Raw genomic sequence first — 144,179 nt, 5'->3', positions numbered from 1 at the left:
ACCTATGTAATTCCCTCTGTACAGGGTTCTGACCAACAGTTTGAACAGCCCTTGTTATGAAGGGGTCAGTCATATACCACTATCCAATTGATTTAACCACATTAGCACCAGGGCTCTGGTCTGGGCTTGGGAAACATATTGTACATAGATAATAGAGTTTCAGTTATCCAAATGCCAGAGGATGCAGAGTAAGTTTGAATGATCAAGATTTTGGACAATCATAGGAACGTTCAATGACACTGATAGATTGCAGAGGACACAGCCCTGTTTCAGGTAACTGATGTTTGAATAAACAAGTTTGTTCTGTGTGCACATATCTATAAATGAATGCAGTATACTGCGTGAATAAATAGACAAATACAAATCTCTGCTTTGAATTCCAGTGATGTTTTACTAAATTTCTGAACCAAGTAGTTTTCATCCAGGTTGTTCAGTCATGCAGAATCAAACTAGTTTGTGAAAATCCAGCTGTATATTAAATCATTCCACCCTCATATATCCTGCTGCCGTCTGCAACTGTGGACACTAATCCCTCTGGAATTAGGAGGGCTGGTTCCCTACTATCTGCAGTAGCTGCTGTTGACAGCAATAATGTTTGAAACCGGGAGTGGCATACAGTTTGATATTCAGGAAATTGGGTTACTATGGCTGGAAGACTGAACAAGCAGGCACTCAGACCCACAAAGACATGTGACAGGTCAGGCAGAAATCGATTTGTTTCTGCAGTTTATAAAATGCATCTGTATGGAGAAGGCTTATAGGATCAAATTCACTGATTTTGGTGGAATTCACTCCGATGAATTTGTCGCATAGAGAAAGCAATAAGGAATTTAAAGCAATGAAAAACAACACAGTGGGGGAAATGAGAGCAATTAAAAATATGAACCCGCTTGACCCTAATTTGCAAACCACTAGCTGTAAATGAATATATCTTGATTTGAAATTCAAACATAATAACTTATGGAACCATAAGGCTCTGATTAAATGGTTCCTCCAGCTCTTGACTCCTTGTGTCTCTGGGTGTGTATATTTTCTTATGTGATCTTTTTTTTCTAATTTGTTTTCTTGTTTTAACCTTCCAGTTCACCAACAGTGTTGCAAAACAGGCCTCCCAAAAAAAAATGATTACGTCCAGTGTCTGAAATGTGCTAATCTCAGCTCTCTGCCACACACCCATCTTTTTCTCTCTCCCGCCTCTCTCTTTCTCTATTTATTTATTTAATTAAAAAAATTTTTTGCCTTCAGAGGCTGGAGTCACTACTGCAGTCAGGCAATTATGTTTCAAAGCCAAAGAACTCCATTGAACTTCACAAAAAACTGCTGAAGCAAGCAGGCAAGTGCACTGGCTTTGAATGCATGGCACGGAAGTGCGATTGCCTTCCAATCAGGTGCTCTCAGGGCAGGAGCAGGGCAGCTAGAATTGAATCAAGAAGCTAATTTCAGTGCTGGATTGTTGGGAAGCTTTAAGTTAATGCTATGACTTAAAGAAAGCCTTCCTCGTGCAAAATGTCTCTTCAGTTTCAGTGGAAGATCTGCGGCAGGGGAAGATTTCTGGGTTATCTTTAAAGGGGTGCTTTCAAGCTTGGCCAGCCCAAAATTTATCCTGTGGTGTTTTGGTTTTGTTTCTTAAATTTACTTACAGAGATCATGCTATTTTTTAACAGTCAGGTTGTCAGAAGAAATATTGTAATGCTCTGTTTACAATAAGAATAAGAATAATTGTCTCCAGCAGTCCAGTCCTCATAAGGAATCAGAAGAAAACTTGCAATAAAAAGCCAGTGTGCCCAGCCCACCACTAAACAATCGTTTGACAACAAGCCCTGTGGAGCCCTGATAATCAGAAGCAACCCTACCATAACAATGCAGTGCGCACAGCCTACCACTCACTTGTAATTACAAACCACTCTGCAACAGCAAACCAGTGTGTGCAGCCATGCAGCAAGCCTATTGTTAGGAACCGGTATCTGCAGCCAAGTGCTCATGAGCAACCCTACAATAATAAACCAGTTTGTGTACTCGTGTTATGGAGCAAACAGACAAAAAACTCTGCTGGAAACCACTGGTAAAAAATATTTCTAAGGGGTTATAATATAAACAAGAGTAAGAGGAAAGATGATTTGGAGAAATAGCTTTCAGCACTGTCTGGACTGTATGGTAAATAATACAGGAAGGAAAAGAAAACTCTTAATGGATGTTCTGGAAGGTCTCGCCAGCACCTGAGACGTCTTTGGAGACATTCCAGCTGCAGGAAAACAAAACACAGATATTGTCAGCCTTTCCAGAAACCCATTGGCCTCCCTGGCGCAGGAAGGCTGCTCAAAGAGATTGATCTCCTGGAATGTTTGTATAAGATCAGTGGGGGAGAAGGGGAACCCCAAGATTCAGACTCATTCAGCCTTCCATTCACAAGCAAATTCAAATCTGCTCCCACTGAAAACAGTATGGTTGCATGTAGGTAACTGATGGCAGAATTTAGCCATTGGAAGTTTTTTTTAAATTTGTGCAAAAGAGATGTGAGAGAAATCCAAAATGCTTTGGTCTGTTAATGCAGACTGACCCAGCTTAGTGGTCCCTTTAACTTCCCTTATATCACTGTTAATAGCATCAGTTCACTGTAGAGTGTATGCTCCTTGGGGTTGGGACTCTCTAAACTATGGGCAAAATCATGCCTTGTGTTGCACAGATTCACTGTTGGGGCAAAGGGAATGAGGACCCTCTTTCCACCAACCCATGGAGTGCAAACTGATGGGCAGAATTCCACCTTCTTTCCCCCTTGGGCTGGGGAATCAAATAGTGTATCCCTGGCTCATCCTGGTCCCAACATGGTGTAGTCTGCTATCATAGCTGATTGAACCTTCATCCATATGCTGCTAATGGCAGCAGGTATTGAACACTCCAAGCCACTATCTCATTGTGAAGCATCATCTTTTTCATCTCTAATTTCTTGGATTCTTTTCTTTTTTCTGCCATAATATTCACAACTTGTATTTTCATCAGCAGGGCATGTTCTTTGGTTGAACCTGAGTTCAAATTGGGTGGGAGGCTGGAGAATCAGAGGCTGAGTGCTTTCTTTGATGCTACATGATAAGTCAATAGCAGAGTAGGAATCAGACCCAGATTTCCTGTTTCTTTGTCTCCTGATACAACCACTGGTCTACACTAGCTGTTGATAAAGTAAAATCAGCACTTTATTCAAAATAGTGAAAAGACAGAACCCTTTTAAAATATTTACTTTCAAGACCTCTGTGACCTACACTCCAGAGGATGGGTTTAAGGAAATAGTCAAGGGGCCCTGTAGTGTTGCTTCCTGCTAAAGAGTTTGGAAGAACTTTTTCACCCATCACAGAAATGCACCATAGACTTTTTTTTTGCTCATACTCAACATTGTTTATGAAACAGATAACTTTCTTCTTCATGCAGCCAAAATTGCACTTGCACATTTGTCCCCACTTAGACACTAATGTGTGTGAATGTGTGTGTATGAGTAGTAGTGGTTGCATGGTTAATTGTGCACATGGCCTTGGTTAATTAGACAGTCTCTTAATGCTTTATGTCTGCTGGTCTGCATGTACAATCACTTGCCTAGAACCTCATTAATTTACTGGCTGTCCCTCCTGTTGGAGTTCACAAATCAAGCTTAGCCTGCCCACGTATCCCTTTGAGCAGGTTTCTCTAATAAAGCAAATTAGGCATCATAGAAAACTCTCAAAGAATATCAAAAACAGAGCCACAAGGACTGGCATGGTGATTTTGCCAGGAGGCTTTGTGCTGTCAAATGGGAGCTTCATACATGTAGTGTCAAGCAGAAACAGTGGGATTCAGACCCGAGACCTCTGCTTGCAAAGCATAGCATCCCTTGGCAATAAAGCAAAAAAGAATTGGCTTCATTTCATGTAGCTTAGGCCTGGTCTACACTACAGAGTTAGGTCAACACAAGGCATTTTCTGTACCTAATGTAAGTGTCTATATAACTGCCTTGCTATGCCGACTTAATAACTCCACTTCTATGAGAGGTATACAGTCAATGTTGATGTAGTTAGGTTGACTCTGTGTCAATGTAGACATTGCTTTACTTACATCAACTGTTACCAGCTGTCAAAAGCCATCCCACAATGCCCCACACTGACAGTACAATTGATACAAACACTCCTGGTGAAGATGCACACTACTGATACAAGGAGAAAAGTGTAGGCACATACAAGCAATGTATTTACTGTGGTGGCTGTATGCCGACATAAGTTAGGTTGAGTTAATTTTGTAGTGTAGACGTGCCCTCAGTCAGTAGACAGAACTTTTACAAATGAACAGGCTCCTCATACTCCAGTAGAGATGGCTTGTGTACATATGTGAGCCGGCTTGTTGTCACAAGCTTGATCTTGAGTGTGGAGGTGATAGTTATACCTAGGGTTACCAGATAGCAAGTGTGAAAAATCGGATTGGGCCAGAGAGTAATAAGTGTCTTTATAAGACAAAGCCCCGAAGATCGGGACTGTCCCTATAAAATCAGAACATCTGGTCACCCTAGTTACACCCATCCCATCCTTTCTCAGAAGATCCAGAGTGGCTAGTCTTGACAGTGGATTTAGAGAATGCCACATCACCTGCTGTTTGAGCCCAGGTAGAAGGCAATGATAATGCTCGGTGGAGGAATGGTGGCTGTGATGTTTGCCAGGGCTCAATCCTGATTATCAATGTATTAGGCAGAATGGCAAAGGGCTTTTATCCCCTTTTCTCTTTGAAATTTCTAATCCATAAGGCACCTAGCATCCCCCAAACGCAGCCCAGAACCAAATTCCCATTGACTTCAGTGGGGCCAGCATTTCACCAAAAATCTTCAAGATTCAGCTGCATTTAACTGTTATACTAAATGCCCTCTCATATAGATGGAAACAAGAGCGGGCTCAGAGCAGAAGTGCAAGTATCTCCATTTTTCTACTTGCAAGTGTGTGTTATGCTTCTGTGAGCTCCTCCTTCCCTGTATTATACACATCTATTAGTGGAGACACAGTACTGCTCGTGACTATGCTTTTTCCATCTGCACTGCAGTCCCCATTATGAATGCAGTGCTGAGGAGCTTATTTTACAACTGACTGAAGGCAAAGATATAAGCACATGTATGCACATGAGGGTATTTCTTTGTACAAGCCAACGTCCTGCGGAGATCTTTTTTGGTGTGTGTTGGAGGTACAAATAAGAGGAAGCTGCTCACTTAAATAGTCTCTGGGGGGAGATAAAGGGAAGGGGGAAGTTACCAGTTTAAGGAAGCCAGGTACAGATCAGATTCTGACATAGCTAAAATATGGGCTAGCCCTGCATTATTGAAAGGACTGAACTATGTTTTAACCCTGCTCCAAAATTGCACTTATTTACATCTCTCCTTCATCACCGTAGTATGTGAGTACAGGCCTGCTAAAGTCCAAACACTTATATGGAAACATGGTTAAACATGGCTCAATCCCATCTATTCTGCAAATTGAATTGTGTTATAACTGTGTCAAAGGACAACTGTGACGTAAAAGGGTAGAAATTACAGTGTAATTGGGATTTTAGAAAGGAGAAGGGTTTTCTGCAGTTTTTTTTCCAGCTTTGCTCATGATAAAACTAGACTCTTGTTGAAAACTTGTCTGAATTCAGTTTACCTTGAAAAATTAGCTATGATTGTTGTAAAATAGATGGTTAACTCTACTGGATAGGCTGCCTGAATAAGAGAGAGGGATTACCTTAAGAGAGAGAAGCTGATGTGCCTTTAACTGCCTTGAAACTGCTCCAAAAGTAATGTTTAATCAAAGCAAGCTGACATTTGCCTATTGAATTGTTATCAGAATTGCTTAGTCATTCATGTGCCATTGTGTTTCAGAATTGGGAGCAAAGGATTTATTCAGCCTGACAGGAGCTGCTTCTAGTCATTAGCATTTCCCCGACACCCGACTGATATCTCCCTTTCACATTGGTAAACAAGTCACCTTAAGGCCAAGGTGGCACTGACCTCCCGACACCCAGGAGGACCCTGTGGGAGACATTTTTCTTTTTTTTCACCAAGAGACAAAGCTGCTTCCCTAACCTCCTGTGGTGGGGTGGGTGGAAGGTGGTGTGTTATTTGCACTCTTCTTTGGTTTCATGCCACTGTAAACAATAATAAAGAGCCCCAGTAAACTCTACCAGATCCATCTTTGCTATAAATAGTGCTGAGGGCTCAAGAGACTAGCTGTGAGATTGCTGACATTTGAAATCAACTCCAGCCCAAACCTCCAGTCAACCTCCACCCAACTCCCTCCCTCTTGTGATAGGTCCCAGGAAAGGAAACATTTTCTTGTATTATTAGGCTCTTTTTTCGGGGGGGAGGTGTTATTTGGGGATGGGCAGGGCTGGATGGGTGGGTGTTTAGTTTGTGTGCATATGAGAAAGGAGGGAGTATGTTGCGGCGTGGGTATGAATGAGAAAGTGGGTCGGTGTAGATACATGTATAGTTGTAGAAACCCTTATGTATTTGGCAGTAATGGTTCAGGATACCGCAGCACATGTTCCTGAAGCCACAGGGCAATTACTTCAAAGTACTACAGTCTTTCTTTAACATACCGGTCTGTCTGTGCCTGTGTATGCGAATCAATGGGGGGCTGGGTGCATGGGTGCAAGCATATTGGTTTGAGCCACTGTAGCTAAATCTCTGACGTGTATGTGGCTGAGTGTGTGCTTGTATGGTTTGGAAATGGGGGGGAGGGTGTATAGGGTAGAGTGCACCAAGCGGGGGTGAGCAATAAGAGCCAAAGACCTATCTGAGGATTGAAGAGAAGGGGGAAACCAATAAAGTACTGGCAAGGGAGAAAGTTGAGTGGACTGCACAGAGAGGGAAGCAGAGGTTCCTTTATCTCACTAAATAAGACCATGTCTGGTTCACTTTGGGGATAGGGCTGATGTACTGGTGCAATGATGCTCCCACTGGAAATACCTTTTTTACTTTGTGTGATGGGCTATCGAGACCCCACACTTTCCCATTCACATCTGACATCAGCGACATGGCCAGCTAGTAAAAATGTCCCAGGCTGGCTCATGCTAGGGGTAGGGAAGAATCAAGATAGCTCCAGTTTATAAGAATCTTTGACCAAGATCTGCCAGGCTTCCCAGAGAGAGAAGGAAGTTTGCTATTTAAAATACAACTGAATGAAAAACCCAGACCTTTTATATGGTGATCTGACAAGGTGCCCATTTACACACTTGCCAGCTTTTCTTATGTATCAGTGTTGACAGCTGATATCTTCCCATCCTTCTTTGGGGTGTCCCACATATTTATGTTATGTGTCTGGAAGCAAAGGCAGGAATTTCCACTGAGGGTTCGTTTTAAGTGAATTCAGTGCTGGCAAAAGGTACCTGGAAATTGCCAGTCCTCTATGGCCAGAGAACTGGTGCAGGATGGGAAGCAGCAGTGCAAGATTTCCTCTTCCTGCCCCAAAGATGTCCTCATCCCTGAACTGAAAAGTCCACCTGTAAGGAGAGCACCATTCAGTATGTGTGGTCCAGTGGACTGGGCACCAGACTGGAGTTCAGGAGACCTTGGTTTGTCATTGACTTTGTACTTGAGCAGGTCACTAGATCTCATTGTGTTTCAGGTTCTTTATCTGTAAAATGAAATAATACTGACCTACCTTTGCAAAGCACTTTGGGATCCTTGGATAAAAAAGAGATGTAAGTGCTGAGTATAATCTTTATCCCCAGCCTCTCTATTGAGAGGGCTGATGAGGTAGCTAATTAGTGCCAAGGGTGGTGGTTATGGATGTTGTGATGTGGATCTGCCCATGAAGAATTAAACCAAGACTCCCCAATATTTCTCACAGAGACCAGTATATCCCACTTAGTTATTACAGAAATGGGGGAGGGTGAGTGTCCGTGAATGTGAGAGAGTGCTGGAATGGTTTTTGCAGTGACTTCCGATAACTCACTTTGGCCACATGGAAAGACTGCTCAAGGAGTAAGCATTAGCTGTCATTCTCCTAGGGAAGAAAAAGGATCCAGAAAGTTAGAGACTTGTATGGGTTCAGTGGCAAGGATGATTTGGGGACACCATTACTGACAAAACTGTTAACTTACTGACATATGGTCAGCATGGATGAGATATCATATGATTAGAGAGAGCTGATACTCCTTTGACTTCAGTGGGGCTACAAAGGGTGTAATATTGCCTAGGATTGTATGGTGGGGAGAGGACTTTTAATGCAGCATATGGATTCTTCCTGGCCCTTGCAATATTCCTATACTCTGCATTCTCATGTGAGATAAATAACATAATATCCCTTTGACACTCCATAAATAGAGTCGTATGCAGCAGAATGTAATTTTATGACCAGATCCTGCTCTTAGAAGCTAATCAAATTAGCACAAATTTGCAAACAGTGTTCCAGCAGCTGTGACTGTAAATAACAGAGGCAGAATGCAAATAATGCTGTCCATACAGTGACTTGAGTAATGGGTTCCCAATGGGCAGTGCAACCATCAGTCTGTTGCCTAGATGCTTGGGGGGGCTCTGATTGTGATGAGCCTGAAATGGTAGAATCAGTTACCACGACGAAGCAGTTAACGCACATGTCCCAGACAAATACACATATTGAGACTTATACCAATTGTAGAGGGGGTGGGTGCATCCCTCGGTGCCTTTCACCTTCCAAGCACATGCACACGTGGCTGTCCCACATGGCAGGATGTCTGTGCTGCTGTAGCTTTCCCAGTGTAATTCCCTTAGCATTTTCCATGCACCTGCAGCAGATTTTCTTTTTCCATTTTGGTAATGAACCTCCACATGCCTGAACATGAAGTGAAATTTGCAAGAAACACACACGACAGGGGCTAAATTCACTCTGCCAGCTTCTGCCATTCTGAGCCGCGGTGCAGGTTCCCCAGCAGCAGAAAGGATGCCAAAGGGAGAAGTTATGGTAGTACAAGGCTTAACTGCTCCTCTGCTAGGGGTCTTACAACTGATCACTGAGCAGCTGGAGACGGTTGGATGGGGGCATGGCCAGGGTAGGTGGGTGGCATCCTATGAAACCTCCAGCAGAAGCCTCAATGGAGCAGGATGCTGAAAATAGAGCCAGCATCTCTCCTAGGAAGACGTTCCAAAGTGCAGTGGTCCTCCTGCCTGCTGAAGCCTGCCAACCTATCTCCCAGGCTGGGTTGAATTGGAAATTATTTCATCCCTTGTCCTCTTCCACTTGAATGTATTGTGAGGTGATCCTCTTCTCCTTCAAATACGCATGTGCTGATTGTGCTACCCCCATTGAGCTCCCAGCTTCTGCTGGCCACAAGAAAGATGAACTGAGGCTTTAACTACATGGGAGATTTGCCACAATTTCTGTCATCAATGTAACTGCACTGGTGCAAGCTCCTAATGCAGACAGGGTAAACTCCTATCAACTGCAGTTTGCACTCGTGTGGCTTACCCTGGTTTCAAACAATAATAAGTGGCACCATTGCTAATAGTAGTCTTGCTTGTCTACACTGGGGATTTGCAAAATTCAACAAAGTCAGTTGTGTGTATGTGAACCACTGCCCCCTACCGAATATAATCAGAATTGCTCAACCATATGTTATAGATCCAGTGCCCGTGATGCTAAATAGAGATTCTCCTTGTCCTCAAATAGTAAGGAGCTGTGCTCCTAGAGTAGGAGGAGCTGGGTTCTATCCCCAGTTTGTCTGTCAGCTTCTGAAAAGTATAGTGACAGATGGGAAGTTTCCAGATGACCACAAATGTGTTCCAATTCATTCACAGCTAGGTTTTGGTTATTTCTTCATAATGAAGTATATGGGGTATCCAAATAGACAGGTGAAACTAACAAACAACATCATAGCTGACACCCTGGGCACTGAAATGGGAGCCTCTAGAGCTAAAAGTATGGTTTGCTGCAGCGCGAACTAAAGAAACAAAACACTCATTCTTTGCAGAATATCCACAGGAGGGTGGGACGGGGGAACATATAACACACCTGCACAACTGAGTTACAAAATCACAGTTCTTTGAAACCAGTCTGCACTGCGTGAAGTAGAGAGGCCTGTAGCCAGTTGTAGGGGATACACTGCATGCATTTCTGTAGGTAGGGCATTTAGGATTGTCTTCTGAAAGCATCTGCAGAACGAATGGAGACTGCCAGGTGGCTTTCTCACATACTTACCGAGAAATGCCCAGATGGTGAGTCTTTTATATTTAGATCTAGCTCGCCACATGACCCACTTAGTGATAGTGGCAGGATTAATTTGTCCTTCTATCGCACCTTCATTTAAGGATCTCAAAGCACTTTATACGGGTGGGTATGGAATCATCTTCATTGTTACCAATGGGAAAATTCAGGCACATAGCAGGTAGGTGACTTGCCCTGTCTGAGAGTGGCAGAGCCAGGAAAGATCTCCTTAGTCATGAGACCCTGCTACCTCCTCTTCTCAGCATTGTCTTTTTCATAGATTCCAAGGCCAGAAGGGACCGTTGTGATCTTCATAATCATCATAATCTGATGCCATGTCTAAACTACAAACTGGTTAACATAAGTTATATTGGAGTAACGTTTTTGCCAGAGTCCATTTTATATTGGGCCTAATGTTAACCTGGTGTAAATCAGCATAGTTCCACTGATTTCAAATCGACACAAGAAGAAGATACTTCTGGTGCCTCCAAGGTAGGGTAGGCTACTAGGAAACTAGGAGTGGTAGGATTGCACATAGCACGGAGGGGCAACCACGACCTCTGCATTCTTTTGCTGTGCCAATAAGAATGAAAAGTCCTGTTCCTAACTACAAGGGTGTGTAGCATAGACTTTCCCCACTGAGCAGCAGTTTGCATTTCCCTAGGGTATCTTAGTGTCAGTGATGTCAAAGATCTTTCCTGTGGCTTCACTCTCCTAGGAACTGAATCAGAGAAATCCCTCAGGAGCTCTTTCATCACGATCATTCACCCTGCTTCCAAATGGGAACACAAACATGATGGGATAAATTCAGACATAGTGTAAGGAAGTGCAATGCCACTGATTTGAATGGAGTTGCATTCACTTATCCTAGATCTGGATTTGACTCCCCTATGTAAGTGGTGCTGCCTCTCCAATAAATCTCTTCTCCCTTTCCCCAGTAAATGTTTCACAGTTAACCAGAGAATTCCAAGTCTATTGGCAGAGACTCTAGAAATTGGGCTCAGAACAGATGAGGCCTTGGGGGTTCTGGCACTTGCAGAATCTGCAATGATCTGGACCCATCGGGCCTGTTTTCCAGGAGTGGGGGGTGCACTGTTGACAACTCCAAATGAAGTCAATGACAGTTGTGATCATTCAGTATGTCAAAAAAATCAGGCCCATAGGTGCTAATAAATTAGGCCCATAGGTGCTTATTATCTTCATTTTTAATTGTAACCATTTGTGTTATGTGATTGGCTTGGTTTTTTTGGTCCAAATGTTATATGCTGGAAGTGGCTGCTAGACCAGAGGAGAAGACTGGGGAGCAAATAAAAAATCCTAGTCAAATCTAGTTGCTGATTGAAGTTTGAACTCAGTCTCACTCTCTGTGTCCCCCTGCAGGTAAAATACCTGCGATTCCCACAGTGTCTAAAGGGGAGACTGTGGGAAGCCCGTGAAATGGGTTCACTTCTCAAAATGTCCCTGCAAAGGGGAAGTAGTGATGTAATTGCAAAGGGGAAAATGACCCATACTTAGCTCTCTCCAAATGCAGTGTGTTAGATCAGAGGCTGTCTCTCAATGAGCCAGGCCCCAGTAATCTGTTCAGAAGAACACACCAAGCAGTGGGGAGAGAGAGGGAGGGGCGAGTGGTCTGGGAGAACAAGCACGTGTTCTAAAGTTCTGGAGAAGCCGGTAGATAAAAGCGAGGCCAGTGTTTGTAGTGGAAATGAGTTCATTAGCAGATTACATTTAGGTTTTAGTGAGACTATTATGGAGAGAAATAAGATGTTATAATGAGCCTAGATTTATTTAATTTTTTTTTAAATCCTAACATGTAGAGGTGAATTTAGAACTCATGAAAATGAGCATCTCACAGCATTGTTAGAAAACGTTTATCTTGATTTTTCATGATTTCACAGCAAAAATAGGCCTACTGTGCACATTCTAGTCAATCTTCACTTACTCAGCACTTCCAGTGTCCCTCATTCCTGATTTGCAGCATCTTCTGCTTTCCACGCCAGATCCCCACACAGTTCTGCTGAAGCACCTCAATCCTGACCTGCAACATACCCTATTGTTACAGTCCTGGGTGCCTCTCGGTTCTCTGGATAGTATCATGATTGAAACAGATGGCTTAGTTTGTCATGTGGAGTTTGAAGAATGGACTGAAAGAATAAGACTGAACAATTGGGAGAAATGAGTCTGAGCAGAAAGTGTGTGAGTCCTGGATAGGCAAAATGCAGTCACCCAAAAGGTCCTACCCTTGTGAAAAGCGCCACTGAGTTCTTTAATGCCCAAAAAGGCCAGGATCTTGCTATCTGAAAAGCAGCTCCTCGAGCAATTCAGCAGATTAGTTCACTATGGTCTAAGTGATCCAGTATTGAATAACTAAGCTCTGGTCTATACTTACCTGGAGATTCGGCGGCAGTCAACGGGAGTTATGCAAACTATGCAGAGTAGCTTGTGTAACACCCGTCGACTGCTGTGCTTTCCTTCTGCGCGCCGTCTTCACTGCACTGCGTCAGTTCCCGTCGATGCAGCGCTATGCTACTTGAGGGGGGCGGTTTTACTCAGTCGACTTCCTGATCAATTGAGCGGGTCTTCACTGACTGCTCAATCGATCCAGAAAGATCGATCGGGTGGCAGCGACTTTGCCGCCATCAGTATAGAGATACCTCAACACCTTCTATTGCAATGTCCTAAGAGATCTAACAAGAGGACAGCCATGGTGACAGCTCACCTTTGATTACTTGTTGAAAGAACTTCTTGGTGCTTTTTATAATTCAGCAGAATGTTTTCCAGACGTGGTTGCTCTTTGGCATAGGGGCCTGAGACCTTTGCCTAGGCCTGCATTTTCTAGCCCAGTGCAGCAGGCTGAGGGAGGAGGCTGGATTTCTGAGAAATCTGCCCAGGTTTGTACCAGATTTTGGTACTGCTTATCCGCTCTGCACAGATTGTTTGCCCATATGAAGCAATTTCCCATCTCACCCACATTAACATTTCCTGATGAGCCAGTGTGTTAATTTTGTGCTCCACGGTTCTCTGCTCATGGCATCTGCTGGCAAAACGGCTGCCTTCCCTTCTGTTAAACAGCCCCATGTTGTGGCACCCTTAGCTCTCATTCTGCACTGTTCAATTAGAAAATCCTCATTTCCCTCTTGGTGAAGGGGGCGTGCTTCCCCATCCTTATCTTATTTAAAGGGGAGCCTTTGTGTACTGTCTCTTTAATTAAAATAAAAAAATACTGACTTAATCGAGACATAAAAGACATCTTAAAGCAGCCTCTTGGCACTCCATCAAGCAGCTCCCCATTCTGACTGATAAGCTCAAGGAGAAGCTGCCCTTTTAAGCCTATGGAAGACTAAATATCAAGCCATGATAAAAGGGGACTAAATCGCAAATGCTGATTGCGAGGAGAACTAGAAAGAGGAAACCATGTGTTATAGTTGCAGCAGCTATGCCTGTGGTGCACCTTTATATACTCTTTCAGTTCAGGTGGAAGCAAATTGTGTTTCTGCATCTGAGAAGAACAGGAACAGCTTTCTGAGATTTGCATTGTAGTAGAAGGGATGCGGGGGTTTGGAAGGGGTAGTCAGATACAGGGAAATGCCAGGGAAAGAGATCCTTATTATAGGGGAAAAAACCCTTTCATATAATTTTGTCAGGCACGGCCTAGTGCTGCTGGGTGTTCTGAGGGTTCCTTCTTTTGAGGAGATGCTTTGCAATTTGCTTCTTTGCATGTCCCCAGCGTCCTCGCACTCAAAGAAACTGTCAGGTGGTTTAGGCTACAAAGATAGGTTTTGTTTAAACAAAAAAAAGCTTTTACAAAATCTTAATATAAAAACAAATGTTTTCATGATTTGACATTTTAAATACTGTTTTCATTTCAAACATTCTCTTGCACTGTTTGCAACTCAAACGTTACAGTCATTGGAACCAGAAAGAGAAACTGGCTTCGACTTGCTGACCCTAAGCATTAAAAAACCACCAGGCAGGCCCCCCCAAATCATGAGGTTGGCTTAGAAATTATGAGACAAAAAAACAAAACAAAACAAAAAATCCTAGCATACCTTTGTCATCTGGTTCTTGAGCCTTTGGGTCACAATCTGATTACTTTTCAGGCTTATCTCTGCAGCCATAAAGGCTAGAAACTTTATATATGTATGTATAAATGAAAGCTGTGATTCTCATGCAACCTCTTGATTCCAGTAGCTGGGGCTTTAAGAAAAACATTGAACATTGCAAGATTTCTGATAAAACTGCAGGAGTTGGCAACATTGCTGACTAGAAACAGCACTTTGATACCATGGTGATGAGTGTTATTGAAAACCCTAAGCTAGCTAGGAACAAGTGGGGAAGTGAGTCTGCTTTCATTGGCTGAGCTGAGTGACTGTACAAAATGAACAGCAAAAGTGGTGAAAGGTAAATCAGATTTTCCTTTTTTTCCGTTTTAATGGTGTAAATTGCTTTTAGTAACATCAAATCCAGGGGCTTTCATCTAACTGTTTTTGCCAGAGGGCCAAACATATTATTATTGTAAGCCAAAGGGCCATGATCAATACTTGGGGTTCTCAGGTAGGGCCAAAGGAACAGAAACCATCCACCAATCCCCCCCATTTGGGGGTAGTAGAGTCAGTATAGCCAGCTCCTATGACTCCCTTCCTGCATCCCCTAGCATGGGGTGTATAGGGGTAGGTCAGGCAGAAAAGGGATGTGGCTGGTACATGCTGTGCTCTGGCTTTTCCTGGCTGGCATATCCCCCTCAGGGACCATAGTCAGCTGCTGTAAGCAGGGAAGAGACAACAGCTGCTCATATCACTTCTGGGGCTGCAGAGGAAGTTGTGGGAGTCAGCTGAGGAGGCAGCACCTGTAGTGATAGGGCTGATTCAAATACTTCCATTTAAAAATCACAGGGCATGGCTCAGGGATCACCTATTCAATTCATATCTAAATATACTTTTTCTTAACATACTTGCTCATGAGGGCCACATTTTAGTGTCTCATGGGTCACAACGGACCCCAGGGCTGCAGGTTGGCTACCTTTGACCAATCAGTCTAGCTATGGTATTTTTACTGTGTTGCCTGTTACATTAGTTTCTAAGCACCAACAATAAGTAAAAGTATTTTTTATTTTTTTAACTCAACAACTTCCCTTTAATATATATTATTTTTATACAACAATCCAGTGACTTTAACTTTGATCACACTTGGATCCTTCCTTCTAATCTGCTTCTTCCATGCACCTGTGTGCAAATGATGCCTGTTCTGTCTGGGCAGTGAGAGGTTTTCTGTGAGCGTTTTTCATACAGAAGTATATCAATTATATATCATGTCAGATGTATCAAACCTCTTGTTACAGTAGCTTTGCTTCTTATTAGCAATTAGTTGTGTGAGGCTAATCCATGTTATATGATGGGAGATGCGGGGTGAGAGCAGGTATTGCAATTAAAATGCACATCAGTTGCAGTGAATAACTGGAATTTGGAAAGGAGAAAGCTTAAAGAAAGCTTCAATTCTTCCTCTGCAGACACGTCAGGGCTGTGCAGTATGTGACTTTCCCCACACTTCTCATTGGATCAACAGAACTCAGACACAGAGATCGGAGGGTGGCTCACAGCTTCTGAATATAATTTGCTTGGCCCTGAAGGCAAGTCACCAAATGAGGTTGGCCCTCCTTCCCCAACCCCTGAAAATAACTGCAGGATTAGATTAGTAAATCAACTCCTGAGAACAAGTGCTGCACTTCACCTCTAAGCCACTGGAGGGTGTGTGACTGTACAGAGAGCCCACTCTGTCCAGGCTGGGCATTATCAGCACTCAGCTGACATTAAAACAAACACCCTCTATACAAAGGGCAGACTGAGCACTTGGTATTGTAATTAAAGCTTCAGGGCAGCTCACATGAGTCATGCAGGGCTGCTGTGCTACACACCAATCCACATAACCAGTGGGCCTGCTTTGGGCCCCACTTTTCACCCTGGGTAGTATTGCAGATTTATTTGGTGGCTGCTCCTCCCCTGCAGATTCCTGTTTTTCTCCCTACAGGAAAACCTCCTAAACGTCTCCACATCAGATTCCATAGTATATACAGCGTGTGTACTTTACACAACATATGACGTGACTGAGGCCCTTTATGGAGGGATATTCCAGTTTTAAAATGGTCCTGCTTTTAAATGGTTTGTCCCTTGTCCGGTGCATGTTTTGTCCAGTATCGCCAATGGTGGACACCATTTTGAAGAGTGTGCCGCTCTGCATCTGCCAGCATAACCTTGCATGCATGGTGCGTGTGAGGTCATGTCACGTGGAGAATGCCATTTTGAAGAGCATGCTGCCCCGCCCCTGCTGGTGTGATCTCAAACCTGCATGCACCGCTGGTGGGGAGGGGCAGTGTGCTCTCCAAATGGTGTCCTCCATAAGTGAAAAGTCATGTCAGTGGGGGCACGGACGTGCAAATGGGGGCGAGCCCATGCTGTTCCCAGAAGTATCAGTATGTCTAGTATTCTGGGGAATGCATGGATGGACATTATGGAGATGTGTTTGAAATCAATAGAACATTAAGTGGTGCCTACCTGCATCACGTTGATAGTGCTGTACAAATATTCCATTATTATCCTACCACCTCTGTACAGTAATATCATTCCCATTTTATACCTGGGGAAACAGAGGTACAGAACTGTATTGATAGTCAAAAATCACAGGGCAAATAAGTAGCAGACACATGAAGGTAGGGTTCATGACTGTGAGCTTTATTGAACATGACAGCATAACATGAGTAATCAATCATACAGCACTGGTTGATCTCCAAGGGTGAGATCCTCAACCCTGCTTGTTCCCTTTACAGCAGGTAAAGGGGCCTGAGGGCTCTAAAAACCTTGGTTTGCCCATGGGAAAAGTCCCCCATTGCAGGCACTGCAGAAAACAGCCATAAGCTGCCGTATCTTGGACAAGTCCTCATGGACTGTCTAAATTACATCACAGCCTCTCCAACCCATTGAGCAGCCCAGGATCAGGAGGGCACAAAAGTGGCTGAAAGCCACTCTGCTTCCCACCCCCTGGTTGGCTACTCCTGGGCTGCACGTCTTAACTCCAGTCCCCACTGTAGCGCTGCAGCGTAGATGCTTTCTGGGCAATGGAAGGGGTTTTTCTGTTGCTGTAGAAATGCCACCTTCTTGAGTGACAGTAGCTGGGTTGCTGGAAGTGTTCTTCCATTGACCTACCTGCATCTACCCCAGTGGTTAGGCCAGCATAGCTACGGTGCTCAGGATATGGATTTTTCATACCCCTAAGTATTTGTTGAGAGTGAAAGGTCCAGAGCTGGCATTTGAGGAAGTCCTGCTGCAGGGAAAAGCTATTCAGTTTAGGAGCAGTGAGGTTGTTTTTTTCCCTATCTATTAAATTTAGAGAGAGGCCCAAACCAAAAGCCCAGACCCAAAAGCCCTGAGATTTGAAAGGTCAAGCTCGGTTCTGTCAGTTTCAGGGTGGGCTCCCCCTAGTTACATTGATAGAATGACCAGGTGATGCACTTCTCTGTTGGTGTTGCTGCTTGTTCTAAATAGGAATGTGTGTAGTTTCTATTTCATACGTTTATGTTTGTATCTGTTTGTATTTGCTTTTAAAATGCTGCAGTGGAGCTACTTAAGACTCCAGTATAATTTGTGTTCTGGTCTCCTCACATCCACCCGAGTTCCTGGAGAGCAGATATACTTGTAATACAAGATCTCATGTTGTTTCAGTTCCATAAATGGCTTCCGAAGTCAAAACTAATCCATGAAAAGCACATGTACAAATTCTAAGATATGTTGGTTTCAGTAATTCGGTTTCAGTGGGCTGTTCCATACTGGTCATGCACACTGCCCTGCTTCCTTCCTGGACTGTAACTGCTAAAGCAGAAGCTCCTGGTATTAGTTTCATAATAAAAAGCCCAGGTATCCTCTCCTTGATCCATAAGATATTACACACTAAAGGAGATTGGAATCACAGTTGTAAAATTTCAGGCTAGAAATATACAGTGTGTGTATGCCACTAACTACGCTATCTAAGTCTCTGAAAACCATATTCTGTACGTAACTGAATACACCTCAGCATAATTAGCGATTATAGCTTTGTGAATCTATAACAGATGATGTGGCTATGCATGATTTATGCAGCACGGCACTGGCTTTGTATGTGACTGGGATGTGACGTTGGTGGCTCTTTATGTGCTTTTGTAGCACAAGGCAGGAGCTTAATGAGGGGGTTATTCATCTCTTGGCTGCGCTGCTGATTCCACTGTTACAGGTATATGCCTAGCTGCATGCTCATTAATATGCCTTTCAAACAGAACACAAAGCCCTTCCTCAGAAAGACGGTCTCCTTGTCAAGGGAACCAGCGTGGCCCAACTGGCTAGCACTGCATGTGAGTGTCACGTCCAAGGAACAAGTGATGTGAGCACTTCCTGCAGCCTTACCCACGGATGGGAGGAACTCAGGACTGACGCAGCCTCTGCACCACATCCTGACATTTCTAAGAAAACCTCATTTCTTCTTTCCTTTCGGAGGGGTGCGTGCTCTGGATCAACCTTGTTTGCTCTTGGGTTTGGCGCTTGGTGGCACTTCTCCTTACCCCCACTTTTCCTCTCTTTGCCCCATCATCACCCTGAATTTGGGGAAATGCTTTAGCAAGAAGTGCAGTCCATTGTCATTTACATTAAGGCCTCTTTGCAATGTGCTAGTCAGGTAAAGGGGCCTTAAAGTGAATGTAAATACATTCACATGCTCAGTACAGGGGCCTTCGTGCAGGCCTTCTACACTGAAGAAAAACACCCACAGGCTGGCATGTGTTAGCTGACTCGGGCTTGCAGGGCTTGGGTTGCGGGGCAATAAAATTGCAGTCTGGGCTTGGACTGGAATCCAGGTTCTGGGACCCGCCCCCCTCACTGAATTCCAAGTAAAGAAGGCAGTGGAAGCCAAAAGAAGTTACTTTGGATTCATGCCAGTGGAACTGGCAGCCAGATCTGACCCAATGCATACATATTTTCTGATATTTGTGGGTGAATATGGTGCTTATGAAAGTGAGGGTGAAATAGCCCAGGCTTGAGCGAGGCGTTGTGTAAGAGCATATTGGACTAGCTCTCCTGATAAAGGTTTGCCTATGCCCCTTACTCCTCATATGCCAGAATAATCCCCAGGTCCTGGACCTTTCACACAGTTTTTACAATGCTCTTTAATCCTGCCTTACATCATATGCTTACACTGTGTTAATGAGAGTGATACAAAAGCCTGGACAGATAGATAATATAGAACAGCCCCTGCCTCCCAGGCCTGAGTCTTGTTGAAGAGTTATGCTGAAGTTTTGTAATATAGACAAATGGGGATTAAGATGAATTCCAACAAAATTCATTTTTATTTATGCTGGGGGTGGGGGTGGGGTGTGAGATCCTTGGTTGGCATTGATGTGGCAGATGACCCTTACCGAGTTTCCTTGAATATCTTTAATTTAAGACTTCTGTCTACAAGGGAATAGGGATCAGAGGTACTAAAGTATCAGTCATTGCAGCATATAGCATCAAGAGAATGCACCCCATTGTGTGCTGCCCAAGCATGCCCTGCCAGAGACTGCTTAAAGAAACACTGGGTATCAGATCACATCTCAGTCACTCCTTCCTGCTCCATCTCCCAGTTCTCACCAGACTCGGGATATTCTCTGTACATCGGCTCCTTAATGGACTCTTCCCTCCCTCTTTCCCCTTCCTTGCTGGTCTTTGACATAACTCTTCTCTGGTGCAACCCTACACTAATTTCCTAGCTAGGGAATATATTTTCTACCCCCCCTCTTTCTATTTTCCTGTAGTTTGCATGATCATTTACTGAGCATATTAAAACATGCTATTTACCTTCTGTTGCAGCTCTGAGATCTGAGGGGCCTTCTCCTCCCCATTCCTCTTGTTGGAATTTCACAAATAAGCCTCTGGGGTTGTGCTTAGGGTGTTAGCAACATGTAGCAGTGAGGTCTCCTATTTTGCTGTGCTTGTTGTTTCTGCATGTTGACTCCATTCCTTATTTTTTGTTTTGAACATTGGTAGTGCCTAAAAATAAACCCAAATCTGTGAAAGATTTGGCATTTCACTCCCACAAACTGGAAGCTGACATGTCCCTATAGGAGTCTTGGAATTTAGGAGTATGGAATGTGGGAGGAAGGACTCAAACAAGCATGTAAATTTTAATTTGTGGAGCTTTGGAAATGTGTCCTTATCCAGACAGTATACCTGGTTAAACTCTCTGTTAGGCATCAGTAAGAGAATTACTGTTGTAAGGACAATGGGAAATCATATGGAGCTGAAATACCCATTGTCTTATATTGCAGAGTATAAGGATAAAGGTGCTGGCAGGGATTCTTTGTGCTACATATGTTATTCTGTGAAATGGGTGGGAACCCAAGGCCTGGCTCCCAAACTTTCAGCAAGTGTAGAACCAGAGCTCAATTCTCCTGAGCCCCTGCCACCAGGTCCATCAGTAGGACTAGAACCTGGGACTTCTAGCACCAAAAGCACTGCTTTCTACCACTTGAGCTAAAGGAACAGCTCTGTTATGTGGGACCAGCCCCTAGAAAGGGACACAAAGCCAGGCTGTTGCACAGATGAACTTTTCCTCATTTTGACTCTGCCTTTCTTGAAGAGGTATGTTTTTTACTCTACCTCTTTTACTCATCTCAAGTAACTCCCCCTCAACACACACACACACACACACACACACACACACACACACACACACACACACACACACACACACACGCTGCTTCTGGCAGATAGCCAAAGCATACAGTACTCTGCCTGAAAACTCTCAGCATTTGCTGCTTTATTTGAACTGCAGGGACCTGCTTTGTATTGCGTATCTCTGTTTCACATGCTGCATTGAAGCTCCCAGTTGGAAATCGTTTCTCTCTCTGTGGAACAAAAGCAAAATCTATCTCAGATGAGATCATGTCCTTGGGACAGAGCAAACAGTTAATCTCCTTGCTGCTTAACCATTGTATCAACAAAATGAGTTGACCCGTTACATGATATGAATGTGACTTTGGCAACGTGACCTTTGGCCTTTTATTACCCAAATGAATGTAAAGTTATTAGAACTGCAGCCTCCATCTCCTCTGGCATGTACAGTTGGGGGAGTATCAAAGGCATTTTGTGGGGCATGTGTATTACACGCATCACAATTGCCCAGTGAATCCATCACTTCGGGAGCCTGAGGAACACCAGAGCAATTGAGAGGAAGTCTCAGCTAGTTAGCTGTTTGAAACTACTGTTGTCATAGTTGTCATGAGTACGCAGGGGGTATAACGCTTCTTGTCATGATGGTATTATGTCTGATTTGTGTGTGTGCATGCACATGCTCAGTTCAATATGAAGGGAGAGAAATTCAGAAGCTTAGCACAGGGTCGACTCTAAAATAGCAGAGAGTGAGTGTTCAGAGGGTGAGATAAGAAATCTTCTAAAACGGACACATTGCAAAGAAAGAAATTACTGAATCCTCACATACCAAATGCAGCATTATGAAGAATTATAGATAGTGTAGGCTTTGTGAATCAGCATCCTGCATGAGGAGGAGTCATGATTTTGATCTACTAAGGGTATGTGTGTGTGTGAGTGAGTGAGTGAATGTGAATTTAGTGTTGATGAAATACCAGCTTATCAGCCCTGGAAAATAGAAGAATTTACTACAGGTTCAATACAGACAAGAAGCATAAACGCTTCCTCCACACTGCCCTACCAATAGGCCTCAACTCTGATCTAGGAGTGAAAGGAAAGTCTAGTCTCCTGATGAATTTAATACTTGGTCCCTAATCTAAGGTGCTAACAAAAGGATAAGTGCCAAATGTGGTGTTTTTGTGACATGGACACTTGTCCATGCATCATGAATACTTCCAGAGGGGCTAAAGTTTGGCTAAATGTAGGGTTAGCATCCACTCACCTCCATGGTAACCATGAATCTTTCTTACATATTCTATAAAAAACCCATCAAGCTAATAAGTTCAATAGAATATTTGAAAAAAATCTTCTATGGCAAACACCTTTGTGTTGCATTTAATTATGTCATGAAGTCATTACTGTTGAATGGAAAATAGCATGAAAATGATCATTCTTTGTACTCCTATAGTGCCATACATTTGAGGATCTCAAGCTGACTTACAAACATAAACAAAGCCTCACAATGTCTCCTTTACAAATGAGGGAACTGAGGCAGATGAATGAAGCATCTTGTCTAAGGTCACCCAGCAGAGCCAAGAACAGATCCAACATCTACTGGCTCCTAGAAATGAGTTTTAACCATAAGACTATCCTTCCTGCTAAATGTGTCAGCTGGCATTGTCAGTGAATGCAGTGCTATAATTCTTTACTCTTTTATGTATGTACAGTGTTTATGTATGATACATGTGCAAGTTGTAAAATCAGTATTAGCAATTTGCAAAGATATAAATTAATATTATTACTTCACATTGTTTTTGTCTATTAGTCATTTTTCACACTTTTTTATGCCCAGAATCCCTCCTCTTAAGTGTTTAGCAGTCTATGCGGATGATAGGTAGGTGCCTGCACTCATGCTGTCCATCAGCTTTAACAAGTAATACCAAGTTGAGTTGGTTTAGTGCTTGGATGGGAGACTACCAAAGATATTTCCAGTAGCAGTTTAAAGGATATAGTTGTCCTCTTTGCCAGAATAAATCAGAATCAAGCTGTATCTATCCATACGCATAAGGGTATTAATTAACACTGATTGTGGTAATGGACAATGCCCATGATCTATTTGTATTGCAGTAGCTCCTAGGAGTTCCAGTCATGGATCAAGACCCCATTGTGCTGGGTGCTGTACAAACACAGAACCCTGCTCCAAAGAGCTTACAAACCAAGTATAAGGCCAAAGACAACAGGTGCATACAATCAGATGGGAGCATAAGGAAACACTGAGATGTATCTCAGGATGGGACAGGGAGCAAAGGGAGTGGGTTGAAGGGAAACTTATATTGTTCTTTATCAAGGTTTTGCCTGTATCCATAAGCTCACATCTGAATTTCACCAAGTTTGGCAGAGTTCGGATCCAGGGTGTGGAGGGAGGAAGTCAGAGCTGTCATGCCCCTCCCCCAGAGCTCAGACACCTGCTCCTGGGCTGGAAGCCAGACACACTTGGAAAATAAAGGGGAAGGAAACCACAGCAATGACTGCCCGGAGACAAGGTTTCTGAGTCAACTGCACACTAAACAGCATACAGCAGTTGCTAGAGAAGGGGGCATGTCAACAGCACAGCCACCAGATCCTCTGTGTTAACTAGGGGAAATTGAAGCTCTGGTTCTACTGGATGCAGAGTCTGATGACTGGAAAAATGTTTCTCTGTTTACAGGTATTTGAAACCTTGTAATTCTCCTCTGCTTTGCTTCCTCCTCCTCCCCTTACTCCCCTCTAGCCAGCCAATCGCTAGCAGACACATTTGGAAAGGAAGGCTTATTCTGATCCTGAATCTCTGTAATTTAATGTTAAAAAAATACAGGAACAATAGCAACCACAGCAACAAGATAGAAAAATATAAGTAAAAAGGGACAAATCCAAGCTTGCAGCTTCTAGCTTACAGCTAGAAAAGTTTGGACAAAGTGTCTTAAAATGGGAGGTCCCTTTTCTGTGGGTAAGTAACTTACAGTAACAGAAGGGCACCCACTTGATAGCACTGCTGTCAGCTCAAGGGTTAGCCAGAAATCCCATCATTTGGAGGGTGGACCTGGGGTTTAACAGGTTGTCTTAGGAACATATGAATTGCCAGACTGGCTCAGACCTGAGGTCCATCTAGTCCGGTATCCTGTCTCTGACTAGTCATCACCAGACACTTCAGAGGAAGAAGCAAGAAACCCTGCAATAGACGTATATGGGGTAATCTGCCTCCATGAAGGTCTCACCCTAATAGCTAGAGAATAAGTCTTGGAGCATGAGGTATTATATGTCTGTCCTTGATGGGCCATACAGTGATATATTTAAAGGGAGCTACAGTTTATACTTGCAAGGTACAGAACAGTGTCTGGCATACATTATTCCTAGGGATGGATTTGGATAAATACCAGAAAGTTCAGATGTTATCAGGAGAGGATCTACATTAAATTGGGCCTGGATCCAGCAACATTCCTGACTCTATCAAAAAGTGTCAGGGCTTTCTCCCTCTTCCGGCCCATTTTCACAGTTCATCATAATGCCCCCCTCTCTCCTCCGGCTGGACTCTTTCTTCCTGAGTCCCTGATTTTTCTCAGGTGAGGCAGTGCCACTGCCCACTTTGGAGCTATCAGCTGTACACTCTGCTGCACTTGCTACTCTTCCTCTACCTCACTCCTCTCTCTAGGCCTCTGATGACCACGTGGTCTAGACCCAAAGGATCATGCCTTAATCTGACCCCTTGAAAACAAGCTGAATTTTCCTGGTCTCTTGGATCTTCAAAACCAGGTTGGGCCCAGGCTCTCTTAGGAGATTGCCATGTCAGCTGTAGGACGCCTCTTGCATTGTATGTCAGTAGTTGTACTTCTAGCAGGATGTGCAGAGGAACAGGAAAATTAATAACTGGAATAAGAGGCACCTGGTCCACTGAACTGAGACTGATGAGATCTGGGTTTGATTCCCAGAAACCAAGCTCTGCCGCTAGCCTACTGGGTGACATTGGGCAAGTCACTTCACCTCTCTGTGCTTCATTTTTCGTGTCTGTAAAATGAGGATAATGATAGTGCTCTCATTTGTAAAATACTTTGAGATCTATTGATGAAAAGCATGGTAGGTATTATTATTAGGGTGTTTTGAATGAGTTCTCCAAAGCTTATTGGACCTAAAAAGATTGGAGTTTCAGATTCAATTTGAGTTTTGAGTAAAGATTCTGGTCAGTTATGATTTGATCTGGAAAGTGGCAAAACAGGAACTGATGGGGCAATTTTGCAAAACCAAAGCAGAGGTGATCTGGATCCAGCATTATTTTCTTCGAACCAACAAAGGTCAGGCTTCTGGATGAATGATTCTATTTTTGTCCCGTTTCTATATCTTATGTGGTTTAACCATCCCTTATTATTACCTGCACATCTTTCATTTTATGTCCCATCAGTATCAAATCAATCAAAGCAAATGTCACCATTTATCACTTGACTATATCTTTTAATTCTCTGATTTCCTGGTAAGCCTTTCCTTTGCTCTTGTCTTTCATCTGCTGAACACAGATGGAAAGAGAGAATTTCACTGTGATGTGAAGCATAGAGCTATGCAGTAAATCATATTCAAGCTTTAACCATGGCTTCAAATCCATTTCCAGTCTTTCTGATACATCCTCCATTATGTCTGAAACAACAGGGAGACCCACTCACTGAGGGTAGTTAACATACTTACAGGTAACTAACTTGGAGATCTACATGTAACAGCTGTAAGAGGCTTGAGCAGCTAGGTTCCTGAATTCTGAGATGTTAGTTTCTGCCTGCTGCAGTGGATAACAGCTGATTTCCCTTTGACACTGACTGCCATTCCTGTATAATCAGCTGCCCAAAGTACACAGCTTGTTCCATAATTATACTTGCAATGGGAGACTTAGCAGACAGATGAATCAGAGTGCAGGAAAGAGAGCTGTGAATACTGGAGTTTGATTTTTCTTTCTTGCTTGATTGGTATTTTTTATTCCTCCACTGGAAATCTATTGCAAACTATTTCCTGGTCTTTCTCCAGAAGGGTAATGCCAAATTAACTAGCTATCATAGATTCATAAAACAGGATACTAGCTGAGAGATTGGTAGTTTTAGGACATTTCTGAAGGTGAGGATGATCCTGTTGAAAATTACAGAGACAGAAGGCCCAGACAGATCAATAGAGGAGTTTACCTTTCTTGGATTTCCTCTCTCCCCCTCCTCTGATTGGCCTTTGCCAGGCTCAGCGCTGTTAAACCTTTAGTATTATTTGGGGATTGTATGTGTTTAAATACCGCAGATGCATTATTTACCAGTGGAAAATCCTGGCAGAGTTTGAAAATACCACAAGACATGGAGTGAAGTGGAGGCCTGTTGAATTATTTATGAGCTCAGATAGAATGCAATCGTTATTGCTGCTGTAACAAGTTTATTTCTTTAAATTAGTATTTTGTGGTTTCCTCTCTCTCTCTCTCTCTCTCTCTCTCTCAAGCTCAGTAATGACTTACCTGCTTCCACAGACATGGGCTGTTGGAGCTCCTGTCTCTCTTCAGACTGTTTGTTCATCAGGAGTAATTACAGGTTATATTTTTCTAATACTTGTGCATATATTACTGCCATCTGACTCATGAAATATGTATTTGGTGTGTATAGTTGTTTTCGCACACTAGCCAATCATGTTTTGCCTTATACAGGAGAGAGGATTGAATTTTTCTATTCATTTCCGAATATGGACCCCTGTGAGTCATCAGCTTTCTCTAAGAGCAACTCTATCCCTGTCCGTGCTATTTCCCTTCCCATCCCTTGAATGGGCTGTCTCTACCTCCTTGCACAATTACGCTTCTTTTTGGATCAGTGAATACACACTGAGGTTATATGGTATTTATTGTAAAGGGCACAAATACTTGCAAAGAAATTGCTTGATCCTGAAGGTTGCATGATACAGCATGGTGCACAGTGTTGAAATGCTCCACCATTAGTCCAAGCAGAGGCTATCTGAGTGCAAGGACAGGAAAGATCTAAGCCTGGTGCTCTGCACTGAGTGGAAGTAAGTCTCATGCTCCTTGCATTCCCAGAATACAAAGCTCATTGATGTAAACAGAAGTTTTTCAATTGACTTGAGAAGACTTTGACCTTGTCACAAGAATGCAGGGCTAAAAAGGGATGGGGTGTGATCAGAGAATGGGAGTGTGTGAGGAGCCCTGGGCTAAAGAGTGATTGTCCTCACAGTGGCTACATATTCCCTTCTGAAGGTCAGATTCAGCCACCTGTACTCACATTGGTATAATAACTTTCTCTGAGTAGCCCCAGTCATTTCAGTAAGTTATTATATCACATGCATAAGGGTAGCAAAATCTGTCCTTATGACACACTTCTGCTATCGGGCAGGAGAAATTTGGCAGCCACATAGCAGGGCTCCCAGCAGTGCAGGATTGCGTTCTCATGGGTGTCATGTCTCACATCACTTTCTGCTTTGCACTTATATTATATTCACAGGGAACAACTTTCTCACCACACCCATGTGACTCCCCATTGACCCTGCGGGTACATCTACACAGCCCATGGGAGTGAGCCTCCCAACCGAGGTCAATAGACTGGCTAATGGGCTCGCACCAGTGCTCTAAAAAATAGCTGTGTAGACAGTGTTTTGAAGTTGCAGCTCGGCTGGAGATCAGGCTTTGAAGCCTAAGAAGGTGGGGTGGGCTTCAGAGCCCAAACTCCAGCCTGAGTCACAAGGTCAAAGTGCTGCCTATGCAGCTATTTTTAGAGTGCTAGTCTGAGTCTGTTGACCTGGACTGGGAAGTTTGCCCCTGTGGGCTGTGTAGGAAACCCTGAGAGACTCACAGTAGTGGTCAAAGGGGAATTCAGTCAGTGTGACAAAGTCAGCTCTAGGCCTCTGTTGACAGTGCCAACAAACATGTCAATTGCATCAATATTTGGTATGGCATGCACTTTATGTTTGCAACTGTGTGCCTAAAATTTTTGAAAATTAGATCCTTTTACCGGTTCATGACTGGCCCGTCATAAACTACTTTAGACTGTTTCAGTGTGTGATGCTCAATATCTGTGCATGCACTGTTTAAAAAAAAAAAAAAATTCACCTGGGCTTAAAAATGAACAGGAGTCATTTCAGGCCAAATGGTGATTTTAAAGCAGAGAATTAGAATTGAAGTAGCTTCTCACACATAGCACAAGGGCAACACCATGATAATTTTTTGTAAACAGCTTGATGCAGGAGAGAGAGTGGAGTAGAAAAAACAACTAGAAGCAAAGGCTAGCAGATTCAGAGGAGTTACTCTGAATTTCAGATGCTGTAGCTGAGGGTAAGAATTTGCCCACCAGTATTTTAAAAATTCAGTAAGGATTGAGAAACCTAACAAGACAGAGAAAGAAGGAAAAGAACGCCTCCTGAGTGATGCAAAAAATGGTGCTGTCGTCTTCAGGCTAAATCTATCAGACTAGAGCATCATAAATCAAAGATTCATTGCTCCCTCTGCTCATTAGCTGTGTGAAACTGTGACTAAGCTTGAAGGTTAGTTGGTATACTTCAGTATTATTGTTCTTGCTGCCTTGTTCTGAATCAGGAGTGTCGGCAAGCAGCCATGACTCACACACACAGTCTGCCCCTGCTAGCTGCCAGATTTCCACTATTTTTTTTCCATGTGGGGGAAAGATGATGAGGCCTTGTATGTCTTCTGGCTTCATTAATTTTTGCTTGGACAAAGGCAAAAGTATTCAAGTGGATCTCTTATTTATTAAAGGAATTGAATTTCTTCACTGGACTAGACTTGGAATGTAATAGGCAGCAATGTAAAGTATTAAGGATACAAACCCAGGGAACATTTTTATTTTAATGATTCTATTTTATTATTATTATTTTATTATTTATTTTTATTATTTATTTTATTTAATAATAAAAATGTGCAATCTCTCTCGGCAAACTAGAGCTGCTGAACAAATTCATTTACATTATATGTTTTTGGGGACCCAGACGTGAATCATTTGGAAAAATCTGATCAATTTCGTTTTTAGCCATTATAGAAATATTCAAACACCAGTCAACAATATTTGCAAATGTTTTCTTTGAGGTCACATCATTTTAAAAAATGGATTCTTTCTGAACTATGAATTTGCCAGGGACTTGGAGCTCACTGAGGGCTAGACCCTTTGACGTGTCTGGAGAGATTTGCTTGAAATATAATGAAGTTATAATCTGAAAATGGCCGCAAAGAGCACCACATCTTTTTTGAAAATTCAGGGGGAGTAACAAGCTAAGCTTGGGTTTCTGGCTCAACCTGTTATGGGAAGCTGCTTTTCTGGAATGGATCTTGGCCTGCCTTGAAAATAAAAGCATTGAGGAGACACAAGGATCCTTTGATACCTACACACAGCAATTGTCTAGATTATTCCTGCTCTTGTATAAAAGGGAATAGTTCCACTCAAGATGAAATAGTGGCTAAAATAAACCTGCCATGTTATAAGCATTTGAAAACAGTGCAATGTACTACATTATACTATTTTGTTCTTCCCTTGCAGCAAATTTGTTTTTCTGACTAAAATAATAAGTGTTTTCAGCTCCATCATCATGTGATCTCAAAGCACTTTGGGAACATTAGTGATTTGCTTGGGAGAGATGAAATCTTACAACAAATCCTGTGAAGTCAGTAAGGATCCTTCAATGGGTAGCACCTAGCTAACCTTGTGATGGGTACATCATAAATATTAGAGCAAGAGAAAGATTGATGGAAAGTGTTATACTCATGTGACTATTAAGTGTAAGGCAAAATTTCCCAGACCAAAAGCTTTAAGATGAGTTGAAGTTGAGACTGTTTAGCTTAAAAAGATGAAATAATAAAAAATGGGAAAATTCAAAGTTAAATACATACACCCACCCAAACATCTCTCTAACTCTCTATTTTCCAGATGAAACCTGGTCCTGATTATGGGCTACATTCTAGCTCCTTTATGCTGGTCCAATATAAAGCAGCCCTTCCCCCCAGTGGGGAATTCCTCTGACAGGCTGGGATTCCCCAGGTAATTGGCATAATGGTCCTGTGCTTCATTCCCCCAGAGGCCTCCACATATGGGTGTACTGGAGGTGTGACGGGTATGCCACAATTGGGAGAGGCTGTAGCTTGATCTCTCTGTGCTCTGGTTATTCTGGGTTTCTGGAGTAGTCCAGGGCAGTTGAGGAAACTACCGTAGATTAAAGAAGCCCGAGGGGCTGCTCTTGTTTGAGCTGGGGGCTGAGCAGGTACCCAGCCATGCCCAGAATTTGGGAGGCAGGCACCTTTGCTTCATCCCCTCCTGGGCTGCACCTGCTGAGCTGAGCTTCTTATGAGTCATTGAATCAGGCCCACTAATTCTGCATCTGTTTCTCCACCCACCTTCCACCAGTAGTCTCTAGGGTCCTGCTACTGCTGCCCTGTCGCATTCAGCTGCCATTCAAATCTAAATTTACATAATTTCAACATGAAACCAACCATCTGCCTAGGGTCAGGAATTTTACAGTGAATCTGAGTATAGTTTTGAGTTTGCAATGAAACTAGAGATGGAACTTTAAATCTGACACGCTCCTTCCCTGTGCACCGGTATTGGCAGAGGGGACGATCTCAACGTCTGGATTCAAAATTGCCCACACAATTCCCAGACTGAGAGAAATCCCTTTTTCTGGGTACAGTATTGATACAGCTCAAGACAGCACAACTCTTGTACAGATGGTGGAAATCTCACAAGTCTGGGTGGTCTCTTTGGATCAGAAATCTCATGAGAAAAACCCCAAACTTTTTGGTGCCAGTCTAAACTCGGTTCCGAGTTCAGGGTTAACTCCATTCTAAATCTGAACACTACCTTCTTTGGCTCATCTCTAAACAAAACCTGTGAGATTTGAGCTTTCCTGAGGTGTGTCACCTGGTTTTACTTTTAACTCAATGGGACAATATCACAAGGTATGGAGTTCTGAGATTGAGCCACCTTGGAGCTCCCCAGAGAAAAATGGAAACTTCAACTTTACTAAGAGATTTACATAATGACAGGAAAACCAATTTAAATGCAAATGGCCTAGTAAGATGGTTGGAAAATTTGCAGTGGCTCTGGCAGCTTGGTACAACATAAAGAGAAAGGGGGCTAAACAAACACATACACCATTGTGTGAGCCCATGTATTTAGCCAGGTTTGTTCCTTTGACAGGTATTCTTTTTCTTCACCTAAAAAACCAGCCTCCTCTTAAATTACTGTGAAGGGAACAGCCATGTGTACTGTATATTAAGTGAACAATTTCACCAGGTGCCACATGTAGTAGATGTGCTTATTGAATGCTTTCATTGGATATTGTAAATTCAGGTGCTGTTGGTACTTTCAGTGCATTCCTTTTCGTGTTCTCTTTTTGTATCAAGCAGTTGGGTATGCACCGATTTCAGAAGACTAAGGAAAACCAGTCAAAACCTTTTAACTGTGCAGGCTCTCAGCCGTGAAAGGCTTGGCTAACCTTGTGTCAGAGGTCAAGAATGTGCTCCAGGAGGCCCAAGAACAAGCCTTTCTCAAGCCTTCAGGTAAAATAAAGCCACAGCACCGGCTGCCAGGGAGTTTGAAATGCCCCTGATAGTGCATGGGGGTATCACATACGAACAAATAGGAAGAGGCAGGTCAAAAAGAGGGTTTAGTGAAAGCTTGAGAGAGACTCAAATTGTTGAAAGAGCTTTGAAGGCAAAAGAGAGGCTATTATTTTTTTCCTGCAGTGATTATCACATTGCCTTTGGGGATTCCCAGGGTGGGGCATGTGAGAAAAGAAACAAAGCAATCAGTGAAAAACTTTATTTTCCTCATTGTGTTTGGGAATGCATTATTTTGGATTAGGGGTACTTGCATTTTCAACCTTCTGCTGGTCAGGAAAGATAATATCCTCAGAAGAAAAGGGACCATCTGATATCATGACGGGGTCATTGCTGGCCTTGTGGTTACAGCATGGAACTAGGCAGGAGTCAAGAGATCTGGATCCTTATCCTAGCTGTGTCATAGACTTTCAGTGTTAAGACTCTGGGAAAGTCATTTAAAACTGTCAGGGTGAAATCCTGCCTGCTATTGACTTCACTGGGGCTAGGATTTCACTTTCAGTGCCAATTTCCCCATTTGTGAAATGGAGATGACAATACTTCTTTACTTCATAGGGGGTTGTGTGACTTAGTTAGTTTACTGTTTGTAAGGTGTGTTGCAACCTGTGGACAGAAGGTCCTAGAGAAGGACAAAATATTATGTAACTAGTGATTGACTGCCATTTCATTTTCAAAACAGTGCCAGGGAGTTCTGCTGACTGTTTCTATTTGTCACTTTAAGAGAGGCATCCAATGTACTAAATTAACAGCAAAGTGGGATGGGTCCACTGCCATGAACATCTCATCTAGTAGACCCAATGGCCCTATTCATGATATTGTAAATGTTATTGATCGATTTGCTGATACTGTAAATATTTGGGATTTCGTTTTTGCCTGCCAAAAACAGTGGGTCTCTTTTACATCAGCCAGTCTCATTTGAGATCTTTTTAGAGTGAAGTTCAATGAGATGCAGTTTCTAAGTGAACAGGACAAAGAGAGAAAAAGCCAGATGTATATTTTCAGCCTACATCTGTGTGAATTTCAGCCATCACATCAATTAGGTTAAAAGGTAATATAAACATTTAGTGCTAAACTCATCCTGCATCTGCACCAACTTCTGCCTGCCCAGCTCCTAGAGGAGTGTATCTGGTGGCATAAAGTCCACCACACTTGACCAGTATGAATCTTGATCAGTAATGACCAAAAGTTATCACTATCTGTTGACTGTTTGGTGCATCTGTGTGAATGAAGCATGTTAAATCTTGATCCAGTTTCTAATACAGAAGTGCTTGTATGAAAAAAGCCCTCATTCTGACAGGCTCAAACAAGAAGCCAAGTAATGAAATAGGTCATGGCACTACCTCTCATTGCAAAAGTGGTCTGTTCAGATCAGGGTGGAGGCATATCTGTGAGGCAGTGTGGGGATAGCTTACACCGACTCATTTCAGATTGGTCATGATGCAGCCATTTTGGTCTCTACCAGCCTTGGCTGGATTTGAATTAGTAACAGGACCATGGTGTTTCTTTGGTGTAATAAGTCATTTCCATAATAATTAAAGATTTTCTTGCCTTCAGTGTTTCTCTTCTGGACATTTTGTCTCTCTTTACTGAATATGCAGCTGGTGTACTGAATTTTCAGTCTGCTGGTTCCAGTTTAAGACACTCAGTTCAATAAGGCAACTGAAGACAACTCAAGATAAGGAATTAAACTGCCACATCACGATGACTGAATTTACACTTTATTACAGCTTTGACAATCTTTGGAATTTTCCATTCCTCAGACATTTCCAGTGTGTAGAACTCTCCACAACTGTTGTGCTGAGCACTTTAAGTCAGTCCTGTAGGACAATGGAAGTGGAAAAAATATCCAGGATATGTGCAATATAATATGTGAGAGCTAATCTGATCTAGCAATTATCTCCACTCGTGAGGGCAGATGGGATTACTTATGAAGAAAAAGGTCATAACAACAGAGATCAGCCCTCATGTGGTGTTTATATACACTGATTACAGTTTTATTGCTAGATACTGGAGATACAGAAGCAAGAGGCACTAAGAAGTTGACATGATTACAAGTATCTACGCTCATTGTAATTGGATTTCTTAAGGTAACTCAAGAATGTTTGCAAAGGAGTCTACACTTGACTCTGTATCTTCATGTGCTACATTTAGGATAATATACCACCTTTGACCTACATAGAAATTCCCATTGACGTTAATGAGAGTTGTGTGACCATTGTTTGCTCTGCAACTTAAATAGATTCAGTTAATGATCTAGTGCAGGGGTGGGGAACCTTTTTTCTGTCAAGGGCCTGATGGTGGCCCTGGCGGCGGGGGAGAATTCGGCAACGGCGGGGAATTCGGCGGCGGCGCGGTTTCATGGCAGCGGCGGCGGGGTTCTGTGGGGGGCGTGGGGCAGTGCCCGCCGCCGAAAAGGGGCAAACGGCGGCAGGGTTTTGGCGGCGGGCACTGCCCCCCCCCCCATGGAACCCCGCCGCCGCCGTGAAACCATGCTGCCGCCGAATTCCCCGCCGCCGCCAGGGCCAGACCAAATGATTTTGCGGACTTTATACGGCCGGACATTCCCCACCCCTGATCTAGTGTAAAGCTGGGAGACAGTAATAACAAAGGAAGACTATAGTTTTCCTGTTTTTAAGTATTTCCACTAAAAAAGGTTGGGTTTATTTTATTTTTTGTTTTCCCCAAGAATTTGAATGGGCTTGGTGAAATGTATTGCTCTCCCTGCCTTCCTCCCTTCCCCCTCCTCCCCGCCCCCCATAAGGGATAGTTACTTCATCCAACCTTACAGTTTTCTGCCTCCTAAGTTGTAAGTGATTAAACAGTTTTGTATGCTCACAGCCACACAAATGTATGGGCAGCTGTTAATTTTTCTCCCTCAGTTCAAGCTAGATATAGGTTCTTCTTGGTTTGTTTAAATAAAAAAACAACAATGAACAGTGCAAAAATCAGTGGACAGAAATGTTGCCAGTCTGGAAGAGGGATCATTTTACCTTGCTGAGTAAATGTTTATAGAAGTGGTTTCAGCACAGGATGTACCAAAACCCTGAATCCTTACTAATCAATGATTACTCGCTAGAAACTAGGAACGAAGGACAGGATAGTCCACTACTCCAAGCTCAGACCTGATTATCTGGCAGTCAAAAATACTCCAAAGCTTTGTTTGGGTTCATTTTCTTGTCACTGATTCATGGCTGCCTGCTACAGCTGTGTTAATAAATATATAGCAGTACATTTTTAGATTCAGTAATAGAGTCAGCTGTGCAAGGACAGTTTCCATGTCCCTCTCAGCCTGAGGTAAGTTTTGAGAGTGTGTTAGGACTGGGGCTTACTACTTTCAGCAGCATAACTCTACACCCTCATTTTCATCCTTGTTTTGTTACTAACATACTTCAGTCTATGTTTTCAAAAGTGCTATTAATTTTGGGTGCCCAACTTCAGACACCTAGGGCTTGATTTTCCAAAAGTGCTGCACTGGAGTTGTGGGTCCTTAAGTCCTGGCTGTTCCCCAGCTGCTGCAATGCACATAAGGCCATGGTGGATGGGATGAAAGTTTGGGCAGCCCAATGCAGGGATGAAACCAGGCTTCTGGATCCTGGCCCTTCTCTCTCGATCTTGTCGCATCCCTGACTCTTCCCCATTTTACTAAAGTACCCCCTTCTCCCTCCAGCACACCTGCTTTCTGATTTGGGGACCTGCTGTATCTTTGTCAGCTTGTATTCCCGAGGTACAAAGTAACCTGCCAGCTGTTTTTCCCCTCAGTTGCATCAGCTGACAGGACATAGTATCATGAGGTAAAAGAGGGAGATCAACAGATTACTGCGTTCTTGTGCTAATTACAGTTTAATAATTAGTGTCTATCAAAATCATGCCTTTCAACTGCCACTCATTTTGCTCTGTGCTTGCCAAATAACTCCACCTTTCCACAGCCACAGCATTCAAGGGTCACAGAGTGAGCACTTTTTAATTTCACATCCAGATTCTTCCTAACCTGCTCTTTAACTTCTTCATTGGTTTCAGTTTTCCTCCCTGCGCTAAAAGGCACAAACAGAATGAAACAGCTGTGAAACAAAGCAGCCTGTTGCAGGTTTCTCTACAGCTGTCTAGCAGACCCCATAGCAAAAGCAGCCCCAAGAAGATGTAGTCAGCTAGACCAGTGCCATTATAGGCAATAGAGGCTCATTTTAATCTAATATGATGTTGTAGACACCCTAGAGAATCAGAAGCTTGGGAGACTAAGGGCAGCCTGTCATCCTTTCCCAGTACTTTACATGCACTAAGAACCAGTTTTGGGCACCTGTCTTATAAGCATGAGGGATAATTACTCCCTGGCCTCATGTTCAGTGCACATAGAAGCAAGAATCACCAGGTTTTAGTATCTCATCTCTTCACACCTGCAGTGATTTGGTGTGTGAGTTACTGTCCCTTTACATCTCAGTAACATAAACAACTCATCATCATCTTTGCAGCCAAACCAAAGTTCCTTCCCTCATGATAGCATGTGTGTCTCCTCAGGACGCAAGTCTCTCCCTGAACTATTGGACCATGACACATCCTAGAATGTGCTGATAGCTGCTCTGATCTTGACTTTAGTGCACCGGTGCACCAAGAAGAGGCTGAACATAAATTGGGTCATTGGCCTGATCAGGTTGTTCTGTCTGGGTGTCAGCCAGCACCACTTGGAGTGGAGGTTTTAGTGCTCTATTTCACCAGTGTTACTGTATGTTAAGCTACTAATTAACTGTATATCCTGATCCGCAGCATCTCCAGTTGCTGTGGGGTCTGAGGGTATGTTCTTCACTGCAGGTAAAAGATGAGTTTTTTTAAAAAAGCGTGAAGACATGGCAACTCGGTTTTTATCTCTATTTAGCAGCTTGAGTTCAACCCCAGTCTCCCCAAAGGCTTTAACTCAAACTGCTAACCCAAGTGAAAAATTGAGTTGCTTTGTCTTCACTACTGTTTTAACCAGAGTTTGCTAACAAAGGTTTGCCAGTCCAAGTCAAGAACACCTTTTTCTTCATTGAAGTCATAGACATATGTTAAATACTTTCACCATTGGAGCACCCTCTGATAGGGGCAGCTTGAACTGTACCTGCCCACACATGCTTTGCTCTAACAGTCATGATCAGTCCCTTCCTTTCATTGACACTCTGAAATCCATACAGGCCCCCATACAGGCATAAACCTTCTTCTTTCCCTCCCCCCAATCATTTTTCTCTTCTCTGGAATGACTGTGCTGGGACTGGTCACCTGTCACAGTTGCACCAAAATCACAAGTACCTGTGGCTCATATCCGAGTCCCTTCCTGTGATAAACAGCAGTAGCTGTAAATAGCATCAGTGCTATCACTTAAGTACATGTCTAGAAGCAGTGAAATGCACATTCCACCTGTGGAATGATTCTTTGAGCTGTAACAGCAGCAGCTTGAAAATGTCAAACTTGAAGCCAAGGACTGAATGGGTCTCAGACAATTTCCTTCTTGTTCCTTCCAGTTCAGGAATGAGGGGGGAAGGATGTATGTCGGAAGCTTTCATTCCTTTCTGCCCATGATGTACTTGCTCTGTGGATAAATAGAGCTGTAGGCTTCAGGTCAGTCAATACAGCTTCTCTCACCAGCACTTTAAAACTATAGAGCTCAATTACCAAATGATATCTCACAATGGGCTTTAGCAGCTGAGAGCAAAGAGCCCAAAAATCAAAGCTGGGAGCGAAGTGCTGTTTTATAACTATCGCCGTTCCAGCAGCATCTAATACAGAGGCAAAACTGGCAGGTGCTCAAGATGGGCCTCAAACACTCTGCTCCCCTCTGAGTCTGAGAAGTTTAGATCTAGTGCTAGGCCCGTCTTCCCAGGTGGTGGTTCTGAGATTTCTGCTGTTCTGGTGCTGTTGCTAGCTGCGAGTTGAGATCCAAACTGCTGTTGAGCATCAGATAAAAATACAACCCCTTAGTTGATGGTACCCATAACTAGATCTGAGCCTCTCCTATATTTTTCTTTATATGTAGTGTCGAACCTTATCAAATATTAGTTGTTACAGAATTTAGTTCATTTTAGAATATTCTCAACTTGACACATGGGCCATGAACTCTATGACTCACCCACCTCACGTTCATGAATGTGGGGAGCTGTATGGTTAAAGCCCTGGCAGAGCTGCCATTCAAACCCAAGAACTTGGTGGAGTCGGTGAATGCCCATTTTGAACAGCAGAGAGCATTCTGGGAAAGCAATGCCACAGCATGCTCTCTGCTCAGTGGTGATATCGTATTGCTTTAAAGGAGCAGCATAGATGGAACTGCAGCTATGAGGCAGCAGCATATGCTGCAGCTGTCAAGGAAGAAGGAAATTATATGGGGGGCACATGTCCCTTTCTGAATGGTGTTGGTTGTGCAGTCAAGTGCCCTGTTGTATCTCACAGGCCTGATGACTCAGCTAATACTTTCTTTTATTGCAACCCCAAGAGGACTTCCTTACCTCTCTGGCACTAGATAGCATTAGAGAGAGAGGAAGAGAATTAGTTACCAGCAATCCCAGAATGCTTCTCCAGAAAGGAGCAGACACCCTCACTTGGGCAACATATATGTATTTTTATAATCCTAATCTTTTTTGCAATGTTTGTTCTCATGTTAGCATCAACAAAACAGGCGCTGACCTTGCCTGTTGTTGCTTTAAATGCCCTGTTACGCTACAAGCATGGGAATGAGCTAGTCACATGGAAAGTACTTAGTCTCACATGGACTGTTCATGTGCAAAGAGGAAAAAAACCCACTCTTACAAATACAATAATCTCTGCAGGAATCTCTCTCTCCCTCCCTCTTCCTAGCGATGAAATAGAGAGGCTAGATTTTTGCTTTAAGGCAGAATCATATCTTGTTTTCAAGTCATTTTAACCCCCCCCCCCCCCAAAAAAAAAAAAAAAAAAATCAATACTTCATTCTGCTTAACAACTGCAGTATTAACTTTGTCGCAGAGGTATAAATGGCATTTAAGAATCCATCCTTTAATATGTAGTGCTCAGATACCATGGCGCAGGGTAGAAGTGAAGAAAAGATGCTACAAAAGTCATACTGCCCTGAAAGGGAGCAATGTTCAGAAAACTGGCAGCATTGTGTGTCCTCTGCCCTATTTCTGCGTAGTCAGGGCAGGACTGGGCTGCTGATGTGTGGGGAACTTGCATAAACAGAGGAAGGAGTATGTAAGCAGGTTGAATGGCTGCAGCGATGAAACCTCCTCCTTAGGAGCACAGGCACAAGTGAAAGCAGCTCCAAGGGGCTCTAAAATGTGCTCTGTTACATTCTGGGGATTTCCCCTCCTAGTTCCTAATCCGGATTTAACAACAACCAAAAACAATGGCCCCAAAGGAAATCCATTCCAAGTTCAGCAGAGAATCCAGTGCAAAGTGATAGACTTTGGGGAGGTTAGTGAGCACTGCACTGATACCTCTGCAGCACAGACATGATCAATAAGGTTCTTACACACCTCACTTTGTAAGGCTCTGAGAAAAAATATTTCTTGTACTGTGTTTTTTAGGCAGCAAAGCCCTGTATTATCCTCTTGCCTACTCTCCTAAGGGGAATTCCATCAATGTATAGGGGAATCCACTCTTGGCACAGAGCCAGCACTGTCTGCTTTACAGCAAGTCCCCTCCCCCAATTGGAAATCCTGGTAACAGGTAACATGCTAGGGGTATTTTGGGAAGAGGAAGGGGGGAATGGCTGTGTCCTGTGCTCCAACTATTCCCAGCTGCCGGAATGGCCCTTGGTGCCAGTGCAACTGAGATGCAAGACAAGGTTAGACTCAGGGTGCTCTAAATCAGTGGTTCTCAACCAGGGGTATGTGCCTTCAGCAGTCCCAGCATACAGGAGATACGAAGCCATCTTTACTATTCCACCTCAATTCCTGTGCAAGGCTGAGTGAAGGTGCAAGGTGCCTCTCAGTACCTTGATTTGAGCATCAGCCCTGTGATCACAGAGTCATAGATTCTAAGGCCAAAAGGGACCATTGTGGTCATCTTGTCTGACCTCCTGTATAGCTCAGCCATAGAATGTCTCCAAAGTAATTCCTAGAGAAGATCTTTTAGAAGAACATCCAATCCTGATTTAAAATTGCCAGTGATGGAGAATCCACCACAATTCTAAATTGATCCAATGGTTAATTACCCTCACTGTTAAAAAATGTACATCTTATTTTCAGTCTGAATGTTAGTTTCAACTTCCAGGTATTGGATCATGTTATAACTTTAGCTGCTAGATTGAAAAGCTCTTTATCAAATATTTGTTCCCCATGTAGGTACTTATAGGCTCTCATCAAATCACCCCTTAACCTTCTCTTTGCTAAGCGAAATAGATTGAGCTCTTTAAAACTCACTATAAGGCAGGTTTTCTAATCCTTTAATCATTCTCAGGGCTCTTCTCTGAACCCTCTCTAATTCATCAGTATTCTCTTGACTTGTGGACACCAGAACTAGACATGGTATTCCAGCAGTGGTTGCACCTGTCTCAAATACAGAAGCAAAACAACTTCTTTACTCACTCAAGATTCCGCTGTTTATGTATCCAAGGATCACATTAGCCCTTTTGGAGACAGCATTACACGGGGAGCTCTTGTTCGGTTGATTATCCACCTTGACCTCAAATCTTTTTCAGAATTACTGCTTCCCAGGATAGAGTCCCCCATCCTGTAAGTATGGCCTACATTCTTTATTCCTAGATGTGTACATTTAATTTAGCCATATTAAAATACATAAACTAGGTGCAAGCCAACGGCATCAAGTGACCCAGATCACTCTGTATCAGTAACCTGTCCTCTATTATTTACCACTCCCCAATTTGTCATCTGCAAACTTTATCAGTGATGATTTCATGTTTCCTTCTAGGTCATTGATAAAAATGTTAAATAGCACTGGGCCAAGAACTAATCCCTGCCAGACCCTACTGGAAACACTCTGCCCAACAATAGTTCCCCATTTACAATCACATTCTGAGACCTATCAGTTAGCTAGCTTTTAATCCCTATTTAATGGGTGCCATGTTAATTTTATCTCATTCTAGTTTTTAATCAAAATGTCATGTGGTACCACATCAAACACCTTGTAGAAGTCGAAGTATAGTACATCAACACTTTTACCATTATCAACCAAATTTGTAATCTCATAAAAAAAAGATATCAACTTAGTTTGGCAGGATCTATTTTCCATAAACCATATTGATTGGCATTAATTATATTATCCTCCTTTAATTCTTTATTAATCGAGTCTTGTATCAGTTGCTCTGTTATGTTGCCCCCAGAATTAATGTCAGACCGACAGGCCTACAATTACCTCGGTTATCCTGTTTACCCTTTTTAAATATTGGCACAACACTAACTTTCTTCTATTGCTCTGGAGCAGCCCAGTGTTCCAAGATTTATTGAAAATAAACATTAATGATTCAGCAAGCTCCTCAGCCAGCTCTTTGAAGCTCTTGGTTGCATATTATCTGGACCTGCTGATTTAAAAATGTCTAACTTTAGTAGCTGCTGTTTAACATTTTCGTGAGATGATAGTGGAATGGAAAGAATGTTAGCATCATATGGTATTACTACATCTTATGTTTTTCCCAAGTGCAGAACAAATACATTTATTGAACATTTCTGCCTTTTCTGCATTATTATTGCTAATTTTACCGTGCCCATCTAGTAGTAGGCTAATACCACTGTTAGGTTACCACTTTTTGTTCTTAAAAGTCAATGTATGTTCCTCTTCATCATCTGCCGTGCTGCAAGTTCTGACTCATCATGTGGGACCCATGCTGCTTATTCATCTACCTGTCCTGCTGCAGCAAGCATTCTGTTGGTGATAGATTAGTTGGTCTCTATTCCTATGCCCATGGCACCTATTGGAGCCCATAACTCTGTAAACTTTGGGCATCTTGGATGCTCTCTCTCTCTCTCTCACACACCCACACACACCCACCCACCCCCTATGGAACCTTCATGGTAACCTTTTGTTTTGCTGCTGTCTCCATGCCTCAGTGCTCACTGCTGCTGCCTGTGAGGCCTCTATTTATGACCTCTCTTTCTCTCTCCAGCCCCACATTCACCCATCATAAAATACTCCCATGGTCCTTGCTCTCTGCTGCCTGTACATCTGTCTATTATTACCAGGAGTTTTGCGGGGGGGGGAAGGATTAGGTGCACAGCATGTTTCTTCTTTTGAGTATAATTTTTGTCAGGTTTCCCTGGCCAGTTTCTTGGGACACTAGGGCCCAGAACATGTTAGCATTTCTCATTCTGTCCACACTACTGATGCCTTTAGCTCCCTGAAGGAATGAATATCATGGGAACAGTATTTCAAGACCCTGTCTGCCTAAGATGCTTAGTGCTGCTATCCTACCTGAAAATGGAAACTGATATTTGCTGTACACTGTGTAAAGTACTTCAAGGCTCTGGCGCATTAAAGGATTTGAAATCTTTTTCCCCTCATCCCATTTATGCTAATTGACCTTTAATTTTTATTTCGGCTGTAGTGGACTTCTACTTCAGTTTAAATAGTAAACTTGTGTTTTTGGAACTGAAGGGTCAAAATTTCAGTCCTGGCTCCCCGGGTGCATGTGATTTATTTAGCAACTGTGTCTGTTGCCTGCAACACCTGGGTTAATAATGCAGTGTAGCGTTATCGATTTAATGGGTTGCACCAGTATAAAGAAGAGCAGAATTTGGCCCACTAGAAGTAGTTTTAATTGTAGCACTTCTTAGTTAAAGAACACTCCTCTTAGACTACACTCCCAGAATCCTTAAGAGGCAGTTGGGTGTATCTGTGTTTGAAGAGTGGAAGATGAAGCCTAGTGGATTGTTAGCAGTGAGATTCAAAGCTCACTTATAAAAAACCATGAAAATCGTAGAAGCGAGAATACATCAGGCTGGCTCCCAGCAGAATAGGTGGTCACCTAAGGCAGCATAATATTCTGTAATGGCTTGTGTGTCTGACTGGTACATTTGTTGTGTGTGCCAAGGACAGCAGGAACCCTAAGGCCTTTAAATAAAAAGATATGTCATTTTAATGCAAATAATATATATGTTATGTAATATGAACTTATAGGAGATCCTGTATTGACTTCTTGATGAGCTGATGTGAAGGTGGTCCCTTTCATATGTTACAGTCCATACTCACAGCTTGTGCAACATAGGCTAATGTAAAAAAGGTATACTATCTTTATGTAAGAAACAAATATGTCTTCTTGCCCTGAGTACACACTGTGCAAGCACACACTGCAATGAAAGGAAGATTTTGTATGATCGCAGCTAGTTTCACTTAGGATTTGCCTGCTTTTTGATGGTGTATGTGTAGTTTAAACAGATTTTTGATCCCTCAGCCTGATATGTGTTATTTAAGAACACACATACCACAATTCCCAGATTATTTTCTGTTGAGTGGAGTGTGTGTTCTTGTATGCAGTTACCACTGAAAGTAACATGAGGCTGTATATGGTTTGCACTGATCACAAACTGCAGAGAGGTAGTGCAGTTCCATCCACGTGACCATTGCTGCAATGGCTCATTTGCTACTAGCCAATCATGACATTTAGCGTTTCCTTGGTGATCTCCTGGATTTTGCTAAGTTAGCCTGAGCTAAGAAGACACTGTCCTAGAGCTGGTCAAATTATTTTTTGTGAATAAATTATCGGATTAATATAGCCTTTTGTCGCTTCTTGCAACTCACTCATGACCCAATCCTGCTTTCCACAAAGCCACTGGGTATTCAAGAGTGTTCACTGAATAATTTATACAAACAAATTTCAGTCTATGAGTTGTTTGTAAAATTGTACACTTTGACTCTTTGTGGTGTATGATTGGTCACCAGAGTCACAGGCGTATTAGTGTTAGTTCTTCTCCCTGATTTGGTGAAATTTTTTCAAGAGGAAAATACTGTATAGGTGTAATGTGCTTCCTGGTGCTGATTCTCAGAAGAATAAGTGTTTATGCTACAGTATATCAAATGTGTTGGGTTTTGACAATTTGCATTATGATTTCTATTATGGTAGCTCCTAATAAGCCCAATTAGGGACCAGGGCCCTCTTGTACTTGATATTGCGCAAACAAATAACACAAAAATAATTCCAGTTCCAGAGAGCTGGTTGTCATAGTTCAAGGCAACTGTGCCTGTATTCCCCCTCCGTGGGCCCTTGAGGGCACCACTCTAGCTCCCAGCACCTCAGCTAGCACCTCTCTTGAGCAGAGACCTGTGTCTCTCATCCTCCTGACCTGGGGTCACTGTACTGCACTTTTCCCTGCCTATCATAGGATATTCCTAGCAAGCCAGACTGCCTAAACAGGCCAGTGCCTGTACTTTGCTTTCTCTTCAAAGGCTTATGAACAGCACAGTTGCCAGCCATTGAGTTACTACAAAGCTCTTTATAAGCAGTTATTCTTAAAATGAAAACATACAAAAAAACCCTATAAAAGAACCTAAATGCATGTTAAAAGCTTACCTATCAATCTGATGGTGTCTCAGTAGGACAGAGTCCTTCCAACCCTTCCCAGGAAGGATTGGGGCCTCTCTCAGATACAAGGTCCTGTCCTTTTGCTGGATCAGAAAGGAGGTCCAGAGTCAGTTTAAACTCAGGCTATTTATCCAAAAGTCCTTTCTTTGTCTGTTGGTCTCTGGAGAATCCTGATTGAATTAATATAGGTGAGCCTCTCCAGGTGGTGGTATTTCTCTGGAAGTGTTACAACTTGAGTGAATTTGCCTAATTACCCTCCATTGTTCTTAGTTCCTGGGGGGCTGTGGTCACCCTCCCCAATGGAATTGCATATAATCCCTGGCCCACAATGATACATATGGTTTACATACAACAAACCCTGCCTTTTTTCAGGGGGTTAGACTAGATCACTCCTGTGCTCCCTTCTAATCCTATGATTCTATAAACTTAATAGAGTGTGATCTCCCAAAGACATTGCAGTAAATGGCCATATCTGTCTCACTCAATATATAATTGTATGTGACAATATACACCCGGTGAATAAGCAGGCAAACAGCAGGGCATGGGAGACTAAGGTAACAGTACAAACAGGTGCAGGGGCATACATTTTTACTTACAATGATCTCATTAATTGAAACTGATCATCAGTCTGACCTTTCACAAATAAACTGGTAATTATCTGAGTCCATCAGCAATAGATAATACATACTTACAGGATAAAAGATGCAGCTCACCCTGTTATTGTAAAAAGCATTTGTGAATTATCATATGTATTATTTGTCAAGCTCCACACAGTTCCCTTGTGGGAGGGATTCCTCTGTAATCAGCACATCCTTCTCCAGCAGGCTGTTTCATGTTGGGAACCATCAGGAAGTGAAAGATCATATCCCAAATCTCCTCCCTACCTTCCTAACAAACCAGTTCCCTAATGCTTGGTTCTCAAAAATATCTCACGAGGTGGATTCTGCGGGATGGATTCTGCTGAACTGTGGCAGCGTGTGGGTCACTGTACTGCTCTCCAGTATAATGTCCTTGGTGCTATATTTCCTTGTTATACTTTCACCATCATATATTTGGTTGATTGTTAAATATCTCTGATCAGTTAAGAGGAATTTCCCCTTATTTACCACCACACACACCAATTTCTTCCAGTAAGTAGGTTCCTGTGCCTCACAAATCTGCCAGTGAGAATTTCCAAAATGAGAAACTTCAAGTGCCTTTAATTTCATGATTTCACACACCTTATTCATGTATTTGGAAATGGATTCATGTAAAGAGCAGTGAGCCTGCTCCTGCTGCCACTGAAATCAATGGCAAAACTCCCACTGATATCATTAGGAGCAAGATTGGACTCTAGTAATAGTTGTGTGGCTCTCTGGCTTTTCAGTGGGGTTTCCACCTCAAAAAGATTGTTCATGTGCTCTGCTCTGGCCATGTTCACATTAAATGAGCATCCCTCCAGCCTACCCACCCCACCTCAGAGAAACTTATTCACTCATTAGGCTTTTTGCTTAGAACTATTCAACTTTGCTACTTTGATTTTGTAATAGGCCAAACTCCAAGTACTAGCAGCATAAACAAGATTGCATGGCTAATGATTTGTGAGCTTGGCCTGAATGCAATTTACTGCAGAAATTCCAGTCTATGAGACTTTGTAACCTGCTAATAAAGCACTTTTGGCAGAGTGTTCAAACAGAAAGAATTTCACAGCCTTCCATTCTAGGTTTCTGTCACTGTCCAAACTTGCAGTGATGCTGCTTTTCAGTGTATCTTAAACATCAAGTAAAAACTCTGTTGTAATTGGACCAGATTCTCTCTCTCTTTTATTTTAAAATTGGTTTATTGTTCAGTTAAATTTCATAAGATAGCTAGAGTCCACAGGTGCCTTATAAATAAAATGTGAATGTCTATATCATGTATTTCATAACAATTAGAAGTAATAATATTGTGCCAGTCTGTGTAGGAACTGCAGAATCTGTGAGCCAGATTTATCCTATGCTGATGCAGGGTGAGAAAAAAGGCAGCTTACCTCTCCATTAATCAATAGCTGTGGTGGCTGATTGGCCACCAATATAGATTAGAGCAGCTCTAAATTGCACCTCTGCCACAGTAGCCCTTATGAAGCCTTTGTATCAGTGCAGAATCAGCAGGTTGCAGGTCCACCATGACAACACAGCACCGTCCTTTGGTTCACCCTGAAATGCCTTGTGCAACCTGAGCTGCTGCTGCAGTTGGCAAAGAGCTGGTTTGTGCCTGGTGCAATGGTCCTCTATGCTTGGGGCATCCTCTAGGTGGATTTATACCCAGCTTAGTTGGTGGAAACAGGCTATAGGACAATGATGAATTGGACCCTATGCAGATAATTTGCAATGTTCTTGCAGGGGATAGAGCACAAACTCAGGAATTAGGAGGCCTGGGTTCTATTAGTGGCTCTGCTACTCAATATTTGACCTTGGGCATGTCAATGTGTCTATTTCGTCATCTGTCAAATGGAGATATGATACTTTCACCTGCTTTGTGAAGAGCTCTGAGATCTTAATAATAATTTTAGGCTGCTAGAGATTTCCTATCAATCTCACAGGCCACTGTTATTGTGGCACCTTAGAATTTCTCTTCTCCCCGCTCACCTGCTTTACCTTTACTTCCAGCCCAGCTCACACAAGAGCTAGGGGATGGGTAACCAAATGCACAAAAAGTGAACCTCTCTGTTTCATTTATTTGTCCACCCCAAATTGCTGAAATTTTGGAGCCCAACATTGATTTATGGTTTTTTAGATTCAGTGGCCAGTCTAATGGGTTTCAGTCAGAAAGTCCACTCCCAGGTTTTAGTTGTGATGATGAGGAAATGTCTGGTTATCCGAGTCTTTGTGTCAGACTGAGAAACCTCTTCAAAACAGGGCATTAGCTGACACAGGCAGACTGCTAGCTGGACAAACACTGTCCTGTGTGTCACATTCTAGTAAATACCTGCATTTGATTCCAAAGGGCTCCATTGATTAAAACTGGCTCTCACTACAGGCCAAGAGAACAATCACCACAATAGGACAGTGAGCCATTAAACATTACTACACAAAAACACTGTTTGGTCCTTTAGTTTTGTTGTTGTTCTTATTGTTGTTGAGATCTGGAAAACTACCCATCAATTATTCCATAAGCTTGCAGGAAAGATAAACTGAGCACTGGATCAAATGCTGCCACTGAATTCCTTAATACTTGCTATTGAAAAAGAGTTAAAAACAACAGGGACTGAGTAGCACTTGATTTCTGCTTTTCTCTGTAGCATTTATTTCTAGTTTGTTTCAAATGCACTGAAATAGTCATATGAGATAAGAGGCAGAACCTAGGACCCTTTGATAGGACAATTCCTACAGCATTCATATTTCTAGTGTCCCGGACGATATGGATGGGCTTGCATGGAATCCAAGCTGTCTGGCTGTTTTGTCCATTGGGTTTATTGATAGTCAGACCATACCATATCATGCCATACCATACCATATGTTTTTGGCATATAAATCTGTAGCAGCTGAGACTCCCTTGGTTTGTAAAATTCAGAGCAAAACTAGAGTAGAAATAAATCAAGTATTGGGGTGTTTAGGGTTATTAGAGCTTTTATTTGGTTTGACTTGGGCAGTGTCATGCACACAGTGTACCATATATATCCTGACTAGTTTTCTGCAAAGGTGTATGTGTCTGAGGAACAGGTATGTTTAAGAATGCTCAGGTTACATTTGTGGTAGTGTGGGTTGTCTTGGGAGTCAGAGAGATGGCGCTAAAGCAGGCTGATGTTTGGGCCCTGACCCTGCAAATGTCTGCTAGCCCACATGGAACTGTACTAGATGGGGCTTTGTGCAGGTGCAACAGTCTGCCCATTCACTGTCAGTTGCAGGATCAGAGCCTTGAATTACAATCTCTGTTGCTGGCTGAAAGTTCTGAGAATAAAGGAGACTGTATGGTTGTATTGTTCTGTTCTAGTCACACTAAGACTTTCTTAGAAACCTTTTCAGTGACATGTGGGAGGGTTTCCACCCTCAAAAGGATAGAAGGCATTTACATGATAACTCAGACATTCAGAATGACTGTATTATGAAATTGACCTCAAGAAACCAAAATGGATCTGGAAAGGGTGGGAAGACACTGACAGAAGAGCTGACATTGATTTTTTTTTAATTCCAGGCAGTCTTGGATTTACGGCTGTTCCACCTCTAATATTTGAGTATCTTTTGTTGTGCAATGGCTGTGTGGTTCAGTTTAGAGATGGGATAAAACCGGAGTCTTGGATATTGACCTCTCCCAGTTTGGAAACAAGGGGGTAATTTTAAGGTTGAAATCCTGGGATCTGAGTCTGCGCTTATGTTTTCAGTTCTGAGCCAGTTCCCAAACCAGAAAGGGCCTATTTCCTGGATCTGGTTCAGACATGGCTTAGGTCTATCAAGAACACATACTTCTGTGAGAGTTTGCCACAAGATATCAGAATCATGCTTACGAGATTTCCATCATCTTGTGAGACTACTTCATAAACAGTTTTCAAGATTTTGACACCATCTAATCTGAACCTGAATCGCAGCCCAGATTTTGTTTCAGATTGAACTCCAAACGCCTGCCTAAAATCAATCTTGACCCCACCTCTTCAGCCAACAGCGTCTCAAAATATAAGCAGAGAAATAGGAGAGAGAAAAAGAAGACATCATAAAATTTTAACTTCCAACGAAGAGAATTGTGTTTGTGTGATCTTATATGCATTCTTCTGTTTGCAAAGATGAACTCAAAGTCCATTGGGTGGAATTTAAACTACTGTTGCTGAGCTAACTGTAGGCACACGGCGTTACTATGGAAAATTCCTGATTAAAGTCTGCAAAGAATTTCCTATGCAGAGGCTGTTTATTAATAGGTACCTCAGCCTCGCATCTGACATTGACAATTCTGCCCTTTAAACACATCATTTTGCAAGCAGCGTGATAAAACACTGCACTTTTTTTGTGCCGAGGGAGAGATTGTCCCCTCCCCCATGCCTCTCTCAGCTGTAACCCCTACAGTTTGCTTTGCTAAGCACAGGAACAAAAACTGCAACCATGAAATTATTTTAACTAGACCATAAAAAATAATTGCACAAGTGATGCTTGGAAAAAAGAAATCCTCGCTCTAAACTAACTAAACAGCACTGTGTGTCCTTGTGTAGTTCCTATGTTTTTCTGGTTCACTCAGTTTCAATAGATACATAAGGACTGGAGCCAGGGCTCCTGAATGACTAGCTCAGAACAAAAGCAGGTCTCCTGAGTATTCTTGAGCAGCCAGCAAATTGAGGGAAAGTTATTTTGGGTTAATCAATGTACTTCAGTTGCAATCACATTTAGCCTCTAACAGAGAAGGCTGCAAACAAGGAATTACTGTTCCTGGCTCAGCTATGGATAGGACTGAGAAGTGTCACTGGCCAGACTATACTCTTCTCAATACTTTTTTTTGTGTGTGTTCTGAATTCAGTTCTGCAGTTTTAAGTATCCTCTTCATTTGCATTTTTCCTCAGCTTATTTTATTTATTTATTTGCACTGGGAGTCTGGGAAATTATTGGCAGTTGGTTGAAAGTCCCTATGGGGGAGAATTCTAGCCATGTCCTAGCTGGGACTGCCATATGGAGCTGGAGTAATTATGATCAGTATTCAGTTTTTTTATAGTAAAACTTTAGATTATGCAGGAGATGATTTAAACTACAAGCATTTAGAGACACTTGGGGAAGGTACCATCATGAGCAGAACTTCCCAAGGGACCGGTTTAATGGTACTTTGGGCCAGATTTTCAAAAGATCTGGTCAGCACATTGGCTGAGCCTGACCTGAGCACTGGAAGATCTGGTCCCCAGCTCCTTTGCAAACCTGGTCCGTGTACTAGGTTTAAAGGGGTCCTATTGCCTGCTATTTCTGCCCCCATCACAAGATGTCTATGCATATGCTATATAGCCCTGGAAACTCTGGCCTGTCATATTGGTTCCCACGCTGCTGCTTCTACTGTAGTATCTTATCTGCTTCAACTCCTCACTGCCACCCAAATATGTGCTATTCTACCACAAAACATGCCAGATAGTGTAAGTGCAGGCACACTGGCTGTGCTAGAAGCACAGGCCCAGCAGACATATCTCTATCCCCATGCAAATCTGCCATCTTCACCCCTTTAGACTCCTAACCATCCTTCTGCCTAGTGAAGATCCTGCCTCTTCAGACTTTCAGTCAACTTTTTGGTACCGATGGGGGACACACAACCTGTTTCCACTGCCTCTTTTAAGGCCCAATCCTGCATGATCCTGTGAACTCTCAACTCCTGCTGAACTCATGGAGGTGCTTGGGCTATGTGGATCACAATGAATGGTTTGTTTACCTGACTTGCTGCAATTAAAAATTGGATGTGCATGTGTTTAAGTGCTTTGTTGGATCAGAGCCAAAGTGCTCAGCACCTTGCAGGTTCGAGCTCAAGGAGAATAAGGCCCCTGATCTCTGGTCTTGTGACTTACAATCTGCTGACGGTGAGTGAAAACACATGTACGCACATGCACACCGTCCCTCCGATAGTTATAAATGTTGCTATAGTTTTTTTGTTGTCTCTAGTACTCTAAGGATGGATAGGAACTTCTGTAGGCGAGGCCTTCTGTTTCAGAGATTTATAATCCATCTGTTCTGGGATTGTATGTGTGCTTTCTCTAGTTCAGTTCCTTCTGTTAATTGTGTGTCGAGTAGCTGTTCAAAAATGTCTTTCTGTGGATTTGCTTATGCAGTACTTGTAGAATTCTTGGGTGGACGCCATCACTCAGAATCCCATTACTTTTTCAAGCATAGCTTTCTCTGCTTATTTCATTCTGCAAGGGTTGCTTCAGCTCCTCTAATTCTGAGCTTAGAAGGGAATTAATTTTGTTATCTGTTCTCCTCCTTTGCTTCTCTTGCCTCAGCTTCTCCTTAAGTAGCTTCCTTTCAGTTTCTTTGGTAACAGTCCATTCAGATTTACCATTTTCTAGAGAAGAACCAAAACCAAAATTCCAGGTCTGAACAACCACAAACTTTGGGCCTGCACTACAGTTTGCTTTGGGTCAGATATTCAAGTCTTTGAGTGTTGCTTTCTTGAGCCCACATCAAAGTGAGAAACAGAGATTTTGGACTGATAAATTTGATAGCCTTGCTCACCTAATTACAAGTGGTTTTTGAAGGCCAGTCCGTATACATTTGAAACACAGAATGTCTTTGTGCATGGATGGAATGGATTCTATGTTGCCGAGAGATTGTCTGGTTTGTGGTGTCATGTTGCATGTGAAAGATATTCTGGACTCAGGGAAACTTGGTCTTTCAACATCCAAATATCCACAACATCTAGCTTTAGAGAAGCACCTATAAGGATGCAGGGAAGAACACAGGCAACCCTGTTAGGTCCAAAAATTCAACTTGGCTTTTCCCTCTGATGTTACTTTGCCAACATTGAAAGACTTGACCCATTAAAATAATGTCAAGCCCTAAACAGTCAAAGCACTTCATAGGGTTGTTAGCTATGTGACTCCTCAGTGGGACTGCTGTATGAAATTATGCTGTCTATATGCAATAATTTGAAAATGTATGGGATTCAAATCTAACTTCAACTGACACAAGACATAATACCCACTTCTGAGAACCGTAGCTCTGTCTTTAACTCCCCTCTTGCTCCCATCTTATGAAAGAATATTGCATTATGGTTAGAGCAAGGAACTGGAAGTGCCAGAACTTCTGGGTTCTTTTCCCAGCTCTGCCACTGACTCACTTTGTGATCTTGGGATAAGTCCCTTTACCTCTCTGTGCCAAAATTTCCTCATCAGTAAAATGAGTATAATACTACTTACCACAGAGGGATGTTGTGAAGTCTAAATAACCAATGTTTACAAAGCTCATTCAGATCCTTGATAAAAGTGCTGTATGAATGTGAAGTATTATTATCAATATTGTCAGGTTTTGGTACCATCTAGGATGCAATACAGAGTGAGCTGTGGATGATGTCCTAGGTCTGACTCTGGATTTTCTAGCTTTTAGCAATTTAGGTCAGGCATCTCTCTCCCCTTCATGTTATCTTAATACAGTTGTTTATGATTCTTAATACAATGGGCATTTTATTTTATTCTGATAAGTAGCTCTAATTAGATTAAACTGCTTCAGTTTAAGCCAGTCAGATTTCTCAACTGAAATTGACACTTTCATTCTTATTGTGTCTTCATTATCGGATTAAATCTTGATCAAGGGGAATCATTTCCTGAGGCAGTTCTAGAACAGGCACAAAACAAAGCTCTGTATACTGTTTTCTGCTTCTCTCATGTGAGAGGCACTGTATATTATAGTGTGACACTGAGATATTCAGTATAGTCATCTGCAAACTTGCCAGCCAGTGGTCAATAGCAGCTCCCTATGCCTGAAAACTGTTGCCATCAAAATGTATTTTTAGACTTGTGTATTCTGAACATCTCTCAAACATTCATGAATCAAACTTTACTGTTCCATCCACAATTTTCTCTCTTTTTGTCAGAAGAAAGGCACAGGGGGACTATATAGAGAGACTGGACTCTCCTCACAGACCTCAAGGTCATCCCTTCAGGTCACAGTTAAAGTCTTTACTGCCTTCAAAGGCACAAATGGGAGTTAGGTGCCCAAATTGTGCAGCTGCCTCCCCTTCGCATCTTTTGAAAATCTCTCCGTAAAGCAGCTCATATTGCTAACTGCAGCCATTTCAGATAATCCCGCTCTGCACTGGTACCCATGACAGCCAAAGTTCAAAGCCAGCATTGTAAGTTGGCAGTTGGCCAGAGACATAACTTTTTCCCACCTCTGATGCTGAGAAAAGGGAAAAGCACTTCGGTATTTAAAGTCCCCATATCCCTCCTTCCATACCCTTTTCTGCCAAGACACTCATCTGAGTCCTCCCCTCTTTCATATATTTGAGAGAGGGGTGCCAGAACTTCAAACCATTCATTTGGAGCCTATTCCTTGGACAGCACAAGGGGAACCATATTTCACTGCTCAGTCAATATGAGCTTTATCAGGGTTCAGTGTGACACACAACACTCACCACTGAGTGCAGGATTGGGGCCTACAACAATATTCAGTGGCCTAGAAGATAGGCTTGCCCCAGAGTTCTAAAAACATCCCCTCCCCAGCCCCCTTTTAAGAGCTATAATGCAGAGGAAACATAAATAGGTGGACCATGGACTTTCTCTGAATTACATATTGTGAGAAAAAAAGATACAGGAGGCTTTCCTGCTCTGTGCCATATCTATTCTGTATCATATCTGTATTGAGCTTCTTACTGGGACTGTGCAAGGGAAGGTGACAGCCCTGTCACTAATGGACTGGTTTATCCAGATTTTTATTGTTTTGGATACACTCAGGGATGCTGCAGTGACTCAGACTAAATTGCTGCTTTGTCTGAGAGACACGTTTTCTCTGGGTAATGAGTCGATCTTAGCTCTGATTAGATTTCACTGCAGTAATAATAACCAATGAATATTGGCAGCAATGGGGGTGGTGGGAGGGTTACTTCAATATAAAACATGGAGAAGAACTTGCACTACAAAGGAATAGTAGGAGAAAATGAATTAATCACTACTCCAGCTGATCATACAAAGTTGCCTTGTTCTTCCCTCAGTCAGACAATTCCTTCAATCTCAGGCAGACTGCTGCCCAGCAGCTCTGGGGATCAGAGGAAAGTACAAGTGATTTATACAGCCACATTTGTCCCTCCTCCCTACTCCAGCTGTGCCAGGCAGGACTCTAGTACAGCTGGGGGTCTGAGCCATAATGTGAAACTTACCCATGTGTGGAGGGCTTGTGCAAGCCCCTCTGCACCAGTTAACCCCTGCATAGGAGCTGTGTGAGATGTCCGCCTATTGAACGCACATCAGCACAAAAGACCTCATTGAGGCTGGACCAGCAGCCGGCCAGGATCTTTGGATCTGTGCTTAAGCAGATCCCATAGCCCTAATACCTTATAGAAGCAGCACAATATGACTGACACTGCTATTTCAGACCATAGAGAATAGCAGGTACACCAGAGGCTGTCAATATCGCATATCATGGCCCTGGGTTGAGAAGTTGATGAGATGGATTTCACCCTCTGCTTTCAAAGAATAAAAGCCCAAGTTAATTTCACCCTCAGTTCTGTATTTATTTTACATGTGATGATTCACTAAGATACAAATGTGACATAAGAGTAAAGCTGGGCAAATAATATGAGTGACATTTTCTGCTGCTCTAAATTCAAACCGAAATCCGTATTGGATCCAGCCATCTTCAGAGCCCTTCTAAGAGCACTCCCACACAGTTGCGTTGTGCTAGCACAGACGCTGGCAGAAAATGAACATTAAGGTCACACAATTGAGTACTTGTGGAAAAGTCATCTTTAATATGCTTTCCACAGGCATTCACAGTAGAAAAGTATTTCCAATAATTTTACTCATCTAATCACAGAACACAAGAAACACCACATGACTGACATGGACAATCACAACTCGAATATTGAGTAATAGAAAGCAAGCCACAGAGGGAAAAAAAATGCAGCTTGTCACTATTTTGAATAATATATATCTATCCGATTAAAATGTCATCTATTCAAGGACATTCTGAGAACAGATCTTGATCCTCGTTCACCCAGTGTGCCTGTGGGGGCTGCCTACCTCACAAGTTGCAGCCTCTGTGGAGCTATGAAAACTGGAGGGCTCTATCACCAGCCCAGTGCCTAGACCAAGTCTGTTTCAGGCCCAGGCATCGGCCCATTTATTGTTTAGACACACCACCTCATGAGAACACCAAAACAAAGCAATTCCCCTGACCAACATGGCCTTCAGATTCTTCCCTTGCCTCTCTCACTCCCTGGAAAGATCATCCTTCCTTTAAATCCCCTGCTGAATCATGTGACTGGTAGGGAGCCCTTAACCCTTACCTGGTTGTTTTACCCTGTCACAGGCTGTTTGTCCCTTTCCTAGGCACACAGTCAGGGAATGGGTGGGCAGGGATAGGGAACAGATGGAATCTTGACGCCATATCCCCAATTCACTGACAAGCTCATTTGAGCAGGCACAGAGGTGGAGGTGAACTGATAGTTTGACCCTGTCTCTGAGTCACAGTTCAGCCCTCATTCTGCTCCAGGGCCAGCACAACCACATGCGGCCTCCTACTCAGGGCACACTGTATTCTTACAGTCTGGCCCAAAAAGAAGTGAAATTTGTCTAATAAATGATTTGTTACAAATGATTTGCTCAGCTCTACAAAGGAGTCTGCTGTCGCATAGTAACTAGGAAATAGCAAATAGCTAGGAAAAGAACCCAGTGTCACCTCTCCTTGTTCCCATAAACCATCTGGTGACTTTGCATAACTACCCCCTTTTTCTAAGCCTTAAACAAACATTTGGTCAAGAAGGCCAGGGACTCCTTGCTTTGCTTACAGCACATGCCCATGAGAGGAGCCAAGTGCCAGCTCTCTGACTCTCTGTCAATATAATACTTTCCACATCAGCCTCACCAGCTCCTGACAGGTCAGCACTCAGCATGAGTCACATAATGTACAGTGCCAGTTGGTGCTATCATTTAATGTTTTAAACAAGGTTTAGTTTCTTAAGCTTTCTGTGGCTTTGTGTATCTCAGTCTTGAAACAGATATAGGGATCAATTTCCTGGCTCATTTCTTGGCTTGTTGTTTCAGTCACACCCAACCCTCTCTTTGCATCCCTCCACTGGCTCCCTGTTCTCCATAGCATCAAACATAAACTACTTATTTTCATTTTTAAGGCCCTTGATGGCCTATCGCTCCCTACCTGTCATCTCTTATATGCTATTAAGAGGCTGAATCCCATCTCTGTTTTGCCATAGATGCTAGTCTTCATCACCAATTTGTTAAATTTTCGAACAAGCACCTTGATGCTCTCTCTCATCCTGCCCCTTATGCATAAGAGGGAACCCACTGTAGACATCTGCAAAACCACCTCATTATTCTCCTTTAAATCCTTCCTTAAAATTCTCCCTGCGAAAAAGCCTACAAAATACTCAGCAATGGTTAGATAGCTAGGGTGCTATCAGGATAACCAGTATTGTTTCACTGTGTCCTTGTACTCCTCCTGTCTGTTTGTGTCCCAGTTATCTCATATCTTATACTTAGATTGTTAGATCTTTGAGGTAGGCACCATCTTTTTGTTGTGGGTTTGTAAAGCTTCCAGCACAACACGGCCTCCTCCATTGTTGAGGCGCTTAGGCAATATAAATATTAAGCAAGGGTCTGATCAAACTCCCACTGAAATCAGTAAAGTCTAACTAAGTGTTTCTCTCTCTTTCAGGTCACACAATAAAAGATCTCAAAAGCCAGCTCATTACTGTTGCCATCTTGCTTTTACTCATGTGAGCTATATCATGGTTTTCAGATAGAGGTTAATGCTGATCGTATGGAAACTGGAATGCCAACCTCTCACATGGTTTTGATTTCAACTGTTCTTTAGATTGTGATTTCTAGTAGTTTGTTTGGTTTCTTGTAGTTCTTTAGATCATAGTTTTTCAACCTGTGGTACGCATAATCCTTGGGGGTACGTGAGACACAGGCAGGGGGTATGTGGCGAAAAACCCAGTGAAGGGAGGGGAGCGGTAGCCGCCGACTTCTGGGGAAGCCAGGTGGCAGCCGCCTGCTTCCCGCCTGGTCCCAGCTCCCAGCTGGGAGGCAGGCAGCCCACATAGTGATTTGCCCCAGGCCCACACCCCCCTAGGGACAGCTGCTATCCATTCTGGTGGACCACTTGGGCCTGCTCATACCTCACCAGTTCCCACCTGTGTGAAGAGAACATCACGTGACCCCGCCATCAGGCCATAGTGATTGGTTAGTGTTGATCTTTGCTCCTATATAGAGGAAAGGGAGGAGGAAGGAGGGGAGAAACAGCAGGGGTTTTGTGATCTGCCACAGCCACACAGCACTGCAGAACTCTCCTTCTTTACGAGAAATATAGTCGTCCAGCAGTAAAGGGGGAAAAGATTGTATTTCTCAGAATAGAAAATTGAGTGTTGGGGTACTTATTAAAATTTTCAGAAGTTAGGGGGTACTTGCTACTTAAAAGGTTGAGAAATACAGCGTTAGATAGTAACCTAGCCATTTCAGTCATCTTCAGGACTAGGCATTTAAGATACCAAACCTTGAAATTGTTACAGGTCACTTTACTGAGAAGGGAGTTTCTTTTCTTGGCACTTGTCTAAGATTGAATCTAGTAAGTTCTAGATCATTATCTCTGCAAAAAAGGATAAAACCTAAAACTAAACTAATATTAAGCTAGCAGGGACCACTCCTTCATATCTCAGAGAGCTATCCTTGTTAGTCTGGAAGCAAATCAGTGCTTTCCCTAAAGGGAGAACATTATTGTGACTTCATGTAATTGTTTTTGAGCCACTGCTCTTTAATTTAGCTGAGCTGCAGCCATGGGAACTCCACCACGCCTTTGCTCTAAGGGTATGTTTTAACTGTCAGTTCAGGAGGTCTAGGAAGTAGAGGGATGTTGTACATTCCCCCTCCTTGTCTTTGTTATCCACATAACCTGAATGTTTCTCCTTAGCAGCTACTAACCTGGTACCAGTTCTTTGTAAGTGATTTTAGTGTGAGAGTACAGAGCAATGTGTTTATCAGATTGCAGAGTAACAAATCTGGGAATTAATCAGCCTTCCATTTCTTCTGCTACCTGAGGAAACCTGCAAACTTTAAACAGTTGTACATGTCACTGAGGGCTTTGGTTTAGTTGGTGGGTTGGTTTTTGTTGTAGCACTACCAGCTAATGCTATTATGGCAGTGTCAATAGCATTTTCCATTGTGAATACTCCCATTTTTTTGCTGGGGTTTGTTTGTGAGACAGTCTGTTCCCTTTGCATCAGGAAGCAATATCTTCTGTCCTAGAGAAAATCACTTTAAGGCTGATACTTTCCATGGTGCTTTGGAAATTTAGATGCACAATTCCCATTGAAATTAATGGGAGTAGTACATCTAAATCCTCTAGGCAGCTTTGAAAATCTCATTGTTTTGTAATAAGGGCATAATAATTTTTTGTGTGGCTTCAGAAGCCCAATTTTAAATCTGGAATTTTGTTGACTCTTGAACCTTGGTATAGTTTGGTGCCTTCAAAAATCATATAGTAGAGATAGGCCCGAGTAGCAAAATTTGATTCCAGTTTTGGGTTTCAAACCCTTCCCTCCTTCAGAATTCAGGAATGGTCACATTTGGAGTTTTGGTTTAGCCCATTACGCAGATGGGGCCAACTAGAAAATCTGGCTTCAGATTTAGGTTTGGATTATGATTTTGATGTTTGAGGGCAGTAAACTTGGGGTTTTGGTTTGAGCTCATCTAAAAAATAAACTAAACTGAGGAGCTATCAAACTGAAAAGCAAATGCCATGGGGATGGGGGGGGGTGGGGAGAAAGGTGAGGACCATGAGATTTTCGTCCAGATCACTATACTGTGCAGGGCTTTTCTCAGAACCTATCAGTGGCTCTTTAACTAGATACAGGAAGGACTCCCTTCCCCATCCAACCAGGAGATGAGTATACCAGGTAGAGCTGGGCAGTTTTTTTCCAATAAATATTTTACTGGCCAAAAAATGCAATTTTGGATCATCCAAAACTGTTAACAATACAGGTTGAATTTGGCAAATATTTTCAGACGAATAAAAATGGGTGTGGGGGAATTCTGAAAAAGTCAAAATGTGTAATTTTAACTTTTTCTAAACTCCTTTGACTTTGTTTTGAAATGATTGTTTCCAAATTTAGCTAGATTTAAAAAAAAATGTTAAAAAGCATCCAGAAATGAAAGAAACACAGTGTTTCACTTTGTTCAATCCTAAACTACATTTTCTGGGATTTTTTTGGTCAGCCATTGAACTAAAAACATCAATTATTCAGCCTGCTCTGGTGCCAGGTCTCTGCCAGCCTGAGGAGTGAGAGCTCAGAATAGGGTTCTGTTGGGCAATTAGACAGGGCGTGGAAGCTCAAAACAGCAGGGGATGCTGCAGGTAAGGACAGAGGTACACAAACACACAGTCTAAATAAGGCTAAGGACCAGAATAGCAGAGAGTGCTACTATGCATGATGGAGATGTTCTGGCAGAGCGGCATGGAGCCTTAGAACTGGAAAAGCGGGTAGAGTTGGGTGGGAGTTCCAGGACTGGAAGAGCAGAAGGTGCTGCAGCTCAGGATTGAGGTACATCAGCGGAGCTGTGTTAGGGAGGGGTTCATAGAGCCTGCTGTTCAGTGCCTATGATGATTTGCACAAGTGCAATCCATCCCTCACAGCTCTGAGCACTAAATTTTATTGCTCAAACATCTCATCCCAATCCCCTGTGTGCCGCCCACCTTTTATGTCTTGTCTTTTAGATTGTAAACCCTGTTATTATTTAATATCTGTATTGCAGTAGTGCCTAAATGCCACAGTTTGTGTTTGATGCAGTGGAAGGGAGCCAATGAAGGAATTTAAAGAGGTAGTGACAAAATTGGAACAATGAGCCAAGAATCTGGTCTTAGCACCAGCATTTTGAATGGATATGAAAGGGGTGAGGTTGCAGGCACTGGAGAAGATTGCTTAGTCAAGGCATGAGATGTTCATGGCTTGCATAAGAGTTTTAGCAGTATGGGCAGAGAGGAAAAATTGGAGCTCGGATATGTTGTGCAAGAAGAAATGGCAGGAATTAAACACAGTCTGGATGTGGGTCAAAGGAGAGGGCTGAGTCAAAGATGAAGCAAGATTATGGGCTTGAGCAACAGGGAGGGTGGTGGTGTCCACTGAAAGAGAAAGGTGGAAAAGCAGAGGATTTGGGACAAAAGATCAGGAACTTGGTTTTGGCCATTCTGAGTTTCAATGGAAAGTTGGACATCCATGAGAGAGGATCCTTTTTTGGCCAGGATCTGTGTTATCTTTGTTATGTGTGTTTACAGTTCCTAGCACATTGGGGCCCTGACCTGTTTGAAGCTAGGTGCTACTGGGGTGTTGTTGAGAAGGGTAAAGATCACAGCTAGATTTATGAACCCATTCAAACTTGGGGGGAGGGGAGTATTTAAAATGAGACCCAGAACTGAGCCACCTCTCCTTAAAGTTACACAAAATCTCCCCAGTGCATTTTTCCAAGCTTAAGCCATCTGTTTCCTCTCATTTCTCCATTTAACCAGAAAAAAGCTCACCCAAGGGAAGTATTACAGTACACACTTGACTCAAGTTATGTCTACACTGCAAGTAAAAGGAGTGTACGTAACTTGGGCTAGCTAACCTGCATAAAATGGCAATGAAGACTTTTAACTTAGGTTAGCAGCTTGAGTTCCCCCTGAGGCTTCCCTATAGGCTTGAACTCAAGCTGCTAATCTAAGCCAAAAGCGGAGTCTCCACGGCTATTTTAACCCAAGTCAGCTAACACAGGTTATCTAATCTGAGTTAAGAACACATCATTTTTTGCAGTGTATACATACCCACACAAATGGTTAGGTGGGAAGGTGAGTGGCTATTTAACATCCCTAGGTTTTATTCTTTGCTGGGGCTAATGTGAGAAAAAGGCTACTCAGTCCATCAGAGTTTTCTAATATTTTCCCCCAAACCAACAAAAACAACAAAAGAAATCAAATTGGTGCCATCCCATTGTAGAATAGGAGCCCCGGGGACTGAACAGCACATAACCATGTTGGAAATCATTAAAGAACAAGACTGCCTGTGGGTGGTTTTAAATAATAAAGGAAGCAGTTAGGTCAGTCTTAGCCTAAAAGGGATCCAGGCACACATTGTACTGGGAAGAGAGAATTCTGAGCCAGCTGCCTGAGCATTTTGTACCTCATTGTCACCCCAAGATGACTAGTAAGACTGGGGACAGTCTGAAGAGGTAAACCAATCCAGCAAAATCAAAACAAATTAGGAGGTTGCTACAGCTCTTCATTTGCACAGCTGTGCCAGGCCCATCAAAGACAAACCTCTGCTGAGATGAGAGGGAGTTGCTTTTGATTGAACAGCTAGTTGATTTTCCCCCCTGAAATTTCCACAAAAAAAGGATACCGCTTTTTTTTTTTTTTTCCAATGTGACTCCCCCTCTCCTCCCCTCCCAGCTTTTGACCAGCTCCTGATCTATCATGTCTTAAGACTTCAATTCAAATTCTTGCAGTGGCTATACCAAGTGACAATTAGTTAGTGGTGTTAGCATAGTTGTCCATTTATGCACATCACACTCACAACATATACCTGGCTCAGTTGATAGTCTCCGCTCAAGAAAGACCGAGGTGTGAAATAGCAGGATCTCCAAGGATATGTTGCAGGTCAGGGCTGACGTGCATTGATAGAATGCTATTGAGTGTGCAGGCACAGGATAGGAATAGCAATGAAAGTGCCAGTCCAGAGAAATGGCTCTTATTTCTTATGTACTTATATATACACCTGAGCACCTCAATCTTTAACGTATTCATTCTCACAGCACCTTGTTAGGTATTATCTCCACCTTACAGATGGGGAACTAAAACATAGAGATTAAATGACTTGCCCAAGGTCACATGGGGAGTCTGTGTGGAGTAAGGAATTGAACCTGAATCTCCAAGTTCCACATAGCACCCTAGGCACTAGACCATGGATGTTGTGGGCCAGGATTAAAATAATAATACAGCTCTTATATAGCACTTTTCATCTACAGGTTTCAAATTGCTTTACAAAGGAGATCAGTTGAATGTCCAAGGCCATCCAGCAGGCCAGCGGCAGAGCTGGGAATAGAACCCAGGCTTTCTGGTCCACTGCTGTATCCTCTAGGCTACACTGCCCCTGCTTTGTTTTAACAGTGTGGTATATGGAAACAAGTGAGGGCATGACTGTTGAAGCAATCTGTGCTGTGGGTCAAGATCATCTTGTCCAGGTATGTATAGAGCACCCATTGCAGAGCTGTGAGTGGGGGAAACCTTACATAACATTAAGTCCTGTTAGCCCTAGCCAGTACAAAAAGCCCCTTGCTTTCAGGAACATTAAATTAACTACAAAGTAAATAAATAAAAATGAAGAGTTCTCTTTTGCTATTGTGTTGCAAGCACTGTTTGTTAGATGCTGCTGTATCGTGGAGTCCTTATCTCTTCCTCCAGATAAAGTAAATCAGGACTCCTGAGGCCATCTCTCCTCGAGTGTTCTCATCTGCCAGAGATTTAGCTGCCCTTTTCTTGTATGTTTTGCTAGAGAGTGATGTTTTTATTTTTACTTTAACTCCCAGCACACTCATCATTCATGGCTTACACACTCAGGACATAAAGGGCTGAGGAGGGATGCTCCAAGGTCTTTTGTGCACACTGATGAACGCTACTTTCTGTAGGCAGTGACAGGATCTCTGTTAAACACAGATGCTTAAGCTTTTAAAAAAATTGTGCCTTGTGTAGGGTAGAACCTGAACAGCTTATAGATAGACTGGTCATTCCCACCTGTTCCCATGCCAGTTACAGTAATTAGGCTTACCTCCCCCACTCTTGCTTTCAGTATTCTTTTAATGGGGCTTAATAAGCATTCTGTTGCTGAAACATGAATCAAATGTACAAATTGCACTTGCAGTCACTGGGGAAAATCAGTTGACTGTGATTTTGAGCCCCAGTGACTTTTCCCACTCTGCAGGGGTATTTGGTCCAGAGATGTGGAAAAGGTAAGTTCCAGGTGGATGAATGAGGATTGGATTTTCAGTTCAGCTGGAGGAAAATTTGGTGAGTCACCATTGATTTTTCTGGCTTGAAGATGTTATCTACTCATCCTGCTAATTTATTCTGTGAAGGGGGCTGAAATCTACTTTTAATTAAAGCTTGTGGGCTAGAGCATAAATGTAGGACACACATTATCTTCTATGCACAATGGATCTCACTGATGCCAATGGGACATTTGCACAGAAAGCAAGGGTTGAATACAACCTTTCTGTGACAACTCAGCTTTCAAATGTTATTATCATTGCTATTAAGTACCTGACTGTCACATTCAGCATCATTCAGTGGGAAAATACACTCCACTTTTACGACCACCACTATTTCTTTCTTTCTATCTTTGTGTCTTACTGCCTTGCTACCTTCTGCCTAATTATCTCTGCAGGTTGGTGTTCCTGTTCTAAGCTGCAATAAAGCACCCTGTCACCAGTCCTAACTGTTACTTCTGTAATTTACAAGTGGGTATCTGCTACTCAGTAGGGGCTGATGGTTAACATACATTTTGCACAGAAAGTAGAGTTTGCCTTCAAGATCTACAGAACTTTGAACCTATTTCAGCACCCAAACAACGGTGATAGTACTGTATGTAATCCAGAGATGAGCCATGGGCATGTTTCAGGAATCAGGATCACTACTGGAATTAACTGGGCCTTGGTCATTCAGGAAGGAACAGCCTGGTGGATCTTTCCTGGCTTTATATGCCCTGTGTTCCAGTCATGTGCACAGGTTTTAATTTCCTGAAGAATCATTTATGTTCTGCAGAAAATGGGGAAGGATGGTCTGGTGGTTAGAGTGCTAGCCTGGGACTTGGGAGATATGTCTTCAATTCATTGCTCTGCTAGACTTCTTGTGTGACCTCGAAGAAGTCACTTGGTCTCTGGGCCTCAGTTTCCCATCTGTAAAATGGGCGCAATAGTACTTCCCTACCTTGCAGGAGTGTTGTGAGATTAAAGAATGTGAGGCCTGCAGATACTACATAGTAAAGAAGCCCATCTAAATATCATAGAGAGGAGGGCATTTTTTTCATTAGGCCTTTTATTAATACATCATGAGTTCCCTAAACCAAAGGTTGAAGTGGGCTGGCTCATGGTGGCTTGGAATGTTGCTACTCTTCTTTTGTGGTTGCAGGGAGCCTGAGACAGCATATCTGAGAGAGAGGAGTGAATTGTTTCAATCCATGCCAATTAGTTTTAACTCTGAAGCTTAATGATGACATTTTCAATATTGTCAGCATGGCCAGGCTTCCCTATAAATTGTCACATCCTATGATCAATTGTTAAACATCTAAGGCTACAGATAACTAACAATTTTCTGTGTAGGTCACGAATTAACTATATTAACTATTAACTATATTCTGATCCTGAAACTCTGGATAACAGGGAAAAATGGTTTGAATACAATACCTAACGGTGTCTGCTGTCTGTAATTTAACCTGGATACATAATACAGTATACAAAGGAGATTGTATGGGTTAAAGGATATGACTCTTTCATCTCAAATAACGACAAGCCCGAGCTGCAAAGTTCAGATTCAGATCTAGATCTTTCCAGAGTTTGGGGTTCTCCAGATCCAGGAGTTTGATTGCATCAATTCTACAGCAAGGAGGGCTTTTTTTTGGGGGGGGGAGGGAGGAGGTGTGAAGGGGCAGAAAATTCTCCGTGCAGTAACAGTGGTGTAAATCAGAAGTAATTCACTGGAACCAGCTGAGTTACACCAGTGTAAAACTGACATAAGTGAGAAGAAAATTGGGCCTGGATGTGAAAGTCATGGTGAGCATCTCATGGCTTCTTGGAGGTTTCAGTCTAGTTCCTAGTAGGTCTACACTAAATTCACTGTCTCAGTGATTTAAATTATTATTATGTTGGTTATTATTAATTTGTCTTGCAGTGGTAAATATGGCCCCAACCACATCTGGGACCCTGTTGTGCCTAGCATTGTCGGTCCCTCCCCTGAAGAGCTCGCAGTCTAAATATGGCAGGAGTAGTTGAGAAGGGAAGGCAGAAGGGGATTAGTTAAATGAAAAAGCAAATGAAGGGAGGCGGTCAGGGCGACAGGGAGGAAAGCAGTGCTGGATTAAAGAATTTTGTGACCCTGTTGTTATGGAATTTTGGGGGGCTTCACCTTCCTTAAACTAGACAGAGCATGTGGGGGACAGATATTCTGCCTAGGCACCAAATCTGAATGCTGCTGTGACCCCAAGCACCAGGTCACAACATCACCCACTCAAATTTGGCCCAGCTGTATCCCATCATGGTGGAGGGGCGGCTGGGTCAAAACTGAATTGGTTGAGCTGCAACCTGGTGCTTGCCTCCCCACCCCTTCTACCATAACTATATTTATGTGTATTGTTGATTTGGTTTTTTGGTGGTGGTTTTGGTTTTTTTGTGGTGGTTGGGGCCCTGTGCAAGTGAACTGAGGTAGAGGCTGAAGTGAGGTGAATGTAAAGGAACAGGAGCAAAACCCCACACTCTGATATCTGGAGACCTAACCATTCCTGGGGATTAGAATTCTTTCACTGTACTTCAGTGAAACAGCTTCCATTTGCCCAGTTGGTGCTCCTAGAATTTCAGGAAAAATTCCCCTTCCTGTCTCCCTCTTTATTTGCGTTGCATCCCTGAGATTCTGGGCTACTCTGAAATGCCCACTTGCATAAATGAGAGCATTCCTGGAAATGCCCAAATTTATGGCAGCCTCCCAAGAGCTGCTCAGTCTGGAGCAGCCTAGAATCTTCATAGTAGCATTTTCTATAGAGACTCCTCCTGCCCCCAAAATACTGACTCCTGTCCCAATCCCTAGCATAATCCCCATACTGGGACTTGGGCGGGGGGCAATGTAGAACCACTTACAGCAGCCGAATGTTGTGCTTGAACTGGCAGAATGTCCCTTGATCCATTGGAGCACAGTTCCATCCCCTATATGCCATCAGACCAGCACATAGGGGCTGGAGCAGGGAATTAAATCTCTCCTACTGATTCTGTTGCTAGGAGAGCACAGTATTCATCTTATTCAGGTCTGTGGGCATGTGTGGAAGGGATGAAATGTGTGTAAGGGGGGAAGCCTGTTTAAGTGAGATTGGAGACATCCTCCCCATCAAATATTTGTTTAAATACCTGCCTCTTTATTGCTATCTAGTCTGTTGCTAAAAATCACATGGACTCTCCCAAACATTGGATTGTAGAATTTTAATGAGGAATTCCTGGCAACCCGCCTCCAGCAAATCTAAGTTTTTATACAGTGTTCTTTGCCTTGGTATCTGGGTGCCATAATATCACCACTGCTTCCCACCCCAAGACCTTGTGAAAATGATGGGATGAGACTCTCACATCCATCTTTTCTCCATCTCATAGGAAGGTCAGTGTTGAGGATCTAAGTGAACGATCAGAGAGCCCAACCTCTCCCTGCAGCCTCCCTGCTAGGATTGAGCCTCTGCACCACTCCCAAGCTCACTTGCTCTCTAAAAAGGCCCTCTTTTCAAGTCTGTGATTCTTTCAAGTGCAACAATGTAGGGGGTGGGAAGCTCTGTATCAGCTGCGGCATTAGCACCGTCCTCAGATATATGAGCCTGCAGAATAAAGAAATGGCACAATAATGCCTCATTGGAGATCAGCCTTTCCTGGAACATTAGTCTAAAGAACAATGCTCAGGCTATGGTCTCTCTAGATTGTGTTCCTGGAAAAGCTGTTCAATTATTGATAAAGGTCCTACTGACATCACCAAAAGAAAATGAGGCTCTTGCTTCCCTTTAGTAACTTCTTTCTCAGCAGATATCACTTTTACAGCTCAGCAGAGTCAGCAATGCAGAGACATCAGCTGAAATACAATATGCATGCTGCAGAGAGAGGACACTGTACAGCCTTTTTATTTTTAAACTGTAAAGAAAGAAAATGTGCAGGCATCACACTGAGTGAACATTATTTTGCAAAATGATGTTACTCTGATATTCCCTGAGGTTTTCTATAATGCTTTTAATAGCAAATTGCTGTTTTATTGTATCATTCATGGTTGGTCTTGGATTCCATCCACCTTCTTGCCCATCCACCTCCAGTATAGGTAAAGGAAGACCAATACAAATACACTAGTCCTAATTCAATTTATCAGGCACCATTTTGGCTAGTAAAGTTTGTCCCTGTTCTTACTCAGAGTACAGTTCTGACAACTCTTGCAGGGAGGAACACTAGCCCCATGTGAGCCCATTATCAGCCCTAGCTGACCAAAGCTAACACCTTAAATCCAAACCCCTTTGAAGGTGTGGGGATCAGCAAGTTGCCTCTAGATTCAGTTCCAGGCTGAATCTAGGTTGGAATCTCAAAGTATCTTTGTGAGATTCTGGCACTATTGAACCTGAGCCCTAAGACTAATTTGTCCCCCAACCTCAACAGTGAATGACAGCCTAAAGTTTACATACACAGTGCCTCTTCGATACACCTGTATTATTCATTGACATTTCTGAGTCTCCTGCTGGTAGCTACCAAATCACTAACAAATGTGATAACTGGCACCACTGTGTAGGAAGGATCCCAATGATGACTGAGGGCTTGTCTACACAGTGGGGTAATGTGCTGTACGGAAGTAGGATTTCTAAAGTGCACGAATGTGTTGCACATTAATTGGTCCATGTAGACCTTGCTGGTGCACTTTAACATAGTACTGTTAAAACATGCTTTGGAACCATTAGTGCACACCAACAAGGTTGGTAAGGACTAATTAATTTGCAGCATGTTAATACGCGTTTGTATGCCTTACTCCACTGTGTACACAAACTTTGAGACTCATTACAGAATGCAAGACATACACTCCCATGCAGGCAGGGCTGAATGTCATGCAGGGCATTTCTGTCAACTTGGAATCACTAGGCCTGAAGCCTGCCATAAGTTTCACATGTTGTTGCATCGACAAGACAGCACAACACTGTGCTCCCGCAGGGAGGGTCATCTTGGTCGTGGAGTTTCACACCATGACTCCCCTTCTGCTTGAGAGAGCTGCAAAGTCAGAGACTGCCAAACCAGCTGCTCTCCCACTTCTATTCAGGTTTAACAGCCAAAAGAATGTCTGTGTTTAAGCAACCTATTTGCTGTTCAGAGAGTAAACAGCAAGGTTCTCCTGTTGGTGATTGTTCTTGTATTAAAGGTAGGTGTAATAGGGTTGCCAATAATACTGGTGTCACAGGCTGCAGACCTTTTTCAGCAGAATGGTGGATGCCATTGAGAGAAATTTTAAATAAAAAGTATGGGCCGGATCCTCAACTGAAGTAAATTTGTAGGAGCTCAGGATCTGGCCCAATATTTGTCAACACATACTATAACCTGTGAATATTAATATGTTCTGTTTTCCTGGCACCTTGCATCTCAAAGCACTTCACAAATTATATTCATTCAACCCCAATGAAATGTAGCCATCTTTGGGGTGGAAGACAGAAGTCAGGCAGATGACTCTCTAGTATGGAGGGGAAAAGGAAATTCTGGCCACGGACACTTGAGCATTCTTGATCTCTGAGTGGGGCGGGGGGGAGGGGGTGGTCTTTAATCTATCTGCAAAGAAGTCAGGCCTTTGATTTCAGTTCTCATCTGGAAATATCCAGAACAGATGAAAGAAAGCTGAAGGGCTGGATCATGCCTGCTAGGATTTTGAACTTGTGTTCCACTAAGCCTAGTTATTTGAAATTTGCTGTGTAGACCACTGAGAGTCCCCTCCAAGAATATTCAATAGTAATGGTTGAAGCAGAAAAAGGTTAAGATGAACATTCAGATGTTTTGATTAAATGTTAGCCTAATTTATCTGATTCTCACTTTGAGAAATCTAGCAAGAACAGGCTTTTCTATGGCATCTCCAGCCATAGAATCAGAGTTGGATTAGAACTTCAGTCAGAATAGTACAGAGAATTAGAATGCCACTTAAGTTCCCAACTGATGAGGTCCATAAAAACTTGAGGAAAAGGTTAGCCCTTTTTTTTTTTTAAACCTCAGTAGAGACAGATGCATTTTGTTAGGTGAAAATTTGGTTATTTTATTTTATTCCAACAGATTTATCTATCTATAATGCTATCCAGATTTTTCTCCCTATGTGAATTTTCAGATCACATCTACTGATATTTTCTAACGTGCCCACTGTCATGGTATTTGGGCATGGGACTTGTATTCATTATACCAATACATTCATTTAAATTGCCCACCATAGGAAAGACGATGAAGCTAGATCCCTTAACAGCCTTCAATCTCTGTACTGTTCCAACAAATCTATATTCCTCCTTGAATTATACCAACCAACAATAAATAACTTAATGATGGTCTATCTTCTAACATGCATTTGACCAAAAAAATGTGTCTTGCATTGTGCCCTGAAGGTGCAAACTGAGTTCCATAGCCAGATGCTTTCTCCTGAAACTTTAGTTCCTCAAGGATACATAGGGGAGAACTCTTGAGCACTCAGCAGAATGGAGATAACTTTATCTGAAACAGTGGAGATCTAATATGGGATAAGCAAAGAGATTTTTAAAAAGATTTCCCCCCCCCCCGCTTACAAAACTAAAGCAACTGCTAGGATCACATGGATGAACCACTGCACAGCTCTCAGCTTTGAGAACAAGGAATTTGGATTCTGTGACATTGTTTTCCCCTTTGCCATTCTTAACTGACAAGTAATAGCAGTTACCAGAAACCATCCTGGTTTACTCTGCACTTTGTATTAAAATATAAACTATGCTGAATACTTGTCATAGTCCTTTAAGCTGTGCGTCTGACTACTGCAGAGTTTAATACTGAGAATGGCAACACTAATGTGTCTGATGTAATCCATTCCATTACAGATAGTTACAGCATGCCATATTACAGTATAAAGGCGGAGGCTTAGAGACTATAAAGATGAGATAAGCCGACAAAGCTAACGTGTTCAAAATGAAGGCTGATGTGGGATTCATTCCCTTCACTGTACATTCACATAACTCCTTTTGATGCCAGTGAGAGTATGTATAAAGCAAAATTCAGAGGTTGTGTAACCAGGAAGTGACTCCACTGAAGTCAATGAAGTTACTTTTGTTTACAACATGACTGAATTTGGACGTAGGTTCTCTAACTTATGCCAAAGATACATGATTACAAACGTTCAGATCCAAAAGCCAGCTCTAGGATTCTCAGGAGGGGGGGGAGAGACTCGGCGAAAACGCTGACAAGGGCATCCCCTTTCCTTGCTTCACTGTTATTCTGTTAGGACTCTACTCTGCCCTATGGGGAGGTGAGGATATAAGAAAGTTTCTCTTTCCTACTCCCCATCCGGTACTGTCCCTCCAGCAGGACCTGCAAGCAGTTTAGGAGACTGTGATCTGTGAGTGACTCAAAGTCTGAAACTCAGAAACTCATGTGCATTAAGGTACTAATTTTTCTCCTGGAGAGAGATCTCCCCCCTACCTGTCTCTAAGTCTTGGCCAGGAAGTGTCATTTGAGAGCCACACCGTGCAGTTTTTTATATTTAATGGCGTGATGTGACTAGTTGAATTCCTTCCTACATGTTTTCAGAGCCTAGTTCTTTTCTCCAATCCACCCTGAGGGTCTCTATTGTGTTTTCTGCACTAATCCCGCTAGAACTTCCACTAATCTTAATAGGTGCTCTGCCTGCTGAATGTGCCATAAAGACCTTGCTTTTAAATGAGAGGTTTCCATTGCAGATCACAGAGGAGAAATTTGCCTCAAAAACTTCCTGGCTCTTGTAACTTGGAGTAAAAAACCACCCACCCAAACAAACCAACCAACCTCAGATAGTGTGATCTAAGTGCATGCTGTGTTTTGGATAGAAACAGGCCCAAGCGAAGAAGTTTATTTTCCCAAAGTCTCTGAGAAGTTGGAGGTGAGGTTCTCATTTGGATTCATTTATAATTTTGCATTTAGTTGATATTGGAAATTTAAAATGGAGAAAATATGCATGGAATTATAAAACATCCATTATTTACCTAATAAAGCAGGATCCAAACTGGCTTCTAACCTTTTGAATTGGCTTCTGTTGTACTATTGTCAGAAATAATGTTGCTTTTCCAGTATATCAGGTGAGGTGATTTCAACTGCAGTTCCCCCTCTCCTGACCTCCGTATTGCTGGCATTTGAGAAGATTTATTTCATGTACCTATTGATTACCTGAGCTGTTGTTCTACTCTCTAGGATATACAAACATACCTCCTACATCATACAGATACCTTCAGAGCCATTTAATTTGCTTGAGTAAATAAAGCATATTTTGCCAGGTTTTTTAAATGTATTAGATATGGGCTTGATTCTAATATCACACGGGCTTTACACTCGTGCATTTCCAGTGACCTTAGTGAAGTTACTTCTGAGCACATAAATAGGACTAGAATATCTATGTATACTTTTAAATACAAATTTTTGAGGAACTAGATGTTTTAAAAGCACTCAGCTACCATTATCAATCCTCTGCAGGTGCTTACATAGAGATCTGGTAATGGTTTAGGGAGTGTTTAACCATTTAGGTCACTGTGTCATAGGTCAGTAGTGACTGAAAGTCATTTCTTGCTGCTGCCTGTTCAGTGGTTTATGGAATTGGTGGTCTCAGTCAGTTATCATAGAGCGCCGTCCATATCACAGATGCTATAAGTACAATTGCCACCTTGTTGGCAGTGTGAAAGGAGAGTGAATGGAGTATGGAGCCTGCATTATCCTCAGTTGTCCCTCCAGCTCAGAGAAATAATAAAATAATAATAATAGTAGTTGTGGGGGTAACTGCCCATGTTGTATCTGTCATGTGGCTAGATAGAAGATATCATATGTGAAGGTTTTCAATCCAAAACTGTTCACCCACACAAAATTCAATTAGAAAAACCAAGACAACCCCTCAGAATGTATATTGCTAAACTCTTTTGAAGCTTCTACTGTCTACCAGTTAAGAATTCAATTGTAAAACTGTTTATAAAAGTACATTATTTACCTAATCCAGAATCGTCTTGGTTTAATATGTAAACGCTAAGGCTCATGTTCCATAAGAGCCATGTCAAACTCCCACATTGTGAAAACCTGCTGGAAGTTACAATCACTTCCAAAATAGAACTGCATCTATGCTAGGATAATTGAGACCCATAATTTTCCACTAGTGCAGCTAGGAGCAACAGCAGAGACAGTGGCATGGACACAGTTTAGACATTTTTACCACTGTGTTGTCTAATTCTACGGTGATAAAAAATGCCTGAGTGTTGTCAACACCAGTGGATATTTATGAGCCACAGGATTTTTTGTGAGCAAATCCTAGGTGAGCTAAGCATGGCAGACTCAGCCTCATGAATGTCTTATGCCCCAGTTCAGGAAAGCATCTTTATTCAGGACAGCACTTAAAGATGTGCTTAACTTTAGACACATGCTTAAATCCTATGGACTTAAATCATGTGCTTAAATCCTTCCCTCAACTGGGGCCTTAAAGAATAATGTTGATACAGGGCTTGTTTTTTGTTTTGTTTTAAGAAAGAATAAATCATTTGAAAAGGCTGCTTAAGGGTATCACTATTAAAAAGGGAAAAACAATCTTTTTGTATTTCCGACCCCATAGCAAGGATGAAAAGATATTTAAAAGAGAGTTACGTAATAAGCAGCTAAACAGAGAAATATTCTCAGTCAATATAAGCAATGAATCAGTAATCATCACTCTTCTTTATGGCTGGCTGGCTAAAAAAATTGATTCAAAAGATTGCAATTACAGTTTATGAGTCAGATCCTGATCTTGTTACACCAGTGTAAATGGAGTTACTCCAGATTTACTCTGCTGCAACTGAGATCAGAATCTGGCCCTATGTAGATATTCATCCTATCTAGTTCTAAAAATAACATTACATTTCAGCTGAAAGAGCAAAGAAAGAAAAAAAATCCACTGACACCATAATTTGTCTCAGTAGGTCATTTTTATGCTTGTGTGTTCCATTTGAAAGAATAATCTGTTAATTACTTATTATCAAGAAAAGTTATTTGTTTGCATTAATCAAGCCTTAAACTTAGAGGCATAATATGGAACTAATTATTTTTAACTAACTAATCAACATGCTTCTTTCATAAGTTGGGATTTATCAATATAGCACATGAAAGGAGAGAACATATTATTATTTCAATTTAGATAATATGCAAAAAACACTGTGTTTGTAATGACCTGCTTTCACTGAATATAATCAAGCTGCAAAGCTCTATTACAGGCTGGAAATAGCAGCAGCTTACTTTAATGAGATTTCTGGCTCTGGGCCCCAGCTGTTCTAAGCAAGGCTCTCCCCTTGCTCTATGACCTACCAATATGTGCTGTCACCAGTAATGAGACAGGACCAATTTCCTAACATGGGGGAAAATTGGAAAGCATGTGTTCGATCAACTACTCTAGCAGATACACACCCCCTCTTCCCCTGCAAGGAAGAAAGAGAGGAACATTTAATATGCAATATCTTTATTGCACCCCCTCTCCAACCTACATTAAGATAGCAAACCATGAGCCAGCGAATTCAGCATTAACGCTGAAACGCTATTCTTAATTCATCCCTGTTGCACATAGGTATTGCTGTTCATTAGGTACACACAATATATGCCCTCCCCTATGAAGTCCTCTGGCCGAGGACTCTAGTCTGCAAGGCATGGGGAAGAGAGAGGATGATTATAATCTTATATTTAACTCTGAATTTTCTGGATTTGGTGGAATTATGTTAGACCAAGGGCTGGGAACATGCCAGGAGCCAAAGTGCTTCATCTAATTTGCATTAAATGGAGCAGATTGCCACTGCTTTTGTTTTTAATATGGAGATGCAGCCTGGAGACTACAGGTTCCAGCAAGCAATGCTGCATCTTTATCTGAGCCGACTAGTTACTGAGCTCAGACTAGAGCACTGCATCCTGGGACCTGAAATATCTGAAAGCTGCACTTCTGAAAGGAAACAGTGGGCTACCACTGTAAACTCTGTGAACTGCATTTTGGTCACCCTTAATATTATTTTCCCTGCTCTTTTTACATGAGTTTCTTTATCATATTCTTCAAAGAAAAAAAAATCCCTCTCCTGATAGTTTTGGATTTTTATTTTTTTAAACATATATGTTCCCCTGGCCATTGCACCTCATTTGGAATCATTAAGGCCTTACACTTGAATCCATTGTTTAGGGACAAGAAGCCACCATTGTCCTCCATCATAGATCAGTGAGTATTTCAAGAATTTAAACCCCAGAAATTATTCTGTTGCCCTGCATACAATCCTCCTAGGAGAAAGCTGATGAACATTTTAGTCAGTGCACAGGAAGGTGTGTGGATAACTGCACTTTGAAATTAAATGACTTGCTGCTTTTTAATTTGTCTTTTCTCCCTTCCAAAATACTGAAGCTATGACTACCCATGCTGAAGCTCTGACTACCCTGCAAATGAAGATGTTATTTCATCTTAGGTAGACATACCCATGCTAACTTTGATCTTCCTAGCACAGCTAAAAGTAGCATGTGAGGGTGTGGGCTTCAGTGCCGGCTAGAAATGTAAGTACTGACCCAGAGTTTTGAGTGTGCTTGTATAGCATATGCTGAAGCCCTTGCTGCTGAGTCTTCATTGCTATTTTTAGCCATGCTAACTAGATTAAAGAGAGCATAAGGTATGCCTACCTGAACTGCATTCACATCTCTGATTGCAGGTCAATTGTGGTGTAGATACAGCCTGAATTACACTGATGATAATACCTGGCACTTAAACACTGTAGCTCTTTACAGGCATTGACTAATGACCCTCACAACACCCATGATGTATTTCTGTTTTATTAATTATTCCTGTTTTACAGATAGAGAAACGGAAACACTGAGGACCTAATTCTTCACTAGCATAAATGGGCTCAACTTCCATTGATTTTACTGAACTGAATTTGGTTAAGAACACACGTTAGTCTTGTCTATGCTGAGCTTTTTGCTAAAATCTCCTTGTTGCTCCCCCAATGGTAGCAATGCTATGTCAGAGCTAGGATTAGGACACAGGAATTCCTCCTTCTGGGACCCTACCCAATCCAGAGTGGTTAGATACCACAGTGATATGGCAGGAGCTGTATAAAAACCTACAACTGATAGAGCATAAGATGCTGTACTTTTAGAAATTTAATGGCAAACCGATTTTATTTCAAATTTTCATTTAAAATATGTATTTTTGGTGGAGTTTTTCTATGCCCAGTTTTATCGCAGAGAGAATTGTTATGGCTAAATGAAAAAGAGTTTTCAACCATCAAGTTGCCAGTCTTTTAAGTATAGGAGCATAAATAACACCACTGTCATAATACTACCTCTTTCCTCTTCTAAATTATTTATGTATTTATTATATTTCACATGAGCTGTGGAACCTGGAGGCATTTTTGAAGTGTCAGGTCATTCTCAAGCACATTACATACAAAGAATCTACTCCATTACATTACAGAGCTGGCAAATGCAGTTGTATGTGATATTGTTCGTTAATATTGCATAATTACTGTATGTGAAATAGTTCTTTGGGCAGTGATAACATTTTTTCATAAAGACTTCAAGCTTCAAGGCAATGTACTCCATTCAGGGGCTGTTTAACATATGAGGGCATATCAATATACAATACCTTAATGCAACTGCAGAAAAATGGCAAAGGTGGCTTAGCCAAATGAAGCTATTAACATATATAATGTATTTTCCTCAAGATTTAAATGGTTTACTGAGTTTATAAAAATCACACTTCGTATCTTATCTCAGTCATTGCAATACCAATCTAGTGAACAGTGATTGCAGCTACATCAATTTCAGACAAATATTAATTTCATATGTGGAGATGAACTTTTTTTTTTGTCAGAAGCCTATAAAATACTTTGTGTGTTCTTTGAAAATTGCTATGAAACCGGAATTTTCTCTAGATCTAGGATAATATTAGCTATTCCTAGCTTGCCTGAAGAATAAAATGTCAGTGCAGCTTCTTTCAAATCTCTCAGGTGCCTTTAGTACAATTGAACATGAGCAATGCCCTATGTATTATGTGGCATATTAAACCTAAGCTATTTAGCAGAGACCCCAGAACTGTGCATACCACACAATCCTCTGACCTTCAATTATCCCTTCTGCCCTCTGCAGTCCAGTCCAATAGGTACAGTATTCCTTATACTGTAAGTATAATTTTAATCTTGACAATTAATTTCAAGTCACTCCTGACATTTAAATATTTAATGGGCTGAAGGCTCTTGTAGGGGTAAGGCATAACTGCCCCATCAAAGTTGTCAGAGGGAAAGCTGGTGGTTTGGGCACATGAGAAGGGCTTTTGACAACCCAAGAATGTACATGAACTGTTTCTGGTAGTCAGGATACAGTTGTGGCTTCTGTGGCTAGGAAGGGGGTTCATCTCCTCTTTCCACTCCTCCCTTTTGGACAGGGGCAGAGATGACTTTAAATCTGTGGGGAAACTGGAGATTTGAATTCCTTGTCTGTCCACCCTAATGTCTGCTAATACATCCCACAATGAAAAATGAGCATGTCAGCCTGATGTTTTCCTCAAATGATTGGCAATAGTGCACAATGTTAACATTTAAAGTTTGTGTTCTAATTCCCTGAAGGCTTGCCTTTCTACTCAGGTGATACCATGACAGCTGCAATCAGCAGAGGCATTAGAATTGAAAGTCCCCTGGTTTAAAAAAGAGGCCTGATGGCAAGGGCATTTTCCATAATGGGATGTGTGTGTCTGCTCTGAAACTTTCTTCACCTCTCAAGAGGGCCCTGATTTTTTAACGTTCACAGCATACTGCAAAGCACATTTGTTCTCCTGCGATTTTCTGGAAAGAGAGGGGTGAAGGATTTAAGGATTGTGAGTTGTAGGTCCTGGTTTTGTGTTGTTTTTTTTCCTGGTAGTTATGAGTACCAGTCACATTGCATTATGGCTTATTATGCCATTAAGTTGGTTGTGTCATATTTTCATATAGTTATTTGGGGCATAAGGCTTGGTTGGCAAAGTTCTTCTATTTTGCACTGAGAATATTTACTCTTTGTTGTGTTTTATCATTTGTACAGCATTGAAACTTTGGACAGGTTCTTTATTAAATCCAAATAAACCACAATCTCAAGGTTGTTTTTGAGTCAGTAAAGTAAATGAACAGATTTTTCTGCACCAGTGCAGCTTTTCTCTATTTTTACTGTGACCCAAGTCACAATCTAACATTTATTGGGTGATGTGTTGAAGTCAGAACTGTCAGGATAAGGTTTTTATATAGCAGGCAAGGAAATTTAATCCTTTCAGAGAACAATACATTCCCCCTCATGAGTTAGCCTTGCAATGAGGAGCTGGTCAAGGGGCCTGTGCCTTTTAAAAACAATTGCAGGATGGTCCATTTCAGTGGTTAGTGCCATAGACAGTTCTAGTTGATGATCTTCAGCTGCCAATAAAAATGGTTTGTAGAGTTCCCCCTTATAAGTTAATAGAAGCTAAACCCATTAAATATTGGTAGTAATTCATTATGCTAACTTAAACTGTTAAATAATATTTTAAATGTATTTCATTTCTAACGCTCTTTCAGGGGAAAGGTGCTACAGTAGTTTCATACATCACCATTGAATTGCAGCCACCACTTTGATGGTGAGTGGCAGCAAGCTTGCACGTTGCATCTTACCTAGTCTTGGTTGTGGGGGAGGGAAATTTTATTCAGGATACTAGAGCAAACCCCCCACTCTTATGGTCTTGGGATCTTTAATGTCCATGAAGTGCAGACAAGAACTTAGGGTCAGATTTTTTTAAAGTTATTAAGGTGCCTAAAGACACAGATAGGTGTCTAGGTGCTTTTGAAAATCCCAGTAGGCATCTTTCTGCATTTTTAGGTGTCTAAATATCTTTAAAAATCTGACCCTGTGTGTTTAATGTTCCACCCAAAAGAGTCCCATGTAATAAGCTTCAGAGAACTCAGTTTATCTACAAGAGCAGGATGACACTGACTAGACCCTGCAAGTATTTGGGTTTGTGGTTTGAGTGAGTCTAGATATTACAAATCTCCTGCTTAGACTTCTAAGTTAATATTTAATTAGAGCAAAAAGAATATATATATTTAAGGTTTTTAGAAATACCAGTCACTATTTCAATATGTCCATCACTGCAGACACTAGTAATAGTATCTTCATCTCTCACTGAAGGCTGCTGTTGTTCTAATATTTCCCAGCAGGAACTCCAGGCTGGTGATGAAGTTTACGATTTAAAGAGTAAAGAATAAAGAATATTTTAACATTTGGGAAAGCAGGAGATTTTCAGAGTTGTTTGAAATTCTATTGCTGTTAAAAGTGATTGATTTAAAAGTATTTATGTAATATCTAAATTAATCGGTTACCAAAAAAAAAAAAAAATCTACAAAACTTATGTGGCAACTCATAATTCCTCCTGTTTGCTCATGCATTCCAAATAAAGCTCAGCTGCATTTCCTGAGCTTTTCTTACTTTACATCATCAAACCATCACTGCGGCAGCTTCCTTTCTGGTTGTTAAATGCTCATATTTATAGACACTACTAATTTTCTTTAGTGATTTATTCTTCTTTGCAATTAGATGTCATGTCTGCAATCTCTTGTATATCATTCTGCAGTTTTCCTTAAAGAGATTGTAAAATGATGCAAATCCTGCTGGGCAGCTGATGCCATCAAAATATCACCCATTGAGAAGCCTCCGTCAGGTGGCTAGTGCTAGGAAACCATGTTTGTCATGCAAGGTGACTAACATCAGTGTTTGGAAGTTCTACTTCTATCACTAGGTGATCAGCACTTATCCTAATACATTGCAAAGGTGTGCCGGAATTTAAATGAAAGCTATCCATGCAGTCCTTTTCAAACCTTTTATTCAACAACAATTATTGGAGCTAGGTTCATTGCTTCTTGACAGAAATGCTTGTTAACTCTGAATCTATGATGATGATGATAATAAAATGACTGGAAAGTGCAGAGGAAAATAGTGTTTAAAATTCAGACAGACTTGCATAGGTTGCAAAACAGTAAACAAAAGGGGAAATTGTAACCCAGTAATTAGATGTTTGAAAACAATGATGCTTTTCATTGTATGTAAACAAATATATATTCTTGCACAGAAACACGGTGTATACGATTGCAGAGAAAAGGGCTTAATAAAATGCATGAACAATACTGGACTTGCTGAAAATATCTGTGTCACACAATCAGATGACATAACAGGTTCAGAACAGCCTTGGAGTAGGTGGTGGTGGGTACACTACTGAATGAAACTCTTTGAGAAGTGTTTCTATGTGGTGATTTCTATCTTTCCTCTGGAATGTACATACACCCCTTAATTTCTCTTTCCTTTTTTTGTTACTTAACTCTGGAAAATGTTTATATTTATTTATTTTGATTTATAGACATGCTGAAAAAGGACACCTATCCCTAGATGCTCTAGATGCCCTTGGTCATAACTCAAAATAAAAGTATAGTACTTTAGGATCATTCATCACCAATCCTCCCCCCTCCAATTATTTCCCCATCTCTCCAATTACAATCTTGCCCCTCCATCTGTTTTCAAATATCTGGGGGGTGGAATCAGCCTATGGCAAGCACTGAAGTTCATCAACTTTGGGCTATTTCAGACAATCGTAGAGCAAAGTCCAAGCTGTGAAGTCCTCGCAGAGAATACCCTGCTAGCAGCCCCTTTTGTTTATAGCTCAGCTGATCTCAACTGTAGCAGTGTGGCATGTGGACAGCAGTGATCTTTCAGGAATAGATAGGTAGTGTTGTGATGGATGTCCAGAGGTTCTGTAATAATTTATGAATATTGTATACTAGCCTAGTTATTGGGATATTGTATTAATATGTTGGTTTAGTTTAACTGTGAGCTGTAAGAAAAAATAAGCAGGAAGGGGAGAATAGGTCAAGATAAGCCACCTCTCAGCAAACATTTGAGGGTTGATATGGGACAATGACAGAGCTATTGCCTCTGAGGAGTTTGGCTTGACCTCCTCTGTTACTGAATTGGTTTGTCCAGAAGGGCCACATTTCAGGAACTGACAAAAACAAGGGACTCTAGCTGGACTAAAAGGGGGTCTCTCTCTCTCTCTCTCTCTCGAGGAAGGAGGTAGTTGTTAAGGAGCTGGTTAGGGAAACCAGACTGACACAGGTACCCACAGGGGTGTCTGAAGAATCTTGGTCTGCCTAGGCCACCATCACAGTATGATAGTACTTTAGGTAAGAGAGACGTGCATGTAGACTGTTGTTTTAAAATCCTTTTTTTTTCCAAAGGGAAAAACCACAGGTGCCAAACCCAGTTGGACCTGCTGGGTAAGCACAATCAAAAGACAGGGTACAATAGCCCAGGACCTGGTCTAAATGTGGGAGAATCGCAGGATTGCACCCTAGAGGAAGGAAAGGCATGAGGCCTATGACCTGAGAGGGTGCTCTCAGAGAGACCATAAAGAGGATAGAGTCATAGCCAGCCCTGTAATCAGGACAGGTCTATTTATTTTACATTTATAAAACGCAGCCAATACAGTCTTTATGGTGCACATGTAATATTTAGTATATGATTACTTTAAAAAGACAGAAATGGGAACAAAATAGTCGCTTTTCCCCTCCTCAGGATAAACTAAATGCCAAATTCCACCCATGTTAGGCAAAAGCAATTAGCCCTTCATACATACAGTCTATATGTTTTGCGGGGACAAATTTTCAAACAGGTGAGGTATGCAAAAACAGTCTGTTGTGTGCATTCAGTTTATTTTACATGCATGCAGACTAGGTAACTGCATATGCAAATAGTTAATTTGATGCACTTGGGCATGCAGTTACCTGGCTGGTAACAGCACTCAAATTAAGCACGGAATTTCACTTTGCATACCTAATGGCCTTGAAAATCAGGCTCACAGTTTGTATGGAGGTTGCTATACAAGGTAAAAGAATAGTAACTAAACTTTTAATAAACATACAGGTATATCACAATGTATACTTAATTACTATTATATATACTGTCTTTCATCCCTAAGCTTCCTAAAGTGCTTTAGAAACCAAGGACCTGATCCTGTAGTACTTACTCAGTAAAAAATTTTCACTAGTCAGTTAGGTCCTAGGTTCTACTATATGTACTTCATGCCAGTGCTGGTATACAGGCTTCCTGTGCTGTGGTCTGGGCATGGTCATTCAAGAAGAAATTCTGATAATGCTTACAAGGGCAGACTAAATTAAAATGGTCATTTCCTTCCACCACTCCAACTTTGGGTGTTGCATTCCAGCACTGGTATATAGTGGTATGAACATGGCTCAATATTTTTTCCATCCCTGTATAAACACCACTATTTTTAGCTCTCATGTTATAATGTCCTCATCTCATCATCCTGAAAGATCAGATTTATTGGATATCACAATTTAAACCTCTACTCCCTGCCTCTACAAATTTAGTTAATAATCACAAACCTTTTAAATTAGCCAATGCGTGCACAGTGACTTCCATTTGCAGTGATACAAAAATATCTGATGTGACTTCTATACTTTGTTTATGGGTCTGGAGCAAAGGAGGAGGGGGAACACTTGCAGATTAAAGATTCCAGCTGACCTTTTAAGTCATGCCAGTAGGCACCACTTAGCTGTCCAGATGACTTTTCTGTATGTTCTCAATGACCTCTAGGGCAGAGCTAGTGCCAGAAGGGCAACAAGGTGGTAGACTGAAGGGGAGAAGACTGAGCATCTGATGTAATATGCTACAATGGGCTGCCATCTTTAATGAGAGCAAAATATGGTTTCTTGGGCCTCATTTTATACTGCAACCCTTTGCCTATTTTCATTCTAGTCTATTTGTTACTCATTTGCCTAGGGAGCAGTTGTGGTGAGTATTTTAAACCAGTGGTTCTCAACCTGTGGCCTAATCAGCACACAGCTGCAGCCCATGTGACATCCTCAGGGCCATATAGGTAGTATTGGATGTGCCCCACATAACACATTGTGGGCCGCAATAAGTTGAGAACCACTATTTTAACCCTTCATTGTTAAAGTTTATATTTTTGTTGGCTTTCTGATCATGAGGTGGTCTATACAATTCCAAAGTACCTGTAATCAAATTTATTGTGCCTTCATTTGTTTATATTCATGTTTGTATCTTTCACTAGCAACTTTTGCCTCAGGGAGAAAATTCTAGACCAAAACACCACACATTCTTGGATAAATTTTCAAAAATACATAAAGTGACTCAGAAGCTTAAGTCCCATTTTCAAATGTATCTTTCAATGAGACCTAGGCTCATAAGTGACTGTCACATTTGAAAATGGGACTTAGGCTCCTAAATCTCTTAGCCAACTTTGAAAATTTGACCTCTTGTCTTTGTATCTAGGGACTAAAATATCACGTTGAGGTAAGATCTTATGGCATTTTGTCCAAATATCTAACTCCTTGAAGCATTAAAGGCTGTGAGAAAAACATAAATATAGACACCAATATCTACAGGCAGGTTTGTTTCCTGCGGAACCTGCCTGTTCAGTCCTGTTAATTATTTGCTTTACATTTTTAAAAACAAATGTATTCTTTTGTAATGGTACAAACCTCCACAGCTTCAAGTAGTGATATTGTAATGATTAGGAGGATTAGATATTGCAGTGATGGGGGCAGATAGATTTTGGAGCATTTATTATATTGGTTCTTTGTACCTTGTTCTTCCTCGTTTTATTCAATTCTTACTCCCTTAATATCTTTGTGCCTTGCGATCTATCCTTGGGACGATGTGGTATACATTACAGGGAGTGGAGTTGCAGTGGATCTCAGTTCACAGATGAGGTCTTATAGGGAAATAGGTTTTGTAACCTGCATCAGTCCAGGGGGTCATAGGGAGGCAGGGATTGTTACACCGCTCAGCCCTTGGCGTGCCAGGAATGCAAAAAGCCTCTCTACCCTCGAAGCGAGGTGGTGTTAGAGGAAGGCGGGGTTTGTAATGGGCCTGAGCCTTCAGGGTGTGGCTGTTCAATGAGGTGGGGTGTGCAGAGGGCCGGAGCCCTGGAGGGTGTGGTGGGCCCTCGGGCATTATGGGTTGGCAGCCGTTGTTATGTCCAAGGTTTTCCGCAAGCCTTTCTATATCTTATTGGTTTTTCAAGCCTTTGCCTATTCCCCTCCCCCATTTAACAAGTGAGCGTTGCCGTTTGACGCGCCCCCGGCTCCCGCTGATCCATGGGGGACGACAGAGAACCAGCCGTTGCTGGGCGCTGCCATATTCAAAGATGGCTGCTCAGGGAGTACCTGGTTTCTTCAGTCCAAGATGGCCGGTCCCCCTGGTAGCTGGCAGACCTTGCCCCAATCCAAAATGGCCACCACGCAGAGAAGAATGCCCACCACAAAGATGGCTCTCGGAGTGGTTCCTTCGTGCCCCTATCAAAAATGGCCGTCGTCCCTCTCTGAACCTGATGGCCGTCACCGGGAAGAGACTTGTAAAGCAGGCGGGGGCGCGGCCTCCTCCTGAGGAGACGCGGGGGGGGCGGGGCGGGGCAGGAGGCGTGTCCTTCCCTAAACCGGAAGTGCCGCGCTACCTCCCTCCAGCTGGTTGTCATTTCGCTCAGCGGCTCTGTCCTGAGGAGACGGGACTCGGCGGCGGCCGGGCGGGGAGGGAGGGCGGCAGACAGTGGCAGCAGCAACGAGCAGGAGGCGGCCGGGGAGAAGAGACTCGCCGATTACTGAAACGCCTCCCGAGTCCCGACGCCTCGGAGCCGGTCTCGCGCCCCTCCCCCCGCGATAATCGATTGTTTTACATGAAGGGTGAGGGTAATCGCCAGCAGCCGCGAGGACGCGAAGCCGGGAGAGGACGCTTCGGAGCTGTCGCCGCAGGACCCCACCCCCCGGGCGATTCCAGCGGTCTCCTCCCCCCGCTGCACTAATCGATCGTGACCCTGTCCCGTAGCCTGCGGGCGATTTGGGAGAGCTGGTTAAACACCTTCCATGGGGGAGAGAGGAAGCCGGCCCCCCTCTGCCTGCACCTTCCCCTCCCCGCTGGAGGCGGCTGCTCTCCTGAGGTAAAATCCCTCCTGCCTTCCCAGACGCCAGTACTCGAGGGGGAAGTGGGGGGGTACCCCATAGAGAACAGGGGCCTGGCGAGCTCAGCTTCCCTGCACCAGCCTCGCCTCCCCTGCCGCATGCTGAATCCCTGAGGTAAAACCCACCCTCCATTGCAGAAAAGGGCTAGCTCAGCTGAAGGGAGCCCACCTAGCTCAGTAAAAGGAGGAGAGCTCAGTACCAGAAACCACCCTTCCAGAAGGTGCAGCAAGACACCTCCCTCCTCCTCCTCCTCCTGCACAAGTCATTGCCTGCTCCCCCGTCCCCGATCCTCCCCTAATGCTGAATGCAGATTTCTAAGATGAAACTCTTCCTCTTCGGACAGCCAGGACTCATCTGAAGGACATGCAAATATCGGATCACAAATAGAAGGCGAGCCTGGTGAGCTCAGAAACCCAATCCAACAGGAGCAGCATCAAGAATCCACCCTTCTCCTGCACAATCCACTTCCCTCCCAGCTCCAGAATACTGACTTTCTGAGATAAAAATCTTACCCCTTCAATAAGCCAGGACTCCTTTAAAGGACACATACTAAATAGTATATAATAATTATTATTATAAATAATAAAGGCTAACCCGGCAACAGCAGGGGGAAAAAAAGCCTGCACAATTCCCTCCTCTACTGAATGCTAAAACCGTGAAGTAAAATCTTCCTATATCCACAGCAAGGACTCTTTTGAACAGGACACAAATATATATTAGATTATATAGAATTTATTAAATTATTCCAGACTTAATTTTATTTTATTTTTTTTTTTTGCTGCCGAGAGGTGGAGGGACCAGACGTCATTGTATCTCTTTTCCTCTTAACTCATTTATGGCTGAGTCAAGGCTGCTGAGGAGGAAAAAACAGGATAGTTAAAATCTCTTTATTCCTGTCCCCAGAAGACTTTTCTCTTATTTATGTGCATTTCCTTTAGGAAGAGGAAACCTCTTATTTTTCTAACCAAAGATTTATTTTTCTCTTCCTCCTAACCAGAGGAAGGAAACAAATTGACACACGTTAAATATTTAAAGAGATTTATCTTTTCAAGGAACCAAACCTTATATCCAAATCGGAAATACCTAGGGGGTATGTGGAGGGAGAAATTGGAATATCTAGATTAAAACAGGATATTTGCTAGTTCTTCTTTGGAGGAGGAGAGAAACACTAAACATCATTGTTTTTACAGGAGAAAATCAAATCCTAAATATAATAAATGGGGGATTACGGGTTTGGAGTGTTAGTGCAAAACAACACTGGGAATAAGTCAGCTTTTCCAGTGAGATTTCATCCACATCTGCAGCCTCCACACCATCATCAAAATGCAGCCCCCAGCCCTGCTGCTTTTATAAATAATAACACAGCTGCCAATGGCAGTAGTGCTGGGTCAGCTTGGCTCTTTCCTGCTACAGCTGCCCATAACATTCAGGATGAGATTCTGGGGTCAGAAAAATCTAAAACTCAGCAACAGGAAAAGCAAGAGTCCCTAGAAAAACAGCAGCTTTCCCCTAGTCAAAGTCAGGAAGCAGGCATGCTGTCTGAACCTGAGAAAGCTAAATCTGAGGAAAATCAGGGAGACAATTCTTCAGAGAATGGCAACGGGAAAGAGAAAATAAGAATAGAATCACCAGTGTTAACAGGATTTGATTATCAAGAGGCTTCAGGGCTAGGTACTTCAACTCAGCCCTTAACATCCACTGCATCTTCTCTGACTGGTTTTAGTAACTGGTCAGCAGCGATAGCTCCTTCTTCTTCTACAATGATCAATGAAGATGCCAGTTTTTTTCACCAAGGAGGAGTCCCTGCAGCCTCAGCTAATAATGGTGCTCTGCTATTTCAGAATTTTCCACACCATGTCAGCCCTGGCTTTGGAGGTAGCTTTTCCCCTCAGATTGGACCCCTCTCTCAACACCACCCTCATCACCCCCATTTTCAGCATCATCACAATCAGCATCAGCAACAGAGGAGATCTCCTGCAAGTCCTCATCCACCTCCATTTACACATAGAAATGCTGCTTTTAATCAACTGCCTCATTTGGCTAATAATCTTAACAAACCACCTTCTCCATGGAGCAGCTACCAAAGCCCATCACCTACACCATCTTCTTCATGGAGCCCCGGTGGCGGTGGATATGGTGGGTGGGGAGGGTCCCAAGGGCGAGATCACCGCAGAGGACTGAATGGAGGGATAACACCCCTGAACTCCATCTCACCCCTAAAGAAGAATTTTGCAAGTAATCATATCCAGTTGCAGAAGTATGCTCGGCCCAGCTCAGCCTTTGCTCCGAAATCTTGGATGGATGATAGTTTGAACAGAGCTGACAACATTTTTCCATTTCAGGTGAGAGTCTACTCTGCTAATATACCTAGAAAAAAAGATGGATAATTTAATTTAATTGTTATAGAAACAATAAGGTTGAGTTGTGGGTGGTTTGTTTGTTTTTTTGTTTTTTTTGCAATATACTTCAATTACCAGACTTGCATGGTTGAAACTGAATTTAAATTGAAATAAAGTGAATGTCTAACTTGTAATTCACCATGTGACATTTCAGTCTTCATGATCTCTGAGCTGTGAATCATGCATTTTTTTTCAGTGCTACTTGTCAGATAAATATCTATTTATAGCCCAATGGGACATCTATTATAGTTCAGTTTCATCTTGGTAATTAACATTACACGCAGTAAGAAATAACAGTTGGTGAACAAATGTTGTTTCTACTTTTTAAATGTAACTATAAAAAGGAGTGAAGAATTGAAGCATTGCTTGATTTTAACTCTTAAAAATTTGAACCATTTGGAAATAATATTGTGCTATATGCTGAGGACAAGCATTCAGTAATCCTTAAATCTGTACACTGCCTTGTGTTGCAAAGTAGTTCATGGATTTAATCATGTCACAATGCAGATATTTTTAATTTTATTTACAGTTGAAATTACTAATCTGATTTTTTGCAGTGAACTGCATAACATTTTTTTCACCAGCAATGGTAACAAATATTGGTTATACAATATTAAATCATTACTAAAAATAGATCTGGATTAATGTCAGTTGTTGGCCTGCAGTGTGCTACACCTTATACTGTCGGGAGGCAGATTGTCTGACACTTCAAATTCATGAGAAACATCTAGTTTGTGGAAGTTAAAATTAGCTATATGATGTTGTTCCATATATATAATCAACATTTGGACTGTAATAGTTGTCTCTGTATCTGGCCATTAGTTACAGACCTAGCTTGGTAGCATTCTTATGTTTTAAAAAAAACCTCACAGGGTGGATCCAAAATGCAGAATTCTTTAATGTCTAGTGGCTTGTTTTTCAGGATCTTCAAACAAGAGCAAAAGTAAAGATTGCAAAATGATTGCAGTATTTCTAGCCATGGTGTAAGAAACAGGATGACCTACTTTTAAGTAATTTAGGGATGAAAGATCAGTAGATTAGAAGAACCTCAAAACATTTGTCACGGTAACTACAATCCCAAAGAGATCTAAATATATTTTATAATGACCTTGTAGGATCACTGGGAAGACCAATTCAGTTCCCTTTGGTAAATTATTCAGTTTGTTTAGTTTACAGGGCCTGTGCAGCCTTCGGAAAATAGAGCAGCAGCTGCTGGCAATATTTTTCAGTAAGGATTTTCTTTTTACTGCAGAACTACTAGCAGTTTAAATGTCAGGTAGTCCGCGTAACCTCGGAATGCATGGCAATAATAGATCTTAATTTTAAGAGTTCGAAATAATATAAAGAACTGGTGTCCAGCATACCAAATTCATACACTCAGACCATTAGCAAAGGGACACAGCTGGAGTTGGTCTTTTTTCAGCCTCACTGCAGCAAGACTTGGCTCACTGCTTATTTCATTCTGTACCCTGACACGTAGCTGATGTACAGAGTGACAGAATGAGATCAAGTGTGTCCTTGGTGCTGCGTTTAAGGCCCAAATGTATATGTACTAGTAGAAATGTGCTCCTTTGGGTATAATGGAAATTAGCCACACTCAGGAATCACTTAGCTTTGCTTTCGCATTATGTTCTAAATAGCACAATATGCCTGTCTGATATTTTATCATGGTCAAATATAATTTTTACATAATATACTGGTGTCTGTTTACATAAACAGTAACGTGAAGGTATACATGTCAATACCAAGACTGACACTTCTTCATGCCAGGAAAAGGAAAGTGTTAGTACCAGGCTGCAAAGCATTTACTCTATCATTTCTGTTCTGTGGTGAACAAGAAAAGGGCAGGGCAGCAAAACAGGATTCTAGTACTGTAGATCCAGAAAAGATGTTGATGATTTTCTAAACCATTTGGGTAATTGCTTTTTATAACTGTATTGGTTTGAAATCTTTAATACCTTTGTGATCATTTTAAAAAGTGACTGGAGTTCTGAGCATGCTGAAAAAAAATTATGTAAAATTTGGCCATAGATTTTTGTTATGCTGGAGCTAGAGTTTAGATTGTATTCTTGCCTCAAATCAAATCAGTCATAAGGGATTTTGCTTATGATAGAATACATGTATGTAGCTGCGCATAAATGAAGTTTCCTTGAGGAGGCAATCATGTTTTGTCTGAGACTTTCATTACTGGAATCATCTTAGATCCATACTGAGTAAAGTACCAAAAGCTACCTTTGCTGCTGCAACAGAATGGGGCTATTTGATTAACTATGTGTTCCTGGTTTCCACTTTCATTTAACATTTATTTTCTTATTTAAATCTATTCCCAAGTGTTGCCCTCATATTATTATGATTAATTTATTCAGAATGTAAGAATATGGAAGAACAAACATGAACTTTTGAGACTGTGATTTTTAGAAAAGTTATCTTTACTCAAAAGCTTAGTGAAATACAGAAGTACATCTTGGAGCATATCTTGTGGCAGAGCTCCTATGGCCGCCATACCTAAGTGCTCATTTTTTATTGATGAGTGTTGCGTATGTCCATGTAAATAACTTACATGAATGATTGTTGACTTCAGTTGTTTCTGCCTCATGACTCTTAGTAATTTGCCATGAGACAAAAATCCCTAATTTTTATAAATAAAAAGAGGGATGATTTTCTGTGTTGATTTGATTGGTATTTTTGTAACAGTGATGGTAGCTCATTTGGTATTGTGGTGGCCAAATTACTTTGCCGTTTGTTATGCCTAGTAATTCTATTCATCTGACGAGCTTAGTCTCCGAATATCACTTGGAGTAGATAAGATCCCCTTCTTACAGTTGGGGAATCCAAGGCACAGGAGATTGAGTGACTTGCCCAAAGTCAGAGCAAGTCAGCGGTGGAGCAGTAAACAAAATCTAGATTTCTTTACTCCTCATCTTGAACTGTTAAAGCTTCTTTTCAATTAAAGCACTTAAATCTGTTATTTAATTTCCTTATTTTTTTAGTTTACAAAGATATTTTTCAAAAGAGCAAAGCCGCTATTTGTCATCCTTCTTTGACCTTTCATTTGAAAAGTTGCTAGTCTTGAAAAGAAGAAACTGTGCTCTTGAAAAGGAAAATTGTAGCTATAGTAGCCTTCCATGAAGATCTAAACAAATGAGTGAGTGGGCCTATCTTGTAACGTTAGGGATTTTTAAAAAAACAATTGCTCCCCATTTTCCTCCCTGTAGCACTGACAGTCTAGCAGTCCAATGGGATAGTGATATGTCGGTAATTGAGCTGCACTGCAGCATTGTCCTCAGGATTGTATAGGCTTTCCTCTTCCTACATATTTGCACTTTTTTAAAGACTGGAACACCCTGCTCGTTATGCAATACATAAATCTTGCTTTGATAGGCATTTCCAGCTCTCATTTTCAAACATGTGAGGATGTTTGTAGAATCAGTTCTTGAAGGCTCTAACAAATTGATCAATAGTACTCAGCTTTCTGTAAAAAGTATTCAAACAATTTTCTGCACAGCTTCTTGGAGTAGGACATGAAAATAAAATTCAAATTGCCCATTTCATAGAATTTTGCACTTGTGGGCAGTTCACTGAATTCACTTGCTCAAAATGGTTTTTTTTTCTCCCCAGAGAAATGCCTTGAGACATTTAACCCGTCCCAATCCATGGAGGTTCTGTGCTAAGGGGGCTTTTTCTTCCTCAGGGTAGATGTGAAATACTTGTGAAAACACACACGACTGTAGACGGGAGTTTGAATTTTAAACTACAGTAATGATCTGTTTGTATTCAAAAATCCTGACTATATTGATAAGTGTATTAAAAAAAACCCATTCACACAGCAGTTTGGAACTAAAAATATTCTGAAATGCATTTGCTAACCTTTCATTATAAAGGAATCTTGTAAATAGTCTTTACTTGGCTCATGTCAGGATTTTGATTTATATTTTCTCATTGCTCTGGAGGAGCGCCTGGACAGATTCGGAGAGCTGGTTGCATAAAATGATTAGGCTAGCTGTTTTGTAGAAAAGGTTTACTTTTATTCTCAGTAGATTTTATTCTATGAAGCTTTAAGTTATCCTTTTGCAATACATATATTTGGTTTTTTTAAATACCTGTTCACCTATTTTCTATAACTACATCCACTGTATATTAACTAGTGATTTGTATGCCACCCCCCATACTGAGTTAGCTGTTGGTCTTTGGAATTAAAAGCACTCTAATGTGGTATGACATGCACAGTTTAAGTACTCTGAAAGTTAACACTGTTCTTGTTTTATAAACTTACTACTGACGTTTGTACTCAGGCTTCAGGCCCCTTCCATATTTGAGTGCAGGGATTTTTTTTAAAAGAGGGCCTTTGTTAGGAAGCTATTTGAATTATGTTTCCTAAGATTAAAAGAAGGAATCTTACTAAGCATTTAGCTTTGAAAATGAATTGCATACACGACAGGATAGCATGGAGCGAAGAAGAGAATATAGGATAATATACAGTAGATGGATCCATATAGAGGTTATATGCAGTGGAAATAGGCTCAGGTATGTTATTTGAAATTTATATACAGGACAGTGACTCTTCTTAATATTTAAAAACTTTGAGTTTGACAGAGCATAAGTGCTTTTGTGGGAGTGAGCACTTCTGATCCACTTGAGTTTTCCAGTTTTCATTTTACTCTTCCTGGTGAAGCGAAAAAAAAAAAAAAAAGATCAGGGCAGCATACAGCAACATCCCTTCAGGAAAAACCTGTTTATTCAAAGCTTTGTTAATTCAGTGGTTACTGGATGGGGAGTTGGAAGACACCACTTATGGGGAGGTGGGTGGGGTGTATATAGCAGCTGAAAATTAATCATTCTGCTTCAGAATGAAATAAAAATGTGGAATTCATGTCCAGTGCCTAAAGCTACCAAGACACTGGACTAACTGTTAGGACTCCTGGATATAGAGTTACTAGAAACTACAAAGACAAACATAAAGAAATAAACAGTAATTGATTTATAATAGTAAATATTTACTTTATAGCAGTGACACCAGTTTTTTTAATTATGAGAATGAGGACAAGGTTTCAGAAAGTTTCAAACCTCTAAAGCACATACGGTGGATAGGAATTAGAAGTGATCTTTCCACAACTACAGTATGCAGCAATTCTGCAAAGGAAAGTTCTCCAAAGATATATATTGAATAAAATTGATAGTCTTCAATTTTAAAGTATGATGTATACAACTATGCTTGCCCCATAAATACTGCTTAATCATCTTCAGTAAATTGCTTAAATCGCCAGTTTACTTTGCATCATTACTTATGCCTGACTCTTCAAAGAATTCACATTTTGTAATATTAGGCACAGCCCTTGCTACAAGCAAATTGTCACACCCAGGCAGGCTTTGATTTTATACTGTTTGGCTTTCAAAGTATTGGCAGACTATGGTTGTGATTGCCTCATCTTGGGAAGTATTGAATAGAAACTCTCAGTTTCTGGAGTCTTAATTGGTCAGGCGATACTGATGGCATGGCTACAGATTAAACATAGTTAGACCTGCATTTCACTGGTTGAATCCAGATCAACCATCTGTGAAGCTCAGGAGAATTTAGAGCTAAGATTTTGATTCAGGCCCATGCTGAACATTCTCTTCCACGACATCAAGTTTTCATGTTCAACTTCCATTGCCTATAATACCCCAATATATACTATACGTAACTTATCCTAAGTGTTTTTATTCTGGAATGGGTCCCTTTGGACTTCAAATAGGGAGTACGATGGATCTTATGGAATCTGAATTGTATGACTTAATAGTGTCCTACCTATAAACATTTCCATTTTAAACTCAGTCCTTATATAATACCTTTCAGCCAAGGATCTCAAATCACTTAAAATATTATTCTTTATAGATGGATGTGGCACAAAGGTTAAGTGACTTGCTCAAATTCACATGAGTCTGTGGCAGAGTTGAGACTAGAATCCAGGAGTTTGTGTCTCAGTCCTTAACCACTAGATCACATCATGGCTACTGTACATATTTTGAAATTATTTCTAGGCAGCATGCAGGAAACAGACCAGCAATTCCATTTCCCTTTTAGAATGATTTGGTCAGACCTTAGCTCAAAATGTATTGTATAAAGTTCACTGGTGTAGAATATCAGATGCTCTATATTAATCGGCTGTGGCCTGCTAAATATTACTTTTATATATTTGTTCTAAGCAATGTTGTTTTTTATATAAATGCCAATATTTCTTACAGCATGTAAATGTTGATAATATCTTAAAAGCAGGCTTTTGTATTGGGGCTATAATTTGATTCTTGTTAGGCTCCTGTTTCCCAAACTCCTTTTTTCCCCCAAAGGTAAATGTGCTTGCCTTTTGAGTCCTCTTATAAAGCAAAAGTTCAGACACACTAATACGCGCTCTTGAAATGCGAAGTTCTTCTTGTGATCAACTTATGTAAGCAATGTCAGCCACCAGCAAACATATTTTGTTATAGCTATGCAGACATTTTACTTTATTTTGGGTGGTCATTATCCCTTCTTTCTCATTCATATATTTATTACACACAGATCACCAGTATGACTCCCTTGGGTCCACTGTCAATGTCACTTAGTGAATTGGGCTGTTTAGAAAACAGTAACACACTATGGGATGAATCTCTCTCCCCACTGAATGCTTGAAAGAAAACACTCATTTGTTCTAAGTGCAGCAGAGTGAAAATTCATATGGTGCACAAACTGACTTGAGTCTGAAAAGACCAACTTCTCCCCATATTTGGTTACCGAGTTAAAAATCAGAACTTAATATTTACATGTTACAGCAGTAATGTTAAAGCAGTACTAAATGTGTAGTCACATGTCTCTTTGGCAAGATGGCCACCCATGCTAGTCTCAAATTTCAGTTATCATTTTCAGATAAAGTATATCTTGGTTTGCTTGGTGAGAAATGTTCACCAACATGTGAACTTTTAGAACAGTGCATCAAGCAAAACTGGTGCTGTTTTCTTTTTAAGTAATTTCAGGATCAAAGATCTTAGACTGATGGAGAAATTCCACTAAAAATAAAAATGTGTTCATGGTGCCTCTCTCTTCTGGCCATTGTGCTATCATGATACTATAGCCTGTCAAATTGTTAATGGACCTCTCCGCACAATGAATCAAATTTGCTGACTTAAACATTGTTCAATCTCACTGAAACTGATGAGGTTTCATGATAGTCAGTGCAGAATTAGGTCTGTGTTCAGGGATCTGGGAGCTCTATGAGATCTATTCTTTTTAGAATAGGCTTAATCTAGAACTGCTTGAATAAACAAAGTACTGGGATTCACTCAGTAGTTCCAAAAAGCTTTTTTTTTTTTTTTTTTTTTTGGGGGGGGGGGGGAGAGTTTTCTTCTAGCCGCTTCCGGGATATGTATGCTTTGCTGGTTACATACCTCGTTGCTGCCATCTGGGCTCAAGGTGTCATGAGTATTTTTAGGTTAGTCTATCCTATCCAATGTAAATAAGACATAATAAAGGGTGGACAAATACTCTTAATTGCCAAACCAGTGAATGATATGCTGCATTTTGAATGTCTTACAGGGTGATGGAGAAGGCCTGCTGGAAGGGAATATAATTAAATAGCATTCAGGAAACATGGGTTGCTGTTGTGAGGGTGTCATGGTATAAATAGGGACATAACCTGAGTAAATTCTGCAACTGGAAAATGCATCAGATGTCATATGAAATAAAGTATTTGTACCGTGGTTATCACCATAGTAACTAAGCAACTTAAAAAGATTATTGTAACCATAGTAGGCCATTGGTCTAGCTTCCATTCTACTTTCCCTAATAAGTGGTGTTTTGTGGAAAGGACACGATGCTAAGATGCATATTAACTTGGTTTGTGGCTTTTAATGAATGCCCTCATTAAGCAGGGACACTGAGGAGCAAACGTTTTTCAAATTTCCTGGGACAAGGCTAGTGTTTTTCCAGGGTTGAGGCTGAGGCAACTTGGTGCCTCAAGCTGACAAGGCCACCTAAGTATTCCTTCAGGCCTGAGAAAAAATTTGCATATCAGTAGAATATTGAGAATGCTCTAGACTATTTAAAAATCTCATTAAGACGTATGACTGAATGTGGAGGAGAGAGGCCTCTTGGTATTCAACATTTCATGTCACTCAGACTTTTGTCATCTAGTTATGACTGGAACCACTAGAGAGTGAAGAGGATGAGGCTCTGCACGTTTTAGGCCTGCACCCTTCTGTTGTGAATGATCAATTTTTGGTGGCTACCAATGGGAACCGAGCCATTTCACTTTTTTTGGTAATCAAGATGAGCATGGTTTAGAACTTCAGGTGGGAAACCTTGGGAAGCTAAGCTTATAGGACATGGATGTCCTCATTATAAATTCATGTATCTTAAAGGGGGAGAATAAATGGGCATGTCATTAAAAATGGAATGGTTAGAAAGGAAATTTTCCCTGAGCCCGCTCCCATTAAAGAATCTAGTTGTCCCTTTGAGGAAATTTCCGATTTATTCCATCATTCATTGCCCATGTGTTTAAATACTGCCTCTGTTGAACCAAATGTTCCTAAACTAGTATTCTTTGGTAGATACATGTGCTCTCTTGTAATACAAATTAATGAGAAATAAACACTGTGGAAAGATGAGGCGGACACAGCAAATTGAATTTTGGGCCAGATTAGTGTGGGACACACTGTCCTGTCAGTGACCGGAGTATTGTTGACTTCACCTTTCTGCCAAATTAAAATTTACATGCTGCTGAAAAGAACTGTGTCTGGAGAGGAGTAGTTGAATCATCAGTGGCAGTAACACACAAGATTGTTTGTTTTTTTGGTAAAGGAAGGAAGTGAAAAATAAATTCTCAATTAAAATTATCATTTTGCTTTTGGTATGAATGTAACTTACTAAATAGGAATTAGCCTAGGACACCAGAGCCAATTGTTTCTACTCTTAAAATACCATGGGGTATCCACAAATGGTTATTAGCAGTTTTAATTTAAAGACTGAATCTCTTGCAATACATTGCTCAGCCAAAATGGCAGCAGCATTTTAATATTGAGGCAAATGAGCATATCTGTTATTGAAACAGTGCCATTTTATGCAGGTTATTTTAACTTCTCCTCCTATCGACATACTGAGCAAGTGTGGCTCTACTTAGCTTGCAAAATTTCAATTTCACATCTAGTGTAGAAAACATCCAACATTTGTGGGAAATAATTGCTATAGTTGTACACAAATTCACTCTAATCTTCTGTCTTGAGTTGCTAATAATTTTTCTTGTTTCCTTATGGGCAGAAACTTTCCATGCTTGATCTTGGTTCAAAGGTGAATCTGTCTTGGAAAATGAACAAAATATAACACCTGGAATTAGAGGTGGTCCCGTTTTTGAGCACAGAAATTAAATGCAATGTCAGCTAATGCATTTTAGTAAAATTCTACTTGCTTGTTTTTATGGAGAGATGGGGTGGTTGTGTGAGAACATTTTTTGGGGTGGATGACTAAATTATTTCATCATGGGGCAATATATGTTGTGCTTGGACTAATGAACATTTGTAATTTTGCAAGACTGTATTAATGAAACATGAAAGCTAAATATAGACACTAATGTCAAGAAGCTGAGAACCATAACACTTGGCCAAAGTGTTTGTGTTGGTTTGCAAACCTTGTACTACATTAATGTAAGATACTACTTTTATCTTGGATAAAGTAAGTGGCTTTGGCAGACATGTGAACTTGGATTTTCTCTTCAGTTGAACATTAGCTGTTTTAGTCGGGAAAGGGTGAACTATGAATATGCTAAAGAGTGACGTTGGCTATCATGAAGGATAAATCCTTGGTAAATATACTGCAAATGGACTGAGATGATGAGATGGTAATGTATACAAATCAACTTGTCTCTAGAATTTGTCTAGTCCTTTGCTCTTAAGTATTTGTTTAAAATTGTAAAGTTTTGGGTATGAAGAGTGAAATTTCAAAGTACAAAATGTTAATTTTTTTACCTTAAAAGAAACTAGACTATTTGGTACCAATATTTGCAATAAATGGAATTCCGTGCATGTGTATTTTAATTGGGTGAAGTCTGAAATGACTAACTGTATAGCACTGGATTAATATAGTTTGTATTGTAATGGCATAGATTAAATCTTCACTGTGGCACTGCAGTGTGTATATCCAGAATACAGATTTGCTCGGGTCTGGGCTGAAGCCTGACTCTTAAGAGTTTCACCTGGGAGTTTTTTTTCAAAAAAGTCTATTTTACTACTAGATTGATTGTTATATTTAAACATTCTAAAAATATTGACATGCATAACAAAGCATATTATGAAATACAAACTATGTATCCAATCAGCACAGTGAAAAAGTAGACAGAAAAGCTATCATCAAAATAAAAGGAACCGAATGAAAATTGAGTTGGACCCCCTTTTCAGGAAAGCACTTAAGCATCTGCTTAATTCCATCGTCAAGTACTTAAGCATGTGCTTCATTTTGAGTATGTGCTTAACTCATTGACTTCGATGAGGCCTAAAGCATGTGTGTAAGTGCTTTTCTTAACAAGGATGCTTTCCTGAACTGGGACCTTAAGTTGCAATTTGTTTAATTCCTTCAAACAGGATTTATTTGAGGGTGGAAAGTATTAAATTCGGCAAATAGAGTTTTGGAGTAGTTCAATTTCCAGACTTCAGCTGGCCAGAAAACTTCAGTGAAAACTAAACTGATGAAAAAGGAAAACAAACTTTTGTATAGTTTGTTTTCCATTTTTTGACCAGCTCTAAAATATACATGAACACTCCTGAACATTTTTTTTCTTCAAACAAACATAAAACAACCCAAATTTTCTTGTTCTCTTAACAGTATCAGTTCTGACTGAATTTTTATGACTGGCAAAATAAATGCCCAATGTCAGTATGACATTTCAAAAAATATTTAAAACGTATTTTAAAAATGAGAGATTACTTTGCAATGAGATTTAATATAGGCTGTCTCATTTTAATTAAACATTTTAAAAATCACTTATTGTGAGACCTTTTTAGGAGTAAAACTAGTTTCATTTGTTTTCAGATATTTTGTTCATGGTGTAGCTAATGCAAAACTGAAGCTTCTGATGTGAATTTAGTGTTATTCCATAAAAGCCCATGAGTCCTTTAAATATAATTAAATATAATTCCATTGTATATATTTAATTCTGATCTAATGTCATAGGGTGGAGTTGAAGCTTCTGCATATTAGAGGTAGCCTTGGATAAGCATTTTGTTGTCTAAACTGGCTTTGTTTGTTTACTTGCAGGATCGCGCAAGGACTTTTGATATGCATTCATTGGAGAACTCGCTGATTGACATAATGAGAGCTGAAAATGATTCACTGAAAGGTAAATTTAGAAGATGACTGTTTCCTGCAGTAAATAATTAGAATGATGTGCTTGCACAGAATACAGAACTTGTGTTTTATTAGAACAACTAAGGTATCATTTGCCTATTGCATGCTGGTCAACCCATCTAGGCCTCATTTTCCAGCTCTGTCAAGAGACAAAGGTGTCAGTGCATGTGAGCACCTGTGTCTCTAATGTCTTCATCAAGAACACTAAGAAATGGAAACACAAGGCATTGTTTTATGTAATAAGTGGCTTGAATTATTCTGAATTTTTTTAAACAGGCAGCATTTAAAAATTAAATTCTAAGTTTCTGGAATCTTACTCAGATAGGTAAAACATACCTATCTACTTGACAGTGTTTTCCCTCTTTAGTCATAAACTCTTCTGTCTCTGCAAAAATAAGTCTTGGGTAATTATTTTACTAGCCCAGTGTCTAATATGAGTATTAAGCTATTTCATCACAACTCTGTCTCAAGTAGTCGTTTCCCTTAACTATGCCACAGACTTGTGTAATTCAGTTTCCCTTTTGAATTGCAAGGTTCTTTGGCTACAGTATTTTCTCTACAGTAAAGATTGAACAGACTTGTGCTGTCTCTCAGGAATGAGAAATGTGTAAATATATGGGAACAGTATTCTTTGCAAATGAAAGATTTTAAAAATAAATCAGTTTTAAGCTTTCCATAAATGTTCTGAAAATGTCGACTAAAGAAGCAGCTCTGTTTTCTGAAAATGCTTTTAATAGACATAAGCAATATATTAATGTAAAACCTAATAGATGCAGCACATGCTATAAAACCCTGAAGTTTAATTCGTTGCAGGTCAGTGCTAAGCAGCAATCTTACAATTTCAGACTCAGGTTTACAGTTGTCTGACTACTCTTATTTATCCACTTACTCAGTTTTGTTACTGACCTTGAGGCTACTAAAAGAGATTTATGATCATCTTTAAAAATGAATTTACCCTAATGCCAAGCTTTGTTTTATTAATGAAAGTGACTTACATTTTAATAATGCTCATCTAGTATGATCCCAAAGTACTTAACAGACTGGTATACTAAGAAAGAGTTCCTGCATCCACCTCTGGAGTGAAATGCAGCTGCATGACAATTTAGTGCAGGAAGTAAGTTTCCAACTGAAACTATAGAGGCAATGCTTAGTAGACAAAACTCCTACTGAGTTTTAAAAAAACAGCTGTCCCCATGGGGAGAAGGGTACCAGTGCCATTGGATCTTTAATGACAGCATGTTGTAAGGGCCTTGGTTTTTTTCATATGCCATCAGATGGCTGTACGCTGCGTACACCTTAGCATCATAATGGGGCCTAGTTCAATACTGAATCAAAAGTCAAGAGTCCCATTTAAACTGAGCACCTGGGATTTGCTTGGAGGCCTTCCATCCAGTTATGAAGCAGACACAACCCAACTATTAGCTGATTAAATCTGACAAGACCATTGCGTTAGGTGATGTGACTGCAGACCAAATTAAATTTCTTTTAAAGCTGAGTTTTCTAACAAAGTAAGGTTGCTATATTGTCATGTTCAGTACTTACGTAAGGGCAGTTTTGTACAGTACTGTGATTGGTTAAGTGCTCTGAAAAAGTCCTTTGGTTTTAAAATTGCTTTTTACTTTACTTTTAAAATGAAGTGTTCAACGAGTGATGGAATAAATGTCAGCAAAGAATAGTGTATAGTTCTGATGCATACTAATTCTTGCTTGAGCTTGATTTGTTAATCCCTAGTGCAGAATCATCTATCTTTTGTCCAAAGCTCCTGTGCATTGTTGCATAATGATCAGAACACAGAAGGGGCATGCGCTGAAATTTAACTTTAACTTTGACCATTTTTGGAGGGGTATGTTCTGTAGTCGTCATCGTCCTCGTGTCGTCGTCGTCGTGTCTCCCTTCCCCCCCCCCCCCCCCCGCCTCAGCAGGAGCATGCTGGTCCCTGGCCCCACCCACCCCCTCCTGGCCCCAGCCCCGGCAGGAGCTCACTCTCCTGCCACTGCAGCCCTAGGGCTAGAGAAGTTCTGTGCCCCTGACAATTATTGGGGTGTGGTGCCCCTGCTTGCCCCCCTTTGTGCATGCATGTGGAACACAGCAACATCAGTCAGATTTTATTCTGGGAAATTTTCTACTGTATTTTCTTTGGGTGCTTCATTCTGAATTGATGTACTTTATTCTAATCTATAATGTTCTTTTTTGATGTTTTAAGGTTAATAATCCTAAACATACACTTGCCTTGACAGTGGTTCCATTTTAAATTTCTTGCCATAAATACTCCATATTACACCTTTTTAAAGCAGTATTTCTTGGCCTAAATTTTTAAGTTACTTTTGAAATTTGCAGTACATAAATCTCTGTTCTCTGCTATTATAGCTTAGCAGGCTTGTGCAGTGGTTTATTTGTTGTAGTATTTTAAGGAATGTGCCTTTTTAAAAAAGAATCAGCTTGAATAATATTTAAAAAAATAGCAGACCATAAGAATTTTAAAATATGATGACTCACGGTTGTCATTTTGTAGTCTTGCTGGCCTTTTTAAATACCTGCGATTATGTAAGCTGGTCCATACAAATAGTTACTCAGTTGGTTTTTATATGGGTTACTTTTCATGGGCAATGTTTTTAAACTAATTTGAAGTAGCCTTCCATGGGAAGAGATGGAAGTCCATTGCTTGAGACTTTAAAAATAGACTGGACAGAGCATTAGAAAACATACTGTCGGAAGCAATCTGGGATTGGCAGGGCGATGGACTAGATGATCTAATAGGTCTCATTGCTAACTTGAGTCTCTGATAAAATTTAACAGTGACTTAAATGTCAGTATTCTAAATCAGGTTACTTCCTTTCATATCACAATGGTCTCCAGAAATAATGGAAAATATCAAAATAAGCCATGTGAGCCTTTTAAAGTCTTTAGACCAGTTCAGGACTGGGGGAAAGATGTTTAGGGACTGGGAATCATAGTGTTGGGGCCATTATCTCTTAAAGCTTTGATGGAAACTCCTGTATGTTTAAGTGATGGACAGACTTAATATTGATATGGATAGAATAGTGGTAGTTTTTTGGCTTTGAAGTCTACAGTGTAAAAATCAGTAAAAACTAAACGAAATCTATTCTCCCTCAGATGACCTATGTGGTGATAATCTTACATTTACTGATCTTGAATTTCTTTATGAAATAAGTGTAACATTTATTCTTGGATTGCTTGCAATATTAAACAAACAAAGCAATGTTTTCTGTTTTTGGTGGATATTCAAGAGATCCATTTTGAAAATGTCATTGATTCACTATTAGATTCAATGTTAAAATCCTTATGAGATTTTTGTTAAACATTATAAAGAATATTTTTATTTTGTGGCTTTCCTTTTTTCTTTCCTTGAATCCTATCCCCATTTCCTTTGCTGAGCAGCTGCCATTTCAGTATGTTATTTTTATCCATGAGAGTGAGTGTGCTGACTTCTGCATAGCCAATGACAATCTGCAGAAGCTTTTCCCTAGAGACTAATTGCATCTTCTTTACATTGTACTCTGCCTTCATGAGTTGAGCTGGAGATCCAGAGTCTGATTTTTGAATCTGGGTCTTCCAGATGGCAGTTTGATCATTGGAGTAATACTAGAAGGCTGACTAAATATTTCCTTCTTTCATCTAGAATGAAATGTCTTTAAATACTGTGTAGTGGCAGACTTGCTGCTTTAGTGACTGTCATGTACCTCTGTTCTTTCCAGGCTATGGGAGTAACGCTTACTGCCTGGAAGTGGTGCAAAGTGAAAGGGATTAAAAAAGCAGGCTGGCACATCTGTTTCCAGCACTGCAAAGCACTGTTGTAAAAGAGTCTGACTAGAAACAGCCAAAGGAAAATAGGTGAATCCGCTTTAAAGCTGCATGAGGGATACATGAGAGAAAATGAGGCTGAAGATGGCTAGGGTGCAAAAAAGCTAGGCTTTGGGCGGAGTAAAAGAGTAGACTAAACCTGAAAGGGATTGGGTGGAGGGGGAGTAGCTGTGAGGAGGGTGTGTACATTGCCTGAAAATTGGAGAGGAGAAAGGCAACCTAATGAAAATGGAATTCAGAGATCTGGTATCTCTCAAAATGATTACTATTGAGTTTACTGCTACATTTAGTAATATTTCTAGAACAATCATTTGCCTGTTAAAGTTCACCTGAAAAAAATACTGTAGATTTTTAAAAATGGGTGAAGATCCACAGTGATCCTTATGGAAAAGATGGTTGTGTCAAAGGGTTGGAATTACTTGTACAGAGATTTTTCTGAATATTTGGGAAGGAAAAAATTCACTTGCATTTTCTTGTGCAGTGTTTGGAATGTGGTTTGTTTCTAGGACACCCTATCTGGGTCCCCCAAATATGTCAGATAATTGGTGACATAGTCATATGTTAATGTAGCACAATCTTGGTTGAGGCCTATAGATGCACTATAATATAAATAACTAATAATCATATACAAGACTATAGATCTGGCCAGATAAGTGGGTGACCATGCATAATCAGTACAAAACCTGAGGTTTAATTTTTGTTAGCATCCTAAAGAGGTCTACAAAAACAAGTGTTCATATTTTTATGGTGAGCAGGGATGTTAAACTTAATAGTTAACAACTCTTCCTTTCCTCCCTCGTTTTACTTTGGGAGCGATATACAGTATCCTGCTAGGGTCCTGAGGGTACTCAGACCCATGCATTAAGACCTGCATGAGGAATGTGTATGTTCTCTCCAAGTGATTGCTCATATGCATTCCAATATAGGTTAGTGCGCGCCCCGTGCACGAGCCTCCGGAAGCTTTTCTGCCCCTAGCAACCCCCTGCGGGTCGGCTCCTGCGCCCCCTGGAGTGCCGCGCTCATGTTGCGGTATATAGGGACACTGCCGACCCCGTGGCCCCCAGTTCCTTCTTTCCGCCCGTGACGGTCTTTGGAATGCTGCACCTTGCTCATTCGCAAGTAGCAATCTCCTATTTAGTAGTTAGTAGTTAGTGAAAGTTCATAGTTTTTATATATATTAAAAAAAAAAAAAAGTTAGAGTTAGTTGTTATAGTTGAGATTAGTTTTGTTAGCCCTTATGGGCTTCCTCCCTCGTTTTACTTTGGGAACGATATACAGTATCCTGCTAGGGTCCTGAGGGTACTCAGACCCATGCATTAAGACCTGCATGAGGAATGTGTATGTTTTCTACCACTCACACACAATTTTGGCCACACTATTCACCACAGTTCTGCCAATCTGCTTGAATCCTGACCTGGGAACAGAGGATTCCCATCCTATAATTGTCCATTGTAAATGGGTTAGGATGCTACTGCCAGACTCTTCATTTGTGACAGTCAAGGATTTGCACTCTTTTCAAGGATAGCTAATATACTGACTCATCACTTGACCTAGTCCTTGGATTATTCACAAGCCTTTATTTTAATTCCCTTTAGTTATTTCTAGTTTACAACATGTTTATTTCTACAACTTTATATAAAATGCAGTGTTTCTGCATATGTTGGTTCTCTCCAACCTTTTCTGTATGTCTAATTGGCTCTTTCCCAGTCTTTAATTTTAAAAATAGCTAAACTACAATCTCTTAAGAAGAATCTTTTTTAACAAAATAAAATAAACAAAATAAAATAAAATAAACTGAGAAAGGGGAGACGCTAACAGAAATCAAGGCCATGACAGAGGTTTGTTTTTAAATGAATAAAGGAAAAGTAATGACCAACCATCAAGTCTTGGCTTTCAAGATTCTTAGCTTATTCTGTTATCTGGCCAATTTTTGACCACTCTTCCATTTAAAAAAAAAACCTGAATCACCAAAGATTGTGATAATTTCACTTTTTTAGATATAAAAGTGAAAAGGGCCCAGCCATGGAAGAACTGTCAAAATTCATAGCAAGCTGGGAAGAAAAGAATGGAGGATGCAGGTGGAAGAAATAAAGTTGGTAGCTTGACTACTGTGGTAAATGAAATACTAAGATAGACAGTGCAAGGAGACTTTTGCTTCCTGACACTGGTTTTATATATTGGTTGCTCCTAGTCCTCCTTTGAGCCTGACAGTCATGTAGGTATGATCCATATTTAAACTGCTCTAAGACTTTGAAATCTAGAATGAATTTGTTTTGTGCTCCCCAAACAGACCTGAACTGAACTTCTTAGAGCATTTTTGCAGGGTGGGGAAAAAAAGGGAAGGATAACCAAACCCAGCTCCAAACTTTGCAATTTGGCCTAATCTCCAATTAGTCTAGATAAAAAATGGAAAGACTGATGATGGCAGTGAACTTTTGTCATGTTGTAGCTGTCATGGCATTTGGTCTCTCAGTTTTAACTGGGGTGGATTTGCACTGAAGAGACACTTAGCCTGATGCACCATATGTAGAAAAAATAGAAATGGCCTTGATATTAATAGCTTTAGCAAGAAAAAAATGGCTATGCTTCAGGATCACCTCTGGAAAAATATGCATGTGGCAGATGAAGCTCATTGATGTACCCTTAAAAAAATACACTGCTACTTTGTGAACCTACAGCGTGTAAAAGTCATTTCTATGAAGAAATAAACTGAAATATTACTTAGCGCTCTCTTGCTTGTGTTTCTGGAAAGTACTCCGTCTCCTTCCTGAGCTGGTTGGATTATACCAAGTACTGTGAGCTGCAGGTGAGAGCACATTTTAATTCCAGAAAGAAATGGAGTAGCCCGTGTAAGTGTTACAGTACCCTGAAATTTAAGTTTAAGTTGTTGTTTGAAAGCAAAGATTTTTGTGTGTGGCAGGGGCTTGGTGAGGAGGGTGGGAAGGAAGAAAATTTTCTTGACTCCCCCAGCAGTTACTGCTGTTATGGTATGTCCCAAATACTTGTTTCTTTCTGTGTCTCTGCTGTTGTGTTTGTGTTGCTGTAATTTTCTTAAGTGCCTGTGCAGTACAAGGAGCTGCCCTAATTTGCGTATGAAGATTTTACAGCACAAGGTAACTTCTTTCTTGCGGGGCAGGAGGAGGGTGCATGTGGGGTTGTGGTGTCCCATGCAGTCACTGGGATGCTTAATAATGAAACTACAATCAAACATTAGCCAGCTGGCTTGCTTTCAGACTGCTGCCAGCTCAGAAGATTCTTTTTGGAGCATGGGTGGGCGTACACACATTGGCTTGTATGTGTAGTAACTTGCTCACTGTAAAGCTACTTAAACACATACTTTTTTTGAGGTCCTTCTTTAAAGGTGCTAATTTGTTTGGTACTTCCTGGTGGCATGTCGGATTGTGGATTGCTATCATATCCGTTTATGTAATGTAAACCTTAAGTAAAAATGGAGTTGCTTTTAAAAATGGCTGTAGTCTTGAAGTCACGTGCAAGCCCAGTGAATTTTTTTTTTTTTTTTTTTTTTTTTTTTTGCATAATGTAAGTCTCACTCAACACACATACAGAACTGGCATCTCTCACTAAGATATAAAACATACAGGAGATTAGAGAGATAAGGTTGGTGAGGTAATACCTTTTATTGGACCAACTTCTTTTAGTGAGAAAGACAAGCATTCAAGCTTTCACAGAGATCTGCAGGTCTGTAGAATAGTTACTTATGGGTCAGGAGAGACCGGTGAAAACTCTCCAGAGATTTAGAATTGTTTAAAGGGTCAGCTTCCCTATATTCTAATTCAGAACTGGAAAAAAAAAATCAGTTAAAGGTTAAAATTGATCTTTAATTTATGTAGTGATTACCTTTGTTTAGTGCCAGCACAGAATGAAACATTTGTGTCCTCAAAGAAGACAGGGCCAAATTCTGCTCTCATTTATAATGTAACTGGAATCAGTGTAGTTAATTCACACTAATGTTGATTCAGCATTAACTCAAAAATTGTCCCTTAATCTACAAGATAATCATGTGAATTTAGAAGACAGCATGCTCTGGGAAACCCCATAGAGCCTGACCTAGGGCAAGACTTTAAAATATGACAGTGATTTTGGATGCCTAACTTGAGACAACATACAGGGGCCAGATTTCAGAAAACAGTGAGCCTCACTCTCTGAAGATCAGGTCCGAGGTGGTATCTCAGATTATGTACCCAGATATTGAGGCCATTGTCTTATATAGGTTTTTAAAAGGCTAGCTATCACAGCCTCCTTTCCACAATGTCACTGTGTGACCCCATGGACACTGTAGAAACCCCCAGGAATTTGACATTTAAGATGTTACCTTTTATGAGTAAAATTGTTTTGCAGTTAGCTGACATAATGAATCGGGATCATAACATAATTCAAATTAACAGACTGAAAATGTAGGAGTTAAATTTTGGTTAATGTTTAAAAAATACTATAGCAATTATGAGAGGTAAATTGCCTTTTATGCTAAATTCCTGAGTGTTCGTTGATGCTTAAAATACAGTTTTAAGCGTACAGTAAATAGATCACTTAGAATGAAGTGTTAATCTGAGAGTTCTTGGGTTTTTTCCATATGTTGACTTTTTGCCGCTGATGTTCAGAGTTTTGTTTTGCTTGTCCCAAATGTGTTTCCTTTATAATCTTACCTTAATTTGTTTTTGAAGCAGTGTTGATTGGCAGCATTTGGTGGGCTGTTTTTTAACAGAAATAATTAAGTAGTTGAAACTTTCCTTGTCACTACATCTGCATTTCTTTAGTGGAATAGTCCTTGATAATGCAGGTTTTAAACCAATCAGAGAGATGTATTCTCATGGCAGAGTGTCTCAGTGAAAGATATTTGAGCATTTATCTCACTGCCTCAAGATAGACAAGATAAATGGGATTATACTTTGGAGTGAGAATAACAGCTGCATTTATGCCATCTGACCTAAAACGTAGGAATTATCATATCACATACTGCAGGGCAAAAACTGATCACCATTTGAGGCCTGGAAATTCATTTTGAAACCACTATTGGGCATTACTGCACAACTGCCCAGTGGTTTTATGGGCTTAATCCTGCTCTCACTGGTATCAGTGCGACTGTTGACTTCACTGGTGGAAGATCAGTTCCTGGGCATTTATTTCATCTTGTCCTGAGGCATCTAGTATAGTTATTTAAGATACTGGGTGGAAATTAAATGCATCCCAATTGGTCTGTTCAGATATGGCATGTATAATATGTAAATTATGTGGATAATCGATATGTCTAGACCTTCAAGATACAGCAGAAAATGTACCTTGGGTACCTTAACCACCTCCTCTCTCGTCTAACAAAAATATTGTTGCTAAATCCAAGATTTTCAAAACTGGATGTTTAACTAATCCATATTTAGATTCCTGAATGAGTACCTGATTTTCAAAAGTGCTGAACATCAGAAGCTCCCATTGTGGTTAGTGAGAGCCGTTCTAAAAATCTTGGTTAGGATTCTCTCCTCGCCACTTTTAGTCAGATCTTTTCACTTTTTGAGTCATTATTTTCAAACACTTTCCTTCTGTGTTAAGGGCAAACCACACTTTCCCCTTTTAAGGCTCTACTTAACCTCTTACTTTTACAAAACTACCAAAGACCATTTGTTTTGTAAAGATTTCAATCTTTCTCACTAATTTTTGTTGGGTTTTTTTTCTCCATTAATTTTTGTTCTCATCTCGTGCCTTTAGACAATAAGCTCTTCAAGAGAGGGGCTAATTTGTTTGGCATGTATTACCTGCTCCACAGCACCTGCACATCTGCACAGCACCTGCACCTGTACATCTGCAATGCCATATATAAATAGTCACAGTAAAAACAAAAAGTAGAATTAAGATTAAAACAGTTACATCAGGTACATAGACCTGAAAGTGAAGAGGAAACTGCAGAGAAAATAAAAGGGTCAAATATTGAGATGAGAGAAGGTAGTAAAGGACTGTGAGACAAAAATGCATATGGTGCTACAGTATTAGCAATGGAAGTAAGAGAACAAGAGTTTGAAGTATATAAGTGGAGGTCCTGCACTTTCCTTTGTTTTCTTGTTAACTGAGAAAAAAGTCAAGTAACAAAGCTGAAACGGCTGCCTTGTTTCAAACTTGGGTAGTGGATCAGGTTGCAGGAGTGGAATTGCTGTCATAGGGGGGATGCTGTAGATGTCAAGTCTAGACTATGGTACTTTAGGAAAAATGAAATACAACCCTGTGACCTAATAGGGGATTAACTAGATGACCCACTAGAGGCTCACAAGAGTCTATGACCTGGACTGCTATGTGTAATTATAAAAATAGCAAGTTTTTCCACAGTGCTTTCTCTTGACCCTATACGCTAACACCTAGATAGATCTTCACTCATTTGTACCTAAACTGTCATATAAGGTTGGTCATATAGTGCAGTGTATTGTCACGCAGGAACAAAGGTCTTTTTGCTTCAGAGGGTTGGGTATTGTGATGTGGAGTGATTCTTGGCCTCTAGGATGGAAGCAAGGCTGCCATGGGGAGCAAACTTTAGCTGCCCTGGGGAGCAAACTAGCTCTGCAAATAGTTGATTGTAGTATTAGGAGGCTGTTTGTGTAATGTGCATAGGGGCTTCTGGATACTTAATTCTCTGCACAATTCCTTTTGCACTGTCTATGTGATGATCATGTAATTAAAGGCTACATCATAATACATTTGCGTAAGGGGCCAAATTAAGGTTGCACATAATGTGCAGTTCCTTACTCTTTGAGGTCTTGACTTTGCAAGCTAAATAATAATTTTAATGTATTTCCTAGGGTTATAAAAAGGAGGTAACAGTAGTTGTTGGGAACAGAAGTGATGTGTTTTGAGATGCCATGTTTGTGACGTTTGTCAGGTGATAATTGGCTAAAATTGTTGCTTGTTGAGACACTCACTTTTCCTACAAGTTCTCTTCTCTGCTTAAGTGAGAAATAAATGAATTTATGCATTAGTGCAAGTACACTTATCAAGTCACTTTTCGTTGTGTTTGGAGTCATGATTTGAGAACTTTGATATCTGCTGTAGAAATTTAAGTTGTAGTGATATTGGTGTCTATACAAATACTTACAAACCAGTACCATTAAGTTAAAAAGAAAATAATCCATATCTTGATGAGCCTGGGCCAGTATTCCAGTTTCTTAAAAGCCAACAGCATGATGCCATGTATACAGTTCAACCAATGGCAAAACTTGCTGGCATCTTTTTATGGCTCCACTTATTATCTCTAAAAATATAGTGTAAACTAATTCTAATAGCACCCTTAGAAAAACCATATAAATATAACTTCAGTATTGATTGGTCTGTTTATATGCAAAAAATTTACTATTCAGCAGGCTGAAATCTCACATATGGTTCACTTATTTATGATCTCTTGTAATTTTAAGATTCCACAAAAATTCCAGTCTAGAATTTGAGCATGTATAATTGAGCATGCTCAAACTTAATTTTTTAGCCATTGAGGACATTAACTGTAAAGATGAGATAATATTTAATTTTTAATTAGGTGAATATGAACATGCAGCTTACCTATTTCTTAGTATATTGTTTAAAATTTATCATCCTAATGTGGCTTGTTTCATTGTTTGTGGAATACAAGTTGATTAGCTGTAATACTGTTTTGTTTTATTAAAACAGTCACTGATGGCCATACTTCCAGATGTGTGGAGCACCCACAGCTCCAATAGAAGTCAATGGGAGTTGCAGATGCTTAGAGCAGGCCATAGAAATATGGAACCAATTCTCTTTGGCTTACACCCTTGAAATTCCATTGACAATAATGAGGTCATGTAGGTATTTATAAAGGTGATTTTGGTCCTTGGAACATGGGGAATTTTTGTGATCAAATAAGTTAAGATATTTTACTCAGGAGTAAAACTTTGTCCCAATAACATCTAGGTGTAGTAATGTTTCATGGAAGTTTCTAAGCTGTGGTAAGTGTTACAGGACAAAGGTTTGGGCAGATAAAGCCCTGTACTGAGTTATACCTGCAGTTTGTGGAAGGAAAGATGCTCAATAGGGTATCATGCTTGTCCTCACTAGAATTAAGTTGTTAGGCTTGGATACCACCAAATTTTTCCTTTCTTCTGTGCAGGCAACCATTCAAAATCTTGATAGGGCAAGTGGAGAGACTTTTAAAAAATTATTATTCCAGTTTTGTGATGCTATTTACAGGTGGAGAAAAATATCTGTGGTGCAGCTAGTTTCTACATGAATTACTGCTCGTAAAATAACAGACCTCTTGTCGTTGCTCGTTATTGTGAAAATGGGGAAGCTTGGTTGCGAACAGCTGGGGGAATGTTTGATGTTGATTTTGCTGGGACTACCATTTACTTGTTGCTTTTGGGAGTGAAATAAGAGGATGCTGTTAAAAACACCAAAGCTTCATGTAAAATTCCAAAGTGCCCTATGAGCTTTCCTTCCACAGGTAAAAATAAGTGTCTTTGACCTATTAGTAGTATCAGTGTAAATCCATGCTAGTTTAAATCCTGCAGCATGTTAGTACATGCCGACATAAATCCAGCTCTTACTGTGAATCATGTGCATGAACTGCATTTCCAGCTATTCATTAAATCATAGAAAGGATACCGCCTGCCCATCTATTTAAATTGTTTAGCTATTGGTATGGAAAGAGACCAACAGGGAAAATGCTTATATAAAGACTGCAGGATAGTGAACGTGATCTAGGAGTATGAATGGGCGGTTTGTGAAGGGGCTTTACAGTTTTCCAAATGCCTTTTCTTTCCTCATCCACAAAAGGTTTAATAAAATAAATTACAGGTTAGAATAATCCCTTGCAAAAAAAAAATATTCCACTAAGAGAACCTGTAGTGTGTGAAATCCTACCTACTCCTTCCCTTCAGCTACTAAGTCCCATCAGTTGCAGATAGCACCACTTTTGCCAGCTGACAGTAGATCACATTTTGAATTATGGAACCATTTTAAAATAGTTCATATATCAGTTCCAAGAGGTGTGATAGTCTTCTCTCTCCTCTGTCATAAATCCAACCCCTTCAATTTCTGTATTTTAAAAAAATGGATATAGCAATAACATTTTGCCTTACATCATCTAACCCATTCAAATCCAAGATTCTGTAGCACTCCGCCAATATATAAGTGCTAATTGATTTTATCACGTGGAACCACCAAGGAAGTGTTAAGATCAGATCTACTGGAAATTACTATTCCTCTTCAGTCAATTGAAATAACTGGTATTATGTCACTGGAGTTATGAAATGATACTGGTACACTTTGGATAATGTGATACATTATATGCTTCGGATGTATAGCAGATTTAATACCTGGAGTTTGAAACTTCAGAAGAGTATTGAAATGTGCACCTCAGTTTGATAACAAAGAACAATGTAAAGCACTATATCCTAGTCCCATGATAGTCAATGTGACCAAGATTTGGCTCATAATTTCTCATGGGTAGTTGTGTGGTGGCTGCAGTGCATGCAGATCATCTTTTGTGGTTCAGGCCATAAAATGGCATTGTGATATCATGAAGCAGAATGTCATAATGGTAATAATGTGGTGGTGGTGGTGGGGGGGGGGGGAATAAATGGTAAATTCCTTTGTATAAATGGCTAAGATATTTATTCCTCTCTGCTTAGATTCTAATGATATACTATAACTGTACACAATCTGCTCAGTACTGGGAAATTTTGAATATGCAGATTAAAGCCCTAGCAAATGAGAGCTACTTATTTCAACTTCAGTTTTCCAGAGCATTACCAATTAATAAATGTGTTAAACTATAAGATTTTGCCCCAAAATTTAAGTTCAAGCAAAGATCTTAATTACAAAATATTATTAATATGCCAAACTATAAGGATCTCTCTCCCTACCAGTCTGAGTGAGCCAGTCTGATCCAGACAAGCAATTCAACATATACTGGTAGAAAGCAGTGCGAGGCAGTGCTGATGTTTTCAGAAGGATCAGCCTTGAAAAACTTTGTGGAAGAAGTTTATATGCAGCAGGGTTTTGGAAGACAGAGGATGTTGCTTAATGTTGAAATATAAATGTACTGAAGTATGATGGTAACTTTGAATTTAAAATCATCCAAACAAGGCTGTCCTCCTACCCAGTATAAGATACCAGAAACTTTAATACAGTATGATCTTGTCTGTTTAACACGTTGGTTTTATAGTACAAGTTTCAACTCCAGCATGCTTGCTCCAAGAAAAATCTAGGAAGGGATCCAGTTAAAGCTTGTGGCACAGTATTTCTCATATTTGCAGGTGTTCAGAATCTCTTATCTCTTTATTGCTTTCAAACCACCAACATATGACCTGACATTTCCTCTTCAATGTACATGAATGGGTAGTGTTGTCCAAGAAGCAGTCCATGTTACTGTGTAGACTCATCTAATTAGTTGCATTCAACTTTCCATGGGAAAAATATCCAGAAATACCTTAATCCCAAAACGTACTCAGTCAGGGTGTTGCATGTCTCCATAGTGATTATCATATTATATTGTGCTTTTTCATAATAAAACAAAAGAGAAAAATTGCAAAACACTTTTTTGCTCCTGGGATTCTACAGGATCAACAGCAGTATATCTGAAGGACAGTCTGCTGTTTATACTGGAGCCAAACAAACTCTACTTTTGTATTTATGGTACCATTTTGGAGTTGCATATAGTATGCTTTATTATTGGAGTTTCCTGTAGGTATACATGAGTTTTCTCCTATTCTTAGAATTTGATGCCAATATTTATTTTACAAAACATGCACATCTTTTTCCAATGTCCTGAATTTAAAGATTTGTATGAGAAATCCATGTCACATAAAGTCTCCTACATGTTCCCTTGCAGTGTCTCATGTGCCTGAGTCAAACTAAGTCCTCTAACCTTAAGAACAAAAATCTAGGAATGCAACAAAATGAAAATGACGCCTTATATGATAATTTATGACATTTTCTATCTTAAATCTGATTGAAAATGTCATCTAAACAAGCATTCTGTTGTAATGCCCATTTTATCAAATAGGTGCACAAATGTATGTGGAACTGTAACTTTCATGTCAATCCTAGTTTGAGCATGCCCATGTATGGAAATATGGAATAAGAAATCTGACCTGGAATGTGAATGGCTGCTACAAATGTCCAGAATTAAACCATCCAATCTTTTGGAAAATTCCCATTTTCAGATTATAGCACGTAGAAGAAAATAAGAATGCTTTGAATTTTTCAGAAGTGTGGAAAGATCTGTTTGGTGACAAGGGAATCTATTGCTTCAATTTTCAATGTTTTTGGTGTGCCTCTATCTTGGTAGAGGTGCAGTTGATTTCCCAAAATAACATGGGGCTAGGTTGTGATAATCTTACTTCCAATGAGTAGTACTTTACTCAAAAGGTAGCCCCTTGACTTCTGTGGAACTCCTCCTGGTTATAAGGTACTATTTAATGTAAGAATATCACAATCTGGTTCTTTAAAAACAATAGAACTACACATGGAATAAGCTATTATGCAATGTGAATGAGTGGTAGAATCTGGCTCTTGTGTTGTAATCTTTCTCCCTCAGAAAACAGACAATCTAAATAGAAATAAGAGTCTAGTCATTTCAGCACACTTCATCTTTCCTGGGCAATCAGTCAGGGCCCAAGTCAGCAACAAGAAGATCCTTGTTCAAATGGAAAACTAGCTGTCCAGCCAATGCAGTGAATTGTCATACCTTGAAAAAAAATTACTATCAGGAGAAGTAATTGCGAAAGCTAATTGAAATAAATGCACAATATATTTTTTTCTAAAGACTACCTTCCTACTCCCTGCTCTGGCTCTCATTTCTAAAGTTTGTGCCCACCTCTAGTATTTTCAAAATGACTGCTCATTTGGGGGTAGGAGGTGTTCTCTCCTTGTCTCCTCACCTGGAAATGGCGCAACCTGATATATATCATCTTATATAATGAACAGATTCAAACAGTTTAGTATAACCTCAAGTTCTTATTTGTTGAGAAATCAGTAGCAAAATACCACTGAGAGCTTACAAACCATGAATCATTTGGGCAGCCTACCTTGGTCACTCTTAAATACTGAATTTTAGGGCCTGCACTAATAGTATAGTACTAAACATTCAGTTTGGTATAGTGCTAAGTATAGTACTTCGTATAGTACTAAGCATATGTAGTTTGGGCTTTAAATACAAGCTTTTTAGCTTATGTGATGTCAGAAGTAAGACGTGGTTCTGGGTAGTATAGGGAAGTAATAAGTAGTTTTTTAGAAGGTTGTGTTCTGGGGTTCATGGGAGGGAAGAGGAAGTGGTGTTACTACTTCATACTCTTACCTACACAATAACTGCCATATGAGTTGCCATCCATTAGTCACCACTCATCGTTGATTGTGCAGATGTTCAAATTATATATGCCGTATGAGCTCCACTGGGCTCTTTGAGCTTGGCTCCCCATTGTTGGGGCTTCCTAGGAGAGCCATCACTGGAAACATGCCTTCTAGTGATAAGTTGAGCTCCTTGAGTCTATTTAGCTTGACAAAAAGAGGGTTAAGGGGTGACTTGATCAAAGTTTATAAATACCTATTTGGTGGAAAATATTTGATGTATTCTTCAATCTAACAGACAAAGGTATAGCAAGATCCAGAGTCTTGAAGTTGAAGACAAATTCAGACAGGAAATAAGGCATACATTTCTAACAATGAGGGTAAATTAACCATTGGAACAATTTATCGTGGTTTGTGGTGGATTCTTCATCACCAGCAATTTTAAAATCAAGATTGAATGTTTGTGTAAAAGATGTACTCTAGTTCAAACTAATTATTTTAGGGAAGTTCTATGGTTTTGTGTCAAGCAGGAGGTCAGACTAGGTCAGTGATATCTTCAAGCCATAGAATATTTGAATATACCTGTGGATTGTGCTAGGTTCCTTGGACTTGGTTCCTTTGTTCGGGAAGAAAGAGGGATTTGGTGGTAGCAAAATATGTCACTCAGTAAACTGCAGTTCTGTGATCATCTCTCTCCTTTCTTACATGAGGAATAAAATGATTAACAATGTTGACACCTAACTCAGATGTCCAATTATAGTAATTTAATTCCTTAGTGAGATGAATGGGGCCGTTCATACTTCTCGGAACTGTTGTGCCAGGCTCTTTGCAGATTTACAAGAACATATCTGCATTAGATTACCTAAAAACTGCAAACAGAGAACTTTTTCATAATCAAATAGCTAGAGACGGTCAGTTTTTTTAAAATGAAAACTAAGATCCTGGAGAACAAGATAGTGGTTTCAAAGAGGTGCCTGTAGGCTGACACCAGCTGTTTCTGAACCCTGGTTGTTTAGTCTTTGCATGATACATTTCATCTTTCTTTTGTTTTTAATTATATATTTCCTCGTTATAAAAATAAATCACGGGGGCTCCAATTGCAAAATCCTTACATTTTAGGAGTTACTGTTTATCTAACCATCCCTGCTTCCCCTGGCTCTGCATCAGCAGGTTCAGATCTGGCTCAGAGCTTCTCCTAAATTGGAGGCTGTTTGGTCTGGCACTTTATTCTGGCCCTATCTCTAATATAGGCTGAGAGTGAATACCAGCCCCCTCCTCCTTCCAGTATGACCTTTGATTTTTATCAGTGATAGAAGTGATTCTTGTTAAAAGGATGTTGTTGGGTCACATTTGCCCCTGTAGTCAGGTTATGTAAAAGCTTGATTATAAATCTAAGCTCAGTGGGAATGTTTATCCTTTTTATTTGTAAAATAAATGTTTCTTTGTAGCCTCAGCATTATCCCATAGCATGAAGACCTGAAATTAACTAGAAACTTAGGCCTTGTCTACATTGGAAAGTATTGTCGACGCATGTTACAGTGACGATCAGAAAGCACTATAATTACAATGCTTGTGCCTGTCCACATAGCACTCATTGTGTTGGTTAAGTGCTTCCACAGTTGGTGCTCTAGCATCAACAGTGAGAGCAGTGCACTGTGGACAGCTATCCCACTGTGCAGCTTGCCAGCTTGTGCTGCTAGGAGTTGTGGGAAGGTAGAGAGGATTGCAGTGCATCATGGGTGTGGGTTCAATGTCTCATAATGTAGTGATTTCTGTCCCATCATTCCATGAGTTTCCGACTGTGTTTCGCGGCATTTTTCAGTGGCCCCAATTTCCTGTGCGCTCATCATTTCTTTTTGAAAGGATGGATCCTGCACTGCTCTCCAATGTTTTTGTCAGTGTTCTGAATACATCGCGGCTGATCATGTAAGTATATCATGAGCTCCCCATTGGAACAGGAAGCTGAGTTGCCTGACCTGCTGTGTGCCATTCAAATAAACAACTGGATTACTCTTTGTAGACACGGAGCATCTGCACATGGTGCACCGTCACTTTTGGGCGCATGAAACAAGCACTGAGTGGTGGGATTGCATTGTTTTGGAAATGTGCGTGAAATAGTGGATGGCTTTGGAACGATGGGATTCCCTAACTATGGTGGGGTAACAGATGGTATGCATATCCCAGTTTTGGCCCCAGACCATCTTGTGACGGAGTACATCAATTGAAAGGGATACTTCTGTATGGTAATACAGGCGCTTCTGTATCACCGTGGGTGTTTCACTGACATCAGTGCGGGTTGGTCAAGGAAGGTGCATAACACACACACCTTCAGGAACACTGGCCTGTGTAGAAAGCTGCAAACAGGGACTTTCTTTCCAGATCAAAAGGTTCCAGTGGGGAAGTTGAGATACCCATAGTGATCCTGGGAGACCCAGCCTACCAATTGATGCCCTGACTCATGAAGCCTTATACACACACCTGGATAGTAACAAGAAGCACTTCAATAACAGGTTGAGCTGATGCTGAATGACCATTGAACATGAGTTTGGCAAATTAAAAGCTCACTGGCCATGCCTTTATGGCAGGTTAGACCTTAGTGAGGAAAATATACCCATGGTTATAGCTGCCTGCTGTGTGCTCCATAATATTTGTGAGGCTAAGGGTGAAAAGTTTCTCCCTGGGTGGAGCACAGAGCCAGATCGCCTTGTGGCTGACTATAAAGAACCAGATGTCAGGGCTGTTAGCGGGGCACAACAGTGGGCCATTCGAATCAGGGAGGCCTTGAGGAGCCTTTTTGACAATGAGCCACAATAAAGTGTCTTTGTAAACATCACTGTGCCATGCTATGACTGCTATCCAGCTTGCACTGTGCATCAATGTGAGCTGCAACCACCGTGTGAAAAAGATAAATAAAGATTGCTTATTCCGCACAGAGTGTGTTTTTATTAAATAATAATTCACAACACATACAAAAAGCTGGGCTGGAGTGGAGAAAGCAGTGAGGGGCAGTGTGAGCTATGACAGCTGCGTATAAGTCCAGCTATTGTTCTGGAAGTTGTCTGAAGGTTTGGAGTGAATGGGATGCTGAGATGGCCCAGGAGTTTAGTAGAAATGTGTGAGTGGAGTTTGGGGAGGGCATGGAAAGCAGTTCTGTATTGGCTGTGGGGGGTGGGGTGAGCATGCATTAATTCAATCTGCAGCGTTATTAGTGACTTTAGCAGCTCTATTTGTGCCTCCGTGGCTTTGATCATGCACTCATGACCTGCTATCACTTGCTCCTGGTTTTCCCTCCTCTCCTGTCTATCAATTTTTTGATTTTTTCAGACAGTATGTGTTTCCTCCACACACACCCTTCCCCCGGCGCCTCCGAGGTCTGGAAGAGTTCTTGGAACATCTCCTCCTCTTTGCTTCTCTGTGGTAGTTTTCCTATCAGCCACAGGTGCTCGGCAGGTATGGAGGGGTTTCCCGTCATGGACACATCTTAGAAGCACAATAAACAATTAACAGAAGCATGATTCTGAGTGCAATAAAAGTATTGATTCATTACTGTAAAATATAAATCTTTCTCACTGTGCCCTGGCAAGCTCACAGCTTGACAGTCAACCATGGCATGGTGAGTTGTGTCTGGGAGAAGGGGGCACTCAAGCTGGAAAAAGGTTCTGGGTGGTTGTTTGGGGTGTCACTGCAGGTAGATAGGGACAACATTTAAAATTATGCCACGATTTGCTACAGGTGGGGGCCATGAAAGCTGATATCTCATTCCTGAGAGTTATTAGGGATGCTAGGGTGCATCTCCTTCATGTGAGCACCTTCAACCTGGGTCCCTATGCTGTTCACCTGTGTGCCACTTTGGTCCCTGCACAAGTGATTGCTGATTGGTGTGGGAAAGTTTCCTACAATGGGGGAAGAAACAATGCAGCTTTGCCAAGGAATCTCCAGCAAAGGATTGGCAAGTACCTCCAGGAAAGCCTCCTAGAGATCTCTCTTGAGGATTTCCGTGAAATCTCAGTGCGCATTAACACACTTTTTCACTGCACTGCCTAACTGAACAGGGGAATGGGAAGCACATACAAACACAGCTACTGTTGTGCATTTCTATCCCTTCAACCAGTTGTATAATGCACCAAAGCAAAGGACAGCTGTACCTCATGTAACCAAGCAGCTACAACTCAAAAATATCACTTACCTGAGCTCCTCTCTCCTGCATCCCACACACCAGAGCTGGAAGGTAGGAACTGGCTCGAACCCTCCGGGGTTGAGAAGAGGTCCTGGCTCTCCGTGTCACCAAAGGACATGGTCCCTTGCTTCCCATCGTACTCCAACTCAACCTCCGTTGAGGTTGAGTCCGGTGTCCATTGCCTTCGGAGGTATCGACAGGTCCCTTTGTGGTGGAGGTAGGGTCACCACCGAGGATGGCTTCTAGCTCCTTTATAGAAGTGGCAGGTCTTTGATTCTGCACCAGAGTGATGGTTTGACTCCCTAGCCTTTTGGTACCCCTGCTGCAGCTCCTTGATTTTTGCATGGCACTACTGTTCATGGCCTTTTTCTTCAACTAAACGAGAAATTTGACAGCAGGTATTGAAGTTCCTTCGGCTGGAGTGAAGCTGGGATTGCACAGCCTCCTCTCTCCAAATGCTGATCAGATCCAGACACTCCAGTGTGCTCCAAGTGGGAGAGCATTTGGTGCGTGGAGCTGTTCTGGTCAGCTGGGGAAATGAGATGTGAGCACTCCACAGCAACCAAGCAGGAAGTGAAATTTCAAAAATTCCCAGGACTTGAAAGGGGAAGGGGCGGATGGCTGCAGGGCAGTGGAGTTCAAACTGATGGCCAGAAGGGTCATGATGGGCGACATAATCAAGTGCAGTGTTTACACTGATGCTTTATAGCTAAATGTTTAGCACAAAAAGCTCTACGCTCTCGTTTAGGTGGTTTTATTTTGTCACAAAATAAGGGGAATTGGATTGGTGGGAGATGGATTGCAGTGTGCATATCACCGCTGTTTTGGTGCAAAAAGCTGACTTTGGTCGACAGAAGTCTAGTATAGACCACGCCTTATTAATGAAGCTGGTTTATTTCAGTGTCAGAACAGAAAAGTGAAAAAATAAAGCATATTCTGGACCAATATATAGTAGATAGTGCCACGTGCTTCATGTTGGTTGGTGTGCCAGGCTAAGACTAGAATCTCTGCCTTGAGGAGCTTCCGGATTGAAGGCGTAAGTGGGTACAAGATAGAAAATGTCTGTACAAGATAGAAAATGTCATTTAGGTCTTGTCTTTGCTAGAAAAAAGGTCGGGTTTTTTTTTTAACATGCCAACTGACACACATTAAAATCCTAAAGTAAACAAGGCAATTGTGATTTTAACATGTTAGCTGGTTGATTTAAACCTTAGGCTATCCCCTCAGAGGTTATTTTGATCAGCTAACGTGTTAAAACTACAGCTCCCAGTGTACATTGGGATTTTAATAAGAGTTAGAGGATGTGTATAAAATATATATTTTATTTTCCTAATGTAGACCTAGTTTTAGGCAGGCAGGATGGTGTGCGATCAGTGGGGTTGGTGTGCTCAATGGCACTTGTGTGTCACTCCAACTCCCATCCTTGTGCTGTCTTACATGTGTGTAACAGCCTCCCAACGCCAGATTGCCAGCCTTCTCATTCAAGTCCTCATTCAGCTCACACTTAAAATCAAGTTCGTTAAGGTCCCAATCCTGAAAGTTGTTCCATATGAGTGGATATCTATGATGAGCCCCACAAAAATCATGGGGGCCTGTGTAGGCTCAGGGCTTCTCCCGCACAATGCTTATTGCAGGTTTGGGACTTAAGGAACTTCAAACCCAAGGCAACCATTTTATCTAGATTCTTCAGTATATTTCCTTCTTTAGGGCTGTCTTCTAGATTGAGCTTTCTGGGGCAGGGACTATGAGGGGGAGGGACATGCATGAAGAGGTAAGGATCTAGATTAGTGGATCTCAACCTATTTACCATTGTGGACCGCATATGCAGTTCTCCATCTATTATGTGGGTCACATCCACACAATATATATAATACTTTTGTGGCCCTGAGGATGTCACATGGGCTGCAGCCATGTGCTGATTGGTCCACGATTGGGCTATAAGTGGCCCGCATGCTGCAGGTTGAGATCCTCTGATCTAGAGGAACTCATTTGAGGAGTGCCTTGAAGATGAGAGGAAGTGCAAAAACCATACTGTACTCAAATTGAAGAAAGATGTGTAGGGGACATTGAGGGGGCAGGAGAATGGAAATGACTGGTTTTAGATTAAATAGCTCACCCCTTACTTTCTCGTGTGTGTGTGTGTAGTTTTTATAACAGTAAAGGTCTTGCTAAAACTCTAAAAAGCCACAATTAAGTGATTGAAAAATATCAAATGAAGCCAATAAAAGTCTGTCCTTAACTCACCTGGGGGGTGTCTAGGTGATGCAGATGTTATGGCCCTCTTATTCAGAATAGTGGGTGACCTTTCATGCAATATAACAGAATGTTGCAATTTTCTGGTAAAATGAAGTGAGTTAAGGATGAAGTTTCAGCCTTCATTCTGAATTTTCTTGGGTATAAGCCAAAGCCTTCATGTTATTTTAACTTAAATTTTAGAATAATTCAAGAACAAACACTAGGCTAATCAGTGAAGAGGAAGCTGTACAAAGTAACACTGAAATGGTCTTACTTTTTAATGCTAACTATATAGACAGGTGATCTTTTATTCAAGAGCCAGGAGACTGACTTTCCACCACTAGTAACTGCTTCCTTAAAGAAGGCTTTCTTTGAACTGAATCTTAGTGAGCACTTTTGCAAAGCACAGATTTCTCTAAAACAAATAATGTAAGTCAGGTACCGAATAATGCTTTTTAAAAAGTTTTTTCAGTCAGACATTTCTTCAGCCTCCCTAAAACACAGCACTTCCCAGAAACATCCCGGTAAAGTGCATGAAATACTGGGACATGATGGGCTCTGAGCCCAACAGGCAGACAAGTTTTGTGTTTACATTTCATTGGAATATCTTTACAAATAAAATAAAATCTGTGGCTCCTAAGGAATGTTTTGAAATGTCAAAAATAGCTTGGATTAGATTAAATAGACGTGGAAAACTACAAAGGAAAACGACCATCCTTTTAATAAAAAAAAAGAAATGGAATCCAAGTATTATGCATGCTGAGAGTAATTTTGAATTTATCTTGTATTTCCTCTTTTTTGCTTGCTGTGTGAGAAATACTGTAGGTTCTCAAAATCTGCTCAACAATATTCTGTACTGGAAATGCTTATGGCTAGTTGCTGAGCTGCATTTTTATACAGGCAATGTTGAAAAAATGTGGCTTGTAATGATGCAAGTGGCGAAGCAGCAAGGAGTCTGCTGACTTACATCTCTGCGTCACACAGGCCCTTCGCAGGAATTACAGCTATGTTGAATAGTGAGTTTTCAGGAGTCAGTGCACCAAATAAGTGAGTTTGTATATACGTTGGTTTTGTTAGCAATTTACAGACCACAGGATTTTATGGTTTTATAGGCAGGGTACACTTTGAAAATACTTTAGGTTCTCTAAATCCAGAAAAGCTTCTGAGCTCTCTATCCAGTATGCAAAGCAACTGGCAAGTTCATTACATGGAAAAAAGCTTATCAGCTTTTCACTCATTTGAGAACTATAGGAGCATCTTAGATTTCTTACTTCAAAAAAGCAGTATTAATTACCATGCAGAAATTATACATTTTGTAAGGGCCCCAAAATGTACTAGTTTATGGCAGAAAATATATGTTTCAAGCACTTGTGGCTATATTCTCAACTGAACACCAATGCTTAGCTATACTTTCTCATTGGGATTACCTGTGTTGAATATCCCCATGAGAAACGGATCAGTGATGTAAATGTAAAATAAACACTTAAATAAACTGGATTGAAATGCTTTCTTCCACATGGGTGAAATACCCATGACTTGTAATGGTTTTAAAACATTTAGATGCTATAGCTACTTGTGGGTCTGCAAGATGAATTCTGAATGAAGAAAGAAAATAAAACTGGTGATATTTTCAGAGCTTTTATTAATACTCTCCAGGAAATTCTGATTTTTGGAACAATTGTTTTCTTACCTGTTGGGGATTTACTACATGATTTTTTTTTTTAAGCGTAAGTTTGAGTGGGGAATGATTTTTGGGCATGTTTTGATAGAATATCATCTAGAAACTAACAAAGATCATCTTAATTATTTTGGCAACCAAAAAAGCGCACACACAAAAGTGGAGGGAGCACAGTAGTTGAAGCTACCAAGTATATTAATCAATTTTAATAAAGTAGTGCATAGGTTCTCGAACAGTGGTCCATAGATTTCTGGAGGTGTCAGAGGGCAGTGGCCCACAGAGCTGTTATGCTTCACTATGGTTATCTGTCAATCTTGCAGCAGTGAAGCTTCCTGCTAGTAGTAACCTAATTAGGTTTTGCACAGCCTTTTGGCAACCTTAATTAAAAACAAAAAATCATGAACCTCTTCTATATCCTATATGTCTTTGTCAGGAGTTTCCATGTAAATTTAACCATGATCACATTTAGGAAGCACTAAAATTGGGAGGGGCAGGTAACATCTAGAATGGCAGAATCAAAATGTCAAGTGACTTTAGAGCATAGTACAATGAGGGATGATCATTACTAATAAAGTAGCACACCCGGGGAGAGCAGTAAAGAACATACATTCTAAATAAGGATGTAACCCAGAAGCTAAAAGAATTGTATTAAAAAGCAAGTCTCTTTACTGTGCTTATCTCCTTTGCAGATGTAATGTTAATTTGTGTAACCAAACAACTGAGCGGTGCAGGGAAGTATGGGATTGGGGTGTGTGTGTAGATAATGTTGTAGGCACCATTTTAAATGGTCTGCAACATGGAAAGGCTTGAGCCACTAAGCTAGTATAAAGGAGATGAAACTAGATCTTTTGGTCCTTATAACAATGTTTGAAAGGATGTTTTCTTTCTCATTTAACATGCAGCAAGGACATATGGGAGAAGGCGAGGTAACAATATTCCTCTTTAATTTTCTAATGTTGACAATGTCTCATGGCACAAATAGCACTAAGCTGTTAATAGAAAGCAACCTAAAAAGATAAGATTTGAAACCATCACTTTAATCCAAGCTTACTTAATTAGTTTGTCTGCATGCTATGGTAAAAATTTTAATTGAATGAAATATCTCCCCAGAATAGTAATACCTAGGTTGAGATAATCCTATAGCTAAGTGTCATCTACATGAATTACTACTTGGGAGAGAGCTAAGACGTTGTTGTTTTTCCTCCTATATGTTTCTGAATGACAACTCTGTATAAGTGATTCCTATTATTATTTGTATTTGAGTGCTGACCGTTGTCTTGGCACAGCATAGCTTATAATGAATATGGGCCTTGTCTCTTTGGGTTTACAGTCAAAGGCCCTGATCCTGTAAACATGCATAGTAAGTTTTTGCACATAGTAGTGTGGTTGTGTTCCTCATGACCATCTAGGTTATTTGAAGTTACTCACAAGCATAATTGTCTACATGATTTGGGTCTTAATAGACAAGGCAAATAACAATGGATAATGCACCAGATGATAAGGAAAAAACCACTGTAAAGCCTTGAAAGCTATAATGGTAGAAACTTAATCACAAAAGTGGGTTTGATTGCATTTTGTCAGTTTTCAAAAGGATTCCTTGAGCAAAAGACGTTAAAAATAGATAGTTGAATACTGAAATTAAGATTTGATCAGTATTGAATTATTTAATTTTCTGAATGTATTAATTCTGTAGATTAAGGAAGAAAATTGAAGTGTGATCTCTATTGGACTTGGATATTTGCATAGAAAATGTCCTAATTTCAGAAGTGGTCAAATCTGCAGTCTCTAACCATTTGATTTATTTTAAAATCAAGTAAATGTATGCAACCTATTTGTCATTCCAAATGAAGGATAACAAAGGAAGAGAAATTGATCCCACTGATAACCATTTTTATAGATACTTCTGTCTCAAAACTATAGTGAATTCTGAAAATATCATCCAAAAGCAAACTGTAGGCAAATGACAAGTTATTCTAGAAGCCTTAACATATCTCACATCTATTTTGCTTGCTTTTCTAATGTGTGTGTTAGTAGAGAACTGGCCAACATATGTCATGACTCTAGTTATTGTATGTTGTACCAAAATATAAGGAGAAATATTATTTCAGGGATCAGTTTGTGTGCATTCATATGTATTGTGTTATACAACAGCATTTGGAAGTCAAAAATCCTTACTAAAGGAATGTGCGCAAAAAGTGTTATAGTAAAAGGACATGTTACTGTCTCAATAGCAGAAGAATGCTTGCAACATGTTTAGTTAGAAAACGAGTATATGAATGAATCTTCTTGTATAATATCTCAGTAAAGTTGATCTGCTCCAAGAATGACACAACATAACTTAAATGAGTCTTCAGTCGTCGTTCACAGGAAATTGCAGTGGGTTTTACTGCTTTTATCAAAGTATTCTTGTTATCTACAAGTGGATGACATGTGATTTAAGTGTTTTGATATTGAGTGATCTACAAGATTAATGTATTCAGCTGGTGTGGGAAACTTTTTTTCATCAGTAGTGTGAAATTACTGTGTGCATGTAAGAAGTTGTTCTTGGAGAAATGGTATGCGTCCTAGATTTTTAGGTATATACATATACAATCATGACAGTCCCTAAAAGTAGTTATTAAGCTTATATAATATTTCTGTGGCAAGTGTTTTTAAAAAAAATATGACTTTCATAAAAATAGGCAGTAGAATTAGGCAATAGCAATTGCAAAACTTCTCAAAAATGAGCTAAGATGAGTTCTAGCTATGGAAAAATTATGGATTTGCAGGTCCTTTTTAAATGCTGTTGATTTTGTTACAAATTTTCAATAATAAAAAATACTACATCTTTCTGTAGCTGTGTAATTAACTATGCATTTGGATTGTTGTAGAACTAGAAATGGTAAGGTTACATGAAATAAGGAGTGATGATCATGTTTAGTTTTCCCATTACTCATTAAAGGGGAACAGTACAAGAAGCAGTACTGCTAATAGCGAAAATTATTTCTTTAATAATATTTAAATGGTATGTTCTTTGTCCTATTAGTATGGGGTTTTTTTCCCTTCTTTTATTCTAGGTCAGTCTTCACTGTTTCCAATGGAAGACGGGTTCTTGGATGATGGACGTGGGGATCAGACTCTTCATAGTGGCTTAGGATCACCGCATTGCTTCTCTCACCAAAATGGAGAAAGAGTGGAACGGTATTCCCGCAAGGTGTTCGTAGGTGGACTGCCACCAGATATTGATGAAGGTATACTCAGAAACAAGTGCAGTCAAAACAACCCATGTTGACTTAATGATAAACTGTAGAGTGGACCCTCTTGTTAACAAGCTAAAAAATTATTATAACAGGAAGGGGGAAATACGTTTTTTTTACAAATTGTTGGCCAGATCCTGAGTTGCACTGCTGTTCCCATTGGCCCTGTCTGTACAACTGCTTTGTTACTGAAAGATTAAAAAAATGAGTTCTTACCAGGGAATAGTACTTAGGTTATGAATTGGAGAATGAGGCGTTGTTAAGCTATAATATTTGTGGGATAAATCTGTTCTTTCTCCAGCCTTCCTTTTAGTTGTATATAGTCCAGACCTAGACCATAAAAACAGGGAGATCTGTTTTAGGGAGCTGGCCATGGTAAGACCTTCATGTTTATGAGATTATTACAGAAATGTTCTTTGGTCAATAGCTGTGGTCTTGACAGATGGATGCAATTCTCTAAATGCTTAAGACAGTTGTATCTAATCTAGATCAAAATCTTTCAATACTGAGAAAATACAAACCTTCTTACAGAAATAAATTGGTTTCTATAGTTCTTATTAAAAAGACGCTAACTTTTTCATTAGGGGACAAGATCAGTAGGTTCATACCTGTTCTGCCTCTGCCTTACAATAAGTGCATAAAATAAATACCATTTGCAAGTGTCTCTTTTAAAAAAGCTGTTTTTATGGGTATTTTTTCCTTTCAAAGTTGTATCTTTTTATAAAATGTTCTAATCCCCAAATTCTGATTCTTGTGTGTCTGTATCTTTGGGAACTAGATTTAAAAAAAAAAAAAAAACAACCATGAAAACATGCAACAGTTTGAACATGCATATGAATATTATTAAATCACTTGGATCATATGTTTCAAACTGTAAAACAACTTAGTTCCTTACCTTTTAGCTCTCTCTCCCTCATGAAACCCACCCACATTTTAAAATATTCTTCTAATAGGCTTCAGAAACATAGAGTAGAAGTAAACAGCCAATTTTGGCTCTTTATTCAGTTCCTTATATAAAATATCACTCTACTCTGTGGCAGCTTTTTGGCAGTGGTTCTATCCAGTGGTAGCCTGTCACCCTGGTGGATGGTGAGGACTGAGTCAGAAATCAATGCAGAGGCACTTAATCTTGGTGAGAAGCCAAGAATGTGTGGTGAATTCACCACCAATGTTGTGGGAGGAAACATTGCTGTGTTTTTGTAAAGAACCACCCATGATATGCAGCACTTAATGTTGCAGAGCTCCCTCTGACAAAGGAATCTTGTGTCTCATGATGTCTAAGCATGAGATGCTGTGGTTAGAGCATTGTGGCAGTTGCAGTTGAAAAGTTAATGTTCTATGGATTTTTCCTAACCATAACATTATTTAATCTAGACTTGTTTTATTTCAGTCAGAAAGATTGTAATATGTTGCATTGTAGTGTGACAGTCTGACATCCCTGTCAAACGTAAGAGCTACTTTCACCATGCTTTTAGCAATTAAAAGGTCAAACAGAACAAGACATTTACAGTATAACATTCTTGGAGAATGTGTTCTTTATTCCTATGTAGTGTCTTTTTTTTAAAAAAAAAAAAGGTTTTTTTACTTTATGCGACCAATTCATTTTGTGTAGGACCTAAACTTACCACAGTTGTGTTGTGTTGCCTTTGTTCAACCTGTGCTGACAGGATAAGTCAGTTCCCACAAGGCATGTACTGTGTTGTGTTTTCCTTTCCCCACCCACTCCCAAAAATTGAACTAAGATAAGGACCACAATCCATGTAACTGAAATCCACTGAAAATTTTTAAAGTCTCTCTGACCCCAATTCAGGAAAACACTTAAGTATGTACTTTAAAATTAGCCACACGTTTAAATGCTGTCCTGAACGGAGGTCTATTTTAAGTATTCCTATACAGTTAGATGGGTCTCTCTGTGCATCAGCGTGTAACAGACACATTACCATTGCAATATATATTCCTGATAATCCTTGGTGCACAAATCAAGAAAACTGTCAATACCGAGGTCTGTCAACTTTTGTCCCATTAGAAATATCAGCAAAAAAACCCCTAGGGTTGGCCGGATTGAAAAGCACAAAACTGGTGACATTTTTCCAAGTTTTTAACAATTAATTTAAGATGGATGGGAAAACCCCCTAAACTAATTATAAATACATTATATAGTGTAATAAAAATAGCTGATAGAGATCAGTCCTGCAGTCACAAGAACTGTCTCAGGTTAGAGGCTGGGACTCTTGCTCAAGCACCGTTGCTCTGCCCTCTGTCTCTCTACTTCTCTACAAAATTGTCAGTGACCCCCGTGAGGGAAGATTGTTGTAATGTCTTTGAGGGAAGAGATCAGTAAAATAATATAAAATGGGGGAATCCAAAAGGTTACATTGTAATTTCTGCAGAAAAAATTACTTAGTGTGATGAAGGGATGAATGATAAAACACTGGGAAAACATTTGTCTAGGTATTTGTAATGTACTGTAGCATCTAGATGCTAAACGTAATCAACTCAAAACTTTCAGATGCCTCTTCAGTAATAGGAAATTTTATCCCTACTTGAGCTTTTTACACAGGTGTTTCTTGTTTAGAGGCTTCTTATTGCTAGCAACCAATCTACTGAGTGGAGAAAAATTATGCAAGCTCAAAAAGAGCAATGCAATACTTAGTGTAATGTTTTTACAGCACTAGCAATTAAAAATCATCCTAGCAGAATATTGACATAGAAGGAGGATTTGAAATGGGTGCTCTAATTGTTTCCTGTTACAATAGTGTATGTGCTCTCTCTATTCTCTCCTATAGCTATTACATAACTGCATTCTGCAAGCATTACTGTAAGTTAGTCTGAGGTCAAGCTCAGATAATGCAGACAGATGTGGCACAAGCATGTGATGTGAACAGGGTTGACGGGCCTTGTGATAGACCCTTCCCTTTTCTCCAAACATTTTTGATTGCATGGCAGATTTGCAGAGTTTACTGCTCAGCAGTCAGTCAAGGATTCGGATTTTGAACTCTTTATGTGGGAGAATGCCTGAAGCTAGGATATGGTAGCTATTTAGATTAATTGATTTCATTCCTGTGACTTAGTGGGCTGCAAGCCTTTATAACCATTAATAAAGAGGCAAAATCTTGATCTTGGAACTGTTTTCCTCACTATTTAATGTGTGTTCTGACTGGTCATGAAGATTCCCCTTCCCTACGTAAATGTTCAGCTGTCTGAACCTGTTAAGGTTGCAGAATATGTGTTTATAGGTTAAGACAAAATATTACCAAATTACCTGAAATCCAGATTCTCCAGGGGTTTTATATTCAATGGGTTTTAACTTCCATTCATGCTCCTTTTTATCCTCCCACTCCTCATTCCTCAGACGAGATCACAGCTAGCTTTCGTCGCTTTGGTCCTTTGATTGTGGATTGGCCGCACAAGGCAGAAAGCAAATCCTATTTTCCTCCTAAAGGTAATTATCATGATGTTAACATCATTATTTTAAGAACCCTTGCGGAACCAGTGACTGTATTTTTCAGTGTGAGGATTTGAAATGTAATATTCATTATGTAAAAGATCTTGGTTTACTATCCTTTTCTATACCATACTGAAAATATCCCCTAAAATAATGATGTAACTCGAATCCTGCAGGATGTTGCAAGTTGGTGGACTGCAGAGCAATGCATGATTATACACATTTAAAATAATTAATCATACCTTACTTCCTGTCTTTGACTCAGCCCTTTCTTTCTCTGTGCCTCCTTCCTCTCATTTTTCTAATCTTTACTCTGCCTGACCTCTTATATATCAGATGTTACTCCAAAAATTAAAAATTCTGCACATAGTATTTTAAAATTTTGTAAAATTCTGCATATTTTGTCAAAATAACAATATAATCACATTCGTTTCCGTTATTTTAGTAATTTGTTTCAAAATACTGGTCAGCAAGTATGTCTGTAATAATAAAGACAACAAAAAAGATTCCCCCAGGAGTAGAGAGCTAAAGAAACCCCTATGACAACCCAGTTCCTGTGTCTGTTATGCTTTTGTTGGGCACCTCAGTCTGTGGTTGTGTCACATGCCAGCTGGGCACATCTTGGAGAAAAACTCTGCCCCTCTCATCTCAGACACCCACACCCCCAGAGCCCAGCCATGAGCCCCCACCCCCCTCCGGCCCAGACACCCTCCCTTCCCTGACCCCCAGAGCCCAGCTGCGGGGTGACCTCCTCCCCCCTCCTCCCCCCCCCCCAAGCCCAGCCACAGGGAACTCCCTGGCCCAGACACTCGTACCCCGCCAGTCCCCCAGAGGCCAGGGATCCAGAGAGAAACAGCCTGATGCACATAATTCTGCATTACACAGTGGTGCATAATTCCCCAGGAGTAAAGTTCAAAATGTTAAGGACTAGCTCTGTGTAAGAGGCAGCACATAGCTAAGCAGCCCCCAGAAGAAATTGTACCTCACATTCACAACTCTGCTATTCTGGCAGAATGGAGCCACGGCACACCTGTTTCCTTCTGCTCACTTCCTACCCACGAGTGTGAAGGGGATAGGGAGGAGAGCATAGTGAGCACGTAACTCTTATTTTCCCTCCTGCCTTTTGAGGCATGCTGGGAGGCTGCACAGGGGAGTATTTGTGTGGATGTAGGTATCTGTTTACCCCTTATGCTGCTGCATAATCATGTGTCATCACCCCCACAGTCTGGCCCTAAATAATTGCACTAAATATTATAAACCAATAGAAAACTAAATCTCTGAGAATCTCATTGGGAATCTTGCAAGTCATCTTGTTTTCTTACCTAGGATATGCATTTTTGCTGTTCCAAGATGAAAGCTCTGTACAGGCTCTGATTGATGCATGTATTGAAGAGGATGGAAAACTCTACCTTTGTGTCTCCAGTCCCACTATCAAAGACAAAGCGGTAGGTAAAATTTTCAGATACTTTAGAGTTGGTATAAAATAAGGCTATAAATTGTGCACTTCAGATGCCTTCTGTATTTGCTGACTTCAGCGATTCATACCTGACTTGCCTTAAGTCTTTAAAGAAAGAAAGATCAGTTTAGTAGACTGGCATCTCTAAATTCTTGTTTAATTAATCTTCAGCTCCTCATCAGTTATGGGTGTTGTATGTTCATCATGGATTGCATTATCTAGTTACATTTGATACTTCCAATTGGCAAGTATTTGCTAGCTTTCAACTGTGTGGATGCATTGTACATATTGTATGTTTATAACCAGATATTTTAACTTTATTATTGTAACATAGAATTTATGTTCCACACAGTATCTCATGAAATACATTTCTTTGTAGAAACAGTAGTGTCCAAAGAGGATGGTATGTTTATGCATTATGTACTGGTAGTGCAGTGACTATGGATCCAAATCCTAGCTGACTCCCTCTCATTTCAATGGCTCTGAGTCAAGACCCTCTGTTGGCAAACAGCAGCCATTGTTGCTTAGTAAATAAACTAAACACAGCCTTGCATCTTGGAACTGTTGTTGAGATAGTGATTAGCCTGATGCCTACAGTACAGCTTACTCGGTCAGAACAACACAAATAGCATGATATATGTGTACTTATAAAGTTTATATAACATGGTTGGATTGTGATAATGCATCATATTAACAGGAAGAACTTTTGTATATCATACCAGTTAAATAACAAGAGAATGGCGAAATCACATCTGTTTAGCCCACTGTTAATAGATCATATTGGCATTAACTCCTAATTGGTAGTTGATGCACAGTTTGAAATTGAGTTTGAAGTATAATCATTGATACCATTTGAAAGTTTTTACCATCGGGGAGGCTACATTGTAACTGACAGTTTATATTGCTAAAATACTTACCTCAACTCTTAATCTGAATTAGGAACAGTAAAAAATTTTTTCTGGCCATAGGTTCAGATAAGGCCTTGGAACCTCAGTGATAGTGACTTCGTGATGGATGGTTCACAGCCACTTGACCCACGAAAAACTATTTTTGTTGGAGGTGTTCCTCGGCCATTACGAGCAGGTATAGTATACGTGTTGCAGCCTTTGGCATGTTAATTCTGGCATGCTGTGCAATCAGTCTTACTGCTTTGGGGGAACACTGGGAGTTATTTCAGCAAGACATCTCAGGAGAAGTTATAAAAGCATGTTAGTGTTTGATAAATGTAGGTATAGCTGAAGCTATATAACTATAACTGTAGCTAGAGACAGAAGAACAAATAAAAATGTACATCCAATGCTTAAAATGTTAGAAAGGGGATTTAGAAAATAAAAATCTATCTGTGTGTGTGTTGTTTTCTCCTTTAGTGGAGCTTGCAATGATAATGGACCGACTGTATGGAGGGGTGTGCTATGCTGGAATTGACACAGATCCTGAGCTGAAATACCCAAAAGGAGCTGGGCGGGTTGCATTTTCTAATCAACAAAGTTACATAGCTGCTATCAGTGCCCGCTTTGTTCAGCTGCAGCATGGAGAGATAGATAAACGGGTAAGGGCTAAAGCATATTATTTATTTGTTCGGTGTCTTCTCTAGAAAGAAATGTCTGTTTCCATGTAAATATTAGTGTGTTATTGTGAAGACTGTAAATGTTACATACACACTTACTGCATGTTTAGATTTAGATTGTGCCATGAAAGCACAGCCCAGAAAAAGAACAGTGCAGAGTCACCTCCCAGTGCACCATGGGCTTCAAGTGCTGGTCCCTATGTGGATTTCATACATGGGTGCGCATGTGTGCCATGTGCTGGAGCTGAACTGTTAGAAGTAGTCGTCTCTGTAGACCTGTGTGTGCGTTATGCGTAATCCATGTGGTGCATCTGAGGTTTTATGAGATTGCACGGGTCAACAACTCTCTCAGTTCCCGCTTATTTCTGCATGGCCAGAATTGGAACACCTCTCCTCTTCACCTTTCAATCTGCATAGTAAAAAATAAGGTTTTAATAGTTTTATCGTTGTAGATAGATTTTGTAGTAAGCTGTAGTTATCACATTTTAGGCTAGTCAGTCTACTGTTGTTTGATTCCATCTGGGGCTTCCTACCCGTTCCAGGGGATTATGCCCTGACAAGTCGGGTTTAAGAATTGCGCTTCATGCCTATGACTCTTCTCAGTAAACGACGAGCACCAATGCAGTCTTTACTGTCTTGGTGAGACCCATGGTGTCACCTGGTGCTCCATTTGCCGATCCTTCCCATAGTGAACTCATGAGGCTAGAGAACTTAGACTACATAAACAGCTCATGGAGGAGGCAATGTGTCCATGTGCACACTCAGTGGTGGCACCGACAGACCCACTGGAACACCCATCTGCACTGGCGGTGAGTGTGTCCCCCACTAGGGTGATGCTGGTGGTACTGCTGGTGCTGGCTAAAACCCATTGTGCTCATAAGAAGCACAGCCATTGGCACAAGGGTGGATCCCCAAGAGGGACCACTTCCAAGCACAGCGTTACCTCTTGAGCTGAAATAAGCTGAGTGAGAAGTTGCGTGCTGAGACAGCAACATCTGCTCCGAAGAAATCTAAAGTGGAGCGGAAGACCAAACATCAAGACAGACAGGAGTCCTATACTGCATTGACCACCAGTGCACCACCAGAACCCCTGGCTCCATCCACTCTGCCGGGTCTGTCCGGCTGCTGATGCCCAGAACTGTGCACATTCCCAGTACCATGTATACCAGGCCGACTTTTGCCCCTGCTGCTCACAGCAGAACTGCTTCTCCTCTTGAGGACTCTGTGCCACAGCACATCATGCAGCTTCTATCTCCAGTGGACGAACTGCTGCTGCTATTCCAAGCCATCCAGTAGATGGTTGATGAGTCATCATAGACCATACCTGCATCACTGGCTCTACTCGCTCTGACGGCACTGCCCGTTCTGGAACAGTAGTCAGATTCAGATTGGTCCTTGGTACTGGGTCCGACCTTTTCACTGGCATACTCACATAGCCCACAACCATAACACCTAATGTACTCACCAACGTGTCACCACCAGCGGAATAGTGGTTCTGATCCCACATGGCCTGCTGGTGTAAATGGACCAGTATGCTTGGTCCTATTGGTGTCATTGGGACCCCTATTGTGGCTGTGGAGCACCACAACCTCCCCAGCACACATCTTCATCAGAGTACTGTCCCTCCCTCAGTTTGAGGAATCACATGGTACCATTATGCCCCCGCCACCATCTCAGACTCTGAAGTGAAGTCCTACTCCTCTAGGCAATGTCGGCATCAGTCAGAGAGGTGACACCAAAGAATTGAGACAGCTCAGCAGTTCCCCATCCTTGGCCATCACAGTGGCAAATGCCAGCTCAGTGGCTTTTTTGGAAGCAAGGATGGCAAGGCCCCACACCAAGGGCAAAGGATGTGAAAACACTGGACTTCTTCAGGAGAAGGGTGTACTCTACTGGGGGGCTCCAACTCTGTATTGTGAACCAGCAGGCAGTGTTGAGTAGATACAATTTTAACTCATGGGGGTCTGTGTCAAAGTTTTTGGAGTCTACATCATCAAACTCCAGGGCAGAATTCATAGCCCTGATAGAGGAAGGCAAGGTGGTTGCAAGGGCCTCGCTTTAGGCGGTGCTGGACGTGGCGGCTGCTGCAGCTCGCACCATGTCATCGGCGGTAGCGATGCATTGGAGCTCATGGCTTCAAGGCTTGGGCCTCCCACAAAAGGTCCAGCAGATGATCCAGGACATTCCCTTTCAAGGCCTGGGACAGACTCGAAACTGCACAGCCCTAAGGTTTCTCAGGATTCTTAAGCCTCCATGCTCCAGTGCCTAGAGGAGGCATTTCAAACCTCAACCCCTACTTCAGTTCTACCAATCCCAACCCAGACCAGAGTATAACTGTAAAAGGGGCAGGAATTAGAGGAGAAAATCCTCTTAGCCTTCTACCAACCAAGGCCCTGGACCAGCGAGAGAATTCTCCAGATCCAAACAGAACTTTTGAGGGTGTGCTCGAGGACGGCGTACCAATTTAGGACTCTGATCCTTCACCCTTATTCTTTTTGGACCAGTTATCCCACTGAGTGAGCCCAGATCACGTTTGATTGCTGGGTGTCATGCACAGTAGAACTGCGATACTCCCTTCAATTCAGTTTCCCTCACCCTCCCTGTCCCTCTTCAGGGACCCTTCTTACGAGCAAATTCTAATTCTAAAAGGTGCAGGCGCTCCTAAAGATCGGTTCCTCGGGAGCTGAGGGGCAAGAGGTTCTACTCCCGCTACTTCCTAATCCCGAAAGCCAAAGGTGATCTCCAACCCATTCTGGATTTACAAAACCTCAACAGATTCTTGAAGAAGTTGAGGTTCCGCATGGTCTCTTTGACCTTGATTATTCCCTCCTTGGATCCAGGGGATTGGTATGCTGCCTTAGACTTGAAGGACGTGTATTTTCCCATGTCGATCATTCCAAGTCACAGAAGATTTCTCCAGTTCATAGTCAACCAGACCCCACCGCCAGCTTGCAGTACTTCCATTCAGCCTTCCTGTGGCACCTCGAGTGTTTACCAAGTGTATGACGGTTGTCACTGCATTTCTGAGGAAACGGAAGGTGATAGTCTATCTGTACCTCAATGTCTGGTTGATCAAAGGTCACATCAAGGTGCAGGTGGAAGCAGATGTAAAATTGATAAGGTCAGCCTTCTCCAAGTTGGGTCTCCTGGTCAATGTACAGAAGTTGACCTTGATGCCCACTCAGAGCATAGAGTTCATAGGAGCAGTGCTAGATTCAAACCAGGCCAGGGCTTTTCTTCTGGAATCTCGATTCTGGACTATATGCTCCATCATAGAAGAGTTGAAACAGTACCCCACCGCCACAACCCGAAATTGCTGGGACATTTAGCAGCATGCACATGTCGTTCAGCATTCCAGGCTACATCTCAGACTACTCCAGGCTTGGCTAGCTTCAGTGTATCATCCATCCCGAGACCACGTATATAAAGTAGTCTCACTCCCCCCCATGTTAGAAACCCTCAATCTGCAGTCAGTCTGTTTCTGCCCACCTTACCCCTCACTGTCGCTGACCACCAATGCCTCAGCAATGGGCTGGGGAGCTCATCTGGAAGGGTTCAGGACCCAAAGCTTCTGGTCCCAGGCAGAGCTCTCACTCCACATCAACATGAGAAAACAGGGTGGTACGCTTGGCCTGTCAGACCTTCCAAGCCCACCTGAAGGCAAATGTGTATTGGTTGTGACAGATAATACAACAACGATGTTCTACATAAACAGACAGAGTGGAGTATGCTCATCTCTTTTTTGAGCCAGGAAACCCTCACACTGTGGGACTTCTGCATAGCTCATTCGATTCACTACTGCAATCTCAGTATTTCATCCCTGGGTTGCAGGTCATTTGGTCTTAGCCAACCCCATTGTGGGACATTTTCTTAAAGGTCTAGACAGGTTATACCATCAAACGCATCAGCTGATTTTCCCCAGTGGGATCTCAACCTTGTACGGTTAGGACTGATGTGTCCTTCGTTTGAACCTTTAGCCACATGCTCACTTCTCTCTCTGTCCTTGAAGGTAACCTTTCTAGGAGCCATAACTTCGGCCAGGAGAGTCTTGGAACTCAGGACCTTCTTCTTCAAAGTTTTCTTTAAAGAGGAGGTTAAGCTGTGCCTTCACTTGGCTTTCCTTCTGAAGGTGGTGTCACAATTCCACTCAAACCAGGACATATACCTTCTGGTTTTCTACCCAGAGCCACACACCTACAGCCGAGAGCAGAGGCTGCATTTGGACGTTATATAGGCCTTGGCTTTTTATATCAAGATGACTAAACTCTTTAGAAAATCAACACAGCTCTTCATAGCAATAGCAGACAGGATGAAAGGCCTTCCGGTATCTTCACAAAGAATCTCTTCCTGGATCACGTCATGTATTGGAACATGTTATGACTTGGCGAAAATACCAGCCCCAGCGCTGACAGCTTACTCCACAAGGGCACAGGCATGTTTGGCAGTGTTCCTTGCTCAGATTCCAATCCAAGATATTTATAGAGCCTCGATATGTAGTCTGTTCAAATCTTTGCAGCACACTATGCTATTACTTCAGTGGGCTCCAGAGCCGACCCTACAGATGCCACTGGGGAAACATTTTCCAGCGACTGAGCATGTGGCGCACACAAACCTACTTGGAACGGACATTCTCAAAGAATAACACAGTAGGTTAGTAACAGTTTTTTCTGTTCTGGCCTCAAAGCCTGTGCAGAGAGATTTGAGCATGGCACTGGGAATCAGGAACTCCTTGGTCCTAATCTTGGCTCTGATGGGATTCTCTCTGTGGTTTTGAACATATCACTTAAGGCCCAGTTGTGCAACCTGCTTGCATAAGTGAGCCTTTGGGTGAATATTCCCATTGAAATCAGTGGGACCATTCATCTCAGCTAAGTCCTTGCTATTATGAATAAGGGTTGCACAATCAGGTCTATCACCTCTGCCTCAGTTTTCCCCATTTGTGATTTTAAAAAAAAGGGGGGGGGATGATAATAGGTGCTGGGAAAAGACCATTTTGAATGTGCAAATGGTAAATAAATGCTGAATGTTAATGTTACCAAGTTTAAAAAAACCCACAGACTTCAGAGATTAGCATCAAAACACTTATATTCTTCCAGATATCCAGTTCTAGTTACACTGATTGCATATTTATGACCTTCTCTGAAACCTCAAAGGGTTCTCTGCACTATTCTTTCACTTAAGAAAAAGGAAGCTACAGAGTGTCGATAGGATTTTCTTCTCCAGCTTTCTCTGTTAAACAATAAGGGTGGCAAGAATACAATTTACATCCGTTCATAGCCTCCCCTTACATCTTCCAAAGGGAACTTGTTGGCTCTGTGGTCAGTTGTTCTATTTCAAAATGAAACTGATAGTTTTGCTGGCTAGTTAGATATAGATTAAATTCTCAATGGTGACTGGCTTCCTCTGAATGCAGCTGAGAGGGGGATCCACAATGGAGGTGATGCAGCTCCCTGAATTTCAGGCCTATTCTATCTTGGCCCGGTCCCCAGTGTACTTTAGAGCAGCCTTCTTTATGCTCCTCCAAAATATGCCAGCTGGTGGGTCCCCAGTGCGTCATCTTTAGCTGGGGATTGCAAGAGTGTAGCATGCTCTGACCGTGCTCCTTCCCCACCCCTCCTGTTCCCTACGTAGGAATTGGCATAGGAACTACCTGTATAGTAGTCAAGACTCTTCCATACCAAGGCAGTCCTCAGCTAGGAAGATCTTTGTTCTTTCTGATGTTTTTCCTGTGCCACAAAGGGGCTAGATTGCAGCTCAGGATCTTGTCCTTAACGTCAGTTGTATAGTTGTATTGTGTAGTCCGTCTTGTTCTAGTCCACTCATAGTGAGATCAGTTGCATCTTCTACTACTGACTGGACTAAGGTGAAGTACCAGAGGAAGATGAAACAAACTAAATATAGCTTTTTTTTTTATTTAAAGTGTGAATGAAACTCTCAAATAAGTGGAAATTGGACTTTGGACTTCCCAAATGTTTGAGTGTTTAAGCTGCACTCTTACGGTTGAGTAAAAAAAAAAAAAATTATATTCCAGGCTGAAAGGGAATTTTGTGAACAATAATGCCTGTTACTATATTTAAAATAAATCCCTATCATCCTCCTTTAATTTTAATATCAATCTGTTCACACAAGTTCTGGAACAAAATGGAGTTGATTCACCCTTGCACTGACAACTGCTTGTGCAACATTGATGTTCAGCAGCTAGTTCCTTTCATAAACTGCCTCTCGACGAAAAACAAAAAACCACAAACTACTGAATCATCAACAAATGTAAGAAGGGAGCAGAATTGTTTTCAACAAACAGAACTGAAAGAACCTGTTTATTTTTCTGTCAGTCCTTGATGCCTACAATCAGAAATATAATGAGAAGGGGAAGGACTGTGTTGTTTGTGTGTGTGCGTGTGTACCTGCCACCAGAGAACCTTGATTAGGGCATCAATGTCCTTCAACAATATAAATATTAAAAATAACATCCATTGAGAGCATTACCTGCACAGTCATTAAGGATTGTAAACTTTTTTTTTTTTTTGAATGCAGGTGGAAGTTAAGCCATATGTCTTGGATGATCAGCTGTGTGATGAATGTCAGGGGGCCCGTTGTGGTGGAAAATTTGCTCCATTTTTCTGTGCTAATGTTACCTGTCTGCAGTATTACTGTGAATATTGCTGGGCTGCTATCCACTCACGCGCTGGCAGGGAATTCCACAAGCCCCTGGTGAAGGAGGGAGGAGATCGCCCAAGACATATTTCATTCCGCTGGAACTAAAAGATTACTGCAGTGCTCATATGCAGGCCTCAAAATAAGTGCACTCTTCTGTTATCCTGATTTTTTTCCCCCCTGACCCTCCCCTCCCCGCCATCCCCCTTACTCAAGATAGCATGTCCTTTTGTAGTAGTCTGTAATTTAACAATAATATAATGAAAGAATGACCTATAATATAGGTATTTTGTAGAATCTTGTCATTGAAAACTGTATTGGGAACTCCTTTTCGTATTGATAACATGTTGCATGTAAGTTACATTCTCTTGTCTTTGGTACCAAGAGGACACTTACTTCATGCAACATTTTCTTAGAGGAGAGAAAAAAATGTTAAGAGAAATGAAACAATAGAGTATTTTGGTTTTTTTAATTAAATGATTGTTAATAAAAACATAAGAATACTTTTATTAAAATAACCATGCAACAGTAACACTATCAGTCTTGTTCTGACACTCCCCTCCTTTGCCCCCCCAAAGGGAAGCCTGTTTTGCCTTTTCTTAATGTTAAACTTTACAGAAATGGAAGAAGCTAGCAATTGCCTATTGACAGGAAAGAGCATGTTTAAAACAACAAAAATGCATGAGCAAGGTTGAAATAGCATTATAACAATTACTTTTCTTTGTGTTAAGGGTTTTGAGGCTGAATTTTTAGCACAGAATATATATCTCACCATGTCTCCCACTTCCAACCACATCCAAAGTACTAATTAATAGGCAGAGCTTAGTATATTTTTTATCAAAACCGTTACGTTCAAGGTTCCCAAATGTAAAAGTTGGGCAAAGTTACTACTGAGGGGATTGGGTGGGGGAGGGGGAGGGGTGCACTTATTTATTATTTTTCTTTAAAAAGAGAGAGAACTTAATTGTCTGGTTACTGCCCTAGGAATCCTACCAAAGCTAGAGTAATAACAACTAGTAAACTGGCATTTCCTCTCCTGAAGGACAAATGTATAGATTTTATTTTTGATGGTTATATATAACTCTATATCTTAATGTACTAACATTCATCAGGGGCCAGCCTTTGCTCTCCATTTTGACATGAAAAATAAGATACCTCAAGGATATCACTGATTTTATCTAAGTTCTGGTATTCCACTGTATCACAAACTAAAATTGGCTGCTAATTGGTTTTACTCTTGGATGTAAAGTCAGTTTTAATATCCTCTAACGTAGCTAGCTGTAAGGTAGAAAGCATCAATAGGACAAAACTAAGTAGTCTGTAAGTCTGTTTTGCACTATTTGCTGAACTAATTGTGTAAATCTGTGCAAAGAGGCATATGCTAATATTTCTCTTCCTGTAGAGAGAATCCTAAGCATCCTTTTCTTCAGAACTTAGCATGGGGAAATAAAGAATTATAGGTGTCTGAAGTGCCAACATTGCTAAGTTAATGCATGCTTTATTATAAATAAATTCCAACTTGAGAAGCATTAACACAATATATGTTGAATGCTTAGGGGTGAGGTGGGGGTTTAGTTTGAAATAGTCTCTTGATGCTCTGGCAGGGGCGTAGACTTCCAAAACATGATTTTAACTAATGCCCTGGTCAACTTTTAAAATGTGATTGTATAGCAGTGTCCAAAACAAACCAATCCAATGGCAATCTTCTGAACTGTCTGACTGGCATGGTACCATCCTAGATTTCTCTCAAACCAAAGATTTGCCTCAGCGCTGCAGGAAGCATCTACTCTGTGAGCCCCTTGTAAGCCCCATGATTATCTTTATGAGAAGCAGTTTTTATTTTCAATACAGGCTTTAATGAACTGTACCTTATTAAGTTCCAAAGGTCAAAATGGAGACATTTGCTGTCTACTACTCAAGTAAAGAAAGGGAGCTGCTTTTAATGAAATCCCTGAAAATATTGACAACAGTAATGCAAATGGAGAGTGCTCTTGTGTAGATTGTCAGGGACTTTTTTTCTCTGAAGTCCATAATTGTAGTTGGAATGTTCCTTTTAATTTTTTTTAATGCTTGTTAGATGGCTTGGGGTGTGCTATTGTGCCGATCCTATCCAGTAAACAGGTGAGATGGGTTACCATTACGAGAAATAACACTGTTTGAGAACTAGCTTTGAATAATAATTTTCCCTTTGTACATGACCTGCTGAATTTCGGTACAGTGTTTTTGTAGCTAACTTATTTTGTCATGCACATAATGTATATTTGTTATGCACTACTTTTGTATATCTTGTTTTTCCAACAGTGAGCATTTTTAGGCACACTTTTCACTGACGGGATATCTCTTTATGCAATACCTCAATTTTTCATATTGCAAAGAGTAGCTTTTTGTACTTTTATTACTGAGAGATCTTCATATACTTCATTTTTTAATATAAATAATTTTAATAAATTTTATTTTCTTATATTCTGCTTTTTATACATTTCAGTGCTCTGCATACATTTTGAATTATGGATGTTGTGCACTGGCAATGCTATTTTAGAATCTGCAGAGAAAAGAAAGCATGTTGCTTAAACATCTTAGCCCAGCACCATGTATTTGGTGTACATATAATTTAAGAAATAGTATATGTAAAGTTGAGAATTAAAGAAGAAAAACAGCATGAAAGTGACAAATGACACTTTGTCTTTAGACCCTCAAAAATTAAATGCATAAATGTAGTGTAGAAATTTAAAAGTAAAGTAACATCAAAATTGTCTACCGCTTCTTACTAAGTTTTTAAAAATTATACACAAATGCAGATGTTTTTGGTGAATGTTTAGCCATTTTTAATATTAATAACAAATTGATGTTAGGTGTTTGAGGCAGAAATGTCTGCTCTTTTAAATTATATTTAAAGAAATAAAAGCAAGCCTGCTAGGAGACAGGCATGTAATGTTAGTATGCATGACTAATGTAAGAAATTGTTATTCTGCTAATATTCACTTGTGATTGTGTGACAAGCGTGTTTACAGATTATTTGGTTACACTTCAATTTACAGGGCATAAAAAATTACATATATTACTCTGTACTTAGATAGTGATTACATGTCCTTCCGATTACATGGGATTTGTAGTTGGAGTTACCATGTCACTCCAAACATAATTAACATGCAACTAGTTTACAGATTTTAGGGTATCACTTCAGTTTGCAAAGAGGTTAAGCATGTAGTTCTGTCACACTAGCATGACACTGGCCATGTATTTACAATGTAGTTACAGAGTAATTACATGGTTATTTTTGCAACGTAAAATAAAGTGTTACTGATTACTTTATATGTAAAGGACCCCCACTGCCCCGTGCTTTTTGGTATAGTATATACTTCTCCATACACAGACCTCTGCAGAATGCAAATTTAAAACTTGCAGTGAATGAATTTAGCGTTTTATAAGGATGCTGTTGGAAAGACTTGATAATTCACCCCTTTTGTTTTTGAAGAGTTAAAACCTTCTGTTAAAAGGTGATTTAAAACTTGAATGTGATGAATTGTGGCAAGTTAACTTCAAGTTATGTGCAATACTTATTTCAGACTTCTGGAAGATCTTTGCAGTGTAATTTTGTTTTTGATTACAGACATTTAAAAATGTCATTTTCTACTGTTCTAGTAAATCCTCTTTCTTGCTGGTGTTTCTAAAGAAAAGAATCAGAAATCAATCTTTCTACTAATGTAAATTTGAGATTATTTTTAAAAAAAGGAATAAAAGAGGTTTGGTCATTTGCTTTATTTTATTATCTTATTTTAAAGCTACTGTGATTGATAGCATTGTAAGAATTGGGACAATATTGTATTCAACTGTTTTATTTTTTATATTTTTAAATTTTAAAGTATAATTAGTTTTTATAATTTTCATCAGATTTTTTTGTTATATTTTTTGGATGTGAAACTTTTAGCAAGTGGGTGTCTAGTTTTTACTAATTCCTAATATGTTTTTCCCCCAATGTATTGCTCATATTATCAGAAGGAAAAGTTATTTAAGTATGTCAGTTAATTGTACTACTTGGCTGAATTTCCATATAGTTTTTACTGTGTATGGGGAGGTTGTAGTATTTATTATAGCATTTTAAATAAGGGTAATTCATTTTTTATTAAAGTAATTTTCACATTTAAGTTCATATTTTTGTATGTTCTACTCTAAGTTATATAACACAAGTTACTTTTTTTAAAGAGTTCATTTGTTGAAGTGCTAGTGGAAAATTAATGTTATTAAATAGTTTGCAAATGACTATTTATACCAGTATGCATATAATTTTTAAATATTTGTAATGTGAGATGTTGAATGAATAAAACTTTTAATTCAGATTTCTTCGTAAGTTTATTTTAAAACACTGAAAGTAGCAACTGCCTGTGGAGTGACGGCTTTACTGCTTGGCTGGATGACCATAGGGCCTGGAATGTGATTTTGATGGAGTGTATGGCACATCTGGCTATCCACAGCGTGCTACATCCTTAGGACCAAATCCTGCAGTCCCTATTCAAGTCAAAACTTCTGTGGATTTAAAGCTTGATCCTGTGGGGTGGTAAAAACTGCTGAGTGTCCTCAGTGATATCAGCATGAGTACAAAGCGCTCAACACTAGAGAATCAAGCCCATAAATTGGGGGCATTGCCTGAGGAGGGCTGCAGGAGTTTGGATCAGGCTAACAGTGTACTGTGAGAACAATCTGGAGAGCTGAATACTGGTTTATATTGTGAATTTGGTGCTTGTGGAGGTCTGAGATCACTGGCTGGAATTTCATGTGACTTTGTAGTGACCCTCAAGCAGACTCAGCACCGCAGTGTCTATTTTTATTTGTGCAGTCTTCAGCATGTCAGGTAGGCCAAAGAGTAGTAGACAAATGTTCAAGCTCCTGCTTCCACTTGCTGCACTTCTGCTAGTAATTAATAGAGACAAAGAGAAGCCCAGTACAAAGCAGAAATAATGGAATGTTGGATGAGAATTAAAACTAACTGGGCAGGCAACGCACTAATGAGAACAGCCCCTGGGCCATTGGCAATGCAGAGCCTCAGTTAGAAGCAACTGTGGAGACCATGTCAAAAAGTCCATGGTGTGGACAGAAAAATTCTTGCAAATTCAAACACACACTCAAGCTCCTTGATGCACAAAGACTAAGACTTTTTAATAAAATGTTCTCGACAAGTCTGTTAAGAGGCTTAAAATTGGAGATTGTCTAAATTTTAGTGTCGAACATATGGAGCTGTAGATTCTGTTCTCTCTCTGCCTCAAGGAACATTCTGAAAGAGCCTCTCTCAAGGAATTCTAATTGTCATCACTTCAGCATCCTGCATCCCCCAAACATCTGAAGCATTTTTATTGTGCTAAGAGTATCCAAACTAGAGAATTTGAATTGGCTGGTAAGGAAGTTGCTTTTCCGCCTGGTGGAGCCATGCATTGGAATATGTGAACATGCCACCCATGAAAATATAGGACCTCCCCAAAATAGTAAAGAAGATTTTGCCAGCAAAAGAATCAAATCCATCACTTTTTGCGGTAGGTCTCTTCCCCACAATCCTACACACCTCATGTAGGTGAGCTGCTTATCTGAGCAATTAATTTCCTGTACCATCATCTAGGTACATAGGTTTCAAGTTTCAAGGATATGTCCTGTTAAGTGCCATGAATCTCGTATGAAATACTAGGCAATTTTAATTTCCATTGGCAGCCGAGCCTGTTCAACACACTGCAGGATTGAGCTCTACTTGCTTTGTCTTCAGAAGACGTGTATGTAGGGAAAAGTTAATGCTTTTAAAGCAATGTCCTGTTTAACCAAAGTTTTTATTAGTACTCTCCAATACTGAGTCCCTCACTAACTGGTTTATCACCCATTCCCTCAAAACAGATATTTTAAAGACAACTGTCAGCAGGCTAATTTGATCATAAGCAAAAAGTTATTTACTAGAATGGAAACACTGAACTAAACTGACTTATTTTAGTTGTGATGTTAATAAACTTTGTCTTTGTCTTCGTCCATGTGAGCATCTCAAATAACTTTACAAATAATGAATTAAACCTTAGGTCATTCAGGTGTGGTACATACGCACTATTACCTCTATTATAAGGAAACTGGCACAGTGAGTTGAAGTGACGACCCAAAGGTTAGTTAGACATGTTGCAAAATTAAAGCTGTTGCTTTTGCTAGTGTCTCTCTTTTGTTGAAGCTGACTTGCTCAGAAGCAACTTTCTAGAGAGGAAGTTATATCAAGTTCCTTTTTAAACTGATTCTGTCCTGAAACTATTAAAATGAAATACCACAGGCAGGCATTAGAAGGTGGAGATACACATGATGATAGGTAGAGCTCCAACAGCTCCGCGCACAAATCTTTGGT

At 40.8% G+C, this 144,179-nt stretch overlaps 1 protein-coding gene and 1 long non-coding RNA gene across 4 annotated transcripts; both read left to right on the top strand.

Moving 5' to 3' along the window:
• Positions 1-29,719: 29,719 nt before the first annotated feature.
• On the top strand, positions 29,720-62,014 carry LOC137165829 (uncharacterized). The gene is made up of 3 exons (XR_010923502.1): positions 29,720-29,835; positions 31,200-31,352; positions 61,517-62,014. It is a non-coding gene; the product is annotated as an uncharacterized lncRNA (long non-coding RNA).
• Positions 62,015-83,073: 21,059 nt separating this feature from the next.
• Positions 83,074-142,155, top strand: CPEB4 (cytoplasmic polyadenylation element binding protein 4). Of its 3 annotated transcripts, XM_067567303.1 has the most exons (10): positions 83,074-83,489; positions 83,855-85,853; positions 97,165-97,246; positions 122,363-122,386; positions 124,517-124,690; positions 128,049-128,138; positions 129,468-129,586; positions 130,566-130,680; positions 130,965-131,146; positions 137,699-142,155. In XM_067567303.1, the coding sequence occupies exons 2-10, from the start codon at positions 84,729-84,731 to the stop codon at positions 137,924-137,926; spliced, it is 2,139 nt and encodes a 712-aa protein (XP_067423404.1). In that variant the 5' UTR covers positions 83,074-83,489; positions 83,855-84,728; the 3' UTR covers positions 137,927-142,155. The 3 variants fall into 3 exon arrangements, with proteins under 3 accessions (XP_067423404.1, XP_067423403.1, XP_067423405.1); XM_067567302.1 differs by having other exon boundaries at positions 83,074-85,853; XM_067567304.1 differs by lacking the exon at positions 122,363-122,386 and having other exon boundaries at positions 83,074-85,853.
• Positions 142,156-144,179: the final 2,024 nt, after the last annotated feature.

The sequence above is a fragment of the Emydura macquarii genome, unplaced genomic scaffold (assembly GCF_026122565.2).
Source record: "Emydura macquarii macquarii isolate MOO-44397 ecotype Brisbane River unplaced genomic scaffold, CSIRO-AGI_Emac_v2 contig_2768, whole genome shotgun sequence".
Classification (NCBI taxonomy): Eukaryota; Metazoa; Chordata; order Testudines; family Chelidae; genus Emydura; species Emydura macquarii.
Note: the sequence above shows the minus strand (reverse complement) of the source record. Positions and strands in the feature narration are given on the sequence as shown.

Coding starts and splice junctions, on each gene's coding strand:
- CPEB4 (XM_067567303.1), top strand. CDS start 84,729: ATGGGGGATTACGGGTTTGGAGTGTTAGTGCAAAACAACACTGGGAAT. Junction 124,691..128,048: donor GCCACCAGATATTGATGAAG/GTATACTCAGAA, acceptor CTCATTCCTCAG/ACGAGATCACAGCTAGCTTT. Junction 130,681..130,964: donor TCCTCGGCCATTACGAGCAG/GTATAGTATACG, acceptor TTTCTCCTTTAG/TGGAGCTTGCAATGATAATG.